Source organism: Cotesia glomerata, linkage group LG2, assembly GCF_020080835.1.
Source record: "Cotesia glomerata isolate CgM1 linkage group LG2, MPM_Cglom_v2.3, whole genome shotgun sequence".
Taxonomy (NCBI): domain Eukaryota; kingdom Metazoa; phylum Arthropoda; class Insecta; order Hymenoptera; family Braconidae; genus Cotesia; species Cotesia glomerata.
In genome coordinates, this window is record NC_058159.1 from 5,967,714 (window position 1) to 6,111,892 (window position 144,179).

General features: G+C 27.7%; 2 protein-coding genes and 1 long non-coding RNA gene across 4 annotated transcripts; all 3 read left to right on the forward strand.

Moving 5' to 3' along the window:
• Positions 1–13,383: 13,383 nt before the first annotated feature.
• Positions 13,384–13,711, forward strand: LOC123259583. The gene is made up of 2 exons (XR_006508274.1): positions 13,384–13,610; positions 13,680–13,711. It is a non-coding gene; the product is annotated as an uncharacterized LOC123259583 (long non-coding RNA).
• A 36-nt stretch (positions 13,712–13,747) lies between these two features.
• On the forward strand, positions 13,748–14,859 carry LOC123260130. Its single transcript, XM_044721087.1, has 2 exons — positions 13,748–14,404; positions 14,451–14,859. Exons 1-2 carry the CDS (start codon positions 13,748–13,750, stop codon positions 14,505–14,507), a joined length of 714 nt encoding a protein of 237 aa, XP_044577022.1. The 3' UTR covers positions 14,508–14,859.
• Positions 14,860–49,346: 34,487 nt separating this feature from the next.
• Positions 49,347–102,452, forward strand: LOC123259578 (probable serine/threonine-protein kinase DDB_G0272254). 2 transcript variants are annotated; one of them, XM_044720171.1, is made up of 4 exons: positions 49,347–49,454; positions 49,530–49,646; positions 50,417–50,513; positions 100,776–102,452. In XM_044720171.1, the coding sequence occupies exons 3-4, from the start codon at positions 50,466–50,468 to the stop codon at positions 102,087–102,089; spliced, it is 1,362 nt and encodes a 453-aa protein (XP_044576106.1). In that variant the 5' UTR covers positions 49,347–49,454; positions 49,530–49,646; positions 50,417–50,465; the 3' UTR covers positions 102,090–102,452. The 2 variants fall into 2 exon arrangements, with proteins under 2 accessions (XP_044576106.1, XP_044576105.1); XM_044720170.1 differs by lacking the exons at positions 49,347–49,454; positions 49,530–49,646; positions 50,417–50,513 and adding an exon at positions 71,823–72,607.
• Positions 102,453–144,179: the final 41,727 nt, after the last annotated feature.

The following is a 144,179-nucleotide window of genomic DNA, read 5'->3' on the forward strand; positions in this document are numbered from 1 at the left end:
TACAACGTTTTATATTTTTATGTATGTGTGTTCTCGTTTATTCGTGCGTTCTAAAACAGAATGGAAAAAAAAAAAAACATTTTTACCATCATTATTATCAAAAATAAAATTCAATAGATGGTTTTATTTTTCCAATTACCGGTACGTTATGCGTCGTCATTTAACAGAGCCATAAAACGTACACACATATACGTAGAAATAAATCCATTTGACGATATCTTTGTATGTATGGGTGGTATTCTGGCTCAGGTTGCGTAAATTTTCCGCAGAAATACGGGCGATATAATATCTAGTATCAAACGCAACACTAACGAATTTTCTTGAGGTCATTAAATTTTTATTATTTTGATTTTATGGAATTCATAGAGAACGTTAATATAATATTCATGTTGAAAAAGGTTGTATTTTACTATTTTTAAAATGCTGGTATACATCGGTTGACTTTTTATTGCATATTGCTGCCCATATTCTATATCGTATATTTATACACACAAACTCTATAGTGATTCAAAACTAGCGCAGATATACAAGAGAAGCACTACACTATTATATAGAGAACGCTCGTATTCATTTAAATGGAGTTTACGTCGAATGATAACATTTTTAAATGGAGAGAAATCCGTTCGTATTTTTAGTATTCATAATATAAACATTTTTTTTTTACAGTCATTTATTTTAAAGTTTTTTTCTTTATTTATTTTTGAAATTTACAGCAAATATTAGAAGCAGAAAAATAACTAGAACATTAAATTAAGAGTATATAAAGTTTCAGTTTTTTAATTTAGTGATACAAAAATTCTGTAATTGATTTATCAATAGTTTCACCTTCTATTCATTCATCATTATTATCAACTATAAATATCTCGAATAATAAGAGCGAAACATTTATATATAAATTTATATAAACCAAGTTTGGCACGAAAGTTTTATTTTTAAAAATAACTCAATTTTTTTTATTATATTTTGCATAAAAGTTTTAAAACAAAAGTAAAAAGTTTTTTTGGGCATTTAAAACGGGAATTTTTTTTACACTTTATTTTATAAAAAGAAATAATGTAACTACCATAATAAAAAATTATTTTAAAAATAATTATACCTTTAAGACTCAAACTATCGATTTGTTTATTAACAGTTAAAAGAAATTTTTTCTATTATCGCGGTAAGTTTATTTAAAATAAACTTTTTAAATAATTACCCCCAAGCTTGAGGATCAATTAATTCAAAAATTAATTATGCATTGGTTAAATAAGTTTTGCAAAGTATTGATTAAATGTTTTAGTATCCACCCTCTTAGTATGTAATTCTAGAATAAGAAGAGGGTAGAAAAAGAGTCGTGTACCTTTGGATATAAAAAAAGTTTCCAAGACAACAATAATATACCGACGAGCTGTAGGCTCTGAAATCTAATTTTATTATTTATTTTACTACGTAAAAAAAAAATTATAATCTGTGATTAGCCGCTTGTGCTCGGAATCCCAAGTCTGATCAATAAATTAATTAGCAGCACAATGAAGACAACCCATCCGAGTAATGGCTCAATATAAACTTATTATAGGTTAAAGATCACTCTTGCTCCCTGTTCGGATCGGAGAATTTAATAGAAAGTGAAAGTTAAAATGACAATAAATTAAGATAAAGGATGTGTTGTATCGGCTCGACAGTGTTTGATAAGTAAATCTGTACTCATAAATCAATTGGAACTCAATTTTATTATCTTAATTGTTTGTTGTCGATGGTTCTATTCTAAGTAATAGGATGAGCGTAGTGAGAATTAATCGACTCACAACGTTAGAATTCTTCGAGTTTATTAACCAAGCTTGTATCTTATATACATGTTTATTGTGCAGTGTCACGTGAAATAAATTAAAAATTTGTGATGATAAATTTGGAGAGGAATTAATTTTTTATTCTACACTGAGAGAAAAAAAAATATTATTCGAACAAAGATTTATTGGCTAATTAATTAAATTAGTCATTTAAATTGATTTATTTCATAAAAAAAAGTATATACGAAAGTAAAAAAACATTTATATTTGAAGCATTGAAAACTAAAATGAAATAAATTTTGGTTTTTTTGATATAAATTCGTAAACCACCGAAATAACAGTCCCCTGGGCTGTCCCATTCCCAAAATTAAAACTTTAAGATTAAATTTTAAGTTATTCGTCCATAATATATAATTTGGTCTATAATGTTTATAAACTTAATTAGTTAACTAACAATCTTCTTCAATAAAAAGTACCGAAAATTAATTCGTTTCATGAAATTCATTAAACCAAAGTTTGTTCCAGGCATTTTAGAAACAGTCCCCTGCCAGAAGTTCAAAGCAAAAAAAAAAATCCAGCGTGTTATTTTACCTTTTGTAAGGTTTATAAGGATCTAACTAGCCTTATGCTAATAACCATAGGGCTGTTAGCGCTTTATCGCCATTTTATTTAGTGTCAAAGCACCGTTTGTGCTTGAAATATGTGTCTGGGCCACTTCAAAACTCAGTCCCCTGGCAACTATTTTTATTTATAATTTATTTATAAAATTGGATTCATAAGTCTTAATATTATTCTAATTAATGTAAACATTCATTGAGAACTTGAAAAGTTGAATGCATTGAAATAGTTTGCTTGATTTTTCTCAATTTAATAAAAAAAAAAAAACAGTCCCCTGGCAAACAGTCCCCTGTCATGTTATATGGCAAAAGACATAGAAATATCGAAAAAACAAAAATTAATTTGGCTGTTTATTTATTTATTTATTTATTAAATTTTTATGTCAAGGCAAACTAGCTGAATGACAATAATATACATAATTTTTATAATAAAGTACACGTATAACAATATTAAATATATAATATTTATTATCATTAAGCTGATAGTTTTGTAGCCCTTGTTAATTTTTTTTCTAATAAAATCAAAAATAATTTGGTCGGACAATTTTGTACAGATTTAAGACGTCCTTACAGAGAATCTGAATCACCCATATACAAAAATATCTGTCTCCAAAAATAACTTGATTTAAGAATTAACATTTTGAACAAAGTAACTTTAAAGAGCTTGATCATTTTTAATCTAGCAAAAAATTTTTTAAACTAAAAACTTGTTATTGGTTAAAGTTAATTTTAATTGATTCAAGAATTTTTCTTTTTTACTTTAAGATAATCTAATTCTTCAAAATTTTTTTGTTTTAACATTTTTGCTCTTAAATCAAGTGAAAATTATTTTAATCAATTTAAGCAATTTTTCAGATAAAAAAATCTATATTCTTTATAATTATCGAGTATATATTTTTTTCTTAAAAAAATTATGAAAATAAATAAAATTAATAAAGTTTGATTTGAATAAAAATTCATCAAAAATTAATGTAAATGTAAAATAATTCATACATTACTAAGGAAGTTAAGATTAGCCAAAATCAAAATAATTACAATTGCTTGGGAAGAGGAATTAATATGTATGCTGATAATAATAAATATTGAGGTATTAAATTAATTAAAGAATAAAAAATAATAAAGAAACACAAGTAAGAGCACCGACTTGCGGTCCTCTCACCTCGGCACACATATTCAGCAAATAGTCGCGAATTAATCTAACATCTAAATGTGGTATAATAAGTGTCTAATAGTTCGGCATGCACTGCGGCAACTAATCGTGATTAGCTGGATTTCGTTGATGAGAAAAGTCACGCAAGTTCAAAACGACCATCTGATACTGCGGTAGACTAACGCGTACTGTATACATATATCTACAAGAGTGTAATAAAGTAACGAAATAAGTTAATAGATTGCAATTGAAAGCTAACAATCTAAATCCGAGTTTGATTATATAGTGAATAAAAAATTAATATTCATTTTTATAGAAAACGAACATACAGAATTTTATAAAAAAATTAACTTAAAAATTTTTCTTATTTTATAATTATAAAAATGACAAATTTAATGAATAATTAGATTTTTTTGTATAAAAAATTTTGACTAGCTTATAAAATATAATAAAATAAAATTCCTTCAAAGTTTTATCGAACTTTTACTATTTTATTATAAAAATAATGATTAAAAAATTCATTTTCCATGTTCGTGTATACAATATGCATTTCCTTTACGAGATAATTTTTTTTTACATCCTCTCTGCCTTCTCGTCATATCATTACCACCAAAACTTTATTATCACCTTAAAGTAATATGCTAATTTTTTTTACGACCCTATCTACCCATTTCTCCTCATTCACTTACGTATAACCTTAAAGTATTATATAAAAATCCTTCGACTCGTTTTCATTCTCTCCACCACAAAAAAAAAAAAAGAACAAATTTTATACACGTCAAATAAATTAAAAAAACTCATTGTGTAATTCATGCCAAGCATTTTTGAGAGCAATGAAATTGAAATTTTTTTTTTTTTCTTGTCATTAACTCAATATTTCGAGAATAACGATAGCTTAATATTTTTTTTTCTTCAGAAGTTTTCTAACAAAGAAAAATATATTCTTTCCGAAAGAATCAATTTAATCGAAATATTCAGCTCTTCATTACCTATTCTACACAACGGAATCATATAATATATCGTTTGTCAGCAATAAAAAAATTAAAACGATTACTTTTATAAATTGGGGAGTTACATTTTAACTCTGCGACAAAAGATCGATGTCAATAAAAATATAAATGACTTTTTTTTTCTAACTGAAAATAATTCTATTACTTTATAGCGTATTCCCCAACAAATTTGTAAGGGAATTTTTTTTTCTATCATTCATTTTTCATTGTAAAATTTTCTTCAAAGCGTTTCAAAAAAATGAAATAGCTTTTGAATTGGGTGATCTGTTTTTTGAAAAATCCATCAACTTTTAAGGATGGAAAAATTATTTTAAACGTGGCGAATTTTTTATAACAAATGAATTGAACTTTTCCTTTGAATTGAATAATTTTTTTCATCAGTCACAAGTCATATTTATTAAAAAAAAAAATATGTACAATTAAATATTAATCCAATTAATGTATAAAAATATCCTTAATTTTTTGTTTTTATAAATTCGGGTCTTTATTATCGTGTTCCATTTACGCCACGTGTTTCCATGGATCCACTTGCTGATGGTAATTGACGATCGCCGGATTTCCGGTGTAAATAAGATGATAATCAAAAGGAAACATTAATTTAAAATTACGAAATTAGTATCATTGGAAAAATCACTATTTAAAAAAACACTGCATCCATATAATGTGCAAATATAATTTACAAATAATTAGTTTTATTCAAAAAAATAAAAACAATTGTCGAATCAGTGTATCATACGTGTATAAGTGGTACGTCGAACACATGGTCCTCTCACCCACCCACCAAACGTGGCAAGCATTTATTATCATTAATATATATTTTTTATTATTATATACTTGGAAAAGGTACAGTACATATTAAAGAATAAAATACATGTCATATACGGTGTGTATGCCCGTTAATTCCGTTATCCGTACGCGCGTATTCAGTGAGCCATGCGTCTCTTTCTATTTATGCTACGCTATTTCTTGATAACCCACCGTCCAAATAAAAATACTACAATACAATCGCACAAGAAAGTTATGGTGAGAATGACATATTAGTCATCACTTTTTTTTAATCAAAATAAAAATAATAGAACCGACGTTTAGAATCAATAATTATGCTCTGAAAGTATCTCATGATTCGGAGTCAAGTCTTACACAGAAAAAAAAATTTACTTGAATCAAGTAAATAATTTTTAAGAATTTAATTTTGTTTATTTAAGTAGAAAAAGTTTTAAGCTAAGAAATTTTTCTTGGTTTAAGTAAATTTTTACTTAATTTGAGAATTTTTCGTCTTGATTCAAGACAAGGAAACTTTTCAAAATTATTTTCTTGGTTCAAGAATTTTTCTCTTGATTCGTTAATTTTTTTTTTTTTTTTTTCAGTATATACGATACTTATTATTAATATTCTTTATTTTTCTACCTAAGCCCTTAAATTTAATTAATTTTCTCATAATTATAATGAGAAAAAAAATGTTAATTGAACCAAAAAAATTATTTTAAAGAACTAGATTGTCTTGATTTAAGTAGAAAAAATTGAACTGGCAAATTTTTATAAATTTAATTTAAATAAATTTTACTTTATTCAATAATTTCTTTGCTTAGTTAAAGATAATCAAACTCTTTAGAATGAAGTTTTTTGTTCACGGTTTTTTTTTAATTAACTTAGTTGTTTAGTCAGCGTATAAAAATTAAATAGAAATTTGAAGTTTTGTAACAAAAATATTTTTGCAAAGTACTTTGATATAAAAAAATTAGGAAAACGGTTGACTCTAAATGCCATACTAAAGGCCATCCCTGCAACTTCCCGCTAATTCCATCAATACCTGGCCGCTTTTTTGAGCTCTTCGAGCTCAAAAATACAATCTGTATGTTTTTTTGAGCTCTTCGAGCTCAAAAAGATACCTTTTCTATGGTTTTGAGCTCTTTGAGCTCAAAAGTCTGATAGAAGTTTCATAGAACATTATTTTTTGAATTTTCAAACCGCAATAACTTTTGAATGAATGAACCGATTTTTACGCGGTTGGTGGCATTCTACGCAGTTTTTAAGCCTCATAAAGAATTTTTAAGTTTCAATTGGTCAAACTAGAAATTTCGGAGTAACTCCAAAAAAACACTTTTTTCGGTTTTCTTTCGTTCACGATATCTCTCGAACGAATCAACCGATTTTGACCAGATTGGCGGCGATCGACGTGGTTTTTCAAGGTTGAGAGCTGATTAGTTTTTGGAATCGATCGGTTGAGCTGTTTAAAAATTATCCCAAAAAAACCACTTCAGAAAAAATTTTTTTTCCTATTTTTTTTTAGATTTCTCCAAATTTCTCAAAATCCATCGGTCCGAATGGGTTCAAATTAACAGGAAATCTAAATTTGGCAAAGCCCTTTCGAATGGCACCAACCGCGATGAAATCGGTTCAATCGTTCAAAAGTTATAAGAGATTTACACACTTAGAGATTTACATACTTACACACACACACACACACACACACACACACACACACACACACACACACAGTGACACCCTGGCGGGAATAGTCAGGAAAACTTCCTAGGACCCCAAAACGTCGAGATCTGAAGAAAACTCGATTTTCGAAAAACGGGGTAAAACCAAAAACTTCCCGATTTTTGAAAATTTTCAATTTTCTTAGCGGGAAGTTAAAAATTCATTGAATGAAAAAAATTATTTTTTTTCGTCGATAATTTTAGATATTAATATTTTTCAGTGACAGAAAGGTTATATAAAAAAATCACTAAAATGTTATCTCTTAAATTTCTGTTATCACGCTTTTAAGACGATGACGGAATATATTGGTCATAAAAGTAAAGGCGATACAGGTCCAGCTGTCCAGCAGAAGTGGCAGCAGCAGCAACAGCAGCAGCAGCTACAGAAGCAGCTGTGAGCTTCACCTGCTTAGTAAAAATTGGTTAGTGATGGCTCGTGCCTCGTCTGGGCTTGCCCATATTCATATACATATCCATATAGATATTATGAAACCCGCACTCGTATTATACTGGATTGGGTACTTTTTAAGTAAAACTCAAACTTGACTCGGGTGTACTGTGTAGTCAAGTTGTATAGATGTACAGTGCCTTTATTTAGTTTGGATTGAATGACTAGGAAATGAGAATAGAGAGTGGAAGATATATAGGTATTTGGGGAGTGCATTCACGTGACAGAGACCGTCGAGAGGTGAGAGATTACTTTGACCACACCGATCCCGGTCCTATCTGTTATACTGACACTCTCGAGTGCCATGAATAAACTCAAATTTTTATTTTTACCACACTCTTTTCATTATACGGGCAAGACTCACTTGCGAACCATGAAAAATTATTAATTTCAGGGACATGACTTTTTAGTGATGCGCGAGAAATTTAAATGTCTGTCATTTTTGGTTACAGTATACAGTAATAATCCGCTCCAGGTGCACTCAAGTTTTCGAACCAGAAGATTTTTATTAGTATTTAAATTGTAATAGGTTATATCCTGGTTTTTATTACACTCAATTTTTAAATGTGTACGTTTGATGGCTATTCGTTGAGGATAAACAAATAGTTGATGATTATAAATAAAAATTTTTTAGAGTATTTTTTATTATAAAATTGATTAAAATATCTTCAATAATTATCAGAAGCTTAAAAAATAAATTTTAAATAATATGATTGAATAAAAAAAAATATTTTATTAATTCAAATGAAAGATGTTCTAAAATTGGAATAAGGTAAAGTACCCAGTACTTGAACACTTATAAAAATGGGACCAGTACTTGAACAGACTTTTCGAATTGTTATAATACAAAATCCGTGAATTTATTGAGTAATATAAGCATATTATAATTATTAAATGATACAGTAATTAATTTCTGTAAGTTTTTTCAATTATAAATTAAAACAATTATATTTTTCTTAACTTAAGTTGACATGTCGAGAATCGCCGATAGATGCTATTTTTTCATGAAAAAGGTACTAAATCGAAAACCGAACAATCAGTCAAAAAAACGGTATATCATCATTTTAAGTAAAAAAAATTGTACCATCTAATGAAATAGTCTTTTCTAAATAACATATATTTTTTGCAAAGACATAAACTATAATTTTTATATTAAATTTTAGCGTTCAACTATACCTCCGAATTTTCAAAGCGGTACCCAGAACTTGAAAAACCTGGGACCGTATAATTTTAACAGCACTATAACCTCTAATATAGGTTTATAGACTAGTGATCAGCATTGTGATTTATATTAATTACTGCAATTTAAATCAGTTTTATAACTAAAAATTAGTGTAATTAAAAATTATTGAACGTTTTGAATTGAGTTTTTTTTATTTATAATTAAAAATTTGCTTTGTCATTCATAAAAAATGTAATTAAAAAATTAAATACAAATATTTTTGATTTTTAAATGAACATATTAAATATTCACAGTACTATTTTTAATATTATTCAATAATATGTTATGAATCTATGGATATTTCAATAAAACGTTGGAAACTTTTGCTGTTCCTATTGCCATATATTTTATTAGTTCAACTACTGCTCCCGGAGTGTTCAACTACTAAGGCTTGTCAGAATTGATTGTTCAACTACTACTCCTTTCATAGCCTATTTTAAAAACGTTGTCAAAATATAAATAATCAATTATATGCGTTATTTTGCGTTTTAATTAATTCAAAATTGTTTATATTTTTATGAAAATCACTAATTTGAACTAATAATTACATCTTTATATATTAAAAGTAGGGTCAAATAAGTTTTACTTTGAAACCTGTTCAACTATTGGGTACTTTACCTTATGTATTTGAGTAAACATTTTCTTGATAGTGAAAAATTTTCGAAATTTCTTATCAAATGCATCCACCTTTCGTTCGACAGCAATAAATAGGGGGCAAAATAAAGTGAAACACTTTCGTGACAAGAGTAAATAGTTTGATAAATTGTTTCCCACACGGTATCTTGCATAATATTGCACGTCACCTGCTTTGGCAGTGTCTTGTTGACCACATCCTTCCTCTAGCTCACCACCACGTGCATTATTCGGTCATACGATATACAACACACAATATCCAGCGTGTAGTATATACACACTAAAATAAAGTAATTTATGTACACAAGTAGTGTGTGTAGGTAGGTACGTACGAGTCCGTACAAAAGTATTGTGTATTGTGGGTATAATATTATAAAAAAAGTTATTTATGTGTGGATAGCAGTGTCTTGTTCGGGTGAACAAGAGCACGCGAAACAATCGTGACCCAAACCTCTTCTCTACTCGATCCTCGATCTTTTACTTAAGTTGTATCACTTTTCATACTGTTCTCAGGGTACTGAAAGGTAAGACTTGACAACATCAAGGCTGATGACCTTCCTGAGCCATCGGATCGGGAATCGAGAGTGGAGTTCCTCTTTACGCTTTTTTTAAATCTTATTCTGCATTTCTGCTTGCACTATTCTCATTCTCATTCTCCTTCATACTCTTTAAGTTATTATTGTTGTCATTATTTTTATTTTCACTTAACTCTCTGTTCCCGTACCGGTACGCTCGACGGTGGAAGTGGTTTTTTCGGAAGACTGCATTCGAAAGCATTCTCATTGCATGTCAAAGGATAAAAATTTTTCGTCCTTCCAATTTCTTTTCTTTTTTTTATATTCATCATTTTTTTACAACTTTGGTATTAGTTTATGTACATAACAACCTTTTAAAGACGATTACTACACGAAAAAATTACTTGACTCAAGAAAAATATCGTTGATTCAAGGAAATTATTTTGAGAAACGCCTTATATTTCTTTTCAAGAATTTTTGGTCTTGAAACCTTCTTGACTAATTTTTAAAGGTTTAAAAAGTTAAAGGAATCCGAGAGTTGTTGGTGTTCTTTAAATAAGTTGGTAATTTCTTCAATCAATGGTACTGCGTGGCTTAATTCAAGAATAAGAAATATAGGTTTTCTTGTTTGAAAATAATCAAGTGCTTCGGTTCAAAATAAAATTCTTAAATAAAAATTTTTTTTTTTTATTTTCTTGATTCTGTTAGTGAATTTTTTGAATTAATAGAACTGAATAGTTCAAAACAAGATTGAAATTTTCAAGGTAATATTCTTCTTAAATTAAGTAATTTTTTTTTTTCACCATACTTTAGCGAGTAAGTTTGTTAGTTCATAATTCAACTTTATTTTCTTATAAATTTTTTTTTGCCCTCCGGGCGGAAAGTGGCAACTTTCGTCCCGCTGCGCTAAACTAAGTTGCCGCTTTCCACCTTCGTCGGACAAAAAAATAGTATACACTCCTCGGGAAGTAAATAAGAAAGCCTCAGATCACATGTTTGTTGACCTCGGCTTCGCCTCGGCCAACAATTACATGTGATCTGAGACATTTCTTACTTTACTTCCCTAGGTGTGTAATATACTATTTTTATCACTATTTATACTATTTACCCTTATATGAACGATAAAGAAATAGATTTACAATCAACCTTACTCTTTCATTTGAGGCTTTATTTATTTCTTTTTTTTTTTTTTCCAGTAAGTTTTTAATCAATTATGCAAAGTTATTTTCTCTATAAAGAACCAGCTCAGAGGTAAAAAAAAAAAAAAAAACCCCTTCTGACGTTAATAAAAAATTCATTTATGAATCCTAAGAAAAAAAATGATAACATTAAAAAATAGTCATATTTTCAATTATTATTATTATTTAAAAAAATATTCCCAAGAAAATCGTACTGAATTAACGCCAGTGAAAAAGAATGATTAATCAATCATACAATATTATAAATAAAAGTTTGGTTTGTCGACAAAAAAAAATGACTTGCATTTAATTATTATACAGCAACATAAAAGCAAAATCTTTATAAATCTCAAAATAATTATCAGATACAGATATATTTGTTAAATAAAACTTGCCACAATATACATAACCATAATAATAAGATCTAAATGTATGAATGAGTATGTATGTTGGAGGACCGCAAAACATTTGTAGAGGGATGTTGAATCCCACTGCGGATTTAGTGGTAGATAAAAGAAAGAGGAAGATTCTGATGACTTGTATGTTGGCAGAAATTCTCGTCACGCTCTGGGAAATCATTCCCGTACGATAAAAGTCCACCGTGTCGCAGCTGCATCCGGATAATTTCCACTGGACCTTATATGTATATGGTACCAGGCGTACTATTATTATACATACATGTATATGTATAACTATATTCCCAGAGGACCAGAGGGCGAGAATATTTTTGAGCTGCCTGTGACTGATCTCACTGAGAGTTGTATGGCCCAGTTTTGCTCGAGGATTTCGGGTGATAGTAATTATAATTAAAGCTAACAATATCTTAAAGCAATAATAATGCAAGTTCAGTCTTACGTTCTGTAAAAAATCCACCTAATTTCTCTTGATTATAAAAATAGTTAAAATCAATAAATATACAACGATACACTAAAAAAAAACCGGTGTGAGTCCATGCGGTGTACGGTGTTAAAAATTTCGGTGTTAAATTCAACACCGAAATCGGTGTAGCAATAACACCGGTTGCGGTGTAAATAACACCGGTTACTTTAACATCATTATTAAAGGACAAATTTAGGACATCATATAGATAATCGGAAACTCTAAAATAGTGGATTCTAGTAATCATTTCACTTTTAACTATTTTTTTTAAGATTTTCGGAATACTTCTAAGATAATTTTAGAATCAATGCAATTTATTTGAAGCAATTTAGTTGAAATTTTGTCCTTAAATCTTATGTGGAACCTTTTTTGAATAATCTTAAAACATTTTTTTAACTATTTGAGAAAAAATTTTGAATATATTTGAGACATTTTTCGGATATTTTTGAGGCAATTTTGAAACATTTCTTGGACAGTTTTAGAATGTTTTTACAACAAATTTGAAACATTTTTAGAACAATTTTACGACAATTTTGAACGTTTTTTAAATGATTTTCATAGAGGTAATTAATTTTTGCACAGCTGTAGATTTGTCATGTTTAAAACATCCATTATATTGTGAGAAACATCATGGTTACGATGAAGATAATTGTTATATTGTTCCTAAACATTTAATATTGTAAATATTATTTAACTTGTATAACATTCATTAAATCGATTTCTGCGTAATTTTATAAATTGAAAATTCTTAAATAAATGTTACTTGTCTCATTTTGATAAATATTGAATATTGATCGTGTTTTATGGATCATGTAATATTTATACTCCGATACGGTGTAAATTTATTCTACTGTTACACCGGTATTATACCGGTTACACCGATATTACACCGGTTTAACACCTAATTTTTAACACCCCAAAAGAGCACCGCTACACCGGTGTTAATACACAGGTGTTACATAACGGTGTTAAAATGAGTCCATTTTAACACCGCTTTTTTTACAGTGTAATAAAAAAGTGGTGGCTTTTTGTGCTTATTTTTTTTCCTTTGTAAATATTCAATAACATGTTTTTTTTTTTACTTACATGGTTTTGTTATGAAAAAAACACCCTTTTGTCTACTAATAGAATTGTTATGTATTATTTTATCTGTTGAAATATTTTTTTTTATTTCACTAAATAATTTTAACATTGTTACCTGAAAAATGGAGTGAAAGACGTATTTGTGAAACTATGAATACATCACGACATTTAACAAGGGTATCAAAAAAGTTGGTTGAAGAAAAGGGTTTACTTTCAACACCTGAATCGAAATTAGGTAGGTATAGCGTAGAATTGATGTTTCTGGTACATCTGAAGACTGAATTACCTAACATTTTTTGTGTAGGTAGGACAATTACTCATCAAATATTATTAAAAATTGAGAATTTTTACAACGATGATGAGTATGGTGCTTTGATGCTCGGTATGAAACTTTGTTTCAGTTTGAAATAATGATGGTAATCGAGTACACGTCCAAAAACGGCTTGTTCTGTCTAACTTAAAAGAACTATACCAATGTTTCCGTGAAATAAACCCAAGAGAGAAAATTGGATTTTCGAAATTCGCTTCTTTACGACCGAAACATTGTGTGTTAGCAGGAGCAAGTGGAACACACACCATCTGTGTATGTACGATCCATCAAAACTTTAAGTTGATGATGCTTGGTAATTATCAAATTAATTAATAATTATAAGTGTATGAATTTTCTGTTTATTTAATAACTTTTCTTTTAGGTGCAAATCTTCATTCTTTAACAATAAATACAGAAAAGCCTATAAAACACTATAGTGATTGTTTGGACATGATAACTTGTGAGACTCCATCGATGCAATGTTATTTAGGCGGATGTAACAACTGTCCAGGGGTAGATGAGTTGAGTAACATTCTACTAACATATTTTGAGAATCAGGAGATCGAGAATATCACGTATAAGTATTGGATATCAAAACCGAGAAGTAGTTTGGAAACTTTTATCAAGCCTACAGAAGAATTTATTGAAAACTTTTGTAGTGAACTAAAAGTTCTTTTACCTCACTTATTTATTGCTAAAGAACAAGCCAAATTTTTGAAAACATTGAAAGAAACACTGAAACCAAATGAATTTGTCATTATTTGTGATTTTGCAGAGAATTATGCGTTCGTAGTACAAAATGCAGCATCTGGTTTTCACTGGAATAATAACCAGGCAACAGTTTTTCCGGTGGTTATTTATTACAAAGTAAATGATGAACTTGAACACAAAAGTTTAGTTATTATTTCAGACTGTAATAATCACGATGCCGTTGCTGTTCATGTTTTCATCAAATTAATAAGTGATTATGTAAAAAGTCTTCCTGAACGCTGTAACAAGATTTATTATTTTTCTGATGGAGCTCCTCAACAGTTCAAAAACTTTAAAAATTTTGTAAATTTATATTGTCATGAAGATGATTTTGATATTCCTGCTGAATGGCATTTTTCTGCGACTGCCCAGGACAAAAGTCCATGTGATGGAATTGGTGGCATCATCAAACGACACGCAGCAAGAGCAAGTCTCCAACTTGCAGTTGATAAACAAATAACAACACCGATAGAATTTTTTGAATGGGCTTCTAATCCGAATAACTTACCAAATATCATAGTTAAGTTTTCTCCAGAAGAAGATTATAATACAGCATTAACTGATTTAAATGACAGATTTTTGAAAACGAAACCAATTGTAGGAACTCAACAACTACATTGTATAATTCCGGACAAAAATGGTTGTTTGTATGTTAAAAAACTTTCAAACTCTAATGAACACAGAATTCGTAAAATATTAAAACGCCAGAGAGAAAATTAATAAATAATTTTTTGTATTGTTTTTGTGAAATCATTGGATATTAACTGTATTAATCATTAAACTTAGTCATTATATTCGTAAATTAAGTCTATAAATTGAGAATATTATATCATAAAATCGTTAAATTCTATTTGTTTTATGATAAAAATAAAGTTTACGGAAAAAAAATTTTTTCCATTTATGAAAATTTGACTTTTTTTTAAATAAATAAAAAAAATATAAAAAAAAATCGGCCCTGCTCGGGATTAGCGGGGATAGTTGTCAAATTAATTGAAGTTTTTTTTGAGAAAAAAAAAAAAAAATGGCGGACTTCGAAAAAATGACGATTTTACTTAAAAAAACCGATTATTTTATATAATTGATCATGTTAAATTTTTTTCGTGTGTTTTTTCGAAAAGTTCATTCAAAAACAAAAATTTTTAAAAAAAAAAGGTACCCAAAAGTCAATTTCTAAAAAAGTTATGGCTATTTGATAATAAAAAAGCCATTTTTTTTTTTTAATTCATAACTTTTTTTGGGTTGGATAAAAAAATTTGAAAAATGTCTTTCAAAGGGTAGAAAAGAATAGTAAAGTTTCAGCTAAATCTAAAGAGGTCGGGTTCAAAAGTGGTCGATTTGGCATGGAATACCCCATATATATACATTTATATACAAATTTTTTAACCAGTGGTATTTTTGGAACTTACTTGACTAATTATTACACATGATAGCAAAATCAGGTGAAAATTCCACCATGAGGAGTCCTCATCATTGAGGACTAATGCAATAATTAGATTTCTAACAAAAACTACCTAAAAATTCGGATAAACTACAGACACACCGAAAAAAGTAAAGTAAAACACGCAGCTGCTTCTCAAAGATCTTATTTCACTTTTATCTTTTTTAAAATTTTGATTGATCCCAAAAGATTGTCCCGGAAAAGCTCGTAATAATATAAATCGACAAAAGACTACCGTTGCGTGTTTTTAATTTACGACATATACATATAATATATCGAATTCGAATTCAAAAGCGGATCCTTCATTCATTCTCGCTACTACCAGTCCCAATCGCCCAATATACCTTTATATTACAATCGCTAGCGTCAATAAACATACACATACACATACATACATACATATATATCACATGTGTCACATACATTGTATGCATGCGTAATATAAAATATAACATAAAAAATAAAAACATGCATTTCCGTTTTTAAAAAAACTCACACGATATATTTCCGATCCGATGTTTCATTATTACTAATTACATCTATCCCTTATATTATTCGTTGTCTACCTTGTATACTCTTAACTCTCGAGAGCCAGTTGTTTGATGTTATTTCCTGTTTGGGAAATTTTGACATTCAACTCTTCCTCTGTTACCGTTATCCACATGTGGATTCAGATGATCATTTTACAATTTATTTTATTTTTATTATAATAGTAGGAATCTATAGATCTAGTCTGCAGTCTTTGTTGTTATTTTGGATGATGAAGTGAATATTATAAATTCTCTACATATACATATATAAGAACTTGAATGTAAGAAGTAGGTAGATGCCGATTTGTGACAGGGTCGGAATCTTGTAGCCTCAAATTGCCGCGAGGGTGTTAATTGTGTGGGTATATTATAAATATTTTATATATAGAGTATGCAATCCATGCATCTGTCGTGAAACACGCAAAATATCAGCTGTAAGGGTTTTATGGCATCAAGTCACCGATCGAAAGGGTCGGTTTTCAATCTTCGATTTTATTACTTTATATACTTTTGTACTCTTGTTATTATTCCGCTTCAATTCTAGATGCAAGTGTAATAATGTAATGAAGAAATTTAATTTTAAACAAAGTTTAATTCACCAGAGATCGCCATAACCAGAAAGGATTTCTTTAATTAAGAAATTTGATATGATACTCTACAAATTGTGCATTGCCAGCGTTATACTATACCTTGAGCCTTTTATTTTTGCCAAATTAAATTCTCTATTTCTTTTCCGAGCTACGAGTTAAGGAATTAATTATTTTTCTTGTCAGGCATCTTTTTGTGAGAGCCAAGATAATGATAAATAACTCCGCTCGACTTTGAATCAGTCTTTTAATTAATTGCCAATGAAATCTGACACTTAAATATCATTTGATAGGATAGTAATGATTATTCTTATTATTATCATTTTGTTCTTTTTGGGATTACAGTTTTAACATAATGAATTTTGCTTTGTTCTATTGTACTTTGAATTTTATTCATAGAACCTGAGCTTTAATTTTTATTAAACCTTTTAAATTTTATTGTTAGTTGATAAATTTATTTCTCTATTTAAATCTAAAATTCTTTAATAAAAAATTTTTAAGTTCCCGCTAAGAAAATCGAAGATTTTCAAACATCGGGAAGTTATTTTTGTTTTTACCCCGTTTTGCAAAAATCGAGTTTTCATCAGATCTCGACGTTTGAAGGTCACAGGAAGCTTCCCTGACTACTCCCGCGAGGTTGTCACTGTGTGTGTGTGTGTGTGTGTGTGTGTGTGTGTGTGTGTGTGTGAACTTTTGAACGGCTCATCCGATTTTATCGCGGTTGGTGCCATTTGAAAGGGCTTAGCCAAACTTAGATTTTGAGTATAATTTGAACCGATTCGGATAAGTAGATTTTGAGAAATCTTAAAAAAACTAAGAAAAATAATTTTTTCAAATGTGGTTTTTTTTGGATAACTTTTAAACGGCTCCACCGATCAATTCCAAAATCTGATCAGCTCTAGACAATAAAAAACTACGTCGATCGCCACCAAGCTAGTTGAAATCGGTTACTTCGTTCGAGAGATATCGTGAACGAAAGAAAACCGAAAAAAGTGTTTTTTCAAAATTACTCCGAAATTTTTGGTTCGATCAATTAAAACTTGAAAATTCTTTATGAGGTTGATAAAACTGCGTCGAATGCCGCCAACCGCGTGAAAATCGGTTGATCCATTCAAAAGTTATTGCGGTTTCAAAGTTCCAAAAGTAGTGTTCTATGAAACTTCTATCAGACTTTTGAGTTCGAAGAGTTCAAATGTATAGAAATACTATCTCTTTGAGTTCAGTGAGCTCAAAATATCACATAAATTATATTTCGAGCTCAAAAATCTCGAAAACGTCATAAGTACAATTTTAAGCGCACAGGTATGGAATTAGCGGGAAGTTGCAGGGATGACCTTTAGGGTGAACCGTTTTACTAATTTTTCTTTTTATTCTCGAGTTTCATTTTCTAGATTTTGTTCGTGAATTTTCTGAATTAATATCTTGAAACTTTAAATTTTCCAAAGAATATTTTTCTGTTAGTAAATGATCAAACACAAGCAATATTTCAATGTGAATGCAAAAATGGTATCAGTGAATCAGTAATGAGAATGAGAATTACTCTTGAACCAACCCGCAAGCAGCTGGTCCATTTAATTCTAAGAAAGACACGAAAAACCCCGACAGTGTGAAATTGAGGGAAAATTCGTAAAGATCCGCTGCCGTGTACGTAAATACATTATTTCTTCTTTCTCAAACACAAATTTAAAAGGACTTTGGGCTTGTCTATTCAAGTTCTGCGTTCCGCACCGGCACGCTTTTCAATAACATCTCCACGTCCTTCTACTTCACGAGCAAACTATACACATATGTACATCGTATGTAGTAATGTTTTATTCATACATGTATATAAAAATCTAACATGTATAGGTTGTAAAAGTAGTAACAGTAATAAAATAACTAATAACATAAAGAAATGTTAAAAAGAATAAGTGCAATGTGATACACAAAAACGGCTTGAGCCCTCTACTCTCAGCTGCTATGCACACTAAAGACTATTTCGGATAATCGAATTGACATCCGTTAAAATCGTGGCCCATAAAAATTTTTCCCTATGAAAACTCGCTGGTTGGTCCTTGGCCCATAAAATTCTACACCCCGGGAAGATCGATCGTTAACGTTCCATCAAAAGAGAAGCGGAAATATGTTATACTATACTGCGTTACGTTGTTTTCCCCATTCTTATTCTTACAACATATAAGAGTGTATATTCTCCTCAAGTCGCGTCTTTTATTTTATTTACTCATTTTTATTTCATTTTCCCTCCTCTTCGTACCTTTATCAGTACTTTTCCCCATATTTTATTTATCCAAGTGCAATAAAACTTTCATAAGATCATACTACTCATAATAACGTATGATATAAGATATAAGATGTCAGACCATAGACCATAGTCGTAGACTTATGATTCACAACAAAAGCGTTGGAAAAGCAACCGGTGCACTGATGAAGGCGTTGACCATCGATTTTCAGCATTTAATAACTTTTTTTTCATGTTACATAGTTATATTGTTCAAATAATTTGAAATATTTACCGTAGATCCCGGGAGTAAATCGGCATTAATATGTTCCGAAATTTGACACGATTATTCAAAGAATTTGCCGGGTTATTTTACGATTCTTGGACACTGACCACCGTAGTTAATTCAAAAGGTTTTACAGGCTTTCCTGCACTCAAATTGAACGTCTTAGTTGCCCAATTTTATTTTTCCACCTGGACACATTTAATCATGCCTTAAACCAGGGCAAGTAAGACGTCATAAAATTCGGACGTGTAAATTACAAAAGATACAAAAAAAATTCTGTTACAACCGTCAAGCTTTACATTCTAAAGCTAACTCTCTGGTAAAGAGAAGATTCAGTGATTATACGCCATCTGTCGAAGATTTTCTACACCTTGCATATAAACTTTAACTGCTGGGTAGATAGCGGTTCAATATAGAGAATTATATGATCATCCTGATGAAGTTCGGAGAACTTAGCCTGAATCTCTAAATGGATGGGATGCATCCATCTGTGCGTGCGTAAGTGTACATTCGAATAGTAAATGGCTTGTATACATACCAAGAAATTTAACAAGTAAAGCTAAAGCGGGATCAACATATGGCGGACGGCGAATTGAAGCAGGACTGGTTATAGATGATCAGTGTTGGTGGAACAGACGTAGAAAATAACACTACAACTAAAAGAATTAATACTAAGCTGGGACCGTGTAATTATTAGGCTGGGTTTGGTTCTTATTCTTGTACTTAAACCACTGCAAGTGGATGTTGAAGAAAACAGTTTGTAAATGTGTGTATTCAGTGATTCGAGGTACAAGGTAAAATCTGTAGCTCAACTTTACATTTATTTAGTACACGGAGAAAAATTAATTATGCTATTTACTATACAAAAATATTAACTCCTTCTATCTGAAATGGTAATAAAATTACAATTGACAATTGTAATAGTTACTGTTAATAATGGTAACGATTACTATCGAAAATGATAATTGTAATTATTAAAAATTTAAACTGCTATAATCGAAGATGGTAACTGTAACCATCTCAGATTGTAAAAATTCTAAAAGAAAAAATAATATAAATTTATTCAATTAAATTCTTTACTTGCATCCATATTTTAGTTATGTACATTTTTTCCTTTAAAATATTAAAACAAGTAATAACACAATCGTTTAAATCTTGTTGAAACTTGTTTTAGACAAATAAAAATTTAAATATAAATTCAATCCGAATTTAATCCCGATTTTTGGTGCACTACACTGCGCTACAATTTCTTTTAGTTAATTCAGAAATGCATCCATGCTAACGCAGATTCTTAATTTTTTAAATAGTTTTTACTAGCTTAGATAGTAGCTATTATTATTACTGATGGCAACTGCAACCATCAGGTTATATTAGAAATTACAATTTTGATAATAGTAGTATTACCTAATTAAAATAATAGAAGTTACTATTACTGATTACCATCATAATAGTAATACTTACCATCAGGATGGTAAATACTACAATTCAAATGGTTCACTTAATTATTTAAATAATATTTACTGCTATCAAATTCAGTTAATAGATTTTACCATAGCTAGATAATAAACTCTACTATAAAATTTTCTCCGTGTACGATCATCTGGTTTATTAATTCGTATCCAATTGGTATATAAATGTCTGTTTTTGGTAAAATTTTATTTTGGACAAATGCTGGAGGATTTTTTACACCATCGTTGTTTTCATTTCGGATGACGAGGTGTTATTCGGACTTTATAGGTTAATTTTGTTTATAGGTTTGAGGAATTCAGGCACCGGAGTGATGTTTAAATTATTTAGGGTGTGTGGTTCCTTTGATGATTAATGGTTGCCATTTTTATTTTAGATTCTTTTGTTCTTGTAATTCATAGGTGATATGTCAAAATACGAGACACAAGTGGAGACTTCAATAAATTAAAAGCTGTTTATTTCATTGATTTAAACATAAAAGTTATTTTATTGTCTTTTAAGGGAAAAGGGGTTGTAACTTGAATATAAATAACTTTTCTAAGAAATTCTGTGTGCTTGGTGTCAGTAAATGTTTAAAGTGAATTTAAAAGTGTTGGCGACATTTTCCATGCTTTTTACAAGTACACGTGAGCTATTATATATTTATAAATATATTTTATTTAGGGTCATATAATGTCAACTCGACTGACAATTGAAAGCGACCCCTTTCGATTTGAACTTTGCTTAGCAGTTTTCTTTTAACATAAAACAAATCCCTCCCTTGTAGGAAAAAAATTATATACGATTGAGCCTGTCTTGGCACAATACTGGGTTGCCCAGACTCGGCCGAACAATAGTGGCCCACGACTGGACCACTACTCAACTGACAAGTCTTGGTTGATCAGTCTTGAGCCAAGATCCACCCAATATCTATCTAACAAGTCTTGGTTTGCCAGTCTTGAGCCAAGACCCAGCCAATATTCAACTGACAAGTCTTGGTTTGCTACTCTTGGACCAAGATCTAGCCAATGTCTATGTAAGAAGTCTTGGTTTGCCAGCCTTGAACCAAGACCCAGCTAATATTCAACTGACAAGTCTGGGTTTGCTACTCCTGGACCAAGATCTAACCAATGTCAATGTAACAAGTCTTGGTTTGCTAGTTTTGAACCAAGACCTAGCCAATGTCTATGTAACGAGTCTGGGTTTGCCAGCCTTGTTTCAAGAGTTAACCAATATTTAATTAAAAAGGCTTCACAGAAAAAAAAAGTTAACTTGAATCAAGTAAAAAATTCTTGAACCAAAAGAAAATAATTTTGAAAAGTTTTATTGTCTTGAATCAAGACGAAAAATTCTTAAATCAAGTTGAAATTATTTAAACGAAGAAAAATTTCTTGGTTTAAGAATTTTTTTACTTAAATCAAGGATATGAAGTTCTTTAACATTATTTACTTGATTCACGTTAATTGTTTTTTCTGTGTTGGCTTATTATCCTTGGCCCAAGACCCAGCCAATATTCAACTGATGTCTTGGTTTGCTACTCCTAGATCAAGATCTAGCCAGTGTCTATGTAACAAGTCTTGGTTTGCCAGTGTTGAACCAAGACCCAGCCAATATCCAATTAACAAGTTTTGGTTGATCAGTCTTTATCCAAGATCTAGCCAATATCTTTGTAACAAGTCTTGCTTGCCAGACTTGGGACAAGCGCCAGCCACTATTGAGATTGTTAAAACTGTAAATTTGACAGTTTTTCTGTCATTTTATTGTTGTTTTTTTTTTTCAAATGCTTAAATTGAAAATTTATTATTTAACAAAAACAATTACATATCGTCAAAATTGATACGGTCTTAAAAAAATTAAAATATAATAATTTACAGTGGAATTTTTAGTATTGATAATTTTAAACATTAAAATTTATAACAAAATATTAAAAGTATACAGAACGATGTACAAATTCTAAAGTAATATAAGGACATGACTTTTGTATTTTTTTAAATTAATAAACATTTCTAAAAAATCGTTAATTTTCATCAAAACACAATATTAAATAACATAAATTATGAAAATAATAAACCGTCACACTCTGTCACCATATAGATTTAGCTTATAAGAATAATGAGATGTAGGTCGACTTATCGGTCGTACGGCGTAGGGGTTAGTTATCAGTCTAGCAAGCGCGCGGCTCGGGTTCGAATCTCGGTTAGGGCAAATACAATTTTCAATTGATTTCCATAATTACTAAACGTTAGATCTAAATAAAAAGTCAAATGGTCTAAACTTGCGTTAGCCCTGCATAAAAATTAAAATAAAAAAAAAATTACAATTAAAAATTTCCTTTTTATCACTTTTTATCAAATGGCATGGGCCAGACTTAAATAGTAATTGTGGCCCAGTCCTGGTAACCAGGCATGGGTCAAACTTGAAAATCGGTATTGACTCAATACTAAAATTCAGTCTTGGCACAATACTTATTTTCAGTCTTGGCACAGTACTGATATTCAGTCTTGGCAGGAAGTTATCATTTGTATGCTTAGACGGACTTGGGCCAAGCTTGGATTTCAAGCTTGCCCCAGAGTAAATGAGCATTGCGCCAAGCCTTGGCCAAGCTCGGGCCGGTTGTCATTTCCTATAAAGGCTATTGAAAGAAAATAATTTTTTTTCAAAAGTTTTGGTTCTTTGTTTAAAAATTTCAATTCATTGATTTAGCAGTTGAATTTTTAAATCCTTTTTATTTAAGCCCAATAATATTCTACTAAAATACTGACTACAATAAATTTCTGAATAATAAATCGATGAACGGCGGTGAAGTTAATTATACACGAGATAACTGAGTTATCAAAACCAACTTCACTGATTTGTTAGCCGGTGTAAATTCTACTGGTATAATGTCATTAACTTTAAACTTCAAATTAGCGGGATTCGTCATTCTATCTCAGTTAATAAAATCGTGGATATAAACTGAATTATTATTTTATAAATATTTAAATTTAAATACTTCTAAAATTTACATTTCATGAAAATTTAAATAATCAAACCCGTTTAGTTTAAAAGCTCAATTAGAAATAAAATAAAGTTATTTTCTGAAAAAAAAGTTCATCAAAATAATTTGTCATTCAATTTAAATATTTCATTGAATAAATTTTTAATTGAAATTTATTTAATAATTAAAAAGGAGTCTTTGTTCTTCACTTGAAAGATACATTTATATAAAAATTTCCTCACTCTTCCAACTAAAGGAAAATATAACTCTGAAACCGATCCAGGTGGCGAGTAAATTCAGACAAAACACTTATCCAACAAAAGTTCATTAATCACTGACTGTTAATTTAACTGACAACTGAATGACATTACATTAAACTCTCATGAGCACGTGTGCAGTGGGATCGAGATCCACGGGGGGATGTTAAACATATAATTGTTCATCGAATGAAAATCTCGAATTGAATTAAACAAAATGAATTCGGGAAATGGCTCGGAAGCTACACCAGGTCACACCATAAATCTTTTTCCACCGGTCATTCTTCTTTACAATAGTATTAGTAATAGTGATACTATTGTACCAAGTCAATAGACTCTCTGGCCTTTATAGTAAATGATTTACTTTGTTGTAGGCATAAAACTACTACCACAGTCATGGTTATACCAATAGTAGCCAGTGTCATAATAAATTAATGATATCAATATCACATTTTATCAAAATACATAGAAAATTTTAGATTAATTCAGATGTTTTTTATACACTTAAAAAAAATCTCACAGCTAAATTTTTCGACTCGCTAATAGCTTATAGTAACATCATAATCATAATAAATATGACTTGTGCCATACATGCACAGAAAGAAAAATTTCTTGATTGCACTGATAGAAGAATTTCTTAGTATTTAAAAAGATTTCTTTGTATTTAAGAAATCATTTCTTAAACATCATTTCTTAGTATTTAAAAAATATTTCTTAGTATTTAAGAAATATTTCTTAAATACTAAGAAATATAAATATTAAGAAATATTTCTTAAATACTAAGAAATATTTCTTAAATACTAAGAAATATTTTTTAAATGCTAAGAAATTATGTTTAAGAAATGATTTCTTAAATACAAAGAAATCTTCTTAAATGCTAAGAAATCCTTCTATCAGTGTGGAGAACAAAATTCTTGGCTCAAGAAAATTTTCGGGTGCTTGAAGAAAAACCGAAGTTGTGTTGGCCGAAGTAAAAATTTCTTAAAATTCTATTCTTGGTAGAAGTGAATTTTTCTTAATTCAAATTATCATAAGTTACTTGATACAATAAATTTTTATATTTGATCAAGATTTTTAGATACTTTAGGGAAGCAGCGTCACCTACATCAGCTGAGAAAAAAATTTTCTCACCTTGAGAAAATTTTTCTCTTGAATATTTTATATTATTTTAGCGTGCAACTATACATATTGAATGAAAAAAAAATGATTCAATATTCTTTGATCTTCCCATTTGACATGTCGATCAATAAAAATATTAATGAAAACTTACTTCTATTGAGATATTTAATTTTTTGGAATAAGAAAGAAATTTTCTCAAGACAAGAAAATTTACTTCTACCAAGAACTAAATTTTTTGGAGCAAGAAGCTGAATTTTCTCAAAACAACAAGATTTTATTCACTTAAATAACTTTTCTTGGATCAAGATACGTATTTCTTAAAACAAGAGAATTAATTTTGTTGTAATAAGTGAAATTTCCTGTATCAAAAAAAATTTTTTTTTCGCTCAAGAAAATAATTAGGAAGAAAAATATTTTTTTGGCTCAAGTGAACCTTTTTTTCTGTGTGAACATGTCAGTATGTATAAATAATTATATAGATAAATAGATAGATAAAAAATTTATTTGGCTCTGGAACCTAAGCTCCCTCAAAGCCATCAATATTTAAATTAAATTGGTTTACATAATAGGTTACAAGATTACTTAACTAATTAAAGGTTTACAATTAGATTTAATTTCAAATGTTATAAAATCCAAATAGATTATTTAATACAATCAAATAACTTAATTTAAAGTCATAATAATTCTACAAAAAAAAATATTTAAATAAGATCCAAACAGCCACAGTCTCAGCTGGCAGTGAAATATACGAACATATATGGTCGTATAAAAAATTTTTTCAACGAAAATTGACATTTTTTTAGCGATTTTTTATTTATTATCAGAAATAAAAAAATAAAACTTTAAATTCCAAAGTTAAAAACGTACATTATATTCTTCTGACCTCGTTCTTATGTCTGGTCAAAGGACGTTTATAAGGCCCAAATTCTAGGCAAGGATCTATCTTGGGAAAGCCTTTTTAAAAGATAGTTTAGTTTATATTTCGGGTCCTATACTCTGGACCGAGTATAATAAAATATAATTTAATATTTTCAGTACATAAACCCCATTGAAAGTTTACTCACGCTGTAAGCAATAGGTCTTTATTTATTTAACTTTTTTACTTTATTTTCTTTTTAAATTTTTTTTTTCACGGTCTCTTGTAATGTGTGTGCTTATGCACACACGCCGCGGGTTTTTTAGGAGCCATCCATTCGATTCCACACACTGCCATATGAATATATACTATTATATTATATTATGTACCAGATACAATGTGAAGATGTGAAGGTGGTTATTTCCCTAGCGGGAAAAAAATCGTTAATGTTTTGAATAAGACGCCGCTGCATTACATTAGTACGCTCATATCATTGAACATATGTATGGGAGAACAAGAACTAGGCCACGGACCATTTAGAATTTTCTCATATTGCTCTTTACATCTAAACGTATGTTTACAACGCCATATGATAAATTTTTTTTATCGAATACATTCTGGAGTTAAGTGTATTTTTAGAGTTGTTTGGTTTATTTTCTTGTTCCGGGATAGGAAGCTTTTTACTTTTTACTTTATTTACTTAATAATAATTTATACGCGTGTTTTCCTTACAGTCAAAAGTTTACGGTTCGGTAAACGTGTGACAGTAGTTTTATTCAGTTGGTTGGAGACTGGGAAAACTTTTCGCGACTAGGTATGTGTTATGGGCATTTTATACTTGTAATAACACAAATACTAAATACAAAGTTTGCTTTCTTCTATTAGTACCTACGAAAATTTATTTCTATTATATTATATTATTATTATGAGTATGAGGTATGTTATATTAGGATAATAGTGAATTTATACTGTAGCATTTTCACGGGGTAACTTTATTGTCGGTATCGTTACCAAACCAGAAATAACAATATTTTTCTTTCATCTTTTTGTTGACATTGATATAAAATAGTCCGGATGACACGGCATCCTCGTTTCATTTTATTGAGTGATGATCGTCCTCACCATTGGATCATGATTTGCTAAACTTTTGTGTCCTCCATTGTGTAAGTGTGCTAAGAGTTAAAAAATTTAACTAAACGGAAATTTTCACGCCAGTTATTTTATTGTTAAATATTCGTTATTTTTTTATACCAACGGTTTTCTTTTTTTTTTTTTTTTTTTTGTCAAAGTTAGAAAATATTCTCAAATTCACGGTGGTGAAATTTAATCTATGGACCTATATGAGCATATGTGATAATCATTAGGCAAATTGATGGTGATACAAAATTATTATTAACAAAAAAAAATAACAGGACTCAAGAGGAAAAATTTCCTTGGCTAAAATTTTTTTTCTAGAGTTGAGTTAATTTTTTATCAACGTAGTTTTAAGAAAATTTTATTAAAAAAAAAAAATTAGAAAAACGGTTCACCCTAAAGGCCATCCCTGCAACTTCCCGCTAATTCCATTCTTGGGCGCTTAAAATTGTACTTATGACGTTTTTGAGATTTTTGAGCTTGAAATATAATTTTTGTGATATTTTGAGCTCGCTGAGCTCAAAGAGATAGTATTTCTATGCATTTGAACTCTTCGAACTCAAAAGTCTGATAGAAGTTTCATAGAACACTATTTTTGGAATTTTCAAACCGCAATAACTTTTGAATGGATCAACCAATTTTCACGCGGCTGGCGGCATTCGACGCAGTTTTATCATCCTCATGAGATATTTTCAAGTTTAAATCGATCAAACCATAAATTTCGGAGTAATCCAGAAAAAACACTTTTTTTGGTTTTCTTTCGTTCACGATATCTCTCGAACGAATCAACCGATTTCGACCAGCTTGATGGCGATCGACGTGGTTTTTCAAGCATAAGGGCGGATTAGTTTTTGAAGTTGATCGATAAAGCCGTTTAAAAGTTATTCCAAAAAACCACTTTCAAAAAAAATTCTTTTCTTATTTTTTTTGAGATTTTTCAAAATTTCTCAAAATCTATCGGTCCGAATCGGTTCAAATTCACAGGAAATATAAGTTTGAGGGAACTCTTTAGAACGCCGTTTAGTAGATTTCGATCGTTTTAGTCGTTCAAAAGTTATAAGCGAGTCACATAGTCTCACACACACACACACACACAGACGTACGGTCATCATCGTAAAAATAGTCAGGAAAGCTTCTTAGAGCTTCCAAACGTCGAGATCTGTTGAAACCTCGATTTTTGCAAAACGGGGTAAAAACAATAACTTCCCGATTTTTCAAAAATCATTGATTTTCTTAGCCGGAAGTTAAAAATTGTTCACACATTTTTACTTTTACACACACAGATGTCGATCCAAAAGTTAAAATTAGCTTTCAAGAAAATTCTTATAATTGTTTACACTCTTGAAATTTAAAGTTATTGACTCGATTTTTTTTTTTACGTTTTTTATAATAAAAATACCAGAAATCATTTATTATTCTTATATTTATTCATTACAAAAATATTTAGAGAATACATAAATTTAAAATAAATTTAATAAATTTAAAATAAATTAAGCGCTCGAATAAATTATTAATTTGAATAGAGATTTTCACAGATTACTATGATTCATAATAACATGGTCAATAATAATAAATAATGAAGTAATGTAAAATAATGACCTCGATATAAAATTATTGATCGGTTATTTAATCGTTTGAATTTATTGCAAAGTTAAATAGCTGTTTCAATTGAATTTTCTCAATAAATACAACTCAACTTGATGAGATAAATAAATAAATAAATAATAAGTGTATCTATCGATATGTTTATTTTAAAAATTTATATGTATTACGATTAACTAGTAATAAAATAAAAATTATAGATAATCGAGTTTGTAGTTATCGGACGAGAGCATAGGTTATCAATTATCAATGTAATATGCATAACAGAAATAGTATAATAGAAAATTATTTTTTTTTTTTCATTGCATGTAGAAAATTAAATTGTTGATATTATTTAGCTTTTTTTACTTTTTGTATCTTTGTTAATATTATCTTATCAACAATATTGCTCAACTAAAACCTCAAACCTATTATTTTACGATTTTAAATATATTTAAACTGCGCATAATTAATAAATTTATTTACATATTTAGATTGTTTGTGGTTTATTAATTGTTAGTATTATTTTGCAATCATATTACTTTTTTAAATTATTTTTACTGTCTAAAGCAAATGGCTGATAAAAATAATGAGTCATTTTTTATACTCGTAATTTTTTTTTTAAATTCTGCACAGAATGTTCAGTAATTTATTTACATGATACTTATAATTACTTCCGATTGAATAAATGAAAAACGAGGCTACAAAAATAAAAGTAATAATAATAACTTTTGTTGATAATTTTTTTGCTATAAAATTTCATGTCTATTTTTTTTCAGGTGAATATTTTACGAATGAAATAATTATAAAATACTTTTAAACAATTTTTTTATCACAAAAATAATATTTTTATAATTAATTGCATTGAAAAAAATTAAAATTCTTGTGAAAAAAAAAGAGAAATTTTTAAGTTAAAAATTTTTAATTACAAAAATTGAAATACATTTTATTATTTTGAAATAATTTATTAGGCAATTGATATTAGAAACTAAGTATCAACACCTATGTATAATAATTACGCGATGTTTCAATATGAATTTAATTAATTAAATCGTAGAGAAACACATGAAACAAATAAATCGAATTGGGAAACTTATTTTCTTTTAAAATAACATTAGTAATATTAGTATTGAAAAAAAATTATTTATAAATCATTCTATTGACATAATAAATATTTTTAATAAAAAAATTTCAGTGATGAATTCTTGAAACGTTAAAAATAATTTATTTTAACACTAACAAGTAAACAAAATAAGAAAAGAATTTAAAAACAAATAAATTTATCCAATAAAATAAAGACGGACGTGTTTGATTGGCAAATTAATTTTTAAAAAGCATAAAAATAATATTAACAAACGGAAAAACACAAGCTAAGTATAAAATAATATTGGAGGTAAAGTAGAGATACAGATTGCAAACGTCACGGACGACCGGTGCACCCGCATTTCCCACATACTCCTCGATTCTCGACGTATGAGGGCTGATATTTTCAAGGCCGAGGTCGCGTTAAATATCTCTACGTGCGACACATACTCGTATTTGCTAACTAACCCGAAAGAGCACTCAATTATTGCAATGACGAGGACAACTACTGTTCCCTCTGCGATGACGTTAAACTTTAATCAGTGTTAACTCACCTATTTCAAACTCACGTTAATTCATTTATCGCAAACAAATAAATTATTGTAAAGAGAATTTATCAAAAAATGCTACACGGAGAGAAATTTATAGGAACCTTTCCAAAAATTATAGGAATGATTCCTATAATAAAATGATCATTATAGGTATCAATCCTATGCTCATTATGGGAACCATACCCATAATTTATTGGCAACATTCCTACACAATAATGGAATAGCTTCAATATATTATGGGAATGGTTCCTATAATATTATAGGAATGGTCCCTATATTATTAAAGGAATGGTTCTTATAATATTATAGAAATGGTCCCTATAATAATATAGAAATGGTCCCTATAATATTATAGGATTGGTTCCTATAATATTATGGGAATGACGCACATAATAATAGAAAAATGTTTAACATCAAAAATATAAAGTAATTATTATATATTTTTTTGCTAATAAATTTTTTTTTGTAAATAAAAATTGATCTTTCACTAGAGTTAAAAAATTTATTTTTCATGATTTTTATTCACTTGTTTACTTAATCTCAAATTATTTATTCCAACTCATTTATTATTGTGTTAGATAATATTGAAAAATATTGTAGCAATTCTAAAGTTTCTCTAATAAAAGGCATATTTTCTCACTATACAATTAGAGGAGCAAGGTAAGTATGGAAATTCATTGTTTATTTTTACAATTTCATTTTATTTTTAAAACAAATTATTTATTTACAATACATACGTTGAATATTTATTAAAACCACCTTTTGGGTTTTTTAATTTTATTATTTATATGAACAATATTACTTATTTTACATATTTCGAATGATGTTATTGGGAAGCAAGTAAAATTATCGAAATTACTAATAATTTCAAATGCTTTAAAGTGGTCATCGAAGTCACGAATAACTTAAGTTGTAATGATAAATATCTCAATATTATTAGGCATCATCACTATAATATTACGGGAATGGTTCCCATAATTATAGTAACATTTCCCAAAAATTATGGGCACAAGTCCCATAATTTAAGTAATCGCTCCTAAAATGGTATAGGAAAACATTTCATTAAAATTATAGAAATGATTTCCATATTTTTCTCTCCGTGTACTTATAGAAATATAAAAAAATGTTGATACAATTTATATGATAAAAATTTATTATAATATAAAAACTAATTTTTTTTATTTGTCTACTTAAAAAAAAAATTAAATTTGATTAAAAACATCAAAAATTACGCTGCACAATAATTGTATAAATTAAATATATTGCCCAACAGTTATATTTAAATCGAATTTAGACACAAAATATTTATAAAATCATGCGCTTAATATTAAAAAAAAAAATAATATAAATAATAACAATACTTCTCGGAACTAATACCAAATGACCTATTGACTTTCGAAATAAAGACAGAGTTTTAGTAAGAAGATAATTATAAACAATAAAAAAGTAAAAACAATAATTAAATAAAATAATAAAAAATAAGTGTAAGTAGTGCATGACGTTGCGTGGCTGGCGTACTGAGTCTCACTTACACCAAGTAATCGTCCACGTGCATTTAAACTATAATAGTACAGAAGTACATCGTCTACTGCACAGATAAACACACTACTACTGCGTAATCGTCTACTTACTAGTTACTCTGTGTTGGTGACCGCCATGTCAGTGTGTGGGGGTTGTCTGGCGTCGTCTTGTCTAGCGCTCCCGCGAATCATGTGATGCAATGCAACTATGTATAATATGTGTTCATCGTACTACACTACGTATACTTACGCTGATACTCATACTTATTGAACCCAGCACACATACTTACCTTCAAGTTTATATTATCTACTCTCACATTTCAATGTACATGTATAATGATAATAGTAGTAGTGTGAATATAAAACTAAACACTTACACTTACATCTACATCGGAAATAATCCAATCGCAACTGGCTGACTTACGCGCGTGTACAATATAAGTGTATGTAACCGCGTAACTTGCCTACGACATAATAAAAAAAAAAATGAACAAGCCACTGTTAAATTATTTATTTTTTGCACTAATCAATTCTCGTGACTTGTTTTCTTTTACTAGGAAAATATACACATCTGTATACTTATTACTTATTAACTTTACGATACATAAATTAGTCTTAATTATCGCTAATAAAATATCCCCATTTTTAGCTAACAATCCCGAGTAAAGTGGGATTTAGAAAAAAAAATTTTTATTGCAATTGTTGTAAAATATCTTCGGGAAAAAATTATTTAACAAGCTTCTTTTTAGTTTTATTTTATTGCTAAAAAACCGGAATGACAATAAAATTATATACTAATTTAAAGTAATTTAGCTAAGAATTTTTCCGATTGTTTTTTATTGTTGTATTACATAAATACCGCACTGAGTTGGTACTTAGAAATTAGATTTTTTATCGGTTGAATTACATTATGAGAAAAACAGATTTTAAATTTAATTTACAGAAAAATTTTATTTTTATCTTTGTTCAGCTTCAATCTTGATTGAATAACAAAAAGGTTAACGGGTTAATTCATTATAATCGATTTTTATTATTAAAATTAATTAGCAGTGGATTATTAAATTTTTCCCGCGAGTCTATTAAATATTTAGAATTTGTAATATTTTCATTACCTGAATTATTAATTGGAGTTATTTAATAAAAAGCATTCCGTTAATATTAATGTGCTTTTTATGCGATGTATGAGTGCTATGTAAAATTGGTGATGTTTACAAATCAACATAACATGTTTCTGATTTGCCGATACAGTAAAGCATACTCATCGCTGGCGTTGGGTCTCGCAATATTACTCAATATTGAATAAACGCAGTGTATAAGAAGAGTAATCGCGTGCTTGCTTGACATAAGTAAGCATAATTATAAAGAAAAATTTTCCAAACTCTCATTTTACTTATTTTTATATTTTCGAGGTGCTTGATAAGCATCTCAGATATATTTATCGATAAATTCAGAGAAAATCATAATTATAAATAAATAATTAAAAAATCGTTGCTGTTTTTTTCATGATCAAATTATTTTTTATTATTTATTAAAAAAAACATCTTAAACAAATGAAGTAAAAACAATTTAACTACTTATTTTATTAATTCTCTAGATAGAAGAAAATTCAGCGATCATACGCCATCTATGGGAAATTTTAAAAACTACATTTTGTTAAAATAACAAAAGACGGAATAACTGAAAAATATGTTGTGGTAACAAATAAGTATAGTTAAAGCAACAAATCCATTAGTTGCATTAACAAAAAGTTTCAAGTTGTACGAACAAACCAGTTCGTTAAATCACAAAATCAATTTGTTGCTCTAACAAAATCATTTTATTGCTATCGCAAAAGGACTTCGTTGCTGCAGCAAAATGATTTTGTTGCTGTTACAAAGTGATTTTGTTGCAATAACAAAACTAATTTGTTGCTTTTTAAATGTATTCTTATAAAATTTTCCGAGTAAAAACAGAATTCCGCCGCACCACCGCTGCACGGCTTTTTAAGCGCCGCAACACCGCTGCACTACAGCCGTGACAATTTTGATTATTTTACAAGTGCCGCATCACCGCCGCACCACCGCCGTGACAAGTAAATAAATTTCTATTCGCCGCACCACCGCCGCACCACAGCTGTGACACGCCCGGGTAAAAATAAAATTATTAATTTTTACAAAAAAATAATAAATTTCGTTCGACCGCCGCACCACCGCCGCACCATACCGCTGTTTGATGGTATATACATTGAAATAAAATATTTGTTGATCATTCAAATAGCTTAACTAAATTTTTTTAGTTAACTATGGCTTGCAGCGCAGTTGGCAATGTTCGAGACTTCCATGCAGACGATCCAGGTTCGAATCCCATCACAGTTCAATTTTTAAAATTCTTTCAGAGTATTTCGATAGGCGTTCCGCTTCTATGCAAACCGAGGACGAAATTAATAATATACATCAACAATACGACTAAAAAAATCAATAATTTCACGGTGCTTTGGCCTGATTAAAAAAAAAATTTTTTTTTTTAATATTAGGCATTTGATTAAAAGGAGGTTGATCAATAGGTCTTACATTAAGATTTCTAGTCGCATTATTTATTAATCAATTATTGCGTGATAAATTAATTATGATACCATTTTTTGTGAAATTGTAGGTATGATTTAGCATTGGTGCGGCGGTGGTGCAGCGGTGTTGCGGCGGTCAAACGAAATTTATTATTTTTCCGTAAAAAATAATAATTTCATTTTTACTCGGGTTACTGTAACAAATTTATTTGTTACTCCAAAAGATTCTCATTGTTATTCTTATAAATTCTCTTTATTACTTCAAAAAAATATTCTTTGTTACTCAAACAAATTCTCTTTGTTATTTTAATAGAATAGTTTTGTTGTTTCAACAAAAAAATTTGTTATACCAACTAAAATATTTTGTCGAATCAACTAAAAGATTTTGCTATTAGTAACGAAACTGTTTTGTTGTTATAACATATCAATAACTTGTTATACCCTAAATTTTGTTATTTTAACACATGATTTGTTATCCCAATATTAACGAATTCATTTGTTACCACAACATATCTCAGGTTATCTTAACAAAATTTTTTTCTGCGTGCATGTATGACTTTTTCAGAAATTTTTTTTTCTGAGCGAGAGAAGTGCAATATAGGAAAAAATTTCCTTTAAAGAAATAGTTTGTTTTTTCCGTACAATAAAGTGTTTTCTTAAAATAATGAGTAATGATGATTGGAATCCTTAAATTACCAAGGAACTAATCTCGATTGTTCTCGATACAGACTAATAACAGGTATCTGCAGCACCCACCGAAGGTTGACGTACATACACAATTACATATTATATAAATTAAAATATTAACTTGCGTCACATTGCAAGAGTAATTGCACCAAGGATTGGCTAATGACAAAGTAATAGTAGGTGGAATAATATAACTCTATTGATGAATGGTTTTTAAAAACGGCAAACAGACTGTTTGGTATCAATATTAATGGCAATTAATGACACATGTATTATTTGTAAGTTAGTCACTCTAATTGTATAGTTTTTGTCGTTTAATAGCCAGAAGTAGCATAAAGAAAAAATGAACTCACAAAGAAGATGCATATATGCTGATGATTATTACGAGTACTTGGTTCGTGATTGTCCATCGGCCATGATTTAATGAATCACGATCAAGCTGCTCAAATCTTTAGTCATTTAAAATTTATGGACTAAGTTTGAATTAATAACAGCTATTTATTTTTTAGATAAAAATACTATATGCAGGTATGGTAAATTTGGCTCAAGATGAATTGAATAATTGGTGTTGCTTGAAAAGTGGTTGTTGAAATCGGGTTGAGATTTACGAGTCAGATCCATGCACTAGACCTACTGTAATGACGCAACAAATCTTTTTGTTTCGTATTTAGTTTGGCCTCCGTGATATCACAGTGGAGATTGCGCTCTAAGCTCTAAATCCTTACTGTGTTTCCTAGTGTTAAAAAATTTTTATTCGCTTGTTTACTTTGATTCATGCTCGTTGATATTAAGTACCGAGACTTTTTAGATCGTTACTTCTTTTTTTAGTTTTAAATTATTTCATTTTCTTAATGTTTGTCCGTAAAAATTTTATAGATAATTGTAGTAGAATTTTTTAAACACTAATAAGTTCTTTTTATAAGAATACAAAATTTAGAATGTCATGAAATCAATTTTTATTGAAAATTCTGTTAAAAAAATTAATTAAACTTCGATTTTCTGTTAGTAAATAATTAGAAACATTCTCATATAATTATCTACTAACGTTAGCGAAAAAAATCATGGTAGAAACTTTTTTCTTTCGCCAATTGTTTCAGCCTCATTTAAACAATTGAAAACCAATCAAGTGCCCCGTAATTACAAGGATAATTTTAAAATCCACAAAATAACTCAATGTTAACAATCCATAATCTGCAGAACTAAAAAAAAGAAAAAAAAATAAATTGAGTAACATTTCATAAGTGTAATAAGAATAACAAGTGATACGGGATATTAGGCTTTAAAACTCGATAAATTAATTTCTAATGATTATTATATACGAATTGAATTTTTTTCACATCCCCACGAGGTTTTCAAGTCAAAACTGTTGATTAGTTTATTAGATTTTTAGAAATTGAGAACTTTTTAAGTTTTATTCCCGCAAAATAAGTATAGTAACAAAATAACAAAACCGCAGTAATAAATATAAATAAACTAACAAGTCTAACTCAGTATTTTTCTACTAATCTACACTAATAAATGGAGAGCCGTTTTTTTTTGTCAGATTATACTGCGAAAACTACTGAACCGATCGGAATAATACTAATACCATAAGATGCAGCGTGTTTCAGAAAAGGTTTTAATATATGATATGTTGGTGATTACTTATTCGGAGCCGATATTTTTTTGACTTAGAAATAATGAATTTTTATTGTAACTACATTTTTTTTATTCGATTGTCATTTGTTTAAAATAAATTTTTTAATTTTATTGTTTAAAATAAATTTTTTAATTTTATTGTTTAAAATAAATTTTTTAATTTTATTGTATGTTTATACATAACTAGGCAGATTTCTTCACTTATGAAACCTGCAATTTGTTTAACTGAAACTTTCAATGCTCATTAAAAATTTTTTTTTTTTCATATCAATTACTATTCATTTTTGTAAGAAAGACACGGGAATGTTATAATGATTGCACATTGAAAGTTACAATGAATATTAGCTAGAATAATTACATGGATAAAAGGTGCATGCCAATTCGATAGAATTGGGAATCTGTGCAAGTCAAAACAATAATCTACTTAAATTTCAAGTCTAGATCTAAAAATGCAATTTTATAAAGCGCTCAGCGAAGCGGGCGAGTAACAGCTGGTAAATTATAAAATAAATAAATAATAACCACATAAATATAAAAAATATTAAAATTCATTTTTACAACTTCTTATACGATTAATCAGATATGATACGCAATTAGATTAATCGTTTAGCAATGAGCTATCTATTTATCCAAGATCGAATCTTATGTGACTTGGCTGTTTCTACTTGTATTTAATGTATAAACATTGAACATATATTATATCTAATGCAAAGAACACACACTCATTTATTTTATATTTTAGTGTAGTAAAGGAAGACAACATATAGCAGAATTAAGGACAATCTTATTCACATCAATGTGTATACACAAAACAAGACGAGACACAAAACCAGAAAACGAATGACATGACTATTTGCCGGTATAGATGGAGATGACTAATGGTTTTAATGTATGATAAATTTTACCTAAATATCTATTTCACGTTCGGACTTAGCAACCGTAATTTCAACAAACATCATCATTACTGCCGTGTCATCACTAGATCCCGTAATTTTTTGTCCTGTCGGTTATCTGTGTGTTTGTGAGGGTGATGCGTTATTTTTTTCTTCTCAATTATTAAATCCCATTAAATATTAAACAATCACTGTAATTAGTTTATTTTGTTCGATCATTAAGGTGATTTATAAGATGTCACTTTAATTAATTATTTACATCAATTTTTATTTGTACATTTGAATTTAAAAAAAAAAAAATATTGAATTTATTCTCTTCTCTCTCAATTTCCTCGTGCATATAACGTCAGTCACCCTGAACTGGGTCTCAATTACACAGAGATCATTATCAGTGCAACATTAGATTCCAAATGGACTGTAGAATGCGATTGTCGTACACGTATCTATAGTGCAGTACCATTACTACGACTTCTATGCTGTTTAGTTTATGTTAAGAACAAGCTTTGTATCAAGCTATAGTCTAACCGTGCATATACCCGTATAATATATAATAGTGGATAAAATATACGGCCAAGGACTATATTTAAATAAGAGTTTTGGTTAAAGGACATTCATGCGTAAAATTTTAGCTTAAATAATAATTTACAAGTCTAACTTTATGTATTTTCGTAAATAATGTACTTTTAATTGAAGTTTTAGAATTTATTTTTACTGAAAATAAAAATTTTAAAAAGAAAAACTATTGGATCATGAAATGAGACAATTAAACTCTTCAAAATTATTTTATTGGTTCAAGAATTTTTCTCTTGATACGTCAATTTTTTTTTCAGTGTAAATATTTTGTATCATCAATAATCACCTCATAATTTTTATATTATAATTTATTCTTTAAAGTATGAAAGTAGGCAATATAACATTTTTAAATTGCCCTCGAAAATTAAATACTACTGCGAATATAATTTTTGTACACTGATAGAAGTATTTAGTACGGAGTACTAAACTGATTTAGTAACAAAATTTTTATTCATTTATTTGGGAGAAACAAATATTTTGTACACATCAATATTATTTGTTACAGTTTAATAAATGATTTCTTTATATGAACAAAGCCTTATTACATGGAAATAAATATTCATTTCCACCAAATAATATTTAGTAACAAGTACTAAATATTTATTTGGTAAGTATTGTCGGTAGATGCACGGAAAAAAAAATTTCGTTCTGATAATCTAACTGTAGAGTTACCACAACTATACGCAGTTTACTGTTCGTTGTAGAGTTACAATAACAAAATGTTATTTAGTTCTGATAACTCAATGTTGTTGAGCTCTCAGAGCTCTACGGGATTGTTCTCAGAGCCAAACGGTATAGTTGGGAGCGCTCTACGTTGCGCAGTAGTGGAGTGCGCTGACATATTTCATAACCTTCTAAAATGACAAACAGAATTATTTTGTTACTCATCCATATTATTAAAAATATATGAGGACAATTAAGTTTCCAGTTTATTTATTTAAGGAAATAGGTTTTTTTTTTTTTTTTTGTCAAATTGAATTTCGTTAAAACTGTATTGTATTTATGGTTTTTCAAGGTTCATTTGCAGTGACTGTTAATTTAAATTATTAGTTGAATATATTGTGATAAGTACTAAGTTATCGGAATACATTAAAAAGACCCCATTTAACACAAAATAAAATTTGTTTGCGTTTTTTGTATATCTTTTCTTGTGCGTATACAGTAGATAGATAGATAGATATATATTTATTTGTCCTTAGAGCCCAAGCTCCCTCAAGGCCATCAATAAGCAATACATTTTTTATATATATATATAAGTATACAGTATAAAAATACAATTACAATAGTACTGTAAGTTTGATAATATAACAACAGCAAGGTTTTAAAGTTACCTAAATACAATAAAGTTACTTAATAAATTTACAGTAGTTAGTTAGTAAATTTATAAACACTTTGAGTGTTTTTTAATTATTTTTAATTATTTCATAACTTTTAAGTATTTTTTTAAGATTTTCGGAATACTTCTAAGATAATTTTAAAATCAATGCAATTTATTTGAAGCAATTTAGTTGAAATTTTGTCCTTTAATCTTATGTGGAACCTTTTTTGAATAATCTTAAAACATTTTTTTAACTATTTAAGAACAAATTTGGAATATTTTTGAAACATTTTTCGGATATTTCTGAGACAATTTTAGAACATTTCTTGGACAGTTTTAGAGTGTTTTTACAACAAATTTGAAACATTTTTAGAACAATTTTACGACAATTTTGAACATTTTTTAAATGATTTCTATGAGTCCATGAGTCCATTTTAACAACGTTTTTTTTACAGTGTAATTATGTCTTTTCTCAGTGGAGTTTAGTTTACATTTTTCAATTTGTCTATTATTGATATGTTAAAAACTTGTTTAATTTTTAATTTTATAAATGTCTCAAACAAAAAAATATATTTGACTGAGATTCTTTTCTTTATGATACCTTATATTTTTACTTAAAATTATTTATTTTAATTATTTTTATTTATTTTAAGTTAAAAAGTTATGTTACACGCTAAAATTAGTTAAAAAATTAATTTCTTTGATACCAATAAACGATTTATTGAGTAGCAATAAATCATTTGTTAAATACTACTAAATATTTATTTGGTGGAACTAAATGGGCTTTAATAAATTATGTAGTACCTATTACTGAATATTTGGTAATGAAAGTTTTGTTACTAAATCATTTAGTATTTGTTACTAAATCTTATTAAATAGAACTAAATCCTTCTATCAGTGTATCATTAAAGCATTATCTTAATAAATTCTATCAAGTCAACGAATTATTTAAAACACACAATCCATATATTAGTTAAAATATTAAATACATTTAAACATTAGTTCAAGGCATTAGTCTAACGTGTACACGGAAAGAACAATAACCCACTGTACATCCTCATATAGTATACTCCGTGGTATTTGTAGTGAAAAAAAATTTCAGACTATAGTCAATATCCTTCAAAGTATACTAAATTATTTTTGGACTGTACTCAGTGAAGTCTCCGATTTAATCGATTAATTTTTCTGGTTATATCGAGTAAAACTTCCCGGGATATAATCTGAAGAATTATTTCGTGTAAATTAAATTATACTCTGTTGAAATTTGGATTATGCCCACGGTGACTCCGCCAATTTTTTTTCTAGCGCCTGCGCACTTAGCATTATCATATGTATTATGTATTTTAAATATTAGGTTAATCAGATATTATTTCAAATAATTATTACATACATCAAAAACATTTAAGGGGCATTACGGAGTCACCGTGGGCATAATCCAAATTTCAACCGAGTATAATTTAATTTACACGAAATAATTTTTCAGATTATATCCCGTGAAGTTTTACGCGATATAACCAGAAAAATTAATCGATTAAATCGGAGACTTCACTGAGTACAGTCCAAAAATAATTTAGTATACTTTGGAGGATATTGACTATAGTCTGAAATTTTTTTTCGCTACAAATACCACGGAGTATACTATACGAAGATGTACAGTGGGTTATTATTCTTTCCGTGTATAATGTCAAGTATAAATATTAGATACCTAAACGTCTTGATAATAACGTAGCAGACAGCTTGTCGCTATGTGGCTGAGTTTCATATCATAACAAGTAATACCAATACAAATAGCTGAATATATGCACATAATAATAATAATAACAATGATAATAATAATAATTGATAAAGATAGATAGTTATTATTATTATTCTAAGCCGAATACTCCCGATCCAAATTCTTGGAGAATGACTAATTTTTTATTATTACTTCTTCACCATAATATTTTATCGGTATGAGGTCTCATACCATCAGAGTAAATTTAGGTGAAATTCACAATTAAAATTCGTTTTCGACAATTATTGTTTGAGAAAGATGTAATTTTTACTCAGTGTAACTTTTTTCAGTCACTGAACAAATAATTCAGACAGCCCAGGCCAGGACTCGAACCTGGATCTTTTGGTTACGCGCCAAATGGTGAAGAAGTAATAATAAAAAATTAGTCATTCTCCAAGAATTTGGATCGGGAGTATTCGGCTTAGAATAATAATAATAACTATCTATCTTTATCAATTAATAACACCGATCTTCGAGTCAAATATATACATATATACATACATACATACATATAGATATATTAAAAACACCTTAAATAATAATAATAATAGTAATGATAATAATAATAAATAACAACAACAAGTATTGGTGCAATCACCACTTTTTCTAGTTTCTTCTTCATACTCCTCTAGTAGATACTTTTGTTTCTGTCTTACTAACTCAATATCAGCGTGACAAATACAGCTACAACAAATACCATTACTTATTTATATTTACAATATGTGTGCTCTAGTACTAGTATTATATCCACGTATGTATTTTGAACAGATATGTTCATGCATACACATAAGTATAGTACATAGGCTGACTCAGAGGCATAACCATAGACCATATAATATACCAAACGACCACGCGTGTCAACTTCCGATTGACGATATAAAGAGATACTATCTTATGACCTACTAAACATCTGTTTTTCTCAAACTTTATGTGTAGTGTCTTATTATATCAACAATATTCATGTATATTCTCATATTTTATGTCTTTATTAATTAATTTTTTTTTTTTTTATAATATTGTATTGTATAAACAGTGAGATAATTTAATTAATTATTGAATATTTTGAGTTTTGATTCGAATTTTTAAATTTAATATCTCCGATATTGTATATGTGTTCTAAAAATTCATCTTGTGTTAATTATTTGAGAATTAGAAAATTTTAAAAAAATATATCAAAATTTTTTTTTGTTTTGTTTTTTGTACTCTTTAAGGAAAGAGTACAAAAAACGACAAATTAATGATTCAAAAATTTTAATGAAAATAAAAACAAGTGTTTTCAATCGGAAATTTTGTTGATAGAAATACTTCATTTTTTTTTTTTTTTTTTTTAAGTGTACTTAAAACATGCAATTTCTTTTTTTTTTTTATTTTATTATGACCCTTTTACCGATACAACAACCAACTGGCCTTTGTAAAACTTATTAATTTAATAGTTATAATACAATTCTAATAATATCATTAAATGTGTAGTTTAATTATTGCGCTATCTTGAATGTTTAAGCGTAAATTACTGGATTTCCCGTTTTTTATTACATCGGACCACTTTCGTGAATATATTTGATGTTAGGAATTTCATTGTTCTATAACAATAGCTTTAATACTATTTGATATCAATACGGCTATCAAAGTTGGAGCCAGTTTGTACTAATTTAATAAAAGCGACAAAGGTCAAATTTTATAATTACCAGTTCTCTTTTAACAGTCATTGATTGCATCTATTTTTAATAGACTCCTGATCATATTTTTAAAAATTTTTCATTCTTTACTGGAAACTCATTCCCGTCAATTTTGTAAGTACACTGATAGAAAAACAATCTTGATTCAAGAAACTTTTTTTCTTCAAAACTTGAACTCTTGAAACTAGATATAGATATATTTCTTTCAAGAATTTTTGTCTCTTGGTTCAAGATAGGCGATAACATTGATTCAAGATGTTACCGACTTGTGTTAAGAATGGCTTTTTTTTGAGTCATTAATTAATTTACTTATTTCCAAGAAACAAGTTTTTTTTTGGTACAACAATTAAAGACTATTTAGTTTTTGAAATATATTTTGATGAATTATTTTAAGTTTTTTAAACGATAATGTTATTTTGATTGAAAAATGTATCGATTGAAGATAATATAGCTCTTAAGCCAAGAAAATCTAAATCAAGACAAGAAATTCTTGAAGCAAAATAATCATTTGTCTTCCAAAATAAATTTTTAGATCAAGAAAATATCTTAAAACGTAAACATAAATTTTCTTTCAGTGTAGACATAAATTTTGGACAAATTAAAAAAATAATTTATTTAAAAAATGCAAAATTAATTACTTTAAGGCCATTGAGTAAAACAATACTGTAACTTGGATTATATCGTTTACCTAACTCTTTAAATAATCGTTTAATCTAGTACCACTGAAGCTTACGTTTGTTGTAAATAGATAAAACTATATATAAATATGTATATATGTTTACTCTTATTATCAGTTCTGAGTCAGTTGAGTAGAAGTTGTTAGACAGCATGTATACGCAACTTTCGTAATCATTTGTTTTATTTGGCTAAGTACTTACGGTTTACAAAAATAAAACTACTGATATATATGTATATAATTTATTTTTTATATTTTATTTGCTGGTAAAAGTTAATTTTAATTATTATCAAATGAGATCAAGTGAATTAACTGATTATGTTTTTAAGACATTCTTTTTTAGGTTATAATAATAATAATAATAAAAAAAAATTTAATAAGTTATTGACAATAATTGATGCAATAAAAAAATAATTAACACTGGCAGTAGTTAGAAAATATTATTACAACAATTACTTAATACTAAAAAAGTTAACTATAAATTCATATCTATGTATGAAAAAAAAATTCAATAAAAAGTGACATATATATGTAATATTTCATTGGTTTTTAAAAAAACATGTTTACTCCTTTTTTGAAGTACAGACAAGGTCAAAAATTTTACATTATTATTATTAATATTTTTATTTGAATTTTAGAAATTTTCTGACATTAATTTGTAATTTAGTATTTTCTATGATTTGTGATTGTCTTTTAATTATAATTTATTGGCAATACACTAGAGAGAAAAATAATTTTGTCATGATAACAGATGATTGATTCGTTCTATTATATACTGACTTTGATTTATCATTCAAATATCAAATACATATTATATTAAAGCGTTTCAAATACATTATACGTTATCTAACATCAGAATTTCAATCACTTATATTAAAGTGCAAAAAATCTCAATGAGTAGCTTATTTTTCTTAGAATTATTACCACACATTTTAATATTATTCCAAATAATAGATCTAATTTTAGTTAATTAATATTCCATTGTTTATTTAAAACTCCATTACTACTAAATAAAACTTTCATTACTATAATCCATAACCATATAATTATAATTGGAAATTAAATCTATTTGTTTTTCATTAATTTACTTTATTTCTACGACCTACTTTTATCAAACTTTATTCTCACAAACATTATCTGTTAATGATTGAGAACGCGAATGATGTTACCACGATCGTAAATTACACAAACTTAAAATCTTCATGAATAATTACTTTTTCAGCTATAATATTTTTATGCGTAATTGTTTATAAATACGTGATTACGACTCATTTTAAATCATATGTATTGATAAAAAAAATTTTTATTATTCTTTTAATTTACAACTGTTGGATAAATTGTTATTTTATTACATCCAATAATTACTATTAATTTAATAAATAAATTTTATCAAAAATTTAATTTTTATTTTTAAATAAAGTACATAGTAAAAAATCGATTTTTATTCGTCAATGTCAAAAAATCCGTATACCTACGTTACATATTTATACAGCTGTAAAATTAGATAAAATGACGAGCTCGATGAAATCATAGTTTTTTCAGGTTTGCTGACAATGCTACAATATATATGAAAACGTAAACATTGGTAATGAGCGTATGTATAAACAATATTAAAATGTATGAGTTACAATGTATTATTTTATAGAATTCAATGCTTATTACTGTTAAAAATTATTTAATATTACAACAAATCAAAATATTAGCCGTACTCTTTATTTTATAAAATTATAATAATAAAATTTAATATTTATTGTTATTACACCCAAGAAAATTTTTTACTAAGCATTCAGAAAATTTTTATCTCAATCTGATTCAGTGAAAATCCAATAAAATGACAAGCAAATACTAATACATACATATAAAATCGCGTGTACGCGCCTAATAATTAAGAATTAAATACAACAAGAGGTCGGTAAGAGCACTCGGTGTAGCATGCAAGTAAGCAGGTAGCTGCAATTATACGTTATTTGCAACTATTTAATATTTATCTGAGAAGTGCTACAAAAACTAGAATAAAGTCATAAGTTCCGTTATAATTTTCCTGGTAAAAAAAAAAAACCTATTTAATGAATTGGCTATCAGTTTATTTATTAAACAATAATTATTTATTGCTCTACACGGAAAGATTAAAACCCGACTGGTTCGTGTTCTGCACCAGACTCAGTCGTGTGCGGATTACTTCGCACGGTATCTGGTGCATCACCCGACTGAGTCTGGTGCAGAACACGAACCAGTCGGGTTTTAATCTTTCCGTGTATACTGCATAAAATTTCGGGATACTTTTCAAAAAAATAAAATTAACGGTTTTTCCATGTGCTAATTACTTTTTATCGATTAATAATTTAACACTGCTTATTACTTACGGACAAAGTAAGATTTAGTTCAGCTAATGACTTTTTTTCGATAATTACTGGCGCTGACATTTTATTTAATTTTTTAGTGTACTATAAACAATAATGATCTATGCGGAACTCAGATACTGAACTTTTTTTTTATTAAAAGGTCAATTAAATTTTGATAAACGACGTAAAAACCTATTAGACGAAGAATTTATGGACAGTGTGTCATCATTCGCTTTTTAGTTAAACTTTGTTTTGAGAAATAATTTTATTATATTTTTATAATTAAATTAATTGATACATTCAAATTTGTGTGTTAATATAGTCGTGCTTATTAATAAAATTATAATTATTAGTTTTATACAAGTTAGTTTGTAAATATATACGGTTGTTTAATGGTATTGATATGTATAAATTTTTTTATTGTATAGATAGAAATGCAATAAATTTATTTACGTGTGCATAAATTAATTACTGTATTATTAAATTTTGCTTCAATTAATTAATAATGAATTATTATTATTCTCTATTTTATTACTCGCTTATGATTTTTATTTAAATAAATTCTTCTTTAATTTTTTGAGTAAAAAATTAAATTTGATATTTAAAAAAAATAAACATAAAAAATTTTCAATATAATAACAACAAAAATTTTTTATCGTAAGTAATTTGTAAGCACAATTTAAATACAGATAATTAATTTCAATTATAAAAAAAATGTTTTCCAATAATTTTAATTATAAAGTAATAAAGATAAATGATAAAAGTAATCATGGTAACAAATCATATGATAAAGAAAAAAAAATATATATAAGATTAGAAAGCATTGAAGCGATGACAATAATCAACTCTGCTATTCAAATACTCCCATAAAATAAAAGTCATACATTTTACGATAGTATATAATTTAATATATAATTATATACCGGAAGATCGTGTAATGTCTTCCTTGAAAATATCGATTGCACATGTTGTGAACGGGTATGAATACTATCACACTAATCTATAAATTTAATAGTGTAATGAAAATCCGTTTATGACTTATAAACATTCATAATTCTATAATTGCTGGTAATAATTGCACAACTTCCTCGCACGATAATTTAAATTTTTTTTTGCTATTTACCATTATCTATACACTGAAAAAAAAAATTAACTTGATTCAAGAGAAAAATTCTTGAACCAAGAAAATAATTTTGAAGAGGGTAATTGTCTTGAATCAAGACGAAAAATTCTTGAATCAAGTAAAATTTCCTTAAATCAAGAAAAATTTATTAGTTCAAGAATTTTTCTACTCAAATCGAAAAGATTAAGTTCTTCAAAATTATGTACTTGATTCAAGAACATTTTTTTTTCTGTGTACTAATAAATAGAGAGCCGGTTGTTTTGTCCGGTTATGCTGCGAAAACTACTGAACCGATCGGAGTAATACTTATACCATAAGATGCAGCGTGTTTCGGAGAAGGTTTTAGTATATGATATGGTGTGTGATTACTTATCCGGAGCCTATATTTTTTTGACTTAGAAATAATAAATTTTTATTGTAACTAAATTTATTCTATTTGATTGTCATTTGTTTAAAATAAATTTTTTAATTCTATTGGTTATGTTTATATACTAGGCAGATTTCTTTACTTATGAACCTGCAATTTCTTTAACTAAAACTTTCAATGCTCATTACAAATTTTTTTTTTCGTACCAATTATTATTAATTTTTATAAGAAATACTCGGGAATATTATAATGATTGCACATTGAAAGTTACAATGAATATTAGCTAGAATAATTACACAGTAAAAAAATTTTCGTCATTGAGTAGAGTGTTAAAATTTGTATGTTGCATATTACACTCTAGTGTGTAGAATTTAACATTCTAGTGTGTTAAATCATTAAATCAACATATGAGAATGTTAAATTCTACACACTAGAGTGTAATATTCAACACACAAATTTTAACACTCTACACAATGACGAAAATTTTTTTACTGTGTACATGGATAAAAGGTGCATACCAATTCGATACACGGAAAAAAGTAAACTGTAATAATTAACAGTCAATTTATAATAAGTAATGATCAACTGCTAAAAATTACCATTTCAAACAGTAAAATCGTGATTTTACTATTCACTTTATAATATTTACCATTTAAACGTTACAATTTACTCTTTACATGGAAAAAAATACTATTTCAAACAGTAATATTCGCTATGTCAATATCTAAAATGTTATAGTATAATAATTAAGAATTCAGACTTTGATATTTATCATTTCGTACCTAAAAAATGATCTTATGATGTGTAAAAAGTATAAAATGAAGTTAGTAAATTTCTGATACAAGCAACGTCAATATTTACAAAGTAAAATGGTAAATTTTAAACGCAACGCTAAAAATCAAACTGTGATTATTGACTTGCTTGGACTGGTAAAATGTATATTTTAAAAGTATAATTTTTACTGTTTCAAATTAAATTCTCCCAGAGTGAGACCCCCTTCTCTTTCATCAGAGTTCCTCTTCTCTTCATAATATGGACTATATATTGAAATGGCAATTTTTACTGTTTAAAACTGTAATTTTTTAAAATGAAAAAGTCGTTATTTACTATAGTGACAGCTACTAATCCCTTATTTTGGATATTAAATTATAAATTGTGGCTTTTATACTTTCTATATTAAGTTCTGTAATATTTATATTTTTGCCACCCCGATGTCCGCTTTACTGTTTGAAACTATAAAAATTAACCGGAATCTGAGTGAATATTACAGTTTACTTTTTTCCGTGTAGAATTGGGAATCTATGCAAGTCAAAACAATACTCTAATTAAATTTCAAGTCTAGATCTAAAAATGCAATTCTATAAAGCGCCCAGCGGAGCGGGCGAGTAACAGCTAGTTATTATATATTTCATATGGTGAAAAAATCTTTTTGAGCTGATAAAAAATAATAATATTAATTAGATTAAAAATGATATGAAAATTTCAAACCTCAAAAATTAGCAATCGCTCGGCAGCCATCTTGAGAATTTTGCTTTCATATCTATTCCCTTATTGCGTCATGAATTGGAGGTTAAAGTCAAGGTCAGTCTACTCAGGTTATTGCTTGGTAGGTCAAAACTCGGAAAAAAAATTATAATAATAAGAATAAATATGAAATGAGAAATAATTTAAATTTTGTATCACATGATAATTATTTCCTGGAATTAAGGTATTTTTTGAAAAGATCCATCATTATAAATTATAACTATGTGATACTGGCTATAATGTATTGTAGGTAAAGTATGTATGTTTAAATGTCTGTATGTTGATATTAGTGCGAGTTTGATTCGCTTTGGTGGATACTTGTTGAGGAAATGACGATAGTGGAGGGGGAATAAGCATTAGCGTGGGCAAACCCGTAATTACCTTTATCAAAAACGACTTGTTGGTGAGTAGGTGGATTCACAGAAAGCAATTACATGTAAATGTTGAATCGTCTCGGTTCTCGGTTTAGTTGGCTAACCCATCTTCTCTTTCAGTATGATTATTTATACTGTAAACTTATTTATTTAAACAAATCAACCTTTATTTACTCGTTCTATCGAATACGTCGTCGATTATTGTTTAAATACATCCACTCTAGTGTATTTATAGCTTCAATCTTTAATGTATAAAGTAATATAATATAATTTATTACCACAATACAATTCCTGTGAATATTTTTACTGATATCTGTGTAAGTAGTTGATATTTTTATTGACGTAAAGTCTATTTAAAGTTGTTTATTTAATATGTATAAATATATTTTAAGTACAATTGTGGATGGTCAGCGTAAAAGACTGATTGCATATTACCGTTATCTTTGACTCTGCTTTCCTGGAAGCTGAAGCGCATGATGATGCAGACGCTCACCATCACCAAACACCAAGTATTTAGTTTCTCTTTTTAGTATTTATTTTTATTTTATTTTACCGAGCAAAGTGGATGGATGTGATTGATAAATAGTGACGTTTATCTTCATCAATACAAAATGCTAATAATCTTCATACTTATTTACTTTACAATTTTTAATTATCTCTTGCTTAAGCATAAACAATTTCTAACAAACAAACTCAACTTTTGTTAGTGTAAAATAAATTATTGCACTGAATTTATCAAAAATATATTCCGTGAAAAAATTTTCTAGTATGCCTTTTTATAATTTTCTAAATAAATCTAGTGTTGAAAAAATCCGAGAGGTGGCGTACACTGATAGAAGGATTTGTTTATAGTTAAAAATATTTGTTAATATTTGAAAAATCATTTATTAGAGGCCAATTTTTAGTTCTTAATAAATATTTCTTCGTATTTAAAAAGGTGTATTAATATTTAATAAATGAATATCAGATTTATTAAATACAAACAAATTATTCTAAATACTAAGAAATATTTGTTTAATACTAAAAAGTGGTCTCTAATAAATGATTTGTTAACTATTAACAAATATTTTTTGGTACAAATAAATCCTTCTATCAGTGTATGATCGCTAAATCTTCTCCTTGCAAGAAAGTTTCAGGTGTTGATATATAAAATAAAAATTTTTTGACTTTTCTGAGCTTATTTTTTATCATTATTTTAGATTAATTAACTACTAAACTAATTTTTGATTAATACGACATATTTTAAATAGATAATTATATTTTAAAAAATTGGTTTCAGGATAGTGATGCAAAAAGGATTTGAATAATGCAAGTGCTTCTACTCGTCAATGATGGATTGGTACGAGAATATGATCGTGATTGGTAAGACCCAAAAGGTAATGTATGAAAAATTTTTTAACATATAATTAGATTAAATTTTTTTTAGTCACAACTATGTAATAATTATGTTAAGGTAGTTTGGGTGCCAAATGGCTTCAACTTGACCCCATATTTTTTTATATTCATTCGAAAGATTATGATTTAATACATCTATTGAAAAAAAATCAGATTTTTTTACCACACCGTTTAATAGATATAATTAATTAAAGTTTTACAAAAATACACGATCTCTTATGAGTGTCCTTGTTCAATAATTTCGGAAATGGAGGATTTATAAAAAATCGGCCAACTTGACCCCATAAAAAAAAACTTTTCAATAGATAAAACAATGTTTCATACATATTCTATCAAAATTTGATAACGACTTACCACATAGTTTTAATTTAATTAATTTTATAATATCAAAAATTGGTTTTTATCTTTGTTGTTTGTCGGAGACATTACTTCCCCATATTTATCAGGGGAAAAATGACGACTTCTCGGTGCGCGGCAAATTTTAAATTGAAATATAATCATAAAGTTTTTTTGCATTAAAATAAATTGTTATTATACATTCATTAAAAGTTCACGTAAATTATAGCAGATTTAACATATTGAAGTGATATTTGTAAATTTAAACAATAAATTAATACCGTGAGCAACTGTTTTAATTACCGACTTTACATAACCTATAACAGTTGTTATTGTTTTGTGACAGCCCAGTACTTGTCAGTTAATATTTTAATAGTTATATTATTATAATTATTTAACTATAATTATGAATTGAATTTATTCAATTAAATTCTGACTAGAAATAATTTTATATTTTATGCCATTTTTCGAGTGATCACTTGCAAAAAAGAAAAAAAAAATATCTATTAATTTGACCTCGGATTACGACGACCAAACTACCTTAACAAAGTATCCAGAATTTTAATGATTCAAATTTTGAATAATTTTGTAATTTTAAGAACAACGATGATCTAATATTTTTTTTAAACTTTGTTTAAAAAAAATGACTCAATCGGTTCAATATTGAAGGAAGAAAAATCTTTGACGAATAAATGAATGGTAAATTAAAGGAAATCCATAATTAATTGGTAATACTTGTAAATAAAAATAAAATGAAGAGGGAAGAAAATGTTGATGAATTTAACCGGGTATTAATTAATCAAAGATCGGTGCAAACGAGGCATGCTCACGCGCAATTCACTAGTGACGCGCAATAAATTAACGAGAGGGCACAAGAACGAGCCCAGAGAAGAGAATAACTTTAAATGGTATTTGGGTAAGTGGGAGAGAGAAAGAGGAAGAGATTGAATAGCTTGCCCTCTACCTACTATTCTTCGAGTTTATATATACCCATACTTTAAACCGTACACTTGTTGTGTACTAATTCAATCGCAAACATTGTCTAATTGCCTTGAATCCCGAGAATACACACTAAAAATTAATATTTTTACTTGATATTTATTAACAGAGTTTATTTATCATTTACGTCTAGTACTTATTATTATATTGATACATACTTTAAGTAAATATGTTTTCAGTTTATGAGGATAAAAATTTTTAATTATTGCTATGCGGTATAAGAAGAGTTATGTTAAAAATTGATTGTAAAAGTATTTTAAAAATGATAATAAATAAAGATAGTTAGTTTTTATTGAGCTAGGTTACGATCTCAGTTTATCGTGTACGTACAGTTTAGTTTTATCACATTACTTACACTTGCAAACACCCACTGGAATGCCCGATAAATTTACTCGGTGTATACGTGTATTGGGTTCTCTGTAAGCGTTAGTACATTACATGTATAAATCTAAAGAGAGCGTACATATCTCTAACACGTAAAAATAAAGAGCAAACGACAGGATAGTTAATTTATTACTGAGTTATCGAGTAATGTTTAAGATACACTATAACAAATTAATTAGAATCATCGATCTGCTATTTTTTTTTTTTTTTTTTTTTTTATCTTTTCATTTACATTAACTGATAATTTATTTTATACTGCATTAATTTATTTTTAATAATAATAATAATAAAATTATTAAATTTCATTACCAAAAAAATCTTTAAATCTAAACAACCTTACTTTAAAACTATCATTTGAAGCTCTAATTAATTTGATGAATATACTGCAAGTTAATGCTTAAAAAAAAAAAAAAAAAAAAAAAAACAAGCGCACCAATGTTTTATTTTTCATCTCTCGGCTTACTCAATCCAATGTGATGATGTTTTATTTGATTTTTTATTATTTCGTACACGCGCAGATCAGCGATTAACTGGAACTACACTTGGTTCACTGAGCTTTTCTCTTGGGTCTTGTTTGCCGCATTTTATAAAACATTTAAACTCGTTTTTTATTTTAATTGATACAGAAATAAATAGACAATTGATTTAAAACAAAACAGAAACCGAAAACCAGTTCCATGAATTTTATCATTTCTATCGGCATCAATACAACAAAACTGAAAGTTATGAAACAGCCATGAAAATTCATTGAGTTTCGGTGAAAGACTCCGTGCATGTAGTGGCTGCTATTTTTTATTATTTTTTTCGCTTTTAACTTTTTAGTATGGTCGAATGAGTAGCCGCCAATTAAAACATTCACATCCGGACAACAGTGCGTATACATATATTGTATGTACATATAATGTAATAGTATAGTATAGACTGCATTTCGTGATGTGAGGTCATTCCCAGAACTCTGTCTGTGGCGGATATCGCGCGAGCTAGCGAAAGATATGAACAAACGGATAATTGCATATATTGTCGCGTAGTTTGCACATATTTATACATATATACGTAAATTTATATGTTAACTTACATCTAACCGAACACACTAACACATGTTTATAGATATATATTTATATTTGCACAGCAATATATAAATGTAATGAGCGTTCATTCAACCGCGTTTCATAATTCGCTTCCAAGAATTTAATGATTAAGTCTTCACGTCAAATCATTTAAGATATTTTTTTATCCACCCGAATAGAGAATCCATTATTTTTAATTAATCGCATGTTAATCACTTACAACTAATTACTAATTATTAATTTTTTATTCTTTTGAAAAGATCTATGATTTTTCAATCACCCGAAAAATCTATAACTACTTAAATAAAATTTTTTTTTTCCCAATAAATACCCGCGAAAAAATTTTCTGATATAAAAATTTGATGGATCTCTGATCTGATATAAGTTGGCGATATCAAAAAATTCTAATAAAATTTTTGCATTGAAAAGAATGATTATCGATCGTTTATAATTAAAAATTACAATAAGTAATTTTATCTAATTATATGAATGATATAATACATAAAGTAAAAAGATGTTTGAAATACACGAAAAAAATGTAAGAATTCGTAATTTAATGATGCGTAAAAAACCTTTCTCGTGTCCTTCGCTCCATCAGAAGTACAACAGCCGTCCCACGTGATACGCCTGTCGAGGGCCTTGAAATTTTCTGTATAACAATTCTATATAATTGCTGGCCGATTTCATAATTTTGTGTTCGGCCGAACGGTCACAGTCACTAGGGCATACTCTATAGATATATTTACAATATTTTATTTAAAAATACTTAACAATTTACACTTTTAATTTTTATAGTAAGTAACATCAATATTATTTTTTTCATTCAGTATTCAGTTTTTTTTATTTAAAAAAAAAATTTTTATCTCAAAATAAGTAATTTAATTTTTCCAAATAATTTTATTTTTTTTTACTTTCAAATAAATTTTAAAATTGCAACGAATCTCAGAATCAGGCTTTCTACACTGAGAGACAATTTTATTTAATAGTAATGAAATTTTATTACTATTTAATGAAACGTTTATTTGGCTAATCCTAAATAAAAATTTATTAAATATTAATAAAATTTCCTTAAATACTAATAAAAATTTTCTTAAATACTAACAAAATTTTATTAAATACTAATAAATTTTTCTTAGTATGTAAAAGAACATTGTCTGTCATGGAGACAACATAAAAGTCGGAAGTAAACAAATAGGTTAGGTTAGGATGTCTCGTTGAAAAATCTTAATATTATTTATCAAAAGATATTTCTGTGAAAATATATTTGACTAAATTATAATTAATACAAATTTATATTATGTTATGAAATATGAATTATGTATTGTAATTAAGCACATTTAACTTTTATATGTTTATATATCTTAATAAATTAAATTGATCAATATTAATTTTTTTTTTGAGATTATTTGCTCACCGTCAAACTTTTGGAACAAGTACAAACTACGCGAATTAATGACAGCTAACGAAAGCGATGCTTGTGGTTATTTTAATAAAGACATATTAGTATTTAAAAAAATTTTATTAATATTAACTAAGTTTTTTTTTCAAGTTCAAATAAACTTTTTTATTACTATTAAATAAAATTGTCTCTCAGTGTATCTTTTAAAAAGAAGAGAAGGGAAGACTTGACTTTGAGGGCGAAATGAATAATTACATGGTAAATCTTATATTGGCAAAATCTAGATCATGGTCACATTCATTGCTTAATCTATTGTATAACTGTAAATAAAAGGGATTAACTCGTTTGAGCAGCAGGATGCCCAAAGAGTAAAGAGTAAAGAGTAAGCCGTAAAATAACGCAGCAATTATCTTTACCTTGTTTTCTCAACCCCTCTTTTCGGATCACGCAATTGTTAAGAATTAAGAGCGATCTGGCTGCGGTTAATCCGTCATAACCAGGTTCGAGAAAAACGTGGGAATTTAGTGTCAAGTAGTTTAAACTCAAAAAGTTATTCGCGGTGTATAATTAAAAATTATTAGATACAGCAGTACAATATCTGAGGCTAAGTGCCGGCAAGTGAAGGTCGGCCTGAAGAAATGTTTCATTTTTATTTTTATATTTGTCTTATAACAGTATAATGACTGGGTTGTTGTATATAATAAAATAAATAATAAAAATAACGAATCTACACGAATAATAACCTTTGAATTCTTGGTATTCGCCTTACATTCGCATTCCCGATACGACACGCGTATCACACAGGAAGTGGCATGTTCGAACGTGACGATTACTTTAGCAAATGAACAAACAACGCGGGAGAAAATCAATCTAATCGAACTTATTATCTTATTCTATATATTATATATAATGCATTTTTCGATTTTTTTATATCATCCATTCTAGATACATTTCATCCAATACACTGATAGAAGGATTTAGTACAGAGTAATAAATTGATTTGGTAAAAAAATTTTTATTCATTTATTTGGGAGAAACAAATATTTTGTACCCATCAATATTATTTGTTACAGCTTAATAAATGATTTCTTTATATGAACAAAGCCTTATTACATGGAAATAAATATTTAGTTCCACCAAATAATATTTAGTAACAGGTACTAAATATTTCTTTGGCAAGTATTGTCGGTAGATGGCTATGCTTTAATTCCAATGTTTATGTGATACATAACCTATTCACTAACTTAGATTATTTTATTCAGCTCGATTTTGGGAGATTTATTAAACCTTTAAAAACACACATACTTTCAATAAATATCTTCTATTTATATCTTTTCTCAGTGGAGTTTAGATTACATTTTTTAATTTGTTTATTATTGATGTGTTAAAAACTTGTTTAATTTTAAATTTTATAAATGTCTCAAACGAAAAAATATAATTTAATGAGATTCTTTTCTTTATAATACATTATATTTTTATTTAAAATTATTTATTTTAATCATTTATATTTATTTTAAGTTAAAAAGTTAGGTTACACGCTAAAATTAGTTAAAAATTAAATTTTTTGATACCAATAAGCGATTTATTGCGTGCCAATAAATCATTTGTTAAATACTACCAAATATTTATTTGGTGGAACTAAATGGGCTTTAATAAATGATTTAGTACCTATTACTAAATATTTGGTAATGAAAGGTTTGTTACTAAATCATTTAGTATCTGTTACTAAATATTTGGTAATGAAAGGTTTGTTACTAAATCATTTAGTATCTGTTACTAAATCTTATTAAATAGAACTAAATCCTTCTATCAGTGTACAATACGGGTGATTTTTATAATAATTAAGTTATAAAAAAATACTAAATCTAGGCAATAGAGCTTTTGACCCAATGACAAAATTTTTACATATTTTTGTGATATTATTTTTATTTCATGATACTATTCTTATGATTTGAATAGAATGTTGATTAGATCTTAAATTAATGAACCAAATTTTATCTAATTGTGAACAGTAATTTTACAATCGACAGTACTACGTTAAAAAGCCATTAATGACTACAGTATGAAATTATTTTGTCTAAATGACCACTGAGAATAGACTATTACACTCTATACAATTCAAAATTTAAATATTTTACTGGTGTATGGTTACGGACCATAAATTTGACCTTTGTCATCCCTCGGACTTATATTTATACCTGACTCTGTAAACATTACCATCATTTTTGCTCGTCACTCAAGCAATAATGTCAAACAATGGTCGGGTTAATATTGTATATATTTAAATATGCAAATTAAAATTTTCACGCACAATAATTTCTTTTATAAAATTATTACGAGCTTTGTAAAAATATTATCCCCGGTGATTGTCTGCAGCACAGGTCTAAGATAAGTAAAGAGTAACGAGAGTTAATGTGTTTTGAGAAAAAAAATAAATCCGAGTAATAAGAGAAACCGGTATTGTATTGAGCAGTAAGAGGAACCAGTTACAATTTAATAGTTTTTTTTTTATTTCAAATTTATTTAGTACCGTGTCTATATATATATATATATATATTCCCTTTTTGCCTTAAAACATACTTTCTCCCTCTCGACGTTACACCACGAAATTACGCAAGTTAAAGCATGATACTTGTGTTGGATATTGGTATACCTATAGATCTATAAAAATGGAGTGGAGAGTACAAGCGTGCGACGCTTTAGTACTTTAGTATTAGACCGGGACGTATATCTCGAATTTAACGGAGGCCTCCTTCCTGGCGTTCCCATTTCCTGTAGATCTCTCTCGGGATGGAGATGGAAGAGGCACCCTTCTTCCGGCCCAAAACTTCAGTCGTTCTGCAGGCAACACACAAGCAAACCTCACGTATTACCTTGATTATTATTATTATTTTTTATTTATTTATTATTATTATTATTATTATTATTATTATTTCTAGCAACCTTGCAGTCACTATGTGACTGCTGTGACTTGTGAACTATAAATAAATAAAATTTTGCTTTATTAAATAATGACTTTTGTTAAATTGCACTGTACTTTCTTAACTATTGACGTTTTTAAAGATATAATCTGATTCCGATGTTACACTCATCGAGACCTTTCATTTGAGTACCCTCATGCATTTTGATATACTTTTCATATATACATATATATGATATATATAAATATATGAAAAATTGATGTGGGAACTCAAATGAAAGCTATTGATGAGTGTAATGTCGGGGTGAGCTTATATCTATAAAAATATCAATAGTTGACAAGATACGGTGGCATTTCTTAATTATTGACATTTTTTAAGACATAAACTCATTTCGATGTTACACTCATCGAGACCTTTTATTTGAGTACTCACATGGCATTTTTCATATATTTTATATATATATATATATATATATATATATATATATATATATATATATATATATATATATAAAATATATGAAAAATTGATGTGGGTACTCAAATGAAAGGTCTTGATGAGTGTAACATCGGGATGAGCTTATATCTTTAAAAGTGTCAATAGTTTTCAAGATACAAGGTCATTTCTTAATTATATATCTAGAGATAGAGCATTTTCGAATGCAGCCTAAATACTTATCATCATAAATTGACTATTGGTGAGAATGATGTGAAACCTTGAAAAGGCACAACTCTAATTCAAGACCTTTCTAATGATACCAAATTTAACCATAATAACCCATTTTATCATATAAATACACTGGCCACAAAATTTTTCTTATCCTCTTAATAATATAGATTATTATTATTATTATTATTATTATTATTATTATTATTATTGCAAATATTTAATATAATTAATAATAATAATAATAATAATAATAATAATAATAATAATAATAATAATAATGATTGAGTTCGAAACAACCCAACGAGCATACACGCCCCGAGTACGTCGCATTGCTGCTGAACTTCGGTGGCGTCATCACACATTGAATAAAAGTACTCTTCTTGTCATCAAAGAAGAGTCGCTTAATAAATTGCGAGCTCTAGTGACTGCCAAAAAGTCACTAGAGAAAAGGCTGAAACGGCAGGTCGACAATTCGTTGTTTCGATCTAGCCCTTCACGCTTTCTGACACCAAAGACTGTTGTTACCGGGAATTATCCAGCACCTGAGCGGGTGGAAGCCTTTTGGACTGAGTTGTATGGAGATCAACCAAACGTAAACGCCAACACTCCAGCTCTGCATGACTTCAAAGCATTTTGTCGGAAACACCGTCGACAGAATGCTGATGAAGAGAGCCCTGCAGTCAGTGTAAATGAAGTTCGTTTAGCTCTAGATGGCAGCAGAAATTGGGCTGCCCCGGGACCAGATGGCATTAATGTCTTCTGGTGGAAGAAGTTTACTTCTACCCACCTCCATTTGGCCCGTATATTTACATCCTACATCAGAGCTGACGAACCGATTCCAGACTGGCTCGTAGAAGGGCGAACCGTACTGATACCCAAAAAAGGTGACTTGTCTGACCCAAAAAATTACAGGCCTATCACCTGCCTGAATGCGGTTTATAAAATTTTTACAAAAATTTTGAATAACCGTATCTTGCAGGAGATAGGACCTATATGGCAACAGATATATGAACAGCGTGGCAACAAAAGAGGCCTGTCAGGTTGCAAAGAGAACCTGATAGTTGATCGATGTGTCATACAAGATGCGATCTACTATCAACGCAACCTGTCAATGGCCTGGATTGACTATCGCAAGGCATTTGACTCAACTCCTCATGAGTTGATTTTATACCTCCTCAAATGCCTGGGGGTCAATCCCGAAACGGTGGAATGCATTCGGCGTACAATGCAGCTCTGGCGAACGCGTTTCCATATAGGAAATGGAAACGCACTGCACGTAACCGGAGTTGTAGAGTACAAACGAGGGGTCTTCCAAGGCGATTCCTTGAGCCCTCTGCTGTTTTGCATCTCACTGCTGCCTATATCTGTTGCTCTCCGTAAAACCCATGGGTACTCTGTGGGGCCTCCGGGTGATCGAAAATACTCGATCACCCATCTGCTTTACATAGATGATCTGAAGCTATATAGTGCTAATGAAGATCATCTACAGGCAGCCCTGAACATCGTAGCAGAGTACACACGAGATGTCGGAATGTCTTTTGGGTTGGACAAGTGTGCGGTCATACATCTGGCGAGGGGTAAGTGCTCTGATACGGGTGATGATGTCGAGTTAGTAGATGGGAGCATCTTAAGACAATTAGGCGCCGGAGAGTTGTATAGATACCTAGGAATGGAAGAGCACCGCATGCATGCGGTCTCTGAAGTCCGAGCAACTCTCCGTAGTGAGTATGTTAGGAGACTCCGGAAAATTTGGTCCTCCGAACTTTCCGGCAAAAATAAAGTCTCCGCCACTAACATGCTCGCTGTCCCAGTCTTACTATACTCTTTCGGTGTCCTGAAATGGACCCGAAAGGATTTACGAGATCTCGACATCAAAACCCGTAAGGTTATCAATATGAATCGGAGCATGCACCCCAATTCATCAGTCGCCAGATTATACCTCTCCCGGTCCATCGGTGGGAGAGGTCTGCAGAGTTTGGAGCGGCTGCATGATCGTTTGGTCCTGGGCTTAACATTCGAGGTTGTCAATTTCACTGCAGACGAGGATGACTTCCTTATGCAAATCGTACATAAACATGAAAATGCGCATAAGGGGTCGTTCTTGTATAAGGCAGCTATATATGCAGCAAGAACCCTTGGTCTTGGAGAGATAAACGCTCTTATGGAACTCCGAAAGGAAGAATTTAAGAGCGTCATCAGGAACGCCGAGGAAAAACAACTCCTAGGCGAACTGATGGACAAGTCCATGCACAGCGTGTACTTCAAACACGTGCGTGATCATGGCTTGTCCACCCAGCTGACCTTTTCCTTCTTAAAGTCAGCTGGCCTGATGTCCGAGACTGAAGGGTTCATATTTGCCTGCCAAGATGGTGTCATTAACACTCTAGAATACCGTAGCAAGGTGCTCCAGGTGCAGCTTCTGGACACGTCATGTAGGATGTGTAAACAACACCCGGAGACGCTCATGCACCTTTTGTCGGCATGTCCTGTGTTGGCGAGAGGTACATATATCCAGCGTCACAACGCTGCCCTGAGAGTACTGTACTACTATCTTCGTCATTACTACGGTATTGATATGACACCAATGCTGCCTTATCTACCAGGAGATATTCCCCAGGTTGTTGAGAATGACAGTTGCAAAATTTACTGGAACATGCCATTTGCAACAACCCGGCGGATCGATCACAACAAACCTGATATTGTGCTCTTCGACAAGGCCACTCGTGACATTTATGTCATTGAGTTCTCGGCCCCGGCTGAACACATCATCTCAGCCAAAGAAGAGCACAAAAGAAAAATATATCAGGATCTCCTATTTGAAATTGGCAAACTTTACCCAGGTTACCGTGTCAAACTAGTCGTCCTAATCGTTGGCGTCCTTGGAGGGATGAAACAGTCTTTTGTATCCTCACTTGCCAAAGTTCCAGCTTGCACGTCAAAATCTGAGTTCTTGGCTGTCAGGATGCAGAAGGCTGTAATATTAGGTTCCCTCCGTCTACTTAGGGAAATGACTTTGGCCTGCTGTGGCCGCTAACCGCCTTGTTGTGCGGAGTGGTCCAGCAGTAATGGATGGAGCTCAGGCTGGGCCCTCGGAGAGTCGGACTTCGGGGACAACCCCCCTGAGCATTTAATAACATAATAATAATAATAATAATAATAATAATAATAATAATAATAATAATAATAATAATAATAATAATAATAATAATAATAATAATGATGATGATGATGATGATGATAATAATAATAATAATACTCGATATATGTACCATTACTTATATTACAACCCCACATTCCCACGTGTAAAAACCACCAAAATTTGATACAATACATAGATGTTATATATACATATATAAACATTGCACATATTAGGAGCTTAGTCTAAGTCCGACGTATAGCAATGTAAGCGCCACTTACACTGACACCACTACACTCAATCAACTGCTGACTGTGCTGTTATTATATGGGATAGGACATTTAAACTTTAAAGGGACACGCTCGTCTCTGCCCGGTGAGTTTAATATGAAGGGCATTCCGAGACTGAGTGGTGTATGTGTGTATGCATAGATGTGTGTTACTACGGCTAAAAGAAGAAGAAGGAGTAGAGGCTAAATATAAAGAAGGAGGTATAATGTAAGGTATTGTTGTTGTTATTATATGTTGTATGTAGTACGGATGGGCAAAGGGGAGACTGCAAAACTGGAGAACTCGAGATTTAATTGAGAAGAGATCGCCGACGGTAGACGGAATTGAAAAGTTATACAGACTTAATTAAGAAGATCCTCTTGATCTTCTTGCACGTGTTGGATGTATATGTAGATAATAATTATAACAATAATAAATTATTTAATATTAAAAGTCAGTTAACGCGCATTTAAAATCACCTATAAATAAAAATTAATTAAATTCAAGAATAATTAAAATTAATATCAATTATCTCAATTAAAATTATGCTTTTATCAGTGAGTATCAATAAATATATCAGTGCGTATATTGACCAACGACCAACCGAAGAAGATGCCAAAATGGGGTCATCGGGTTGAGTCACTGACAAAATACATATATGAAACAAGAAACGCAAACAAATAAATATGGAAATGAAAGGACGGGGGAGTGTGTGCCAGTGACGGTTTAAAATATTTGTAAATACATACTATACGCAGATAAAATTAATTATTATCAATAACAATAACAATAACAGTAGTAAATATGATAATGATTATTATGTGTACCCAATAGAACATGAAAACTGACAGGACAGAAGATGGACTAGCGGAAACGTAATAAAATAGAGAGATGAGAGCCCTAGAGACATGAATTTCCGACTAAATTGTAATTGTTACTCAGCAGCGTGTGTATGCACAACGAATCAGTATGATTAATCGTGCACATGCAATGCAATTCGAGTAAAGTGCATGCTGCTAATGAGTACCCTGCATTGTCATACTGTCAAAGCGATTACAACCATTCTACTCCTCCATGGATCCTCTCCTCGTTGCCATTGCCGTTATCAACGGTCCCCAGGTACATGTCACTAACTATTTTCAAATAATATACCTACTGTTGTCTTTTCTCTCGCTTTCTCTTTCCCCGTCGCCCCATTTTCTCCGATTTCTCGCTTCTATCATCTGCTTTTCCACTTCTCTCTCCTGCTCTGGCTCTAACGCAGCTTATCTGCCAATTGTTGCATTCAGTTCATCATTTTGTGTTTCACTTATTTCGTGTTGTTAATCGGGCTTCATTAACTAGAGGCTTTTAGTGTTTTTTTCAATAAAGTTGATAATGCTAACGATAGTCATTATCATTATCATAAAATTAATTATTTTTAACTAGCTGTTACTCGCCCGCTTCGCTGGCGCTTTATAGAATTGCATTTTTAGATCTAGTCTTGAAATTTGATTAGATCATTGTTTTATCTATGTAATTATTTTAGCTAATATTCATTGTTACCTTCAGTGTGCAATCATTATAACATTCCCGTGTCTTTCTTACAAAAATGAATAATAATTGATATAAAAAAAAAGTTTGTAATAAGCATTGAAAGTTTCAGTTAAAGAAATTGCAGGTCTCATTAGTCAAAAAAATCTGCCTAGTATATAAACATCACCAATAGAATTGAAAAATTTATTTTAAACAAACGACAATAGAATTGAATAAATTTAGTTAAAATAAAAATTCATTATTTCTAAGTCAAAAAAATATAGGTTCCGGATAAGTAATCACCAACATATCATATACTAAAACCTTCTCCGAAACACGCTGCATCTTATGGTATAAGTATTATTCCGATAGGTTCAGTAGTTTTCGCAGTATAACCGGACAAAAAAAACTGGCTCTCCATTTATTAGTATAGATTATCGAAATACGATCGGTGAAAAAACAATGTTTGCACGGAAAAAAGTAAACTGTAATAAATAATAGTCGATTTATAATAAGTAATGGTCAACTGCTAAAAATTACCATTTCAAACAGTAAAATCGTGATTTTACTATTAACTTTATAATATTTACCATTTAAACGTTACAATTTACTCTTTACGTGAAAGAAAATACTATTTCAAACAGTAATATTCGCTATGTAAATGTCTAAAATGTTAAAGTATAATAATTAAGAATTCAGACTTTGGTATTAATCATTTCGTACCTAAAAAATGATCTTATGATATGTAGAAAGTATAAAATAAAGTTAGTAAATTTCTAATACAAGCAACGTCAATATTTACAAAGTAAAATGGTAAATTTTAAACCCAACGCTAAAAATCAAACTGTAATTATTGACTTGCTTGGACGGGTGAAATGTATATTTTAAAAGTATAATTTTTACTGTTTCAAATGTTAAATTCTCCCAGAGTGAGATCCCCTTCTCTTTCATCTGCACGGAAAAAAAAATTTCGTTCTGGTAACCTAACTGTAGAGTTACCACAATTATACACAGTTTACTATTCGTTGTAGAGTTACAGTAATATAATGTTATTTAGTTCTGATAACTCAATGTTGTTGAGCTCTCAGAGCTCAACGGGATTGTTCTCAGAGCCAAACGGTATAGTTGGGAGCGCTCTACGTTGCGCAGTAATGGAGTGCGCTGACATATTTCATAACCTTCTAAAATGACAAACAGAATTATTTTGTTACTCATCCATATTATTAAAAATATATGAGGGCAATTAAGTTTTCAGTTTATTTATTTAAGGAAATAGGTTTTTTTTTGTCAAATTGAATTTCGTTAGAACAGTTTTGTATTTGTGGTTCTTCAAGGTTCATTTACAGTGACTGTTAATCAAATTTATTAGTTGAATATATTGTGATAAGTAATAAGTTATCGGAATACATTAAAAAGACCCCATTTAACATACAATAAAATTTGTTTGCGTTTTTTGGAATATGGAACTACTGGAACTTTTTACAACTAACTAACTACTATAGAGTTCCTATAGCAAAATTTTTTTCTCCGTGTGAGTTCCCCTTCTCCTCATAATATGAATTATATATTGAAATAGCAATTTTTACTGTTTGAAACTGTAATTTTTTAAGATGAAAGAGTCGTTATTTACTATAGTGACTTTTATAAATTGTGGCTTTTATACTTTCTACATTAAGTTACTGTAATATTTATATTTTTGCCACCCCGATGTCCGCTTTACTGTTTGATACTATAAAAATTAATCGAAATCCGAGTGAATATTACAATTTACTTTTTTCCGAGTAGCTTTTACTTGAAGAGTAAATGTATATGTGTTACTAGAAAAATAAAGGTGTGAGTTATAGAAATTTTAAAAGGGTTTTGTTAGTTTGTGAGCTGGTGAGTGTTGAGTTTTGGGTGTAGAAGTAATACCGTTATTGAATTATCGGGATTTGCGATACTATCTAATACGTAATGAAATGAAATAAAAGTTTCAAATCTCAATTTTTTTATTGTACTCCGAGAATAGTGATGAGTCATAAATTTAAAATTGTTTTGATCAATCGATCAATTGTATTTTTTAGAATTTTTAATGAGATTTAAATAATGTTGCCTGATGCTAACACCCGGTATATAGATTAAATATTAATTTAATTTAATACTGGTTTCAACACCTTGATTTTTTGGTAGAAGAAAGAATGGTCGAATAATGAAGAAAAAAAAATATTAATTGTTAGATTCTATAAGAAAAAAAATTTTTATTTTTTTAAAGAGAAAATTCTTTAAATAATCATAATTTGAAAGTTTTAACATTATTTTATTATTGACGCAAGAGTAGAGCGTAGTGTGAAGTCTTACATTTATTATTATTATTATTATTATTATTATTATTATTATTATTATTATTATTATTATTAGAACCGGGATTATCAATAAACTCGTAATATGACGAAAACAAACGTGAAGTGATGAAATTAATCACGTTTGTTCCTTCATAACGTGTTATATTATTCATATTGGTATCACGTGAAACGTGATGCATTTCATATTCATTTTTAGAGAGAATTTTTTAAAATAATATATATTATGTATATTGTATATTAATTCTAACTTAATTTGATGTGATGTGTATAATTTAATTTGGCTGAGTAAGCACGTAAAATATTCACGTTTATGAAATTTAAATTAATTAATACAGAATAAAAGTTTGAGTAATGTATTTTTAGACGAAATTTTCTCATCAAAAATAATTTTTTTTTCTAGTCTTATTTTATTTTTCCTAAGAGGGGGTTCTAATAGTATTTATCAGAAAGTCGAATTGCTCGATAACTGCTGACATCTTACTGTCGTTTATAGAACTAAATCCAGGGATGGAACTTTTTTTAAAGTATATCTTTTACTGAACCAATATATCCTTCATATAACATAAAAATTATGAGAGTAAAAAATATTTTTAATTATTTCTGGCAACAGAAAAATATTTATCAAAAATATGATATTTATTATGTTGAATAATAGACCAACAAAAATCGGTTAATGCGACTGAATTAACAAGTTTATTGTATTACAAATCAAGTTATTTTTTTATTTTATTTACGAAAATATATAGCACAGCCAAAAAAAATTTATTATTCGAAATCAATACTTAAAACCCATTAAAATTAGTGTCTCAACTCTAAAACAATCCCGTTACTTGAATATATTTTAACTGTTTCATTACTAGGACAGGACATTTTAAGGTCTTTTGTTTTTACTACTAAATTACAATATATTATAGCGCGACTCGTGAACTAAAAATAATCAAAAATTAATAATTATGTTAAATCTTTTCTCGGAGATTTTTAGGTTGATATAGCTTAACTTAATCATTATTATTATCAATTTAAAATGTCCGTATTGTAATCAATTATACATGATTTTTAGCGATAAATAAATTTATCTACTTCACCAACGATCAAGATAAGAAGACATATATCATTCTTATGTATATGTTGATATTATTACAATGTGAATCTATTATAAATGCTCATGATTTATTGAGTTTTTATTTTCAATCTATGATACGCACAATGCATCATAGATATAACTAATTGAATTACTATTAAATATTCAATGTGTATACCGATGTGTCCTCCAAATGATAATATAATCATTTATGTTCTTCAATATCTATTTGTTTTAATAATTTCATGCGTATTAATTATTATTAACATTTTAATTATTAAATAATAATAAATTTATTATTAAAAAGAGAAAATTAATGTTTATGTGTTAATGTACTTGTAAATTAAAGAAAAAATATATACTGTAGAGATAATTGGCACGTGGATTTTATTTCGAAGGTTAAATTGATAGTGGGTAAAGTATTTTAACGTAAACACACTTTATATCAGTTAAAAGTATTTAGTATTCTCAGGCTGCAATCAAACATCCGGTAGCAGTTCTACACATCTATATACTTCTAATAGACTTTTATTTATTTTTTCAACGCTGTAAATTCAATTAATAACAAATATTATTAACTTCCGCGCAATTATACACATCCACAATAATTAATGCATTACTGCGGTCAGTTCCTAACTATAAATTTTACTACCATAAAAGCATTCAGGGATGTCCTTAAAATAATAATTCCTCAATGAAAAAAAAAAAATTAATTTTATTTTGATAGTTTTATTATTTGAATTTACAAAAATAAAATAATAAACGTTTGTCTAATTAGTCTATATAATGTGACCTAATTACCTAAAGTATTTATCTGTTATCAAATAATAATTATTAAAAGTTCATGTGCGTCGTTGTTGCTGGTCATTTTTATTTAAAAATTCATAACTGAAAGTCGCTTAAAAATACATTACACTAAAGTTATATATTCAATACATATTAGAGAATAAATATTTCTGGATGAAAAAATTCGTGGAATTGCTACTTTTGACTGTTACGCCGGTAATGACCGCGAGATCACGTCTTAAACGTGACGTCTACACGCAGCCCACTCTACACTCTACGGCAGTTAACTCGAAATATTTTGGCACAAATTTAGTTTCATGTCCTCACAATGATAAAGCACTTTATATTTATTTAACATTTATATTGTAATCTTACAAGAATCACTAATTATAATTGTCTCGAGTCGTTTATGCCAGCTCTTCAAAATTTAACTGATAATTAATGCTTGTTTTATAATTATAAATGATGTTTACCAAAAAAAACATTACCGCAAAAAAGTGTAGCAGTGTTTTAAAAACTACTTGCCGTTCCCGGGATTTGAAATTGGATCCTCGGCGCAGAGTTCAACCTTTTTTTCTAACCGGCCCATAACCTTTTGATGAAAATTATTCAACTTTTAATAAATATTTTTATTTTTCATTTGTATCGCCGACTAATTTTTTATCTATTTATTTTAAAAATGCTACAAATTTTTAATTAATTATTTATTATTAATTTTTTTAATTAATTTCAATTATACATTTAATGAAAAAGAATAAAATTAATAAAATGTATTTTTAGTTTTCTCTATACATATAATTTGAGTTGTTCTAAAAATTTTTTTGCCACTTTTATATAACTCGAACATGTAACGTCATGTTTATTACTGCTCGTGTGACGAATCAATTAAACGGTTAAATAAAAATCAATTTGTAAAAAAGATTTTTTAAAATTACATAAGTTATTTTTAGCAATAATTTTCGACCTGTAATTGTTGCTCAACATATAATGAGTAATTTTAATTTAATGGTTTAGATTTTATTTTAAAAAAAATTAATAGTCGTAAAATTGAAGTTTTTTTTTTTTTTTGCCGCGTTAATATGATCGCAAAGACAAATCGCGTGTGCAGAAAGTTTAGAAAAAATACGAATCACAGCTACTAGTAATAAAATTAACTTGCGTGTAAACAGTCCGTACATACTATACTATATACCCTAGGAGATTTTTTAACGTGGTTTTATTATCTAATACTTTTAAGTACTGCAAAAATAAGAGTAAAAAATTAGAAGCAAATAAATTTTTTTTCAAGAAAAACTTGCTCTTGATTAAAAGTACATGTGTAATGACCGGTCATTGACTTAACGATAAAAAATAAGTAAAAATTTATTGTTTTTTTCTTTTAGACAGCTCATTTGAAATTTTATATGTTTTTTTATTATATCAATGACTATGAGTACAAATTATTGAATCGACGATGAAAAAAGATTTCTTATCTGTTTATTATTGTTCATCGATTTATTGTACGGCACTACATGTGATACTGGTTCAATGACTTTTGAAATAACATTAATTTTAAAACAATTATTATTAAAACTGGTGTTTTTATATAGAGAGAAAACAGATGGTTAATTTTATCAAAAGTTTAGCATGTATTCCATTTATTTAATTAAACTTTTAAAGTATACACTTTGCAATTAAATAAATTTGGCCTATTCTAAAGTAAAATATTAAAATGAATTTATCTAACATTTATGGATTAATTCTTATGAATTGTTAATTATGGAATACTTAAATTAATAGTTAGTGTTTTAATATAGTAGTTGAGATAGGTGCAGTGATAAATATAATATTATGTACGTAGTTACCTATATATTAGGCTATTAGATTACTTAATCGCTTAAAATATTAAAATAAAACACAAAAAAGTGTTATTACTTATTTGTTAACCTATTTACAATCTAACAATCTCGGAATGATTTTTTTTTTTTAGGTAATTTAACTATATAAATTATTTTGCATTAATCTTATTTTTTAAAAATAATAATTTACACAATTGATTAATAATAATACATATGTTTTAAGAAAATAAATTAAAAATTTTTAATTAATTAAATTTATTAAAATAAATAAATTTCACTTTGAAAAATTTTTCTAAGTATTACTTAAATTTCAAATAAATTTTTTTAATATTTTTGACAGTGTATATAAACCGTAATTTTTATATTTTCCATGTAATGTATGTATTTAAAGAAACATACACGCACTTGATGCACCAAAGTACCATAAAAAAATTTCTTCAATCCTTAATAAGAAACAAAATTCCAACAATAATTAAAAACAAAATTAATTTAGCAGATATTTAATTATTTTTAGAATTTTTGTAACAAATAAATTATAGAAAAAAAAACAATAAAAAAAAATTGACATTAGTAATTTAAAAAAATTAAGTGCAATTTTTTTAAAATTATTTTTTAGAAAAAATTTTGTTGTTAAATAAAATAAAAAAATGGTCAAATTAATGCTAACTTTAAATTAATGTTATAAAAAAAATTCAAATTTCATTACTTCTGATAAGTTTTTTAAATAAAAAAAATTAATATTTAGCAACTAGAGACCTGGAGTTCTAAGCTCGTGATTCCTCACCCCTTATCAGAAAAAAGATTCAAAATACAATTATGGCAAAAAAAAACAATAAAAAACTTGACATTAAGTAATTTAAAAAAACAAAAATACAATTTTTCAAAATTAATTTAAAAAAAAAATTTTTTTTATTAAATAAAATTAAAAAATAGTCAAATTACTACTAACTTTAATTTAATATCATGAAAACAATTCAAATTTAATTATTTTCAAATAAAAAAAATTAATATTAAGTAACCAAAGACCTTGAGTTCTAAGCTCATGATTCCTTACCCCTTATCAGATAAAAGATTCAAAATACAACTATGGCAAAAAAAACAATAAAAAAAATTGCCATTAAGTAATTTAAAAAAATTAAAAATGCAATTTTTCAAAAATTATTTTTTAGAAAAAATTTTTTTATTAAATAAAATTAAAAAATAGTCAAATTACTACTAACTTTAATTTAATATCATGAAAACAATTTAAATTTAATTATTTTTAAATAAAAAAAATTAATATTAAGTAACTAAAGACCTTGATTTCTAAGCTCGTGATTCCTCACCCCTTATCAGATAAAAGATTCAAAATACAATTATGGCAAAAAAACAATAAAAAAAATTGACATTAAGTAATTTAAAAAAACAAAAATACAATTTTTCAAAAATTATTTTTTAGAAAAAATTTTTTTATTAAATAAAATTAAAAAATAGTCAAATTACTACTAACTTTAATTTAATATCATGAAAACAATTCAAATTTAATTATTTTTAAATGAAAAAAAATTAATATTAAGTAACTAAAGACCTTGAGTTCTAAGCTCATGATTCCTCACCCCTTATCAGATAAAAGATTCAAAATACAATTATGACAAAAAAACAATAAAAAAAATTGACATTAAGTAATTTAAAAAAATAAAAATACAATTTTTCAAAATTAATTTAAAAAAAAAATTTTTTTTATTAAATAAAATTAAAAAATAGTCAAATTACTGCTAACTTTAATTTAATATCATGAAAACAATTCAAATTTAATTATTTTTAAATAAAAAAAATTACTATTAAGTAACTAAAGACCTTGAGTTCTAAGCTCATGATTCCTCACCCCTTATCAGATAAAAGATTCAAAATACAATTATGACAAAAAAAAACAATAAAAAAAATTGACATTAAGTAATTTAAAAAAACAAAAATACAATTTTTCAAAATTAATTTAAAAAAAAAATTTTTTTTAATAAATAAAATTAAAAAATAGTCAAATTTAATACCATAAAATCAATTAAAATTTAATTACTTGTAATTAGATTTTCAAATAAAAAAATTAATATCAAGCAACTAGAGACTTTGAAGTCTAAGCTGGTGATTCCTCACCCCTTATCAGATAAAAGATTCAAAATACTTAATTGCATGAGTTTGACACCGACTGGTTAGGTGCCCTGAAGCGTCTCCCAGCGTGTCTGCCGAGGTGAATCACACATATACACAATCCCAATTACACACACATGCGTGCGCAAGTAGTGTATGTAGATCCAAATAAACAGAGCCGGCGAGCTTTTAAGAAGCAACGCACACATGTACATACATACAAGACATCTTGGTTGCTTCGCGTCCTTACCTTCGCCCCGATTGGCTGATATTCAAAACAGAGTACGTGTGTGCTGTGCCGGTCAGCAGCGCCACCTCCGGCAGATAGAACTAACACACACTTTGCTTTTGCTTGCTTTGCTAGTCGAGGAGTGGGGGCCCGGAGATCGCACAGCTGATGCAGTACTGTAGCCTGTGGCCCGTAGTCGTGTAGTTTGAGTAGCGTACAGAGTGTAGAGAGGTGAGCAGACGGTCCGCGCTCAACTCGGTTCTCGGTTCTAGTCTCGTTGAGTTTCGAGTTCGAGTATAGACCCCAGTAACTCCTGCTAACGAGTCAGTAGCACATGAGCGCTCGTCTAGCGAGTTTCGCAGCGTCTCGCCACCGGGAATAAAATGTCATCCCACAAACCGAGATCTAGTGTCAATGGATATTTATTATTATTGTAATTATTATTGATATTCGACAAAATAAATTTTTCTAGTTTGTTTTTATTCGAAATAATAAACTAATTATTTATAAACTTTTACCGACAAATAAATATTTTTTTCGCGGTCTCGTGAAGAAGGGATTGATCAGCCCGTGGTGCTAAGACGTTTCACCATTATTTTATATCATTATTATTATTATTATTATTTTCGGGATTTTATTATTGTATTTATTACAGTTTCAATTTATAAGACTCTGGGATTTTATTTTTTATTATTGGTCGTTTTGACGTCATTTATCCAGAGGATTTGTGCGGGTGCATAAAACGACCTTATTATTTTTTATTAATTGATTAATATTGAAATTATAAAATATATATTGTGTGACTGTGTAAAAATAGTGTAGTGAATATTTAAAAAATATATATTATTATTATTATTAATATATAAGGCACGAAAATGGTGCCCCAACAGCAAGATAATCCCGCTAATTTGGGAACCCAGCAATTTGGATCTCTAAGAATTAACAAAAATTCATCCACGCCGTACTCAGATGCCACTCAGGTAACACGTGTTTTTTATTCTGTCTCAGTGCTGCTTAGTGTGTTGTTTAATTTTTATTTTTTTGTGAAAATAAAATCAACGGGAAGTTGATTATTTTTTTTTATTAATAAATTAGGCCTAAAAAATTTAGTTTTTCTAAATTCTTATAAGAGAAATTTTTTTTTGTCATAATTCATTTAATTAAAAAAATTGTTAAATTATTTTATATAAATAAATTATTATGAAAAAAAATTAAAAATTTTTAAAAAATATAAAAAACAATTTTTTAATAAAACTAAAAAAATTTATGATAAAAAGAAAGTTATATAAAAATTATGATATTGAAATCAGCTGATTATTTTTTATATAAATAAATAATTAAAAAAATTTATTTTTTGATAAATTTATTTGTTTTAAAAATATAAAATTGTCAGGTGTCATTTTTTTATTAAAATTTTATTACTGATTGATGAAATAAAAAATTTAACGATAATAAAATATTGACGATGGAGTGAAATAAAATTTTCAATAAAGATACATATAAGTAAATAAATTATTAGTTGCAAGGGGTTTATTTTATTTAACTTATTTCCGCGTTAGCGACGGTTTTAACGAATGATGGCAGCTTGCCATCCGGTTTTACTATTTGGTATTTTGTGTAGTGTATTTAATATATTTTACATTGATTCACTTTAGTGCGATTGACAAGTATAATTGACTTGTAAAATTTTTTATTATTTTCTTGGAAAAAATTGTTGCTATGTTGGTTAAAATGTCAAATCTTGAATTTAAATTTTTAGGTAAAAATTGGATGAAAAAAATAATATAATTTTTGGTTTTATTTTAACAGTGCGTGCAATTGTGGTTGTGAAAAATTACAAGAATTGTGAAGTTTGTGACCACTGACAATTTTAGTTTTTTTTTGACAAAAAAATTGTTATAAAAAAAATTATTTTGTTATAATTGATTTATTTTCTTGAAAGAAAAAAAAATTAAATAATTGTCTGCTTATATTGCAGATCTGACAGTTGCTTAATTTTTTTTGAGAAGAGCACATGTCGCAAATAAAAGTAACTTTGAGTGCAATTTCTTCAGATACTTTTATATTTGTTGTAAAAAAATTAAAATTGTCAGACGTCACTGCAAAGTTTAAATATTGCAATTAAAATAAAAAAAAAAAAAAAAATTAAACAAAAAACAATTCGAAATTTAGAAATATTATGAAATTGTAAGTTTGAAATGCCGAAAAAATTCCTTAAAAATATAAAAAAAATTCGTATGAAGAAATTTTTAAAAAAGTGTAATTTTTTTTACAATATGTTTCGTTTAAAAAATCTTAGTTATTTTTAAAAATGTGAAAATTTTAATAAATTTTCTGGTAGAATTTAAAACTTCTTTATTAATGTAAAATTAATAGACAATTTAGTTTTGTAAATTATATCTTGATAAATTTAACGAAAAATCATTAATTATTTTTTATATAATTATTAATGAGTGTCTTGTAGCCGTAATTATGAAATAATAATAAAAAAACAATAAATGTCAATGTCTAAGTAAAAATCAGGTTAAATTAATGATTAAATAAAATATTTAAAAACCTGCGTTAAATTTATGATAATAGTAATAATTGTACGTAACACGTAACATGTAATAAATCCAGCAGAAAACGGGTTGGTAGCTAGGATTGTATATCTCAAAGAACGTGACGGTTCGTTAATTCCCTTAGCGACAATCCAAAGTATAAATACAAATTAGTTTTAAACTTTAAAAATTCATGTGACGAAAGTTTACTTTAAAAATTAGAATCATTGAAATTGATAACAAATACAAACGCCGGGAATAAAATTTTTAAATGTCTTTTAAGTATAAATAGCCGATAATTAATTAATTAGTGAATTAACATCATAGTATTGGTGTTAGTATTAAAAGTTGTTTTTTTCTTTCATTTCAAATGACTGATATCAAGTCTTGAGTGGTATAATTTACGATGTATCAAGGTCGAAGTTTGTTTTTAATATTTGGTTCTAGATATGGAGTAATTATGGTTAATAAATTTAATTATCTTACGGAAAAATAATCGGTAGTTAGTGTAATTAGATACCAAAAAATTAACTTCTGTTATTTTAGTTTGTGATTAAAATTTTATATATATGTTACTGTCATTAGTTTGGTGTTGAATTTTTATTTTTATTCGAAATAAAAATTTTTTATTTCAATATTAGACTACTTTGAATAAATTATATAAATATAATTTTATTGGAGTAAAAAATTATGATTTCACAAAAAACTTTTTAAACAATTATTTTGGCTAAAACTTAAAAATTAGGTAATCAAATGATTGAGTAATATTAAGTAGAACTTGTTGAAAAATTAATTGTATTTGGCAAATTAACAACTTTAAACATATTTATAACTTTAACAAAAATTAGTTATAATTATTATTCTAAAATTTTTTTTTAATCAAAATAAAATACTTTTATAAATTCCCAACACGTGGATAATTTTTTTTTTTAATAATTTAATTACCAAAAAAAGAAACCATATGTCTGATATTTTCAGTGTCATTAAAAAAGTTATTTTATTTCCGCGTTGTGCTACGATAAGAGATAACGTGAATTTAAATTTCAAAGTACCGTGATTAGATTGCGTTTCAATATTAATATAATAATATTAACGAAATAATTTAGTTCGGCCGGAGCCGGGTGAAACAAAAAGTAGACCGTGACATTCGTTGACAGGCAGTTAACCCTGAGCCTCTTTACTTGTCTCATCTCCTCGAGCAAATTCGATGTTATCGATTTCTGAGGGATACAGCGACTGCCAGATTTTATTTTTTCTCTTCTCCGACTCCGCGCCTCCATATACCTACATATATAACTATAACCATTTGGTTTTTTTGCTCGAGCCGATGCGATACTTTACCTAACATGCGCTGTTTGCTTAAGAAAAAAAAGTAACTCTTGCTTGCTTTTTTTTCCTATCCTCCGTTTCTTGTTTGTAGACCTCTACATAATTTTTTTTTTTTTTTTTTTTTTTTTTTTTTTTTTTTAAAGTATTGTAACATAGAACAAATATTTCAAGTACAATACTCAGGAGATTTGAAAGATAAAAAATTACGCGGATAATCAAAATTGTTTTTTTGTTATTTTCTTTCTCGTTTTTCATCAGCATAAATTTAGCTTTACCCGATACTCGATATTTTTACCTCTGTGTCATTATTGCGGTTTCCTCGGGTTCGGTAAACTCAAGTATAGGTACATCAAGATATGTATTCATGTATGTATTATATATAATGTCTTGTGTGTGGGAGTGTATCGGTGTTTGTGCGATATTTTAATTAAAAGAATTGATTATTGTTTTATCTTGCGGTATTGTATGACATTTAAAATATTTTTTACAATTCATTATTGTTTTATAAATCTAAAAATTATTGGCTTAATTAAAAAATCTCATAAATTTATTACAAAAAGTTTGTTTATAGCGACTTAAAATGATTAATAAAAAAAAGTCTGTAATAAAATTTTAACAGCAATATATTTTCTTGAAGTGTAAACACCTGAAAAAATTTATGAGATTGACAAACAAGTAAAGATCTGTGAGATTACCAGGTGACAGTAAACACTTCTTTTAATATTAATTTTTCACCAAAAAACATACAAATCCCCAATCATAAATAATAATAAAAATAGAAATTTTTTTTTTAATTAAAGAATAATTCGGAGCTAAAATTGAATTATCAAATTAAAAAATTTTTTGCGTCATATGTATTTTCGACAACCTGCATTTTGATACTCAAAGTTGAAAAAATTCAACAAAAAATAATAAAATTATTATAATAAAACTAAATTTATAAATTTATAAGGTTAAGAAAGAAAACTAAATAAGAGCGTGCCAGACAGACGGGCAATTATCCTTCTCCTTCTGGATTTTAATGGGTTAGTTGTTCCTATTATATCCTCAAAACTAATTCTAGATTTTGCCACGGCCCCAGGTAGTCTCGGGTCATATCATGTGTTTTTTATCGCTTCAGGGAAACCGACGGTCTTTCTATCTTTTCTCCACACCTTCTACCTCCTATTTGCTTAATATATAACATACATTTACTTTATTTTATTTCATTCACAATAATATTTATTTTACCCCACTAAAATTTTCACGAATCTCAAAACGACGCGTTTCATAATTATTAACGAGAAACATTTAAATAATAAATAATAAAAATAAATTTAATGATCTTTATTATTTTTACGATAAACTAGTTTTGTGTAATACATAAATAAAATAATTATTAACCATGTATGACCTCAATTAATAATACATGACATACAGGAGATAAATGTATTAATATTCTTAGCATTGACAGAGGGTTATTTTTATTTGTATCTACTCGTTTTGAGTAAATGTCATTAAAAAATGTATGCACATGTGTGTAATATGTAATGTGTATTTTAAACTTTTCTACCTTTCCGCGTTTGCTCATAGGTCAGGACCTCGTGAATGACCATTGAATGGTTGATTGCTATAATTAGTTCCCTTGAAAAAGTTCAGAGACCTCTTTCTGGTCGTTACTTATCTAAGCAAGCGATACGATAGGCACGGCAATTACCAGTCACTCAGTTTATTACACCGGAAAAAATTTCTGGGAAAATTTAAGATACAACTATTGTAAAGCTGGACTATACTTTTATTACTATTAATTGTCAAATATTTTAGAAGAAAAAATACTATTTATTCATGAAAAAATACGATATTACTATTGTAAAAAGTAAGAGATGAAAATTTCCAGTGCTGCCTCTGTATCTTTCCAATAGAACTATAGCAAATTTTACAATAGTTGAATTGGAATGTTTCTTAATTAGTGTGAGTGATGGCCGTGACAGCTAGACTCCGAGTTTATGTAAATGTTAAATGATATAGGTTCTAGTTTGCCTCGGATAGCGTAGAGGGAGAGTCTCTGGCTGCCGACGCAGGGTTCTGGGTTCGATTCCCCGATAACACGAAAATATCGGTTTCTTTTTTCGATTACTGTACAGGTACCAATTAGTCCAACCTTCTATCTCTCTCCCTCCCTAATACTTCTTTTAAAAAAACCAACTGTGAATTTTTACAATAGTTGAATTGTAAAGTTCACAAACACATATTGTATAATTTGCTCTATAGTATCCGACTTTTTAAGACTCTTGCTAGTCTTATTTGTTGGATAAAATTTACAATAGTAGATCGTAAAAATTACTAAATGAGAAGTATAGTCCACGGTTACTATTTTATTTAGTAAAAATTACAATAGTAAAATAGTAAAAACTCCTTCAATTGTCTTTCCGTGTAGTAAGTTCGTATACCACCAATAAGAGAACTTTAAGAGATTATATTTAAGTGCAATATCAATTTAAAGTTACATTTTTTATATAAAAAAAAAATTTTTATTTTTAAAAATATAAATTTTTTTCTAATCAAATAATTTTTTTTTTTTTTCAATAATAATAATAATAATAATAATTTATTTATTATTATTATTATTATTATTATTATATAAATTTTTTAAATAATAATTAAATATTTGGGTGACTAAAAAAATTAAAATAATAAACATTACCATGATTACATATGTGTAATAAATTTATTAGTGTGCATAAAAGTTAACAGTAGGTGATTAGATATAAATATTGCGGAATATTACGGTGATTGTTTAAGCGGTATTGCTCAAAACTTAACAATTATTATCATAATATATATTAATTTTCCAAGTGGCGAAACATTTTATTTTATTACATTTTATCCGTAATTTGTAATTTTAATTTATAACGCACTGCTGGTGATGTGATGTGAGCACTTAGTTTTGTTTCAATAATTTTATTTGGAGTGTAATTTAACAAGAGTGTATGCAGATGAGATTTAGCGGGGAGATAAAAAATAAATACACATACATACATATATATATATATAACGGTAAAATGTATAAAAGAAAGATAAAAATGTTTAATAGCGAGGTATATTTTATTTACATTGGTAAAAGTATGTGTATGTTGTATGAATTTATTGTATGCCGCGACAGATTTAACTCCCGCGGTGTCACGTTTGGTTAATGATTCGTAAATCCCGTCGCTTTAAGGCCGGACACGATGGTTAGAATGAGGCGTCACACTTAGCTGCGCCACACGTTACTTGCGAATCTAATTGTTCTAGCGCTTCCATTCTCTATACTAATATAATTAAACAACCTAATGTCATTTAAATTCACGTATAATTTTCAGTGTCGACGGATTAAACATCCGAGCTAATTTTTTATAAATTAACGCAATAATAATACATAGAAAATAAAATAATAAATCTTGGATCAAGATCAAATTTCTTCCAATAAAAATTATTTTTACAAATAGAACTAAAAATTTTTGATTATATTCAGAAATAAATATCGAAAATCCAAATCCTGATACAAACTCAACTATACGCTTGTTGTCCATATAATATTATATACCCACAATAAATAAAAGCTCTACTCCGGAGATGAGAGAACCAGCATACATGCATGCTCGATTTACGAGGGTATTACGAGCAATGTTTATCGCCGTCTTGGTCTTCCTCTCAACATTTTCTTTCTCAATATAATATAATATAATAAAAATATTTATTTTTTTATGACGCTAAATAATGCTTATTACAAATACGTCAAGATCCGGTAATAAATCCAAATCAAAACATTTCTTTTGCACATTAAATTAATTAATATCAACTAAAACCGCTTAATGTTTATCTTCGTATCTCACGTTTAATATTATTTATTTTTGGCTAATGATTATTTAAATACCTGTACCAATGCAAGTACGAAGTACACAAGAGGCGAAGAAGCTAATATAAATTTACCAAATAAGTAAAAGAGAGTGCAATGCACCCAGCGAGTGCGATATGCCAATGTCACGGAGAATAAAAGATAAGATTTTTTGATTAAACAAAATGTATGGATGAACTCCAATAACCACTCAAGGCTCTGTACTCTTGAATCTTTTCTCGATGCATCAGGACTTTAGGACTCCGTTATCGGGCATGTATCGGGAACAACATTCACCACGGGTTTTATTTTTATTTTATTATGTATGTGTGTAATATCGAGATAGGTATAAATATGTGTGCGTTAAGTTGTCAAGACACGGGTCTTTAATTCTCCGGACAAGTACTTTGGGCTGTTTGTCCTCGAAAAATAACTTTTAAGATAGATAAGCCACCTACCGGTCCTACGCACTCGAAAAAACCAGGAGCGCCTTTACTTTCTTGTGTTATTATCATTATATACATTAATCCGCTTTATAATCTCACTTCATTTTTCCTCCTGACCTTCTTCAGCTTCTAGTCATTAGATTTTTTTTTTTCTCAATATTCCGTTCTGTTCTGTTATGCGTAATGTTCTTGAATATTTAATCGAACACTTAAAAATTTTTTTTAATGCCTCGTATCTTTTATCGAGAATTTACATTTTTAATTTTTGGTAAATAAATAAATTCATAATTATTTTATAATTTTACTCTTTTTTAGTTCAAAAAAAAAAATTTAACATTTAGTTGTATTTTATTAGAATTATAAAAAAAAAGAATGAAAATAAAAATGACTTGGCCACCCTGTAGCTGTTTAACAATTAAAAAAATTTTTAAATTAAGTAGAGTAAAATAATATTTTGACATAAAGCATACATATTTTACAATATACAGTTATAGTTATGTTAACTCAGATATGACAGCTAATGCATTTTAAATGTACATTTGTAATACGAGATTATAACTAGTAGATGAATGTTTACATAGTGTCAAATTTTTTTTTTCTATAAATGTTTTATCTTACATAAATGCATTTATATTTTATGAATTTTGACAGTCTATTTTAAGAATAATAATAATAATAATAATAATAATAATAATAATAATTAATATTTAGTTTCTCGTCCATATTTAAATTATTTAAATAACTTGATCTTGGGAATTTGGACAATAAATGAAGATATTAAATTATAAGAATTGTAACGTTTCGCTGATTTATTTCAACTTCATCAGGCAAACTAAAAATCAAAAAATTAATTTTTAGTTAATACAAATAGAGTAAAAGACCCCATTAGTGGTAATGACCCCATTACTGACACTTTCTTTGATTTTGGTACTTATTCAATCAATGAAATCATTGATTTCAATAATGAATACATTATTTCTAATCTTTAAGACCTTTAGATCAAAAAAATATTTAATTTTTATTCCAAGTAGAACATTTTTTCATTGAAAGAAAAAATGCGACTAATAGGGGTTTAAGGTGCCACTAATGGGGTCTTTTATCTTATTTAACATATAAAACAAAAAATAAATGAAAATGACAATAGTTACTCTTAAGGTTAACATCCTCGTCTGGTTTTTACATAGTCAATATAGATGTAATAAAGTAAAACAGCATCTTCATAATCTCAAACATTTTTTGAATTACAATATTTACAACTTGCTTAGATTTCTCTCAAATACCATTCAGATTAATAAATGATAAATAATAATAATAATAATAATAATAATGATAAATATTTATTATTAACAGTAGATAATAGATAATTGTTAAAATAAAATAGAATATTGGATTAATATAATACTGTTACGCGAACGCATGCACGCATCGCTTTCAAGTGAGTGAAACCACACTACACGGTTGGTACTCGAGATCTCACTGTCACTTTTGTAATACCGTTGCCCGCACACAACACCGCCGTTACAAGCACGTTACATTACAGCATGATTCTTATCCTCGGGTACTTTCATAATCGAGTCTCGGGATCATCATCCTTTTTTAATCTGTCGTTACATCGTATCGTATATTCCTCAAATTACCTCGATCCATCTATTCACGTCCAATCCACATACATTAATATCAAATTACCTACAAATTAAATTTAAATCAAAATTGAATCACCAGTACTCTCTTATATTAGCTAATCCGAGTTATTACCATTTAGAATACCGAGCTCTCACTAATATTTATACTAAAAAAAAAAAAAAAACTAACCAGTAATATAAATTTATCAAGGCGTTTCCTTAAAATCGTAAAATTATATTTTCTCCAAAGAAGCTCTTTTACTTAAACTCAGACTTTAAGCAATCTTGTTCATAATATACGCATAAAAATAAACTGAGCCGTGCTCTTTCTCAAATTATCATCAATTATATATCTACATCGTGTATACTATCATTAATATATAAGTAGAAATATAAATATAAATTTAAATATCTGTTAAACATTTTTAAAAATTCAATTTTCTTTTCTAGCTAAAACTTTCTCATTTTTTTCTTCTTCCCTCTCATTTTTTATTACAATTTTACATTAATTAAAATTTATCATTTTAATTACCGCGTTATTACTCTAGATGAAATCTAGCATGCTGATTTCAATTATAAATATCCACAATTATAAAATAAAATAAAAATAATAAATTAACAAGTTTTAAAATGTCTATCTAACTTTATTCCTCTAAATGATTAACTTGTCATGTCCTACATCGGCTATCGTGGTCGGATGTTAGTCAGCTGATTGAGTCGCGTGTCGGCCTCGTGGGATGAAGTCGATGCATATACAATATTCCGTTCAATATATCTAACTAAAGCCAGTACAATGCTGAAGCTGAAGTACAAACGAGACACGGATAATTAAAACAAGAAGTAAAAGGTGAAGAACATGAAAATTAACCAAGTAAACATTGAAGCCCGAAGATAAGATTCGATTACTCGAAGACGAAGACAAACGAGCAGAAAATGTTACAAGTTAAATAGCGGGTACGAATTGACCGTGTTATTATTGTTGTTCTTGCCAAAGTATCGACTCATCGAGCCTCAATTGCACGAGTTAACGGAACTAATCGCACGGAACGAGGACAAGCTTACCCGATTCCAAGTTTCGTTCCACAATTATTCTCAGTAGGTACTATATACACCAAGCATCTACACTTTCAGGATAAAACTTCAATTTAGCACCATACTACTAAAGACTAGAGAAAATTTTATTGAGTTGTGTGCTGGCTATCGGATGAATCTTGATATGATAGTCTTTCTCGCGAGATGACACTCTAGAAGCGAGAGAGTTGAGAGAAACCATTCAATTCGTCTGCATTTAAACGGTGATCCTTATACGATCGATTCTTAGAACGATCGACTCCCGTTATACGCGATAGCTTCCTTACACGATATGTTCATCTTTATCTCTATCTTTCTCCTCTACTTTTACATCCTTGGTGGATACTAACTCACTTATACCGATATTTTTTATTTATATTCCTTCAAGGATTTATTTCCTGATGTGTACCGATGATTCACCGCCTTTTACTTCTTACCTGTGAATCAGTCTTTAGTTTCCTTTCAAAATAATCCACTCGGTAAACTTTTAATTTTGTTCTGTTAAAAAAAAAAATATTAGTAATTTTTTATTAAAATTTAGTGGAAGTTTATTTTATTTTTTTGGTATGTCTGAAAATAAATTTATTGAAAATTTTCCTATTTATTTATAAAAAATTTTTTTTTTAATTTTCAAATTTTACTTATAAAATTTCAATAAAGAAAATTTTAAATTAAAAAAAAATTATTTTCCATAATTAAAAAAAAAAATATTTTAATTTGTTCGATTAAAAAAAAAAATTTTTGTTATTAAAATAAAAACTCATTTAATTTTTGAGTGTATTTGAAATGACGATTGGAAGCATTGAGAGGGGAGGGGATTAAAGAGTAGAGAGTATCAAGTATAGTTGGAGGCAGCTGGTGAGCTTTAATGCAACCACTGGTCGGTTGGTTGGTAACACTATCTATCGTATATAGAAGCAGCAGAGTGCGGTCTGGTTTAAAAGTGATGCGGTTTTCGACATTTCGTAACCGAGGATGCGGATGTGACGCGTGACGCATGTACACGCGATTCTCTTAAGCTTCATGGGCTGCTGCCATCCATTATTTTGCATGTCATCTGCATTCATTTACATTCTCTCTTTCTCTGATATCACTCCAATAAAATATACCATTCTGCATCCATATTACTTATTAATTAATATTAATATTTATTCTACAAGAAAATTGAAAAAAAAATTTCAATCGAGGTATTAAATAATTTGTTTTAATTAAAAATGTCAAAAAAGTTCCAAGAAAAAACCGAAATAAATATTTAAACTATTTTTGGCAGCCGCTAAGAATCGAACCCGGGCCATTTGCGTGAGAGTTTCTTTACTCCAATCCACTGTTCGCACTGCATGAAGTAGTGAAGCAAAATCGCATAAATTAATAGCTTGTCTCAAAGTATTATTTTCACACTCAAACGTTGTTTGTAATTCAGCTCGGAAAGTATTAAACAATAATTCAATACTTAGAGATTCTAAAATGGTCGTTTATCATCTGCCAGCGGAATATCGCGGTCGATTGGCGTGCTCCCTCGTCTAGTGTACATGTATATATGTATGTATAAATAGTATGTACATTTGTATACATCCTGAGTGAGAGGAACGGGCAGTGAATTAATTACTGTGCTCGACGTAATTAATAACCAAACGATATTTGTCCGCAGCAAGTTTGTTACTTGGTATTATAATAATACTCATGCACTTACATTACGGCTGTGCGTTTATACACACCGGTATCGTTCTCCGCGTGGGCAACACTCATGTAAATATATTAAATACACATCATTCTGTGCTATACATATATTATAATACCTACGTACGGTTTTCCACGCGTGTATTAATCGTAATCGACAAGTAATTATGCAAGTTTAATAATTAACATCCTAATGAGAAATATTAAGTGTCATTATTTATTAACATTTTCATAATAATAATAATAATAACAAAAATGAAAATTAAAAATGTATGAAAATTATTATTATTATTTTTTATTTTTATTTTTTTCATACTTAACTAATTTACAATTCAATTTTACTTTCGATGATAATAATAACAATAATAATAATAATCAAATGGTAAAGAAAACAATAATAAATAACTTTTGTGTTTAAGGAAGTTCGAGCGAATCTAATGTAAAAAATAATTTCCAACTTTGAGCTTTGAAATTAAGTATACGTATAAATAAATACGTAATTTATCTAATCCCAAAATTTGAAAAAGATTCACCGTTTAGTTACTTAGATATTAAATTTGAAAAATCACATATTTTATCTCCTTATACACGGGCTCTTATGGCGGACAAACTTTCGTCGAGACTTTAATTATTTTTTTCAATATTAACCTCCCAACTTTAACGGATAAAAAACTATACACAAGAAACTTGGATTATTGCAAAATATAAAAACAATTCAATAATAATACATTACCGATATAATTTTTGAAATATTTAAAGTCAAATTTTATGTTTGTAACTCGTTTACCGTCAGCTATTTATTCGAATAAAGATTTGACAACATCGCGTCAACACTTGAGAAGAAAGAAAAGGATAGAAGTATTGTTACAGAGAGAGAAATGTTTAACTCACACACTCATCCACGTCTCTGTTATGGGTATAATCAAGCGCGCTATTGCCAAATCTGTTTATTTATTCCGGCAAGTAATAAATACAAAAGTCATTTTATTACTTTACTTTATCAAATAAGTGAAAATCATCAATTATTGAATTGTTTAAATTATTTTAAATTAAAATAAAGAATTTTGACGAAATTGGGAAGACTAAAATTAAAAAAAAATTTTCACATTATTTTGACTCATTAGTTACGCTCGAACTTCCTTAAGGATTCAAATCATAAAACTTAAACTCTATCCCAAGTGTTATATTGAGAGTCGAGTCTTGACGTGATACACTAATGTACCACATACAACCATATTATATAGACGACATACCTATACATCGTATGCTGTATAAATTTAATAGTTGTACAGAGATAAGTTTACCTAAGTGTACTTAACTCTCATTGGCTAGTATAGTTCCCTTAGCTACTTTGTATCTCACTAAGTCTCATGTTCTATAGATACCAACAGCTCGTATGTCTATCAGTTTAACGCACTTAGCTTGTCCGCCTTTATAATTTTATAATTTTATTTTATTTTTTATTGCTTAATCTTCGTTTTCTTTTTACCTTTTATTTATACGTAAATAATAAATAGTTACCGTCAGCTATCATTTACATTTAAATACAGTTATAAATACAAACATAGACGCAATAACTTCCTCTATTTTTTTCATCGTACAAAAAAAAAAAAAAACAACAAATCTTCGAAAATTACATCAGAATTTTTAAAATAAATTTTAACACTCTTCATTGAATCATACAGACAATATTGCTGAGTTATTATCTTCAAGTTAATTATCACAACATTAAAGTGTAATAATAATTAAAAATAATAAAATTAAAAAAAAAATTATATTATTGTACTAATAATAAACATGAAAGATTTGTGTGTTGGTATAAGCATTTACGATCAGACGCAAGTCACTGTCTCGCATTTGAAAGTCATCAATTATCTTACGAAATATCGTCACAAGCCCTGGTGATATTATTTAACAGCATTCGTATGTTAATTTTTTTAATAATATTAGTGTTATTATTTATTTTAATATTTTCATTAAATTTATTTTTTTTTTTTTTTTCATTTTAAATTTATTAGCGATCCAATGAAATATCAAGTGAAACCGTTAAAGTTTAGTTATACAACTTATAGATTTATTGGGAAATGAAAAACACACATGTGTATGTATGTCTGTATTGAGACGACGCGAGAATTAGAAATAAGCCGACTTAAGTTAACTTAACTCGTTATCGTAGAGTAAGTACGCGATACGCGAGAATTATTTTCCCACGATCTGTGGCATTAGCTGACGTTGGTTAACTCATGTGTGTATATCTGATGTGATCTAAAGTGTCTGAGACCAAGTATTTTTGCATCGATCGAGATAATCTATGCCCCAGCGCAGTCCACTCTCATAGATACAACTCACATTATCACTATTAAATTAAATAATACTCACCTACACTTTACAATGATAATATTTCCCCCCTCGTTTTTTTCTAGCTAATTATTGCGGTTAAATACCGATATAATTCCGCGGCCCTATCAAGTATAAAAGTATAAAAAGTTATTTTCCAGGCTAATTACTGTAAATCATCAGTAATTTAATGACAATAAAAATAAATACACCTCTCAAGGTTGAATTCAATGTTACTAGTGCTAGTGTGCAGTGAAGGTTTTTCTTTTAAACTTTTATTGCGATTGTAAGCCATTTTTAGTCAAATAATTGACGGTTAATAGAATACTAAGGACAAAAATCGCTTGAAATATGTCCCGAGCAATTACCGGCAGCCATGCTCAATTTTTTTCATTTTTATTAATTGTAACATCTACAATGGCTCTCTTTTTTCAGCTAAAATTTAATACAGATATGTGTTTTCATTAATTTATGAAGACTATTTTCTGCGGATTAAATTATAAATTATCTGCGGTAATTGTACTAGGAAAATCATGATTGTGGTTCAAGATTCTGTTTATTAAAAAAGATTTTTTTTTTTTTTTTTTTTTTAAGACAATGATGATAATAAATATTTAAATTTGATGCAAATAATATTTATATTATAATAATTAGGTGCGTACATTTTCTTGAGTAATCGACGTGTAATTAAATTAAATTACAATGTCGATAATATATTATTTTCTTATAACACACACACACATATATATATTTATATCACATTATCAACACAGTATTAAAAGCAATTTGAAATAAAATTTATTTGGACATTTAAAAATTATTTTTGGTAACTTTTACAAATTTTAATTATAATTTTAAGTAAATTAAAATTTAAATAAAATTTTGAAAAAAATGTACCAAAAACATTTTAAATAAAGTGTAATTTTGACTTTCATTATAAAACTTACTAACAGTAATAAAAATTGCTATAGGAAGTTTCAAATGGCTTATTGTAATTTTTACAATGAAGAAATTAAAAATTTCTTAATTCTCACGGTTTTGTTTTATAGTAATTTTTTTAATTCTCTTCGGTTTCTAATAATTTAAAACTTTAAAATTTTAACGTCAATTACTTTTTTAAATTATCAAGAGGTTCCTCTGAAAATCATTAACGAGACATAATAAAAAAATTAAATATCTTTGGTTTTGATCGACTGTCAAAAAAATGACAAAAATATTAAGTAATGTTTTTCATCTAAAATACAATAATGCGTACAATTAAATACTTCAATTACATTATTCCTCTTTGATACAAACATCATCAGGCTATTAAACAGTCGGTATAAATAAATAAATTTGAAAACGTCACAAGTTTTAATGATTTTTTTCAAAACAAACTAACAAAATTAAAAAAAAAAAAAAAAAAAAAAAAAAAAAAAATTTAATGATAAATGACATTAAAAACTACTTATACTTAAAGGTAATTAATTTAGTCTACAATTATTTCAAAAGTCGACGTAATTGAATGTTAAGCTGGACTAATCGCGACACAACAACATCTTACTGAAACGTTAAAAGAAATAAAAAATAAAATTTTAATTATTTAATTAAAAATAAATTACAATCACTGGGTGGATTTAAATAATGATAATCCAGTGGACGATAAAACAAACGTGTGTATGTTTGTTTGTTTTTAACACTCATATTTATTCAAATTATTATACATATGCATATATAAAATATAAAGATTCAAATTGATGGTCACAATGTCTCTCTTTCTCTTTTCCTATTGACAGCTAATGACGCGATTATGCAATTATCGAAACGGGCGCGGGCAAGGGCATCGCTATTCCGATTAGATCTATCGGCGACGATTTGCGTTGCTTATTAGACACCGGTATATGATAATGCTGTAACAACAGAGCATTATACTTTTAGATAAGTTCGCGGATTGGATGGTATATAGCTATAAGTATGTGAGCACGCTTATGCTTGTATGTAAACATAAACACTTAACTTCTATTCGATCCACGAGCATTATATTACTGTTACTACATTTACTACACTACATCGAGATCTATTATATCTATGTAGGTTAGAGAAAATAATTTATAAATCAAGAGGGCGTAAGCTGAAGATGATGCTCGGGTATTTAAATACATAAATTACTCATTATTATTATTATTATTATTATTATTATTATTATTATTATTATTATTATTATTATTATCATATTAATATTGAAGAGTCCATTATTATTAACTAATAATTATTAACTAATAATACTACTACTGCTACTATTACTACTACTACTACTACTAATAATAATAATAATAATAATAATAATAATAATAATAATAATAATAATAATAATGCATTTATTTAACTGGCCGCAGTACTACAGGTCCCTTAGCAGCCACAACTCAATATTTGTTTTTACAGAGTGTACATTTACAATGAGTAAAGAAAAAGTAATACATAATATAATAAGCAGTAATAATGATGATCATAAAATATTAATAATAATTATAATTATAATATGGTCTCTCTCAAGTCTCTCTCAAATAATAATAATATTAATAATTATTCAACATTATTCTAAGATCGGTGATTTTATTTATTAAAAAGCATTTATTATTGTAAGCCAACTTGCCCGATCCAATTTGATGGTAGACTATGTAATTTTTATCTATTAATTATTAATTGTTACACCACAATATTGTTGGTATGAGCACTCATACCATCCTCGGGTGAATACATAATAATTAATAATTTTTTGATTTTTATGACAATTTTAATTAGAATTATATAAAGATGTTATTTTTTTACTCAGTGACTCTTTGCGGTAACCGAAAAAGAATTCGGAACGCTCAGACCAGGACTCGAACCTGAATCTTTTGGTTACGCGCCAACTGCTCTACTCTATCTCATACCGACAAAATTGTGGTGTAATAATTAATAGATAAAAATTACATAGTCTACCATCAAATTGGATCAGGCAAGTTGGCTTACAATAATAAATGCTCTTTAATAAATAATAATAATAATAATACCTGTGCAAAAAAAAATTCTAATTCAAAATGAATTTAAGATTGACATTCATATTTGGACACAACTATGAATTAGTTTTGAGATCAATCCAAATTTGAATTTGATTTATAGATAGAAATTAGCACGTCTGTAGAACTTTCGATCCTACTTCAGAATTTTAATAAAGACTTGAGAATATTTTTTATATAAAATTAATTCTAAATATTTTTAAGTCTTTATTAAAATTCTGAAGTAGGGTCGAAAGTTCTACAGACGTGCTTATTTCTATCTACAAATCAATTTCAAATTTGGATTGATCTCAAAACTAATTCATATTTGTGTCAAAATATGAATTTCAATCTTAAATTCATTTTGAACCAGATTTTTTTTTGCACGGGTAATAATAATAATAATAATAATAATAATAATAATAATAATAATAATAATAATAAATATTTATAAAACGGAAAAAAATCTCAACCCGAATTATTATTATTATTATTATTATTATTATTATTATTATTATTATTATTATTATTATTTAATTATCATTATTTTCATTTTTAACTATTTTCCAAATAAATGTTTTGTTAAAATTAATATTTGATTTTCTCACACACTCTGTAACACTTTATGTATCTTTTGGCTGTTAGGGGACATTGTCCTACAGTCAGTTAATAAAATTACATTAGATTACATTATTATTGTTATTAATTTCGCGTGATAAGAGTAAAGTACGCCCCTTATTTAAATCCTTGCAATAAATACAAGATGAGAGGTATATTGAGTAAAAGAGACAAATTTAAATAAAAAAGTACAAAAGTAAAGAGTGTTTTCTGTTTTCGCCTGTCACGGTTGATTCGACTCGGTATCTGGTTGATCTTCCATGGTTAGGTAGCAAGTATTAAACCGCGGATGAAAGTCACTCGCTACATTACACTAGTCGGTCAAGGAAAGACGGGGCGAGAGGCTAAATATCGTTATATTGCTTACTACTTATACTAGCATTCATATCTACATAAATACATAAATACACAAATATAAAGTATACAGTATATAAAGTATATTTGCGTATAAACTACATGTAGTTACTCTCAAGTTGTAAAAGACCCGCCCACCCTCGTTGATGTTGATATTTACAACAACAAAAATAATAATGATAATAATAACAATCGCATATAATATCTGCTTTCCTCAACTTGAAACAATAAGAAAAATAAACGACTGTAAAATCAATGCGATGTAAGGAAGAATCCTAGATCCCACGAGACTTGTATTATTTATTTCTCTACATTACTGCTGACCTCCTTTATTTCCAATAACAATAAAAAAATTATTACCATTACCTAGTGCTATATTACTCCTCAATCATAATCATTTATAAAAGTATGTAATATATACATACTGGATTTACAGACAATGCAAATATACACAGAAAAAAAATAGCTTGGCTTAAAAATTTTATCGAATTAAAAAAAAAAGCTTTTTTAATCCTGGAATAAATTTTTTAGCATCAAAATTTTTTCGATTTTTAATTTTCACTCTAAACTCTTACTTCAAATGATTGATCACTTGTTATTTTACCCCACAAAAAAATTATAACATTAAAAAATCAATAATTAAAATATTAACTTAATATATTTAAACTATCGAGTAATTTTAGTGTAATAAAAAAAGTCCTGGTGTGATTAATCTCCATTGGAAGGTCCACTCCCACTCGTGTCAGTCCTCATTTCACGTGTGCATGCATTAGCGTTGAGCATAATTCAGGCAAGGTGTGTGTAGAAAAACCAGCGATTACGTATTCCAAGGCTCCGACCAAGAGTGATTAGTCGGTAATGCTCTATCCCAATCACCGTGATATATGTTTCATGTTCCACGAAAAAAATAAATAAATTTTTTAATTTTTAATACTAAAATAATATATTTCAACATATTAACATACACCGAAGATTTAAATCGAGCGTTATAGATCGAGATTAAAATCATTTATTTAAAGTGAGAAAATAATGTATCTCTTCTCGCCTATTAAGTATAAAAAATAAAACGATTAATGACTAGACATTTAAATTTGTGTAAATAAAGACACCGAGCCATGAATATGTTAATTGGAACCATGAAAGCACGTTTTTTATTAATGAAAACAATGTGACATGAATTTAAATAAAACAACAATAATTGAGTTTTAAAAATTTATTTTTTATTTATTTTTATTATTATTGGTAACACTAGCTGCTGCACCTTCTGAAAATAAGGTGTGTGAAGTGTATTTAATTGATTATTTTCTAAACTAATAATAATACCAGTACTTAACTTGTTAGTTTATATTTTTTTTTTTTATTTTAGTCATTTGATTGATTTTAAAAGTTTTATGCCCATAAATATTGATTTTTTAGCGGTTTTAATTAACGGGTTTTTTTTATTTAAGTATCATCGTAAATAATAACAGTATAAGATGAAATGAGGAGAATAGAGATAACCAGTGAGACAGAGACAGATCAATCCACTCACGCGATTTCAAGGCCTCAGGAATAAATACATTTTGAGATTCGATCGCGGGTGATAAACGATTTCATAATTTTTCTTACTCACGTTTATTAGTCTAAAAGATCAGACTTAAAGATATTACATTCCACTAATTTTAAATTATCTCGTTAAAAACTTTTATAAACAAATAGTTTTTTTTTTTTTTTTTTTTTTTTTTCAATAATTTTTTTATAAAGGTTAAAAAAATTTTGTTAATTTAAATTTGGTGACAATCAAAATTAATTTGATCAGAAAAATATTTTTCAAGGTATAAGTTAAGAAAGAAAAATAATTTCATTTTTTTGTAAAGCAAACCGATAAATCATCATAGCACTTAAAAGAATTATGACTTCCGTAAGTACTCAGGCTATTATAATTGTTTTGAATTTTCCTGTAATCACGATAGCGCTTTAATATTTCCGGTTCTGCGTATATATTTATATTATCAACTCCTAAACTAATCTTCTCACAGTTAAATTGATGCAATATTTAGATAAAAAAATTTCATTAGAATTTTGAATTATAATTTACACATTTATTAGACGTAGAATAACAGCGAAAAAAGTAAATCCTCTGCTCGGAGATCTTTAAAAAAAACCAATGGAGTTTATTCTCACGTTCTCCGACAAAATGACAATTCCGTGTTCTTCATGGACGTACCTTGCCCGACTAGGAAGCGACAAAGAGATTCCTTGAGTGTGCGGTTTGTTGCGCAAACGCCTTGATCCTTGCCAGTACAATCCAGTGGCACTTGTACGCACATTTGTCTTTATTTTTTATTTTTTCTTATTTCCTATTTTGTGTCTTTTCATACTTAACTATTTTATAATTTTACTTATTACTTATAATAAATAATAATGATAATAATAATAATAATAATAATAATAATAATAATAATAATAATAATAATAATAATAATAATAATAATTTTGTAATATTAAAAATGCATGGAAAATTATTATTATTATTATTATTATTATTATTATTATTATTATTATTATTATTATTATTATTATTATCATTATTATCATTATTAATTTATTTAATTATTTTAAGTTTTTTCTACCCGGGTCAAAAAATTTAATCTGTTTTATGATTAATGAAAATTTTTAATATTTTTCATTCAATTTAATTTTATTATGTGTATCTATTTTATATAAGAATTTAATCTGTTTTTGCCCGTACTATTCCCAATTCAGACCAATTTCAGATCATTTTTAATGTTATAATAAAAATGTTTTCTATTGTTTCAAGACCAAAATCAGACTTTTTTGTCACAATCATTGAACTGTTTTTGATCGCATCAAGGTCAAAAACAGACCAAAACGCTGCATAATTTTTAGTCGGTTTTTGATCGCCTGTAGATCAAAAACAGACCTTTTACGAATTAGATAGTAATAATAATAATAATAATCAAAATAATACTAATGATAATATATTTATTTATTTATTTATTTATTTATTATTATTGTATTCATGTCCTCGAAGATCCTCTACAGGGCACAGCTTTTCATTCTCTGAAATTGAAATAGTGACTATTCACTATTTCGTAGTGCAATGTATACCAAACGGTATTCTTCACACTACCCAATAGTGAATACTGCTCATTAAATGATGCGTGAAAGTATTTAACATTAATCTTGTTATCTTGTCAACATTTTAATCTTGTCGATGTATTCACATTGTGTTTAATAACGATAATTAGAAAACTCTAGATTTAGATACATAATCAAACGATGAGAATTATTTTATATACGTATGTTAATACAAATTTATTAGTTATCACTGCAACTAATATTTGAAGTTACAAAACTTTTATAACCCATGAAATGTTAAGCTATGAGAAATAAATATGACAGATGTAAGGTTATAATCGACGTTCAGTTCATAAAACAAGAGAGCGCATGAATATATTATAAATTAATTTATTTTTTCATATAAATGCGACATAATTTTTAATGAGATACTTTTGAGTCCAAAAAATTATAAGTCACCATCTCAGTTGACTTTTGGCCTTCGGACATTTAGAGTGAAAATTGTAGATAAAAAACAGTATAAATTTCATATTGAATTTGAAAACAATACATAGAGTCCATCTACAAATTAACTAGACTAAAAACCGATCAAACTTTAAAAATTTTTTAGTCTCATCAGATTAGAAACAGCATAAAATATTCATAGCTGCTCAATTATTTTACTAAAAGGTTATTTAGACTTAAAACAGATCAAAAATAATTTGAATAGTAGATCAAATACAGATGAAAATGTTTTTAAAAGTTCAAATACAGATCAATAAGTTCAAATGCAGATCATTTAGCTCAAAATCAGTTTAAATTTTTCGACCCGGGTATACTTAACTAATTTAAAATCCAATTTTCTTTTCGATAATAATAATAATAATAATAATAATAATAATAATAATAATAATAATAATAATAATAATAATAATAAAAAAATGTACGTATTATTATTATTATGATTATTATTATTATTATTATTATTATTATTATTATTATTGTTATTATTATTAATTTATTTATTTATTTATTTTAAGTTTTTTCTATACTTAACTAATTTAAAATTCAATTTTCTTTTCGATGATGATGATGATGATGATAATAATAATAATAATAATAATAATAATAACAATAATGAATATAAGTAAATAAATAAATAAAAAGTTAAGTGTAATAACAAAAACATGAGAAGCTTATGAATATTATTATATATTATTCACCATTAGCCTGCAGCTGACGGAAGTGAGAAGACTTAAGGTCACTTGTAGAGGCAAGCCTGCATCTCAACTCGGTATCATGGCCTTCGGCAATAACTCTCTGAGAGTACTGAGTAATGAGTATAAGTAGTAGTATGCGTACTTATACTGGTTTCCTTACAATCAGACTTACTGAGCCAAGCCGCAAGTGCTTATAGATTACATTAAGTTAGAATGTATGAGTAGAGATCATTTGTGCGTACGTGACACGTTTGATCGCTCCGAGATTCCAAGCTCCAGACTACGTGTCTATAACTCTTAATTATTTTACTTATATCATCAATACAATATTCCATTTAATTATTCAAATTTTTTGAGGGAAAGAAAGACAACAATAAACCGACACTCATGCTACTTTTTTACCCGACCCTTTCATTTGTATAATTCACGAATAGGGTCTACGAATCCTATAATTTCTCTATATGTTTAAATTATTATTTCTCAACAACTTATATTTACCGTCGATAACTCAAATTTATAAAACGCACCGTTACTACTTTAGAACTGTAATTCTCCCTTTTTTCAGCTTTCAAATTCCCTGTAATTAAAGTTTTATAAAAAAATTTACCGAGGTCGCGGTCATTTAAAAAAAAAAAAAAAAACAAAAAAAAAACACTCAAACTTTATACTATTATTTTCCATTTGAAACTTATTTCTCAAATCGCTGGTTTGATCCCCTAAAATTAAAATAAAATAATAATGATAGTAAAACCATATCAGATAATATAATACATCTATCTATTTATCTATGTATCTGTATTTCTTACCCCTTCAATAACAATAAATACAATCCAGTTATTGAGAAATCGGATCGGTGTATAATAAACGCGGCACATGTCCTCTGAAACCTTACACTCAGTATCAGGCTAATTGCTAACCAAAGCTAATACACCTTGCCCCTGAATATGCACATGAATTTATATCTATACATAACATATAATACATACCTACCGCAGTTTTATGGTGTTGCATACGATAATAATACTATTACTACAATTATTGAAAACGGGCGCATACAGGTATGCACATACGAGTGATGCCTGCACACATGAGCTGGGTATTAAAACAAAGCCAGCAAATCGGTATCCACATATTCACTGCGAATTGATGCTAGCTGCAATAGCTGAGAATAATTATCTGAGACCTTGCAGCCGCGTCATTGTAAGCGTTTTAAATCGCTTACATTATTAGTAACTTTGATGTGATGTCTCAAGCACACGCACTGCAGCATAATTATCAGTTTATCCGAGTACTATTCTGCATACTTTCATATTTATACAAATATATGTATTCATTTTAATTTATTAATTCGTTTTTAATAATAATAATAATAATAAATTTTCATACATTTTTAATTTTAATAGATTATTATTATTATTATTATTGTTGTTGTTGTTGTTGTTGTTGTTGTTGTTGTTGTTGTTGTTGTTGTTGTTGTTGTTGTTGTTGTTGTTGTTGTTGTTTATTTTTATTACCGCATTGTTATTATAATTATAATTATGTTCTATATCTAGTCGCTTAAAATTCAGATTCTCGTATTATAAATAATAAATTAGCAAGATAGTCGGCCAGGTGGTAAAATCCACTAACATATATAACTAGGGTTAACACGTACTTGGCACATATCCATACTCAATGCTAGCAACCTTTTTTAATCATTCATTACCATCTTATTTTCCTTTCATCTTACCAGTTAAAACTTTTGTCAAAAAAGTATAAAAATATACAAAGAAAAAAAAGTTGAATGTTTTAAATTTTTGATGTTTCATGTGGGTTTTACGAGCAGAAAAAAAAAATACGGGGGTGAAGAATAAAGAAAATGAAAAATAACAGTGTTCAACGCGTTCTTTTGATCAGAGATCTATAGCCGAGTTTTAGCGTGTACAAGTTGCGTGTGTGTTATGCGCGTTTGAAGATATATATTTTATATTTTTTATTATTACTCACACTTTGCTTGGCTTTGCAGTAAATGGAAGCGTGACCCGAAAGTAGACTGCAGACGTACGGCACCCTTACTTTTATTCGCCGGGGAAATCAAATGAAGACTTTAGATTTTACTCACCTTTTAAAGTACTTTATTGTACTTTTACTTTCTTGCTAAAGAAATATATAAATAAAATGTGATTTAGGAGGCCGTCCGTTTTACTTCTTGTGATAAAAATAAAGAGAAGCTCAGCTGTAAATTGTTTGTTATATTTCGTTTCTTTATCTTTATTTTTTTTTTTTTAGGAAAAAGTATGAATATTTTTTTTTTATTTCAAACAATTTTTGATAAAATTTATTTTAAAAAAATTTTTTAAAATTAAATTTTGCTAAAAAAAATCTTAAATTAGTCCTCAAAAATAGGGTTAAATTTTTTTTCTAAAAAAACTCATTTATTTTAATTTTCATTTTTCATTTTCCACTTATGAGCCTTAACTCACTGGATCTGGTAACGGGTTAGAGTATAATGACCCCAGTGTTATTAAATTGATATAGGAAATCTTCCAACATATTCGGCACCTTTTAACCATTAACTTTATGACGCCTCTTTCTCGACTCAAACTTTTATTACTTTTACCGTTACAGAGTCAAGTTGAGTTAATAGGAAATATGGGTAAAAAAAACTATTCGTAATAATAATGTACTTGTACATATATAAGTAAATAAAAAATAAACAAACAAAAAATAAAATATTTCTTGTGTAGTCGAGAAATATTTTTCTTCTATTCTATTTAAACTCCAAAAAATTAGAGATGTAAATTTTCAATTAGAGAGCGTGAAGCAAATAAAAAAAAAAATTCTACAAAATTATGTTAAAATATACTGCTGAGTATTATTCAATATTCAGCGCGACAGAAATAGAGTCTAAGTTTTTAATCTACAACTAAATATAAAATCCTGATTTAAGTCCTTGCTGAATTTTTCTTGTTAAATCTGAGCGCGTTTTCTCATTATTGAACTTGATGATGTCTTTTAGTATCCAGCCGGTGATGCTTAAAAGCTTGTGAACACATTCAAATGGTAAAACAAAAACTATCGTAAGAACAAGTTGGTACAACTACTAACTACATTTACGCTAACTGAGGAATTACATATATTATTATTATTATCATAATATAATACCAGCCTGACGAGTTTTCCAGTAGCGTCAGAGGTGACAAAAGTTGTCGTGAGAACTTGTGGGTTTAACTTTAGTTATTAAGCAATAAGAGAAAATACCTTCGTTTTCTCTTTATTAACATACACACTGTATATTTAATATACTTGCTGAATAAGTTAACTAATAATATACTTCAAACGTTAATTTCAAATTATATACATGTATAATTTATTAATATTAATTGCTCCTTTCAGCTGCTTGTTTTTCAATTCACGTTTGACATTACGTGAGAGTGCCATTTTTTAAATAAAAGATTTAAAGATTTTTCAGCTTTTCAAAATTTTTTTTTGTTTTTAGTTTTAAACTATTTTTCAAGCGGCTTAATTTAGTTGGATTTAAAAATGTTCCAAAAATATTTTACAACAAAACTTTTCATAATTTTACTAAAATTCCTAATTTTTTAAATTATTAACTCTCTAAACAGAAAATTAAAAATATTAAGGTAGTTTGGGTGCCAAATGACTTCAACTTGACCCCATATTTTTTTATGTTCATTCGAAAGATTATGATTTAATAAATCTATAAAAAAAAAAAATAAATCAGATTTGTTACCACACCGTTTAAGAGATATAATGAATTAAAGTTTTGCAAAAATACACGATCTCTTATGAGTGTCCTTGTTTAATAACTCTGGAAATAGAGGATTTATAAAAAATCGGCCAACTTGACCCCATAAAAAAAACTTTCCAATAGATAGAACAATGTTTCATACATATTCTATCAAAATTTGATAACGATTTACCACATAGTTTTAATTAAATTAATTTTTTTACTATCAAAACTTGGTTTCTATCTTTGTTGTTTATCGGAGACATTACTCCCCTATCTTTATCAGGGGAAAAATGGCGACTTCTCGGTGCGCGGCAAATTTGAAATTGAAATATAATCATAAAGTTTTTTTGCATTAAAATAAATTGTTATTAAACATACGTTAAAAGTTCACGTAAATTATAGCAGATTTAACATATTGAAGTGATATTTGCAAATTTAAACAATAAATGAACACCGTGAGCAACTGTTTTAAGTACCGACCTTACATAACCTATAACAGTTGTTATTGTTTTGTGACAGCCCAGTACTTGTCAGTTGATATTTTAATAGTTATATTATTATAATTATTTAACCATAATTATGAATTTAATTTATTCAATTAAATTCTGACTAGAAATAATTTTATATTTTATGCTATTTTTCGAGTGATCACTTGCAAAAAAGAAAAAAAAAATATCTATTAATTTGACCTCGGATTGCGACGACCAAATTACCTTAATAATTTATTTAAACTTAAAAAATTTCGATCCGTGTAAATTGAAAACAAAAACCATCTGTGGTTAAATGCGGAAAAATATTAAATATAAATACATGTATGTATATATCAAGTACTTAAATTGAATCCAGTACAAGTACAAGTAAAGATTTAACTGTTACTGAACAGATCAGTATTTGAGACGCGACAGTGAGTCGCCAGCGACTGATTGCCTCTAAATGCCCAATACAAGTTCCTGTTTGATGTTATGTTGGTTAAACTGGCGCCATCGCACACTTATACACCTTCTTCCACGTTCTCATTTGTAGAATTATAATAATGTATTTTGTCTCATCATTTTCTCGGTTTATAAGAATACCTAATTAGTAATTACCATAAATTCTGATGCGTATCAAGTCTTGATTTGGACACTAGACGGCGAAATGGAACCAACGACATCCATTAGCGCGAAAATAAAAATCATAAAGCAATCTGACGTGAAACAAAATAAAATAAATCGCACTTTGGCTAACGCGGAAGTACGTAAAGGGGCATGTAAAAAGTAGCAGAGCAGGTGTGGTCGAATCGTGTTAATAAATTCGGTGTAATGGCCGATGCGAGTTGAGGGTGGATCTTTATTGCCGGACGATATGAAAGTCAAATTACATCCAGGTGTTCACTTAGATGTGCAGCCCTCTTTCCGTTCCACTTAACATACATGCTATTATATCTATTTATCTATCCTTCGGGCGAGTAATTTCGTCTCAGTAACTTGATACACATTCAAATAGTTATTCACTATTTTGGATTTCATCAGAGTCCTTTGCTTGCTGACCTAGTTCCGTTTAACCTGGGGCGTTAGACCGAAAACAATTATCAATTATTGTCAATTATTTATTTTAAAGGGGAAACAATTTTAATTATACTAAATTTTATTCTTTAATTTTTTATTTTTCTGAAAAATTTTATTCAAATCATAGAATAAGTTAAATGTTTATTTCTAACACTAAAAATTTTCTATTTTTAAGGAAAAAATTATAAATTTAGCATAAAAAAATGTTCCAATTTGTAAATTGGAAAAATGCATTATAGTATAAACTGTTTAAAATAATTTACGTCAAAAATAATTTATTTTTTTAATTAATTAATTATAAAAATGAAGTTAGCCGACATTTCAAACTTTTTAGAAATTTTTGATTGAAAAAATTTTAATTAAACAATTTAAAAAAAAAATTTCAAATCTAAAAAACTTGAAAAACTATAAGTGCAATTTTTTATAAATATCTTTTTAGTTGTAATTTAATTAATAAAAAAAATCAAAAATTTTTAGACGTCTGCTAACTTTATGAAAATAATTAATTACTTTTTTTCCTGTTTATACTATTTCTATAAATTGAAATTTTTTTATTAATAAATACGACCTTATTTAACAATATAATTTTATATATTCATACTTTTAAACTAACTATTTAATTTCTATAATTATTTTCCCATAAAATTTTTTCCCACATGAAAATACAAATTATCTCCAATTGAAATTAAAATAAAAAAAAAAAATCTTATTTATGTTACAGACAAAGAAAAACAACCCGAACCACATAAAGCGACCGATGAACGCGTTCATGGTGTGGTCGCAAATCGAGCGCAGAAAGATCTGCGAGGTGCAGCCGGACATGCACAACGCGGAGATCAGCAAGCGACTGGGCAGGCGCTGGAAGACGTTGGACGACGCCGAAAGGAGGCCCTTCATCGAGGAGGCCGAGCGACTGCGGCAGCTCCACATGATGGAGTACCCGGACTACAAATACCGTCCGCGAAAGAAGGCCGCGAAACCACCGTCGCCTCCGAAGTCCAAAGACACCAAGAAGTCAAAGAAGTCCTCCTTGTCATCAACATCGTCCTCCACGTCGTCCTCGCCGTTGTCATCGCCGACCTACGCCCCCGCCAGCCCCTCGATAACGACTGCCACCACGACAATATCCACCAAGTCCCGTAACGACAACAACAACAACAATAGCCACCACCAAACGCCCCTCAAGAGGCTCCAAGGGCACCCCGTCTCCAGCAACCCGGTCTCCAGGCTAAAGATAAAGCTCGCCCTCGACAAAAGGCCTATTTCCATGGACTACACTCCAGTTCCGCCCAATGTCACCGCTAAAGTACCCAGCAGCCCCTCTTGCGACACTCCAGATTCTCCAGAATCTGCGAGCTTCTACGAGGACAACTACCACGACCACCTGGCCCTCACAACCACCACCACCACCAACGTCCCAGGTGCTACCAGAATGAACAACAACAACAATAACAACAACAACAACAACAACAACAACAACAACAACACCAACAACAACAACAACAACAACAGCAATCATCACAACAACAACTTGCAGCCAAAAATAAAGGAAGAAAACGACCTGGAGTTTGGGTCAGAATTCACGAACGATCGGCATAACATCCACCGGGACTTTGTACTCGGAAGAAGCACCAATTTCTCATGTCCGTCCAACCCCCTGCACCTCGACAACTACAACAGCGTCCTGATAAAGCAAGAACCTGTCGACAGAAGTACATCGGCGATGCTTCCTACCGGTGGTCTTTCCATAAACAACCACCCGACAATTAAAATAGAAGAGCCAGCGATTCCCACCGCAGCTGTCACTGATGGCAGTCTAGCAGATCTAGATTCCCTCACGGATTTGCTTCAGATTCCGACCTCCGAGTACAATTCAGCCCTGGATCTCGACATTGAATCGATAACGAGTGATCTAGAGTCGTTTGAATCCACAAGCTCAAGCAGCGTAGAGCCTGCTTTTCCGTTCACTTGTACGCCAGATGTCGCTGATATGCTTTCTGGGATTGGTGTTAACAGTGATTGGCCGAATTTTTAGAGGTTATTAATCCCCTGGATTTATTTATTAATTGGAATTAATTATTCCATCCACGTCACCGTTTGCTGTAAAATATTGTAATGGTAATCGTAAATTTTTTTTTCAACTATCAGCATAATTAGGACTTTCTTTTTTTCTTTTTTTTTTTACGTGGGTATTATTTATTTTATAATATTATTGATAAATATTTGGTTAGACAGATTTAAACTCGATATAACTTCCAAACTCACTTATCGAGAGTCTGCAGACAAAATGGCGCATCGAGTCCATGAAAACGCGCCTTAGTCTTTCACTGCCGTCTGCCGTTGTTGCTACGGGCAATTTAAAAAGTTCTTTTTTTTTTTTTTTTTTTTTTTTTGTTTTCTCTTACAAACATTTACTACAGTTATAATAATCTAATCGGAAGGATTTAAAATAATAAAATGATTAAGCGGTCGCTCGTTTGTTGTTTTTTAAATCCGAGTTGGTCATTATTGTATGATATACATATTAACTATTCATGAATTAATATAAATGATAAATGAATAATAAATTGACTTATTTAATAAGAGTTTTTGTATGTATTGTAGTATACTAGCTGATAAGAGAAAGATATGAATTTTTTACTGAGTAAAGAAAGAGAGAAGGATTCTAACGACAGTAAACAAAGCTCGTTTCATTTATTTTATTAATATTTATAAATATATAACTATTTATTGCAATTAATCCTAAGGTTTTACAACCTATTAATTAAGATTATTGTAATAATAATAATAATAATAACAATAATAATAATAATTAAAGATCAAGAGCTATTATTTGTTAGAGTTTGTTTAACCAGGTCGTTAGTTCTTTTGTTGTGTATATCGTTAGAAACTTTCATTAATATATTTAATATTATTATATTATTATTAATTAAAACACAATATACTTAAGTAAGAAAGCAATTAATAGCTTAAGTTTTTTTTTACTAAAATTTTAATAATATTTTGAGGGTATGTCGCTTCAACGCGGTGCCTCGGCATTATATATTAATGTTTTTTTTTTTTATTTATCTAAATTTAAATTATAATAATCATGAGTGTTACAGATGGTTGTAAAAATAAAAATAATTGAAGTTATTTTAGTTATTAAAATATCAATATATATATATATATTTATATATAAATATATGAATTTCATTATTATTATTACTATTATTTAATGTGGCAAAATTGTGCTGCTATTTAATATTTGGTTTTCGTTTGTCTGTTTTTTATTAATATTAATATATTATCATTGCTATTATTATTATAATCATCATTATTATTATTATTATTATTTTTATTAATATTAATATTGGCGTCTGTTTTCATTTTTTAAGTTAAACTTTTTACATCGAAGGAAAATGGTCGAAAACTTTGATCTCATGTTCTTACATTTACTTAACATTAATATTAATTAATAAAGTTAATTAATTAAAAAAAAAAATTAAATAACACTGACTTAAAGTTGTGATTTAAAATGTTCGCATTTGTTTTTAAGTAACAGCAATACTTAGAATTTTATTGCGGAAAATATTGTCGCCATAATTTTTCTCATTAGGGTGGAAGAATAAAAACAAAAGAGAGAATAAATGGAGGATCAAAGAATTGATGTTTAAAGTTTTTAAAGAAGTAAATATAATAATTAAAAAAAAAGCTAAATAAATATATTTAAATAGTGCCTCACTCCGGTCTTTGAACGTAACTTTCGTACAAAATTAAATACAGGGCCAAACTTAAGTGATGTTAGAGTTGTATTTAAAAGAAATACATTATTTAATAATGGAGGATTACAGATCACTACAAATCACGTTTCAATAAAATTAAAATCATGTTTCGGTTAGGCTCACGTAGGCGAGAAACTTTGTAGGATAGTGCGTTAAAAAAAAGCCGAGCTGTGGTTTTACTCAAAAAAAATTATTTTTTTGAGTAACTAGAGTTCGGGGATTTTTAATGCATTGTAAGTTAGTTACATGGTATGGTAGAAAATTTGTGACTATACAAACAGGCTGTGACTAACTCTGGAAACTAATGAATAATAATAATTATTTAAACAATACGAATCATAAAAGAGATACCGAGAATAAAGAAACAATAAATTTTGCTTATTTTATTTTATAAAATTGACTTTTTTGAAGACGATTGCTTTTAATCTTTTAATTAATTAAAAATATTGTATGTAAAAATAATAGGTACCGTAAACGAATTACGAGAAAGAATGGACACATATCAGTTTAATTTCCGCGGTTTTTATCCAATTTTTGGTTACTTTCGTTTGGTTCGGTCTTGTTTGGGCTTGTGTAAGCCAAGTGGCGGCTCAATTAAATTGCTGATGGTTATTGCGTTGAAGATTTTCTTAAGTTTATACTGTACGGCCAATATTAGTTTGTAGAAGTAACGAGAATTATTTAATGGCCAAAGGTTTGTTTTTATTTATTAGTCGACGCTTAGTGTTGGATATGTTATTATTGCCAAGTAAAGTAACATTTAACGTAAATTGTTTATTATTTTTTCTGTTTTTATACTTCTATGTATTTTAATAAAGTGTTAGTGTGGTCAGGAATTTTAAATTGATATTGAAGAGTTAAGGAAAAATATACAATTTCATTGTTTCATTTATTAATAATTGGAAAAGTTCTAAATGGACAAAAAATTTTCAAAATATAAGACAGTTTGTTTTTTTTTCGTACAAAAAATTAATTTTAAAATTTTTGATTAATTAAAAAAATTTTTTTTCAAAATTTTGTTTTTAGTAATTTTTTTTTAAATTAAAAAAAATTTTTTAACTAAAAAAAAAAAATTTTTTTTAAATTTTGTTTTTGGTAATTAAAAAATTTTTTTTTTTGGCTATTAAAATTTTTCATTCCGATATTGTTGTTTAATTTTGATTTTGATAAAAAAAAATTCCAAACTGTTTTATATTTTTAAGGTTCTTCATTTTGAACTTTTTTAACTTGAAAAACAATTTTTGAAATAAAAAAAAAAAAATTGGTATTGTATTTTTGGGATTCGGGTGCCAAAATGATTTTTTAAACTCGTAATTTTGAATCAATTGGACACGTGGTATATTTGTAATTTGAAATAAAATAAAAACCAATATAAATATTCAATAATGATAACTATGAAAAGATAAAACAAGTTAATTATTTTTGTGGCTTATTCGTTCTTACTTATTCACAAAAAGCGGTTATTTGCGTAATAAGTTATTAGCGAAACATAGTTATTCATTAAATATAAAAACATAAAATTTATATTGTATATATTCGTAATTTAAAAGCTAAATCTAAGATTGCGAAAAATTATTCAAACAAAATTACTCATTAAAAAAAAAATACATTTATAAGAATAATTTTCAAATAAAAACATGTTGTATATTTTAAAACAAAGTATTTTTTGGTTAATAAACCAAACTTCAAGAATTTAAAATGTTTTTTTAAATCAAAAGCTCAAAATTATCTCAAAGCTTGAATTTTTTTTCACACTAAAATTTTTTGGTAATAAAAAATCTAAGTCGCGCTTCCCAAAATTTTTAGACGTCCTCGAAGTTTGAATTTTTTAAAAATAATCAAAAAGAATCTCGAGTAATAATTAATTATTTAACGAATTAATCAATCGAAACTTGAATTCAGACTAGTACAGTCAAGTTGTGCTCAATTACATAATAATGTACCTTAAAAAAAAATATGATTAATTATACGTCGGGATACTTTTTGGTGACTGCTCAGTTAAGATAATTATCTGATTAAAAGTATACTAATTATTTGTCATGCGTTTAAAACGCACTTGTGTTATATACCAATAATGATATGAATAATAATAACAATAATTACTAATATTACCTTTCAATTTTCAATAATAATAGTAATAATAATAACAGTAACAATAATAATAATAATAATGAAATTAATAATTAACCCAATGCGTTTATTACGCTTTATTGTGTAATAAGAAAAGCCAATAGGTGTGTAGAATTTGAACAATTCTTAGTATGTATATATGTCCAATTGAATATACATTTATAAATATTTAAACCTGGAAAAAATAAATCATATTTTTTTTCATATATTTGAAAATCAGCTATGGGCTTAAATACACGGAAAGAACAAGATGATACTGGATATCCTCCCAAATTATACTAGGTAAAAAAAATTTCAGATAGTAGCTAGTATAATCCAGATTACAATGATTATAATCCAGATTACAATGATTATAATCCAGATTGTAATGATTATAATCCAGATTATAATAATTATAATCCAGATATCATGCAGTATAATCTAGATTATGCTAGCTACTATTAGAAATTTTTTACATCACAAATATCACTGAGTATCATCTGGGATGATATCCAGTGTCATCTTATTCTTTTCGTGTATGTTCATATAAAAATAAGTCACATGACTTATTTTTTCCGGGTACTAAAAAAGTGTGAAAAAAATTGACTTTCTTGAAAAATGTTGCTTAAATTTGAATATTAAATATTTGATTACTTATTGATTATTATTATTATTAACTATTAAATAAAAAAAAGAGTGGTTTTGTTTTTTTCGGGTCTGATAACACGACTATTAATTTATTATCTTTGTATTTGATTTTATTATAAATTATAATCATGAAAAAAAAAATAAAATTATAATAAAATGCGAAAAGTTGTGGCGTCACGCTTCTTTACTTTTGGCACTTATTTTGGATACGAATTATTTATAAAAAAAAAAATAATAATAATAAGTTTCACGTCAATGTTTTCCGCGGATGAAACTCGCAGGTCAAAAATTTTAGGATCGACATCGAAAGTATTTGCGTTCGAGGTGTGCGGTATTTACGAGTAATAAAATAAAGACTAATGCAACTAGTCCAGTTTAAATTGCAATTGCCAATCAATATATATCTGTATATTAAATGAAATTATAACAGAAAAAAATTATATATATGTACCATTAATTGTTCGAGCGACCGTTGATAAATAAGACAGATTCGAAATCTAAAAACCCTGAAGTCTAGTTATTTGAGTATTTTTTATTAATTAATTATTGATTAAAGTATAATTATTATAAGCGAGAAAAATAAAAATAAAAATACTCATTGCAATAAATTGTCTTAATTAGCGAACAGTTTAAACAATAAAGTTAAATAATTATTTAATAAACTTAAACAAGTACACCAAAGTGCAATATAATTATTAATTACCGCGAGACAGATCAAACTCGGTGAGCACTTTGACGAGATACGTAAAAAAAAAAAAAAATATAAAATATATTTGAATAAAAAAAATTCTATCCACCAGTTTGGCAAAGGTGTGTCTATTTTTTGCGACAGATAAATATACTGGAAAAAAAAATAATAATAAATAAATATTATTGTATTGTAATCAAAGCTGATTTTTTTACATGCGTCAAAGTTAAATAAATTTTATAAATTTAATATCTCTCAATGCTTTTACAGAAATAAAATTTCAAATTATTATTGTCATTTATTTATCTTATATTATAATCGTTTTAGAAATATTATTTGGATTTTTTATTTAAATTATTATTTAACGCTTCTTTTTATTTTTCTTTGGCTATTTTTAATTAATTAATTGACTTTGATCTCTCGTTTCTTTCTGACTTAATTTTTTTTAATTTTGCGTTAATTTTTAATCATTATTATTATTATTATTATTATTAATATTTCTATTATTGTATTTGATTTTGTTTCTGAGCTGTAAGAAAAATAAAAAAAATACAAAGAGAGAGATTGAGTGAGTGCAAAGTGAGAAATAATTATGGAGATGAAGTTTACGTTATTATTCATAAGCGAGTACTCCGTACGAGCTAGAATATGTCAGATTTTATCATTAAACGTAATAAAGAATATTCATTAAAGAAATTAAAAAAAATATTTAAAATATAAAATAAAAAAAAAAGCAGTGTCTAAGTTATGAGTCTAGTTTATTAAGTTATATAAACTATAACTATAAATAAATAATAAAATAACAAAGGCGTTGTGCAGACGACTAACTAAGAAGAAAATGATTGAAAAAAATACAAAAAAAAACCACTGTACATTTGTATTTAGTCCTCTTGTTTATAATACTTATTATCTTGTTATTAAGTACCCGATTTATATCATTTTTTATCGAAATAATTAAAAAATAATTTAAAAATATAATGATTGTATTTGTTATGTTATTTCATAATCCTTTCCTTTATTTTTAGACATTATATTTTATTTAAGTTTTATTACTATTAGTATAATTATATATATTATTACTTCATCATCACTGTAATTAAAGTAAGTATATTTTATCTATATTATTAAGAGAATACGAAAAAGTTTGTGGGCAGTGTATTTATATGATAAAATGAGTTTTTATGGTTAAATTTGGTATCGTTGGAGAAGTCTTGACTTGGAGTTGTGTCTGTTCATGGTTTCATATCATTCTCACCAATACTCAATTAATGATGATAAGTATTTAGGCTGCATTCGAAAATGCTCTATCTTTAGACCCATAATTAAGAAATGATCTTGTATCTTGTGAACTATTGACATTTTTAAAGTTATAAGCTCATCCCGATGTTACACTCATCGAGACCTTTCATTTAAGTACCCACATCAATTTTTCATATATTTATATATATTATATATATATGTATATATGAAAAATATATGAAAATGCATGTGGGTACTCTAATGAAAGCTCTTGATGAGTGTAACATCGGGATGAGCTTATATCTTTAAAAATGTCAATAGTTAAGAAAGTACAGTGCAATTTAATATAATTAAGAAACGACCTTGTATCTTGTAAACTATTGACATTTTTAAAGATATAAGCTCATCCCGATGTTACACTCATAAAGACCTTTTATTTAAGTACCTACATCAATTTTTTATTTATTTTATATATTTATATATTTCACAAATACCATATATATAAAATATATAAAAAAATGTTATGTGGGTACTCAAATAAAAGGTCTCGATGAGTTTAACATCGAAATGAGTTTATATCTTCAAAAATGTCAATAATTAAGAAATGACATTGTATCTTGTCAACTATTAATATTTTTAAAGATATAAGCTCATCCCGATGTTACACTCATCAAGACCTTTCATTTGAGTACCCACATCAATTTTTCATATATTTATATGTATCATATATATGTATATATGAAAAATATATAAAAATGCATGTGGGTACTCAAATGAAAGCTCTTAATGAGTGTAACATCAGGATGAGCTTATATTTTTAAAATATATATTATGTATATGTATATATCTATATTATTAAGAGAATAAGCAAAATTCTATGACCAGTGTATTGATATGATAAAATGGGTTTTTATGGTTAAATTTGATATCGTTGGGAAAATCTTGACCTGGAGTTGTGCCTTTTTATGGTTTCATATGATTCTCGCCAATAGTCAATTTATGATGATAAGTATTTAGGCTGCATTCTAAAATGCTCTATCTCTAGATACATAATTAACAAAATGACCTTGTATCTTATGAACTATTGACATTTTTGAAGATATAAGCTCATCCCGATGTTACACTCATCAAGACCTTTCATTTAAGTACCCACATCATTTTTTCATATATTTATATATATTATATATATGTATATATGAAAAATATATCAAAGTGCATGTGGGTGCTCAAATGAAAGCTTTTGATGAGTGTAACATCGGGATGAGCTTATATCTTTAAAAACTTAAATAGTTGAAAAAGTACAGTGCAATTTAACACAAGCCATTATTTAATAAAGCAAAATTTTATTTATTTATAGTTCACAAGTCACGGCAGTCACATAGTGACTGCAAGGTTGCTAGTTTGTATTATTTAATATTTTTAGTAATTATAATAATAATAATTAAAAATTGAAAATTAACGCAAAGTTCAAAATTATTATTTATGGTTTTTTTAATTAAAAAAAATTTTTTAATTAAAAAAAATTATTTAATTAAAAAAAAATTTTTTTACTTAAATTAAAAATGTTAGAAATTTTTTTTTTATAATAAAAAAAAATCAATAGAATCAGTAATTCATAATTGTAATTAAAAAAATAATTCGCCGTAATTTTAGCGAGTTTAAACCGTTAAAAAATTCCGTGTGCAAAGCGACTGATCTCATTTAACCCGTTTATAATTACATAAAAATTTTAAAAATTTCCATAATTAAAATAACATTTCACTTTTAATACCAGCCGTACTGTGATTATATTCTGGAACAAAACCTCGGAAAAAATAAAAAAAAATAGTAGGCTATTATGTTAGTATTTAAGGTCATAAAATCACACAATAATAAAACAAGTACTCTTACAATAGCTTAACAGTTTCTTATTTCCGTGAGAGCACATTTTTAAAAAATAACAAGAAATAAGAAATTATTAAAATAAAGAGCCTATTGTGTATACTTGAGCTCTCAATTTATAGCGGTAGAATGTTAGTTTAAATTGATGCACTCACGTTACTTTAAAAAAAAAATAATTAATGTAAGTGCAGTAAACTTTATAAACAATTCCGACGCTTCTACAGTACACATAAATTAAACAAAATAATATTTTATTTTAATTTAATTTTAAAAAATTATTGAATCAGTAATATGTGTAATTCGTTGTTTGCGTGCATTAGAACTGGGTAGTAAAGCTTCCGTGCATTTTAAAAAGCATTCCTGGTGGCAAACACGACAAAAGTGACGGCACATGCAATTAAATACCTCCGAAGGTAGGAATATATATTCAGACATTTCACCGGGGTGGTTTGATTCATGAAGATTAGTGACTCGTTACTTTTTCGCACGGCTATGCATGAACGATAATGCGCACCAGCTATTAATAAACAGCGCCAGCTATTTCACCCGCACAGTAAACACATATTATGCATTTGTATATCAATAAAGTAAAACAGCGATGAGTAAAAATAAAATTTGATAAATATTTAAGAAATAATCCGTCGATGCGATAATGTATAATTGTCAAACTGCCAACGAGAGTTTTTTGCACCATTAACCATTGCCTATTACCAGGCTTACCGCTTTTTTGGGTCTCGATTTACTTGTGTTCTGTTAGTTGCAAAAAGAGCGGCCAGAGACGAGAGACGAGATATATAAGTTGTGGTGTATCGAGTTTCTTATAATGCCTAAAAAATTTCATTCTACATGATTACACTTGGGACACTGTATATCTTAACATAAACCAGCTGGCTTCGACCACGAGTTAAGTTGCTTTTGCAAATTTTATCTCTGCGGATTATGTTTTAGATTTATTTTTTTTTATCGGAAAAAAAATATTTGCTTAGATATTTTTGTGTGAATTTTTTTTATGTTATACTTTTTTTGGCTTCGTTAAAATCGATTTAAAAACAAAATAATTTATTTTAATTAAATTTTATGAATTTTAAATTGAAAAAATTTTTACGAATTATTACTTAAATTTTACGTAGCTGAAAAAATAAAAAATGATTAATATAAAATTTTTAATTGCTTTAAATGTCAACTTTGAAAAAAATTAGTAAAATTTTTATCAAGAAATTTATTTGTTGGAAATTTTTTAAAATTTTACTTCTTAACTACAAAAATTTTTTCAGTTACTTTTTTGTTGAAAAAAATTTTTTTTAATTTGATAAAAAAAAAAACAAAAAAAAAATAAACAACGCGAATTTTCATTTAGTTTTTTTTTCCAAATCTAAAAAAATTTTTTCCCAATAAGAAAAATTTTTATTTTTTCAGCTAAAAAATAAAATTGCTTAAAATTTTTAACAAATTAATTTCTTGTCATAAAATTGCTTTTTTTTTCAAAATAAATTTTTTTTCTCAGCGTATTAGTCTCCGATCAAATTTAGGACAACTAAATAATTTAAATAAAATCGGAAATTTAAAATAAAATTAAGACAAAACTAATTTTTATCGTTGACCCGGACGTATATTTTTATCAAAAAACAGTATGTACATGGCACGTAATGATAATGAATCATCTTGAATAATTACCCGACATTAAACAAAGTGTATAATAAATAATGATGAATAAAAGGAAAGTAAATTGTGATTAAAATAAATGAATGTAGAATGTACATCGACTGTAATGAAGTGGCGTTGTAATAAACCCACCGGCGAAGGCAGGAACCGGGGGATCGACTACTTTAAAAAGTAAGGAAGGTCAGGTATTTTAACATAATCAAACCAACCAGCACATTAATGACGTAACATACGGTCCACAACAATGTGATGGTACAGTTAATATATTAACTCAAACTCATGTGTATTATATGTGTGTACCTATACCGTGCAGTACAGCAATATATACCAGACTGGCTGTGGTAAGTCACGAATTGATAAGAGCCCGTTATCAAGCTATCGGCACGACGACCTTGTTGATGTTTTATTTAAAAGTTATTATACGACTATCAAACCTTGCTTTTTATATCAAGATAGTAAATAAATTATTAAGTGGACGATATTATCGAAAACATAATATACAATATAATATTACTATAATTCAGGGATTTTTTCCGAGTTAAGTACACAGAAAGAAAAATTTCTTGACTGGAGAACAAAATTCTTGGCTCAAGAAAATTTTCGGGTGTCTGAAGGAAGACCGAAGTTGTGTTGGCCGAAGTAAAAATTTTTCTTAAAATTCTATTCTTGGTGGAAGTTATTTTTTCTTAATTCAAATTATCATAAATACTTGATACAATAAATTTTTATATTTAATCAAGATTTTTAGATACTTTACTTTAGGAAGCAGCGCCACCTACTTCAGCTGAGAAAAAAATTTTCTCACTTTGAGAAAATTTTTCTCTTGAATATTTGATACTCATTTTATATTATTTTAGCGTGCAATTATACATATTGAATGAAAAAAAATGATTCAATATTATTTGATCTTCCCATTTGGCATGTTAATCAATAAAAATATTAATGAAAATTTACTTCTATCTTTATATTTAATTTTTTGGAGCAAGAGAAAAATTTTCTCAAGACAAGAAAATTTACTTCTACACAGAAAAAAGTAAACTGTAATAAATAACAGTCGATTTATAATAAGTAATGATCAACTGCTAAAAATTACCATTTCAAACAGTAAAATCGTGATTTTACTATTGACTTTATAATATTTACCATTTAAACGTTACAATTTACTCTTTACATGGAAGAAAATACTATTTCAAACAGTAATATTCGCTATGTAAATGTCTAAAATGTTAAAGTATAATAATTAAGAATTCAGACTTTGATATTTATCATTTCGTACCTAAAAAATGATCTTATGATATGTAATAAGTATAAAATAAAGTTAGTAAATTTATAATACAAGCAAGGTCAATATTTACAAAGTAAAATGGTAAATTTTAAACGCAACGCTAAAAAGTTTGGAAAATCCAAAAGTGCACGCCTCATAACGCTCATTCATTTTTTAAGAAAACAATTAATTGTGTAATTAATTAAAAAAAAAAAAATTATAATCAAGTAATTTCTTACAGAGTAGTTTTTATTTTTTTTTTAAATATCGGCGCCCTTTTTTCTTGTCATATGCACACGCAGTCTAAAAAAATCTAGCTTAATCAAGTGGCGCCATAGTTTTCACGTTTCAAATAAGAAAAGTTCGTTTGGCTTTGTACGGTTGTATCGTAGTGAATTTTAATAAAAATTCAATTAAAAAAAAAATACGTAAACTAGGCCACTGATATGAAATACGGACCCAGTTCATCGAATTCTTAAACTAATAAAAAAGGTCCGGTCTTGAAACATCAATTTGTTCGGGAGTAATCGTTGGTACATCCAAAATGGGGTGACATCCGGACGTCCACGTAAAATTTTTTTCAAAACGTTTTTTTTTTTCAAAATAGCAACTTAAAATGATTTTAGAAAGTAAAAGATGGTTTAATTTAAGTGTTCTTTCGGTGTACATCTACTTATATCATTGTATAAGTGTAGTATGCTTGTGATAAAGGCATTTAAAGATCACAAAATTGCTTGAACTTGACGAGTCGAGTATAAAGCACAACCTCACGCGCTTCGCGCTATGAGGCGTGCAAAATCAAACTGTAATTATTGACTTGCTTGGACTGGTAAAATGTATATTTTAAAAGTATAATTTTTACTGTTTCAAATGTTAAATTCTCCCAGAGTGAGACCCCCTTCTCTTTCATCTGAGTTTCCTTTCTCCTCACAATATGGACTATATATTGAAATGGCAATTTTTACTGTTTGAAACTGTAATTTTTTAAGATGAAAGAGTCGTTATTTACTATAGTGACAGCTACTAATCACTTATTTTGGATATTAAATTATAAATTGTGGCTTTTATACTTTCTACTTTGTTCTATAATATTTATATTTTTGCCACCCCGATGTCCGCAATTACTGTTTGAAACTATAAAAATTAAGCGGAATCCGAGTGAATATTACAGTTTACTTTTTTCCGTGTATCAAGAACTAAATTTTTTGGAGCAAGAGGCTAAATTTTCTCAAAACAACAAGATTTTCTTGACTTAAATAAATTTTCTTGGATCAAGATACGTATTTCTCAAAGCAAGAGAATTAATTTTGTTGGAATAAGTGAAATTTCTTGTGTGAAAAAAAAAATTTTTTTTTGGCTCAAGAAAATAATTAGGAGGAAAAATATTTTCTTGGCTCAAGTGAACTTTTTTTTTTGTGTATGAGTGTGTTATGATGTGAGAAGCACGGGCTCGAAAAGAAGAAATTAATTAATCCGGTGTTAGCGGATGTTAATCGAATTTAAATGAACAGTGGGAAAAAGAGGACGGTTCAACAGACGCGGGGTTTTAAAAGTTAACTATCAAATGCTTATTACTCATTGCACTGCACTGCTGTTGCTATATCGCTATCGAAGGTGGTCTGTACATTGTCTGCTCGGGGTCTATAAATAATGAATTTTTTGACATCTGCATATTGTGGATATTGTACAAAGACCGATTGATTTATTTAATAGCTAGTGCATAATCACGTCGTACGATATTTTAGTATAATGCACTTTATTATCGCTTCCGAGCTGGTTTATGATTATGATTATTTTTGCTCAGACGTTTTATTGGAATTGACAGGCTGTTTAGGCGTTATTAGCTTGTTTATTGCCAATTTTTGGATAATTTTGCTGCTGGAGCATTTTTTTTTTTTTTTTTTTATTAAAAAAAATAGACAAAATTTAATTTAATTAGATGTAGTAATGTTGATAATTTATAATTTTTATTATTTTTAAGTTAGTATTCATTAACAAAACTTTAAAACAAACAATATTTATAAAAATTTTTTTAAAGTTAAATAAAATTTTTTTAAAAATATTTTTTAGTAATTTCGCATGAAAAAATTTATTTCAACTTAGAAAATCGGTACAAAATATTTTTTCCCAATTTTTTAATGTTAAAAATTAATAAAATTTCTTATTTATGAAAAAGCTATAGAATTTCACTAAAAAATTATTAATATTTTTTTAAGGGTATTAAAAAATAAAAAAAAAATTTTTTAAATATTTTTTTCATTTTTAAGTTAGTATTTATTAATAAAACTTTAAAACAAACAATATTTATAAAAATTTTTTTAAAGTTAAATAAAATTTTTTTAAAAATATTTTTTAGTAATTTCGCATGAAAAAATTTATTTCAACTTAGAAAATCGGTACAAAATATTTTTTTCCAATTTTTTAATGTTAAAAATTAATAAAATTTCTTATTTATGATAAAAACAATAGAATTTCACTAAAAAATTATTAATATATTTTTAAGGGTATTAAAAAATAAAAAAAAAATTTTTTAATATTTTTTTCATTTTTAAGTTAGTATTTATCAACAAAACTTTAAAACAAACAATATTTATAAAAATTTTTTTATGTTAAGATTTAATAAAGTTTCTTATTTATGAAAAAACTATAGAATTTAACTAAAAAATTATTAATATATTCTTGAGGGTATTAAAAAATAAAAAAAATTTTTTTTTAATTTTTTATTACTTAAATTTATTTTTGGTCTTAATTACAATAAAATAAAATAAATATATCTATTCCAATATTTTTCCATAAATCATAAAAAAAATAAATTAATAAATATTTAAATAAATTAAATAAAAATAATTTATCATAAAAAGCCAGAACTTAAATATTTATAATTATAAATAAAATATAACATTAACATATTAAACTCTCGATTCACCTGGACCCAGTGGATGAACTCGCCAGAGGTTATTAACTCCTTGATCGCGTATCGGTCGGAGCACTCTGCTAGAGGCGTACACTTTTGTATATGCATTTATATACATATGAATATATATCCCCGAGAACCTGCGGTATAATGAGATCTCGTATACAATAACCCTAATACTCAAAAAAAGCAGAATATACATACATACACATATTAAATGAATGGGCTGAATGATACATCGATAATATATTCACATATATTGTATACAAACAATTGCGTACACATTGCAAATGAAAAGGCAATTACACTTGTGCAAATATTGTTAAACACAATGTTTTTAAAAAAGTTCAATATTCTCGAATGTCCACATAATTTACGCGCAAAACATCTTCAAACAAACAATTTGAGCGTACATACAATTATCGTCAATGTATTTTCATTATTAATTTATTGAATATTAATCGACCAATCATCAGCTATTAATCACTAAGCAAATGTTAATGATAAATTATTAAATATTTAGAAATTACAAGAACAAATATTAAATTTGTTTATGAAATTGCGGAATAAATTAACTATCAAAATGATACGCAGCAGACTAATGCACGCGCTATATATTACACGTGGAGTTTTTAACTGCCGCGCAATAGCTTAATACCATTAAATAATTATGCAGTGTTGTTTGAACGTTTCATTATATTATGCTAGACGCCACGCGCGAGCATACCACACGTGTCGCTTGATAAAATAGATGCATCGATAGTTTAAGTTCTTAAAAACATTGTAACCTTTTGTATTTTACCTATTGCTTTTTTTATTACTGTTGATATTATTGAACATAAACGACACGTTTCCAGAAAATTACTGTAGATAAAAATTTCTTGTCATGACTGTAATTAGTCTTTTAATTACTTGCATTATGTCAGGTTAATGCTTTTTTCTGCGTTTGTTTTCATTCATAGAATTTATTATTATTTATGCAATTTCGCAGAAGCTTCTATTAATTTTGATTTATTTATTTTTAGATTTGATCCTTGCATTTTTTAGATTTTATATTTGAGGAAATTTTAAAGATTTTTTTTTAATTTCGGTAATTTCTTTTTTTATTGACAATCTAGAAATATTATTTACAATATTTCATTATTGCGCATTCAGTATACATTAAATATAATTTTTAATTTGTAATTATAATTTACATTTTAAATATTTAATTTATCGTTTATAAACAAGTATAATTTATTGAGCAAAAATAATGATATAAATATCAGCTTGAAAAAATGTAAATAATTCTATTTTTAAAGATTAGTTTATTAGTAACTAATTTATATTATTTAGATCTATTAATTATACACAATAATTTCAATTAAATTAATTTATTGAAAGTTATTGCCAAGATTAAAAATTTCAACGATTTTCATAAATTAAAAATTGAAAAATAAATTTAATTTTTTTTTTCAAAAATTTAGTTTATTAATTTTGAAAAAAAAATTTATTAAAGAAAAAAATCTAATTTTATGATTTAGAAATTTTTATTAATTAAAAATCGCCGAAATTTTTTTTAATTAAAATTTTTAGACAAGTAAAAAAATTCTTGACTAAAAAATTTATCTATTAAAAAAAATAAAAATTCAATTAAAATTTTCTCTCGATGCAAAAATTCGATAAAAATTCATCCTTAAAAATTTAATTAAAAATTAATATTCTTCTCAGCCGAAATTTTATCTTGCCACCGTTTTATAAAAATAATATATTTATTAAATTTTTATTTTCTCACAAACACTTTTCGATTCCCCAATAATATATAAATATAATCTTGGCCACTCTTACGCTGGCATACGATACATAAACATTATATTTGTTGGCAACCCTGACCGGACGAGTGCAACGCCACGCACGACCTTGAACGCTCGGTTATATACTCCTCCATCTTGTCGCTGAAGATTCGAAGAAAAATTTTCTCTCTTAGCAAAAAATTCACTAAAATAAAGAAAGACCCTTGCCAGCCAATTTTCACATCGCGGTTAACAGACTTGCACTTTTCAAGATCAAAGTAATGCATTATTATTATTATTAACGCAAGCTCTTAATAAGTAGGTAGAGGTTATCTTGCTACACACCCGTACACGGATAATACACAATGTATACCAACTTAATATTAAAATTTACTCCTCTCGTATCATCAGTAATGATAATAATTGATCCGTTTCTCTGACACTTATCCGCGATTGCCTAATAACAAATAAAAATAATAACAATTATCATTATTTAATTTCCACGTGATGTACTTGGCACACTATTTAAAGCCGCTTAATATAAATCTAACACGCAGCGTAGATACAACTTAAGCATAAGTTTGTTGTAGTTAATGTAAAAATATTACTTTAAATAATTTTATTGAATTTTAAATGGGTGGACTCTGACGTAAAGAGGAAGCTTTTTCTCTCTTCCGAGCTATTTTCAAGGACTACAATATTATACTTAAACAAACTTTTGTTAGCTTTATTGATTTATGTCCTATTTATTGCTTGTAAGTACTTTTACTTTCAATTGCTATTTAAAAATAGTAACAACTTTGTTTATTTATTTAATAGATTTTTTACGTAAGCGTTCGAAATTTTTAAATAAATTTTAGTAAAAAAATTCATTTTTAAGTAGAAAAAAAATATTTAAAAAATAATTTTTAATAAAAAATTGATTGAAAAATAAATTTAATAAAATTTTCTACTTGCCACTACTTATGAGAACGCTCAATTCGCAGAAAATTCTATTCACGGAAAAATTCAAACAAATATTAAAAGTTAATTGTAAAAAAAATTCACTAAGATAACTTTTAAATTATTTTAGTATATATGGGTGATTCTCTGTAAGGATGTTTTTCGCTGCCCCAGGCATTTTTTTATTGAAAAAATTGTTATTTGGTTACTAAAAAAAATTTTTTACGAAAGTAAAAAAACATTTCTATTTGGAGTATTGAAAACTAAAATGAAATAAATTTTGGTTTTTTTGCTATAAATTCGTAAACCACCGAAATAACAGTTCCCTGGGCTGTCCCATTCCTAAAATTCAAACTTTAAAATTCAATTTTAAGTTATTCGTCCATAATGTTTATAAACTTAATTAGTTAACTAACAATCTTCTTCAATAAAAAGTACCGAAAATTAATTTGTTTCATTAAATTCATTAAACCAAAGTTTGTCCCAGGCATTTTAAGAACAAGTCCCCTGCCAGAAGTTCAAAGCCAAAAAAAAATTCCAGCGTGTTATTTTGCCTTTTGTAAGGTTTATAAGGATCTAATTAGCCTTAAGTTAATAACCATAGGGCTGTTAGCGCTTTATCGCCATTTTATTTAGTGTCAAAGCACCGTTTGTGCTGGAAATATGTGTCTGGGCCACTTCAAAACTCAGTCCCCTGGCAACTATTTTTATTTATAATTTATTTATAAAATTGGATTCATAAGTCTTAATATTATTCTAATTAATGTAAACATTCATTGAGAGCTTGAAAAGTTGAATGCATTGAAATAGTTTGCTTGATTTTTCTCAATTTGGTAAAAAAAAACAGTCCCCTGGCGAACAGTCCCCTGTCATGTTATATGGCAAAAGACGCACAAATATCGAAAAAACAAAAATTAATTTGGCTGTTTATTTATTATGATTAAGCTGATAGTTTTGTAGCCCTTATTAATTTTTTTTCTAATAAAATCAAAAATAATTTGGTCGGACAATTTTGTACAGATTTAAGATGTCCTTACAGAGAATCACCCATATATTCAAATTAATTTAATTTACATCTAACACAAGCGCGAAAGGCATGTAAATTTGGATTTACCAAAATTGTTTGTTTTTTGGCGTGCATATACTGTTAACGCACATGTACGCTGTATATAAATGTTCTGACATACAAAATAGGGAGATTTTCAGTGAAGATACATCGACTTTTGTCTCAATGCTAAATACCATACCCCACGTATTCTTAATCAGACCACTTGCATACGTTATCCAGAACGCTTAATTACTATAAATACCGGTCGAACCTGCTATTATACATATATACATATATAATACTCATCCTGACGCCCTCTACACACATACAACACACTCGTGTATACGTATATGCTCAGCCCAGCGGAATAAGAGGAAAACTAAGGTAATATTAGCATTTATTCTCGATAACCCATACATTTATATCGCACCTACCGTGACAGTTATATTTATGTAAACAAATTATCTAGCACGCAATGAAAATTATTTTCTCATTTTCATCTATTTAAATAAATTTTATTTTTATTATTTTATTAAAAATTTTTAAATCAAATAAACTTCTCGAGAATTTCAATTATTTAATGTTGACTGTATCAAGAATTTTTCATGGTTAAGATGTTGACGTGGCCTAAGTTATAACTTAGTCTCAGTATTAAGTATTCAAACGTCTATTCAATTTATAATTATTTTTATGGATGTTTCGAAGTCATTTTAGATAAATTTAATCTGACCCGAGTATTAATAAAATTTTTAATCAGATCCGATGAGTAAGAGTAGTATTTTTTTTTCTTTTTTAGAGTGCCTTTAAGATTTTAAATTATGAGATTCGGAAAGATAACCTCGGGATAAATAAATTTTTATTTTTTTTTGTGGTTAGATTTGGAAATTTTTTTTATTGAAAATTATTGAAATATTAAAATATTGAAAAAATAAATTACAAATACTCACTAATTAAATTTTTACACACCAAAAAAACTATTGTAATCTATATTATTAAGAGAGTAAAAAAAATTTTGTGTCCAGGATAGTCATACGATAAAATCGTTTTTTTTTTTTTAGTGAAATTTAGTGTCATTGCAAAGGTCTTGATTTGAATTGGTGCCTTTTCAAGGTTTCGTATCATTCTCACTGATAGTCAAATTATCATGATTACTTAGGCTGGATTCGAAAATGCTCTATCTCTAGATAGGGTAAAAGACCCCATTAGTGGTGGGGACCCCATTACTGAAACTTTCTTTGAATTTGGTACTTATTCAATTAATGAAATCATTAATTTCAATAATGAATATATTATTTCTAATCTTTAAGACTTTTAAATAAAAAAAAATTTTATTTTTTATTCCAAGTAGAACATTTTTTCATTGAAAGTGCCACTAATGGGGTCTTTTACCTTACATAATTAAGAAATGACCTTGCATCTTGTTAACTATTGACATTTTTAAAGATATAATCTCACTCTGACATTATACTTACCAAGACCTTCCATTTGAGTACCCACATCAATATTTCATATATTTATATATTTTATATATATATATATATATATATATATATATATATATATATATATATAGATATATATATATATATATATGAAAAATATATCGATATGCATGTGGGTACTCAAGTGAAAGCTCTTGATGAGTGTAATATCGAGATGAGCTTATATCTTTATAAACATCAATAGTTAAGAAAGTACAGTGTAATTTAACAGATATCTTGTGAACTATTGACATTTTTGAAGATATAAGCTCACCCCGACATTACACTCATCGAGACCTTTCATTTGAGTACCCACATCAATATTTAATATATTTATATATTTTATATATATGTATATATAAAAAATATATCAAAATGCATGTGGGTACTGAAATGAAAGCTCTTGATGAGTGTAACATTGTGATGAGCTTATATCTTTAAAAACGTCAATATCTAAGAAAATACAGTGCAATTTAACAAAAGTAATTATTTGATAAAAGAAATTTTATTTATTTATATTTCACAAGTCACGGCAGTCACATAGTGACTGCAAGATTGCTAGTTATAATTAATTCTCAAAGTACCATAAATCTCTAGTTTACAAACCACTTGCATAAAAAATCTCCATCAGATATTCGTACTACAAGGATGGAACCAAAAAATGAGCGTGGAGTACCCGTAAATATAAATCAATAGACATAAAAAATGAGTATTTATCTTTATAAATAATCATCGGATCCGAACGAAATAAAGGTGAGGTGAAAAAGTGGATGCTCCTAAAAATCCAGATAACTAAAATCCACAGCATAAATACCTCGACAATTTACAACACATTTAAATTTACACGTTCTACCTCAGATAAAAACCAATCAGGTAAATAATTATCCAGATAATCTCGTGATTTAATGCATTAAACATTTATAATTATAATTATAATCATTATAGCTGGCTTGGTCTTCAGGTCAATGTAGATCCAAGGAGAAAAAAATATAATTAATACAAACAAGCTTGCATTATTAACAGGACAGAACAATATTTAAAACTATTGTCGATCACGTGTAGATCTAACGAGCCGCGTCTACTCGTCGTCACGCTAAACATTTTTTTACTCAGCATGCGTATACTAATTACATACTCTGTATATACTTATACCCTGTTTATTCCACTGGATGTGTACCCACACACGTATACACATAAGTACACAGTAATTAAGCATTAAGGATAAACATACGCAAGTGGTACGATTAAGGATGTACCCTCTTGTTGGCAACAAGTCCTATCGCTCGTTTTTCGAACCACCGACGTTCGATATCTGCTTAAACGATCAAACATTCACACACACATCACACACGTACAACCAAACCTCAGGCTCGAGCATAAAAAGTCTGGCATATATTTTTATACTATTTGTTAGTATGTATGTGATTTAATCGCCTCCTGACCCTGCAGAAAAGTTTAAACTCATGCATTCTCTTTCTCTCTTTCTCTTTTTCGAGCATATATATGCAGACTCAGACTTTTTCTTTGATTTCGCTCGGTTTCAACAAAACTCTTAACTCCTCGATTTAAACGTGGATCAGTATATCTGTCCAACCGTGTCCAAACACAAGGACCCGGGTTACATATGCGTTTTTTACTTACTGGACTTTTAAAGTTTATATTAGTTTTTTGGTTGTAAGTTTTTCGTCAGTGATTTCACACTTTTTTTAGAAGAGAAAGATAACATTTGGGATTGTGTTTTTTATTTAATTTTATAAATTATTATTATTATTATTTTTTTACTACAATTTTTAATTACTGATTTTATTTATTTTATAAAAAATAAAATTTTTAACATTTTTATTTTAAGTAAAAAACATTTTTTTCAATTAAAAAAAAAAAACAATAAATAATAATAATAATTTTTGACTGCGTTAATTTCTAATTTTTAATAAGAATAATAATAATTATTATTATTTAAATTCATTTATAAAAAGTTATTTAAAAATATTATAATAAAAAAATTAGAATTTAATAAAAATAAATTAATATAATTTTCAACAGAATTCAGTAATATCTTAAAAATACACGGAGAGAAATTTATAGGAACCTTTTCAAAAATTATGGGAATGGTTCCTATAATATTATAGGAATGGTTCCTATACTATTAAAGGAATGGTTCCTATAATATTACGGTAATGACGCACATAATAATAGAAAAATGTTTATGTTCATAATAATGAAACAATCACTTTAAAAATATAAAGTAATTGTTATATATTTTTTTGTTAATTAAGTTTTTTTTCGTAAATAAAAATTAATCTTTTACTAAAGTGAAAAAATTTCTTTTTCATAATTTTTATTCACGTGTGTACTTAATCTTAAATTGTTTATTCCAACTCAGTTATTATTGTGTTGGATAATATTGAAAAATATTGTAGCAATTCTAAAGTTTCTCTAATAAAAGGGATATTTTCTCACTATACAATTAGAGGAGCAAAATAGATATGCACGGAAAAAAGTAAACTGTAATAAATAACAGTCGATTTATAATAAGTAATGATCAACTGCTAAAAATTACCATTTCAAACAGTAAAATCGTAATTTTACTATTCACATTGTAATATTTACAATTTAAACGTTACAATTTACTCTTCACATGGAAGAAAATACTATTTTAAACAGTAATATTCGCTAGGTAAATGTCTAAAATGTTAAAGTATAATAATTAAGAATTCAGACTTTAATATTTATCATTTCGTACCTAAAAAATGATGTTATGATATGTAAAAAGTATAAAATAAAGTTAGTAAATTTTTAATACAAGCAACGTCAATATTTACAAAGTAAAATGGTAAATTTTAAACGCAACGCTAAAAGTCAAACTGTAATTATTGACTTGCTTAGACTGGTAAAATGTATATTTTGAAAGTATAATTTTTACTGTTTGAAATGTTAAATTCTCCCAGAGTGAGACCCCTTTCTCTTTCATCTAAGTTCCCCTTCTCTTCATAATATGGACTATTTATTGAAATGGCATTTTTTACTGTTTGAAACTGTAATTTTTAAAGATGAAAGAGTCGTTATTTACTATAGTGAAAACTACTAATCACTTATTTTGGATATTAAATTATAAACTGTGGCTTTTATACTTTCTACATTAAGTTCTGTAATATTTACATTTTTGCCACCCCGATGTCCGCTTTACTGTTTGAAATTATAAAAACTAACCGGAATCCGAGTGAATATTACAGTTTACTTTTTTCCGTGTGGAAATTCATTGTTTATTTTTACAATTTCATTTTATTTTGAAAACAAATTATTTATTTACAAAACATACGTTGAATATTTAATAAATCCACCTTTTGGGTATGTAACTTTTATTGTTTATATGAACAATATTACTTATTTTACATATTTCAAATGATATTATTGGGAAGCAAGTAAAATTATCGAAATTACTAATAATTTCAAATGCTTCAAAGTGGTCATCGAAGTCACAAATAACTTGAGTTGTAATAATGAAAAATATCTCAATATTATTAGGCATCATCACTATAATATTATGGGAATGGTTCCTATAATATTATAGGAATGGTTCCCATAATATTATAGAAACTATTCCTATATATTATGAGAACCATTCTTGTATATTATGGGAATCATGCCGATATTACAGTTATAATTATAAGTTTCGTTCCTATAATTATAGGAACCATTCCCATAATTATAGTAACATTTCCCAAAAATTATGGGTACAATTCCCATAATTTAAGTAATCGTTCCTAAAATGGTATGGAAAAACATTTCATTGAAATTATAAGAATGATTTCCACATTATTCTCTCTGCATATAAATAATAAATAAACAAATAATAGCATTACCTGAAAAATATAAATAAATCCTGGGAATGGAAATTAAACACGGAACTGAATGTTGTCCTTCAACCAAAATATTCGCATGCCCATCAGCCATTAAAGCGCTCTTTAAAGTGCAACAGTGTGGAGTATAGGGTTAGATATACTCTCCTTTACCTCTACTGGTGAGTAGAGTCCTTACTTCGAAGCACATAACATACAACATGTTGCAGCTACAGATATTTTTAGTATTGCATTCGTCCTTGGTTTGATCGAGGTTCAAGGCTCACTGCCGTATGTAATGAGACGTTGATTTTACTTCACGGCCATGAAGTTACAATTTTTCACCTCTATCCTCATCCTCCATCTTTCCCTTCCATCCACATCAGAATCTCGTCCCGACATTTATCTAAATTACATACCCCGCAATCCAATCTCCTTTTTTATTTATTATTTTCATCCACAATTCACCGTCGCACATCTAATAAATATTTTATCAACAATTAACTTTTATTCCGCGAGTGATGTGACCATTATTGTGAACATACATTCCAGGAATTTGTTTAATTTATATAAATAAAATCGAGGTCGAGGTTGAAGCTTTTCTTATATATATTTTTTTATCCTAGACCTAGACGTTTTTGTATTCTCACGTTGCGACCACTTCTATTCTCGCCAAACACTACAACGCGCAGAGAACACGAAAAATTCTGAATTCTATCTCTGCTGTCAGAATACACGCGAGAATATTGATGATTAAGAATATCTTTGATAGATTATTTTTTTATAACTTTAGTGGGGAACTTTAAATTTTTTTATGAGCAACAAAATCATTAATTAGATAATTAAAAAAATTTTTTTTTTTAACAAAAATTTTCGTATTTTAAATTTCGTTATTAACGTATACTATAATTATTGTGCGGTTCACTTTCATTTCATGCAGGAGTGATTTTTAAAATTTGAGAAAAAAAAAATTTAATTAGTCAATTTCGTTGAAATAATTTTCCACACGGAGAGAAAAATGTGGAAATCATTCCTATAATTTTAATGAAATTTTTTCCTATCGTTAGAAGATCAATTATGAGATATTTATCATTACAACTCAAGTTATTTGTGACTTCAATGACTACTTTGAAGCATTTGAAATTATTAGTAATTTCGATAATTTTACTTGCTTCCCAATAACATCGTTTGAAATATGTAAAAATAAGTAACATTGTTCATATAAATAATAAAAGTTACATACCCAAAAGGTGGATTTAATAAATATTTAACGTATGTATTGTAAATAAATAATCTGTTTTAAAAATAAAATCAAATTGTAAAAATAAACCATGAATTTCCATACTTACCTTGCACCTTTAATTGTATAGTGAGAAAATATCCCTTTTATTAGAGAAACTTTAGAATTGCTACAATATTTTTCAATATTATCTAACACAATAATAACTGAGTTGGAATAAACAATTTAAGACTAAGTACACACGTGAATAAAAATTATGAAAAAGAAATTTTTTCACTCACGTGAAAGATGAATTTTTATTTACAAAAAAAAAATTTATTAGCAAAAAAATATATAATAATTACTTTATATTTTTGATGTCATTGCTCTATTATTATGAACAAACATTTTTCTATTATTATGTGCGTCATTCCCATAATATTATAGGAACCATTCCTTTAATAGTATAGGAATCATTCCTATAATATTATAGGAACCATTCTTTTAATAATATAGGGACCATTCCTATAATATTAAAGGAACCATTCCCATAATATATTGAAGCTATTTAATTATTGTATAGGCACGTTTCCAATAAACTATGGGTATGATTCTCATAATGAGCATACCCTAGTAGAAATAATCGAGTTTTCACTGGATATAAACCAGTAACTGGCCAGTGATATCGAGTAAAAACTTGAAATCGCGCCACCTACAACTAAGTCATAAACATTAGTTACACCGACAGTGTATCTTTACTAGTGTGTGTATGTTTGTTTATTTTTTTTGTTAACCTGTACGCATCATTATTGTAATTATTATTATTAAAAAACAGTATAAATCAATCAAAATTAGTGTTTATTAACGTGTAAATAATTTCCAGTATATATTTCAAAATGGATACAGTGAAAAAAAATGACACAATATATAAATTGCGACTGTGGGCATTAAAAACAAATCTCCAATTCAAAATAATTATTTTCTTATTCTATTGTTAGATTTATTATTAGTCTATCAGACTAATGATGTTATCTATTTTATAATGTACACATAAATGAAACTTTTTTATATCATATCGTTTATTAAACATTATTTTGAATTTATTTGACAATTTTAATAACGCCTAATAACCTCAGAATTCGAAACTGACAGTTTCACTAAAGCCGCCATAATGTTTTGTTAGATCTCTAGTAAAACTGGCCAGTTACTAGACAGAAACTGGATATTACACTGGCCAGTTACTGGTTTAAGTCTAGTAAAACTGGCCAGTTACTGGCTAAAAACTTGATTTCATTTCTACTAGGGTAGGATTGATACCTATAATGATCATTTTATTATAGGAACCATTCCCATAATTTTTTGAAAGTTTCCTATAAGTTTCTCTGCGTGCAGTTACAAAAATAATAAATCTGATAAATTAATTTTAAAAATTATTAAATCAAAAATAAGTTTTAATTTCAACCTAGGAAATAAAAAAATTTAAATTTTTTTTTTAACAGACTTTAATATATAAATAATAAGTATTCATTCGTATACCTTTATTATTTATTGAGTATTTCATATAATTTATTCCGCTTAGCAATATTATTTTATATTTTATATTTAATTTATTTCCAGGCATATGTATCTATGTATTTATGCTGTACTCATGAGTTTATATGTACATATAGGAGAAAATTGCGTTCGGTACGTGAGACATGTCGAGGAGAGCAAGAAAACCTGGTGCTGTAAGTTTATTACTGTGAAACTATTGAACAAGAAAACATCACCTAACTTAAACCGCCTACGTTATTTGTATTTGCGAAAAACAAATTAACCTGAGAAGAGGGAAGAGGGATTCTCGTATGGTTAAAAACCCGCAAACTCAAGGCCTTTATGCTGGTTAGCTCGTATGTTTGGGTCGACTTTGAGTGTGTATAAATATATAAATGCGAATATGTTTGCTTTGTACGGAGTCAACTGTGTAGTTACGGTATAAGCGTGTGAGGTGAATTGTGAATCCCGACGTCTGCTACACAGTGAACATCGGCCCGCAAAATAATGTGCTTTCAGTTGGTGGCTATTTTCAGTATGATAGTAGGTACTTTACTTGATTTCTACCTTGCCTTCACTCCTTACTTCCTTCTTTTAGATAATCGATTCAAGATATCAAATCTAAAAAGTTCTTTTGACAGACCACACTTAGCTAAGTATTAGTTTATATTTTTAGGTCTTTTTATCTTATAAATTTTTTATTTTTGTAATTGATCAAAAATTTAATAATTAAATTTTTTACCAACAATTTTATTGATCAATTTTTTATCAATAATTCGATTCTTCAATTTTTTATAAGAAATTTTATTGATTAAATTATTATCAAAAATCTTATTGATCAATTTTCTTATTAAAAATTTTATTGGTCAATTTTTTATCAATAATTTAATTCTTTAGTTTTTTATAAAAAATTTTATTGATTAAATTATTATCAAAAATCTTATTAATCAATTTTCTTATTAAAAATTTTATTGATCAATTTTTTATCACTAATTTAATTCTTCAATTTTATATAAAAAATTTTATTGATTAAATTATTATCAAAAATCTTATTGATCAATTTTCTTATTAAAAATTTTATTGATCAATTTTTTATCAAACATTTTATTGATCAATTTTTTAACAATTTTAATAATTAATTTTTTAGTAAACATTTAATTGATTAATTTTTTACCAAAACTTTTGTTAATATTTTATCGAAAATTATATCGAAAATTTTATGAATTAACTTACTGCTAAGAATTTTGTTAATTAATTTTACTCAAAATTTAATTAGATTTTTTGATTTTAAAAATTCAACAAACGATTTAAGTAAAAAAAAAAATTAATTAAATATTTTTGACACTACTTATAAAATTGAAACTAAATTATTAAATTTATGAATTTTTCAGCCTTTAAAAACAAAAATTAACATTTATCACCAGTGGTGAGAAGTTCTAGCGATTTAAAAATTAAAAGATGAAGAAGTTGTAGCATAAATACTCGGTAGTTAAAGAGTTACGTGTGGGCAACGTGTATATTTATTAGTATATAGGTACATTGAAACAGGATGGAAGATGTTACAAGTTCGGATGTCGGAAAGAGAGCTCACCCGCGATAAATGAAGGAGTGTGGCCTCGCCGTTGTGGGAGGTCAGGCACACGATGAATTTTAAAAAAAACAGGTCTCACCAAATAAAACACTTTTTGATTTTATTAACGCTAAATATATCCGACAATTTGTTCGTAGGATGAGTCGGTTTATCGAGAAATCCTCAAATTAAGTTTAAAACCACACTTTTAGTTTCCTAAATAAATTGTCTTGAGAATATTTGATTCGATAAATATTTGAGGTTTTAATTAAAAGTGTTTCTGCAGTAAATATTTAACATATTTTATTTATTCTTTTTAAAGGATATCATATATGAGTGGTCGAAAATCTTTGTGAGTTCAAAATTACGGGTCATGGAATATTAATAAAATTTTGAATAAACAAAAGATTTAAACTTTGTTATTCTCATTATATGTTAAGTAGATTTTATATAAATTTAATTATTGCATTTGTTCTGATGACAGAAATTTAAAAAAATTTTATCACTGAGAAAAAAATTACTATTGATAAAAAAAATGAACATTGTTGTGACAAAAAATTAATTTATTAAAAATTTAAAACAATTTTATTTCTTAGTTAAAAAAAAATTTTTTTTTTATTTAAAAAAAAAGAAGTCAATTTTAAATAAACAATTTGCGAATTTTCATTCAAAATTTTTTTTTACCAAAACTTCTTTTTAATAAGAAAATTAATGTGAAAAAATTTTTAACAAATTAATTTCTTATTACAACATTGTTAATTTTTTTTTAAATAAATTTTTTCTTTGATTGTATTGTAGATATTTAAAAAAGAAATAAATGAATATTTATTTTTTTTATTTTTTATTATATATGTATATACATATTTTTTTTCACGAATGAATATATGAGTAAGCGCGAAAAAGAAATAAGTGAAAAATAAAACAGTTATTTAATTGGTAATTTACATTTAAACAGACACTAAAATCTAAAGTGAGATAGCTTGACACGAATCTTCATGACTTCTCTTGCTCCCAGCGTGTTGTGCAGGTCAGTTGTCGACACCCACGTTCGTTCGTCGATGTGATCAACCTAAGTTACTGTTTCTTCGCAGTTTACGACTGCACTTGGGCTTTTAACTTTATTCTTATACATATACATCTACATATATTTATAAATCCATGTATTTATACAGACCGACGCGCAAGTGGGGTAGTGTTGTGACAAGCCAATAAAAAAGGGCACGACACAAAAGAAAAATAACATCAATTACTTTATTTCTTACAAATTGAATACACAGACTTTACTTGTTCCTTTTATGTCGCTTTTAAAATTTTATAACGGTCCGAAAAAAAACATTTACATTTAACGGTCAGCCGAGAAAATTTTCGTATGAATAAAAATATAATTACTTGCTTTTAAACATTTTTTTTTATTTTATTTAACTCTTCTTTGGGATGTTTCTGAAACAAAAAAAAAGTTTTGCGTTAGTGAAAATATTTTTAAAACCAAAATAATATATTTTTTTGTTCTAAGTAACAATTAAAAATTTGACGTCACTTGTATAGAAGTTATGAGGCATTTTCACAAAATTTGTTGGAAAAAACGCAATTACCTACGTTAAACTTTACGTTCATTTTTTGTAAATATGCATCATAGACCTCAAGTACATGTCGCAATAACTGTTTAGAAATTTCTACTGTAACGACGTGTTATATAACATCTGTCACAATTTTTGGAAAATTTTAAAGTGCTGAATAATAGAAAAAAAATTTTTAAATATTAAAATTTTATTTTTATTTAAATAATTATAATATTATCGATAAATTAATAAGACTGAAAAAAATTAATTAAAAGATATTTTTTTTAATTCGAGAAAAAATTAAATGAAATTAAAAAAATTAAATAAAAAAATATTAATTTTTTTACAAATAAAAAATAAAATAAAATAAATTAATTTTACTCAATTATTTAAAACTTTTGATTAAATATATTAGCAAAAGTATTACTCTTAACCCAAGAAATATTTTTTAGTGCAATAAAAAATCATAGACAAAAAATGTTAAAATTAAAAAAATAAAAATATATACAAATCTTAGCGTACACAGGATGTATTATTTAAAAACATTGTAAGTAAGAACGGAAATAGGTGTGTCTGTTGAAAACATAAGAAATGGATAAAATAATAAACATGTTATTTAAAGGAAAAAAAGAAAATATTAAATTAACTGCAGAGTTGCTTGACCTCAATAAATAACATAATTATACTCAATAATACTTGAATTGATTTTGCAAATTATTATCTATTTTTCTCACACTCTCTACCATTATATTTATATTTATACTCGCGAGTTCGCACCACGCTGTTATTCATTTTGGGCAATAAAAATTATTAGCAATGCCGAGGAACAAAAATAATCATTAGACCGTGAAATATATAACTGCATAAATTCGCGTGTTAAACATTTATTTGCGCTTATTTTAGATTATTTATCCTTGATAAATGCATTTGTCCTCTATGCATACTTCTCGTAATTCGTGACACTCTTCCCAATGCATTAAAAGCCGCAAATTTGCTTAGCAAAAAATCTCTAGAGTGAATTTTGTTTGATAAGTTTGGATGACTGTTTATGAAAATTCATTTATTTTTTCTTCCAACTAGCCATTAAAAAGGATTTTTAAAATAAATATTGCTTTATTTATCCATCTCGATCCGTGGAATAGTATGGGAGCAGGTTCATCATTTGTCGCATCACTGAAATTACGAAAATCGTTTTTAAGATTGGTTTTTGCTGTTAACCTCGAGCAATCCTGTCTTACGATACACGTTCTGGTTCGGTGAACGATCCTTGTGTAAACGGGTCACACTACACCAGCATTCACTTTGTATTATTTATATATATACGTTGGATGTATTAGTAGAAGTGATATTGGTGTAATATAACACAGCTAAGTCTCCTCGTCTCCCACGATGTGTTTATTGCATTTTAAAGAAACTAATCGATTTATTTATTTTAATTGATTGATTGCTTTATTTAGTTACGGAGCAATCGTCTCATGAGCTTCTTATTCAAGAAGGTAAGTGTATTAATTAATTTCTTCAAGCTCTGTTGTAACTCCTCGTCAGGGCGTCGATTTTACTGTTTTTATTGTATTACCTTTATTATATGTTTTATAATGTGTAATGTGTTGTTACGACTAAGTGACAATTATTAACCCAATAAATGTATGTATAGATTTTTTTTCTTGCAAAAATGTAGGCACTTAGTATTAATATCAAGCCCTTTTTGATTTTCCAAAAAAATTTTTGTAATTAGTCAACCATAGCGACTGCCCAATTTCAAAACACAGTAACTAACATTTAGAAATTTTTTTCAATTTTTCTTATTAAAAAAAAATTTACCCACAAAATTGATGAAAAATTTGATTTGTGAATAGAAAATACTTGAATATAAATATTTTTAAGAAAGATACTTGAAATTAAGGTCTAAAAGTTATAAAAAATGCATCAATACTAGAAAAAATCAGGTATAAAAATTTTGCAGTTACTGTGTTTTAAAATTGGGCAGCCGATAGATCATACAGAAAATCTATACTAATAAATGGAGAGCCGGTTTTTTTGTCCGGTTATACTGCGAAAACTACTGAACCGATCGGAATAATACTTATACCATAAGATGCAGCGTGTTTCGGAGAAGGTTTTAGTATATGATATGGTGGTGATTACTTATCCAGAATCTATATTTTTTTGACTTAGAAATAATGAATTTTTATTGTAACTGAATTTATTCTATACAGTTGATATTTGTTTAAAAAACATTTTTAATTCTATTGTTTATGTTTATATAGGATACACGTAAAAAAAAAAAAAAATTGGGGCTGCCACATGATACATTCCTGTGGCAGCCACATGATTTTTTTATGTGGCTGCCACATGATTTTCATCTGACTGCCACATGATTTTCCTGTGGCAGCCACATGATTTTTTCATGTGGCTACCACATGATTTTCCTGTGGCAGCGACATGATTTTTTCATGTGGTTGCTACATGATTTTCATGTGACAGCAACATGATTTCCATGTCGCAGGCAATACTATAATAATAGTTAAAACAACAATAATAATTATCATGATGATAACAATAATAATAATCGATATTATTAAGAGAATAATTGACATTTTTAAAGATACAAGCTCTCCCCGATGTTACACTCATCAAGAGCTTTCATTTGACTACCCACATGCATTTTGATGTATTTTTCATATATACATGTATATATAATATATATAAATATATGAAAAGTTGATATGGGTACTCAAATGAAAGGTCTCGATGAGTGTAATGTCGGGATGAGCTTATATCTTTAAAAATGGCAATAGTTCACCAGATGCAAGGTCATTTCTTAATTATGTATCTAGAGATAGAGCATTATCGAATGCAGCCTTAATTCTTATCATAGTAAATTGACTATTAGTGAGAATGATATGAAACCTTGAAAAGGCACAACTCCGGGTCAAGACCTTTTTAATGGTACCAAATTTAACCATAAAAACCCATTTTATCATAAAAATATACTGGCCACAAAATTTTTCTTATTCTCTTAATAACATAGATTATTATTATTATCATGATAATTATTATTTTTGTTGTTTTAACTGTTATTATAGTATTGCCTGTCATATGAAAATCATGTTGCTGTCGCATGAAAATCATATGGCAGCCACATGAAAAAATCATGTGACTGCCACAGGAAAATCATGTAGCCGCCACATGAAAATCATGTAGTAGCCACATGAAAAAATCATGTGACTGCCACAGGAAAATCATGTAGCCGCCACATAAAAATCATGTAGTAGCCACATGAAAAAATCATGTGGCTGCCACAGGAAAATCATGTGGCAGTCACATGAAAATCATGTGGCAGCCCCATGAAAAAATCATGTGGCTGCCACAGGAATAATGTATCATGTGGCAGCCCATTTTTTTTTTTTGCATGTAGAAGTACCGTTTTTGGCCACCTCTGCACTATTTTTGGTGAGCTAACATTTGAATTAATTTATAAAAAATTATAATATCATAACCATATTTTTGTTGAGTTTTAAAAAATTTATATTTAAACAAATCGAGTTTGTAATGGTGTATTCGTATAAATTCATTTCTATCGTTTATTTAAACAATAAATGGCCATAAATGGTACAGTGGCCACAAACGATAGACTTGCAATTCCTTAAGTGAAACTTTCAATGCTCATCAAAAGAGTTTTTTTTTTCATATCAATTTTTACTCATTTTTGTAAGAAAGACACGGGAATGTTTTAATGATTGCACTTTGAAAGTTACAATAAATATAAGCTAGAATAATTCCATGGATAAAAGGTGCAGTCAATTCGATAGAATGAGTGCAAGTCAAAACAATACTCTAATTAAATTTCGAGTCTAAATCTAAAAATGCAATTTTATAAAGCGCCCAGCGGAACGGGCGAGTAACAGCTAGTATATCATAAATGTCTTCTGTAGAAAATTTAATGCTCTAAAAAAAAAGTCTTATGATTTTTCGCTAAACTGACTGATTCAAGGGTTATTCGCGAGTAAAGTTTAAGCTATCTTGAATTTCCCCAATTTTTTGGTATTTTACAGCGAAATTGGACTTATAAAAAAGTTTGTCTGAAATTTTATATGAATTATAAATTTAGCTTTTAAAAATTGTTAAAACTATTTTATAAAATTTTAATATTATGGATTTATAAATAGAGAATTGAAAAAAAATTTTTTAGTTTTTAAATTTGACATAATTGTTAGCTCTGATAAAAAAATTAGGAAAACGGTTGACCCTGAGGGCCATCCCTGCAACTTCCCGCTACTTTCATAATTAAGCGCTCAAAATTGCAATTATTACGTTTTTGAGCTTTTCGAGCTCAAATATATAATTTTCGTGTAGTTTTGAGCTCTCCGAGCTCAAAAGTCTGATAGAAGTTTAAAAAAACATTATTTTTTGAATTTTCAAACCGCAATAACTTTTAAACGAATGTACCGATTTTCACGCGGTTGGCGCCGTTCGACGCAGTTTTTCAAATTCTATGATATATTTTCAAACACAAATTGATCAGACCGAAAATTTCGGTGTAATTCGAAAAAAAAACACTTTTTTTCGATTTCTTTCGTCAACGATAACTCTCGAACGAATTAACCGATTTTGACCGGTTTGGTGGCGATCGACTTGGTTTTTCAATGTTTAGAGCTGACTAGTTTTTGGAATTGATCGGTCAAGCCGTTTAAGCGTTATCAAAATAAAACCACATTTGTAAAAATTTTTTTTCGCAGTTTTTTTAAGGTTTCTCAAAATCTATCAGTCCAAATCGGTCCAACTTATATTCGAAAACTAAGTTTAGTCGAACCCTCTCGAATGGAACCAACCGCGATTAAATCGGTCAAGTCGTTTAAAAGTTATGAGAGGTTTACATACATAGATACATACACTCACACACACACACACACACACACACACACACACACACACACACACACACACACACACACATACAGACATACAGACACCATCGCGGGAATAGTCAGGGAAGCTTCCTAGGATCTCAAAACGTCGAGATCTGATGAAGACTCGATTTTCGAAAAACGGGGTAAAAACAATAACTTCCCGATTTTTGAAAATTTTTAATTTTCTTTGCGGGAAGTTAAAAATAAAATGATTTTCATATTTTATTTAAATTGACACTATTACTACTGACAATTTCACAGCAATTTTAAATCATTAAAAAAATATCCTGTTGGGGGCTTATAAAAAAATTTTTTATAAATTTAGCGATACACATAGTGAGGACAAAAAATTGTTTGTTCTCACGACTATTAAATTTCCATAAAAATAAAAATAGCGTATAATCAGCGTCGACATCATCATTATAATCTCACCTCGCGGGATATTTATTTTAGCGAATAATAATATTATCATCATCTCTTTTATTTCTTCCTGTCGCGTCTTGTACACTCTCGGCTCTCGTATTATATTATCGCTTGGCATCATTTCGAGGCCGATGATTCGCATGAACACCGGAATTATAATTTTTTAATCAAGGTCAGCAGATCTTTCATCAAAACACCAGATCTTAAGCGCGTGGCCATGAATGCCATCAGCAAGACTTTTTTTATTTTACTCAATGTCAATCATCGCTTATTCTTTTCCTTTCTTATACACACCACATACCACACACCATTGCACACCATCATCCCCAGTTAATTTACCCGGAAAAAAATTACAATAACTCCGACAACAACGCCATCGTAATAAGCCCTTTACGCCTCAAAAAAATTATTAACTCAATCCTCATTTGTAAACCACACACCAATAAATACTACGTGCATACAAAGTTGTGATCGGAATGGTGTGCATAGATGAGAGGAAATAATCCCTTTAAAAATTTGAAAAAAAAAATTTTTTTCTTTCTAAATAAAATATATTGGCTTGTATTCTTGTATTCTTTGAGGTAAAAAATTTTTACTGAACAAATTTTGAACTTTTATTAATCAACTTACTTAATTATTAATTTTATCATTTTACGTCAATATAGAAAAAGTCTATAGCCATTTTGTTATTTAAAAAAAATTCCTACATTGATAGAAGGATTTATTAACTATTAATAATTTAACCTATTTGAAGACAATTATTTAATTTATTAAATTTTAATAAATATTTTTTAACATTAAATAAATATTTATTTGGGAGGAAACTACATTTATTAATATTTAACAAATATTTATTAACAGTTAATAAATATTTTGTTGAGTGAATTTGTTTCGCTTGCAATGTTATATGATATGAAGATTGCTCATATAAACAAAAATCATCTCTATAAATTATTTGCATTAATTATATTAAATTATAATAAAGTTTATTGTAAAATACCAAATTCTATCACAGCTTATAATTATCTTTTATATTTTTAAATATTAAAAATGTTAATTTTATTAGTTGAATTGAATTATTATCATTTATTCCAGCTATAGGGTTATAAAAAGTGTCAAAAGAAAATTGCTATTTTTACTTTTTATTTTAAATAAATATTTGTTAACAGTTACCAAATATTAATTAACCATTAATAAATATTTATTAATAGTTAATAAATTTTACTTGATTAATTACTTATTAACTGTTAATAAATATTTATTAAATCCTATGATGTTAAAAAATCATTTATTAACAGTTAATAAAGCTTATTAAATATAAACAAATCCTTCTATGAGTGTACACTAATTTTTATATAAAACAAAACAAATTAAATTTTATCAATAAAAAAATCCCTAGCAATATAAATTCCAAACCATAAAATAGTGTGCAAAAAGCCTTCACACCACACACCACACACTACACACCTATCTCTAAATTATCAATCCTCCAGTAATATTATCTTACGATCATTTTTATTCGCTAATCTCGGTTACGTCTCAATCAGTTTTTATCATAAAAGCTATTAAACTTTTTTAGGAGGCTCGTCGAGACTCCTGCGGTCAAGTTTACACGAACGAGTGAGCACCTTTTCTTTGGAGTTGTCTGAGGTTGCCGCCAACGGGCACCATCAGACTACTTGTCTCTTTTTATCTCTGCTCACTCTCGCTCTTAATTCTTATCCTTATCCTAATCCTCGCTCTGCACAGGGATTTTTTACTTGGTAACTTTTTTATCTGGACTTGCTGTGCGGTGTGCATGTGAGGATCAGTAGAAAGACGTACCAACTCTTACTGTGTTATTCCCTTCTGTTCTGTTTAGCTCAAGAGAGTCCACACTCTCTTTATTCCTCTCAACTCCTTTATCATGTGAGCACACCACGGGCTCGATAATGCCCAAGGCAACAGGTGTCGAACGGTGAATTATGTCCGCCTTATGCTTCGAATGCGATCATTCATTTAATTCAAAATGATAACATCCTCCCCATACATATATTACATTATATTGTGCGTTAAAACTAAAAGTTTTATTTTTTCCGCTGCTTATATCGGAGATTTCTTACTCACTCTTCGGTATTGGCTCAATGAATTAATTACCTTCGACGGTTAACGTCTTATCTCTCGTCTACGGTCTACACCCGATATATATTATAAATATGTTTGCATATAAATGTCCGCTAAGTATTAACAGTCGAGATATGTTTTTATGTATGTGTTTTAAGTACGAGTATTTTAGTTTGGCGAAATCGAAGATCGCTTACGCAAGGTCAGGAATCGCCAGTGGGTAACAAAAAGTAACTCGTATGGTACTTGAACTTGAGTCGACGCCAAAAAATAGCTTTTATCTACATACATACGTAAACGCCCACATTATCGTATTTTTTATTCGGCTCTACGCCGTACTGCTTTTTTTATTTTATTTTAACCTTTATTTTTTATTATTATATTTATTTTGTGGGAAAACGTACGTGTTGTCTTTAACGCAATCTACAACTGTTATATACGTTCTGTGTATTTATGTTTTTTATCCACGCACATATTAGCGTGAATACGTTATTAATATATTGAGTGTATAAATAAATTCGAGTGTCGTTATACTGTGTGTGACCTTACCCGATGACGACAACAGATAATTCTCGTAAGTTCTCGGTTCTTTAGATTTTATTTATACGGTATTTGGGTATTGTAAGATAAGCGCCGCGGAGATTATTGCATTTTTTTTTTTTTTTTTTTTGATAATTTTTACTCAATTTAAACAATTTAATTAAGACGCTTCAATAAAATAAAAAACATTTTTTAGTAGATAACTGAAAAAAAAATTATTTTTTACTAGCAATCTAAATTATGTGTCTGCTGAGAATTAAAAATGATTAATAAAAAAATTTTTTATGCATAAAAAAAAATATATAGATAGTTTAGATATTTTTTAGATAAATTTTAAAAATAATATTAAAGTGCCAGAATTAAACAACAATAATTAAATTGATAAATTGCTCCAAAAATTAGTCTAAAATTGTAAAATTGCGCAAATTTACGTCAAGGAATTTTTTATATTCACAAAATTAAGGGGCGAAATACGTCTAGAAAGACGTCTTCAAACTGATTTTTTATTAATTTTTTTAAGGTATGAAAATTAATGGTATTTATTGAAACTATCAGGTTATTTTATACATATATTTATATTTTTCCATATTTTACGACAATATAACTTAAAAAGTAGCGGAGATATCAGCTGATACACATTGTAGGTTATCTTTCGACTTAGCAGTTGGTGTGCACTATGGAAGCCACAATTTATATCTGAAGTCAATGGCACAGAAAAATTACTTTTCTTTATACAATTACGCTAAATATGAACCTCCATCATAAGCGATATTTTTATTTAAACTATTTTTTTTTTTAATGAACAGTGTATGAAAAAATGGTGAAAAATCACGAATTAATTTCACAGCCCTCTAAAAAATGCAAATTTTTACTTTTTTTTTGGAATTGAGATTCATGTAGAAGATACACACACAGTAAAAAATTTTGCGTTAATGCGTCAAAAAATTTTGTGTCAAAAATTTTTATGTTAAATATTTAATACTTTTCTGTGTTAATTTAACACAATAAATATTAAATTTACACATAAAAGTGTTAAATATTGAACATAAAAATTTTTAACACAAAATTTTTTGACGCAATGACGCAAAATTTTTTACTGTGCATATAAAAAATAATATTTTTTATACGTTAAAAAAATTAATGAAAATCAGCATGAAAACGGCTTTCTCCCCTTAAACCAAAAAAAAAATTTTTAATTCAGTAAATTTTTTAGACTCAATATTAAAAATACAATTGAGAAAAATATAAAAAGTATAATAATAATTTCCATTCAGCATAAATTACAATTGTTTTAAAAAATATTAAAAAAACAATCAATTTAACTTCACAATGCTTAACATAAGCCTTGTAAATACCCATGAATGAAAGTACTTATCTCGAGCTGACAAAAAAAATATTGCTTTGTATTCATAAAAAAAACATACAGAAAAATAACAAAAGTATTTTAGCAATAGCAAGTAAATTACGCTGGAAACTCTTAGCAGGTTTATTTAGTTTAAAAGATCTGCGATCGGCGTTATAACTATCTAGCCCGACCTGAAGAGACTAAGACACCTAAACCGATCAAGGATAATAAATAGATAGACAAGGAAGATTGTGACCTGAGGTTGAATTAAAATACAACTCTTATGCTCATTACTCATACATGCAGGGCCGGGATCCGAGCTGGACGTTATGTTGATGGTGAGTTGTATCGATAGAATTAAATTGACGGTCGGCTTAAGTGACTGGCAGCGTACTGAGTCAGCAGGAGCAGAATAACCAGCAGAAGCAGAACCAGAAGAGCCGTGCACCAGCAGAAGTATAAGTCCGGCAACCAGCAGGTAGGACCTCGAGCTGGACAATAATTATTCAGCTGCAACGATGCCTGATGCCGCGAATGTATAGCCATTGAGGGCAATGGTTAGTCCAAGGTCTTGGGTTCAAATCCCTACCCTGGCGATTCCCAGTGGCGCTTCCTCCCGCAAACAACAACCTCCGTTCCTAGAATAGTCGCTCTGTCCCTCTACACTCACATCAGCTAAGTGTATGTGTATGTGTTTATACACTCTTTCATCTCATCATGGGTTATATTCTCCCAGAGTAACACCAGAGTGGATATAGTACCAGACCAAGGACCACAGACCAGATTTAAGACTCTACTTCGGCTCGGATATTATATTGGGCACCACTAAAACTCCCCAACTTTAAACGCTTATTATTACGCACTGCTCTTGTTTTCGTGTTAATTTAAAACTGTATTTTGCATGACTGTGCAAGATCAATGTACTCTATTAGTCACTGATTATTTTTCAGCTGAATAATGTTGGATGACTTTTTTGCTAGTTGTTCGTCATCTTAATTCCACTTTAGTGTATTTTATGTTCAAGTGTGGACTCAAATGTGAGGAAAAATTATTTTTAAAAATTTTACTTGATTTAGATAAAATTCTATCTTTGTTGTACACGGAAAGAAATTTATAGGAACCTTTCCAAAAATTATGGAAATGGTTCCTATAATAAAACGATCATTAAACGTATCAATCCCATGCTCATTATGGGAACCGTACCCATAGTTTATTGGAAACGTTCCTATAGAATAATGGAATAGCTTCAATATATTATGGGAATGGTTCTTATAATTTTAACTTCTACTAATTTTTCCGACCGTGATAATATAATTCTTTTTTTTTTTTTTTTTTTTTTTAACCCGTAAAGGCAGGAACGGGTTCTTATAATATTATAGGAATGGTTCCTATACTATTAAAGGAATGGTTCTTATAATATTATAGGAATGGTTCCTATACTATTAAAGGAATGGTTCCTATAATATTATGGGAATTACGAACATAATAATAGAAAAATTTGTATGCTTTTAATAATGAAGCAATCACTTCAAAAATATAATGTAATTATTATATATTTTTTTGTTAATAAATTTTTTTTTGTAAATAAAAATTGATCTTTCACTAGACAGAAAAAAATTTCTTTTTCATAATTTTTATTCACGTGTGTACTCAATCTTAAATTGGTATTCCAACTCAGGTATTATTGTGTTAGATAATCTTGAAAAATATTGTAGCAAATTCTAAAGTTTCTCTAATATCACTATAATATTATGGAAATGGTTCACATAATATTATAGGAATGGCTTCTATAATATTATAGGAATGGTTCCTATAATATTATAGAAACTATTTATATATATTATGGTAACTATTCATATATATTATGGGAATCATGCCGATATTACAGTTATAATTATAGGAACCAATCCCATAATTATAGTAACATTTCCCAAAAATTATGGGTACAATTCCCATAATTTAAGTAATCGCTCCTAAAATGGTATAGGAAAACATTTCATTAGAATTATAGGAATGATTTCCACAATTTGAGGAATTTTGTTCGAATTAATTTTAAACATTTATAAACAGAAGAAAGAAAATTAAAAAATTTTACAATTTTCTAATGAGAAAACTACTTTTTACCAAAAAATTTCTTTCAAGTGAAAAATCAGGGTTCGAATCCTGGCTTGGTCGCAGTCTCAAAATTTTTCAAATTTTTTTTTCTACAAAAATTAATTTGTGCATATTATGCAATTATGCAAATACAAAATTTAAAATTCAAAATTAATTTATTATAAAAAACATTAATAATTTAAAGAATTTTTTTATAAAAAATTTGAGTACCGCAAGTGTACACGGAGAAAAATTAATTATACTAGCTACTATACAAAAATAGTAACTACTTCTATCTATAATGGTAATAAAATTAATTAGTAACAAAATAATAGGTGGTATCATTGACAATTGTAATAGTTACTATTAATAATGGTAACAATTACTATTGAAAATAATAATTGTAATTATTATAAATTATAACTGTTACAATCAAAGATGGTAACTGTAACCATCTCAGATTGTAAAAATTCTGAAAGAAAAAATAATATAAATTTACTTAATTAAATGCTTTTTTTACATTCATATTTTAGCTAATGTACATTTTTTTCTTTGAAATATTAAAATATTATAAATTCCCTTCAAAATTTTTTTTTGAAAATTTGATTTTTTTCAAGATTTAAAAATTGTTTTTTGAAATTTTAATTTTTTTTTTTAATTTGAATATTATTGAAAATTTTGATTTTTTTGGAAATTTCAAATTCTTTTTGAAAAATTTGGCGTTGAAACTTGTTTTAGACAAATAAAAATTTATAAATATAATTTCAACCCGAATTTAATCCCGATTTTTTGTGCACTACACTGCACTACAGCTGCTTTTAGTTTATTCAGAAATGCATCCACGGTAACACAGATTCTTAATTTTTTTAATATTTTTTACTAGCTTAAATAGTAGTTATTATTATTACTGATGGTAACTGCAACCATCAGGTTATATTAGGAATCACGATTTTGATAATAGTAGTAACTAATTAAAATAATAACAGTTATTATTACTGATTACCATCATAATAGTAGTAGTTACCATCAGGATGGTAAATACTACAATTCAGATGGTTTATTTAACTATTTAAATAATATTTACTACTATCGAATTCAGTTAATAAATTTTAACATAACTAGATAATAAACTCTACTATAAAATTTTCTCCGTGTATTTAAAAAAAATAATTAAAATTTTTGTAAAACTATTATTAAAGCAAACTTTTAAATTTATTCAAGCGCAAGTTTTCCAATGATTGGAAAATAAATGGGGTGAATAAAAATACGCACTCGCTTTTATTATTTTGAAGCGATATGTATGTCAAAGATGGGTTATGTCAATAACTATGACATTTAATTGTCTTTATGCAGAGCGTTATTTAGGTGTATTTGCTTTAGAACTTCTTTAAATAACGTATCTTTTGGTTGATAATTTCCGGGACGAGTCACATATGCGCCTGCTAAGATTACGCACCATCAAAACAACAACGAATTTACGTTTTCTGTTCTAAAATAGTCTTCGAGAATCCACCACTCATTCTAATTGCTATCTAAACTTAATGAGAGTCTCAGCTCTACTGGTCCCTTATATATACA

Excerpts from the sequence above, each read along its gene's own strand:
- LOC123260130 (XM_044721087.1), top strand. The coding sequence starts at position 13,748 with ATGATAACTTGTGAGACTCCATCGATGCAATGTTATTTAGGCGGATGT. Across the intron at positions 14,405-14,450 it reads TTCCTGCTGAATGGCATTTT|TCATCAAACGACACGCAGCA; the intron begins TCTGCGACTGCC and ends GAATTGGTGGCA.
- LOC123259578 (XM_044720170.1), top strand. The coding sequence starts at position 72,503 with ATGGTGCCCCAACAGCAAGATAATCCCGCTAATTTGGGAACCCAGCAA. Across the intron at positions 72,608-100,775 it reads CGTACTCAGATGCCACTCAG|ACAAAGAAAAACAACCCGAA; the intron begins GTAACACGTGTT and ends TTTATGTTACAG.